Source organism: Akebia trifoliata, chromosome 1 (genome assembly GCF_017979445.1).
Source record: "Akebia trifoliata isolate Shusen 1 chromosome 1, ASM1797944v1, whole genome shotgun sequence".
Lineage (NCBI taxonomy): Eukaryota > Viridiplantae > Streptophyta > Magnoliopsida > Ranunculales > Lardizabalaceae > Akebia > Akebia trifoliata.
The window spans coordinates 33,535,744-33,664,252 of record NC_141375.1 but is presented as its reverse complement, the minus strand read 5'-3'; the positions used below and the strand labels follow the sequence as shown (position 1 = coordinate 33,664,252).

Below are 128,509 nucleotides of genomic sequence, written 5' to 3'. Positions count from 1 at the left end.
GTGAAAGACGATCCATTACTGGTAAAGAAATGAAGGATTTTCCACCAACAGTTGAAGATAATGGACTGAAGAGGAGATTGAATGAATTAAAAATAGGTTCAAGAGCTTAAAAATGATGGACTTTGAGGGTAAAAATAAAGGGTTTTTTGTTAGAAGAGGTTGAAGATGGGAGCTTTTATGTAGTTTTTATTAGTCTTCCGAAGTTGACCAAGGTCAATGGATATGTCAACAATTTGTATGTTTGCATTAACCATTTTATCTTTTTAGAGCCTTTCTCCATATTAGTTTTCATTGTGCACATTAACCGTTTAAACAGATCTTTCTTACTTTTGCATACATTTAGCTTCATATTTGTACTCAATTCTGATTTTGTTTCTCTAGAGGTTTGGAAATTTGATTTTCCAATGTCACAGTAACCTCTCAGGTTTCAAGATGGTGTTTAGCCAAAAATCTAGCTTTGTTGTGGTTTACGTCGTAATACAATACGGAGGTTTACGTCGTAATACAATACGGAGCAGCAGCATCCAAATAGCATATAAACAGATGGAAAGAATGGTTATTTTACTTTCACCTTGATTTAAGTTTAATTGAGAACAGTCTTTCCTTTTAGAGGAATAAGGTTCAAAAGCCTACTTCTAAACAGTAGTTATAACTATCGCATTAGTTGTCTTATTGAATCAAATTGGATACAATCATATGGGAGGAATTACATGAACTTCAACAAACATTGTTAGTTTAACAGATACCCAAGATTTCAATGTTGACAAAATCACGAAAATCATTTAATTAATACGAGGATAATCTGAAATAATAATCAAACCTTACTAACAACTTTTTTTTAATTTGTAAAATGATCGGTTCATCACTTGTTCAGCTTGAATGAAAGATTGGGTAATTTGATCGATGAAATACATTTTTATCTTCTTTGGAAGTTGAATGCTTTTATCGAAAAGGCAAAGATGAATGCAAAGAGAACAACAAACCCAACTTCCACTGCTGCAACTACTACCAAGAAATCATTTCTGAACCCGAAATAATTCTACAAGAAATCTTCCACTGTCTCACCCGTTTCAAGCTTGTCTTGTATATCTCCAAACTGGGAAACAACCAATCCATACAAGGTCCAAGAGACGGGGCAAGCCCAATAGTACCATCTCCACCACATGGGTATCCTCTGTAATCAACCAAGTAGTTTTAGCGCCTCTACTCCCTAAAGAAAACTGACACATAAAGAATGGATAAAATTGAAGGGAACATACCGTCCATGGAACTACAAAGCCTGAGAAGAGAATCCATATCCCATAAAAAGCAGATGAAACAATGGAAGCAATGTTGTGGTTGGGAGTGACGGCCACCGTCATCATTCCATAGAACGTGAAGTATAACAATGTGAAGTACATGAAGAACAGATACCAAAAGAACTTGGCGACTGTCCACTCAAATCCGATCATTCCGTAAACTATAACCCCATATATCATCGCTTGAGCAAATATATGAGGAATCTCAATCACCACCTATGACGAGAAGAAGAGAATTTAGTAAGAAATTTTGAGAAGAATATGATAGTTCTTTGAGAAAAATATGTTTTATTAAATGTATTACTTGTCCAAAAGCATACGGAAAGGTTGAATACATTCCAGGTAAAAGACCGTTCGTTCAACGTCCACAACGGGTTGCACAGATGAGACATTTTGTACCCCGATGAACAAAACAGCAGCATACATAGAACCCATTGCATTGAACAGATCTTGTTTCTTTCTCCTACAATTTCCAACGATAAATTTGGTGAGGATAATGGTTGGAATCATGTTTTTTTAACTTAATTTGTGCTCCCTAATCTTACCTTTTGGAGCCAAGATCCCAGAAAATTGTACCGAACATCAAGGCTATCGTAGTTGTGAAGAAAAATCTCACTGCAGTGTATTGTGGGTTGCGCCAGTATGACCAGTACTGTTTCCATAGGCAAGCTATCCATTGAGTGAAGAAAGACCGTGAGTACCGAGTAGGGAGGTAAAGTTCTTTTGAACCAATAGGAGTACTCAGTTCCATGATCAGGTCTTTGTTCCTCCTGAAAACATTCACCATAGATCACTTAAGTGTTATAGAAACAAAAATTTGTTTCATCCCTGGCATTCTCGTTGAGATTATTTGTATGGAACCCAGAATTCGCTTATATAGTTCAGAGTTCTTGTACACGTCACTGAAGTTAACTTGTAGAATTTCTTCTTGTGTTGCAGTAGTCACCTCCAACATCCATGTTGCCGGATTATAACCATCTTTTATTTTACTGACTCCTTCGATTCCCTTAACGAAACATTACTAACTTGTATCAGTAACTCTGGAGAAATAAACATTACTAACTTGTGTTGCAGTAGTCACCTCCAACATCCATGTTGCCGGATTATAACCATCTTTTATTTTACTGACTCCTTCGATTCCCTTAACGAAACATTACTAACTTGTATCAGTAACTCTGGAGAAATAAACCTTATTTTATCTTTTTTTTTTAAATTTTATTAGTCCTCACCTCAAAGTACTTAATCAGATGGCAACAATGGCGACCCAGAGGACCAACGTATATTTCTTGACCTCCTTGCGTCAATAGTAATAGCTGAAATTCCAAATGAAGGAGTTGAGTATATATCTCATACAAATTTCTAGTTGTTGACCCTTCTATCATATCTTACCTCATCGAAGGCTTCAAATATGTCAATGCTAGGTTGGTGGATGGTGCACACCACAGTTCGTCCCGTGTCCACAGTGTCCCTCACTGTTCTCATCACAATCGCTGCTGCCCTTGCATCGAGACCAGAGGTTGGTTCGTCCATAAAAATTATAGATGGGTTTGCTACAAGCTCAACCACAATGGTAAGCCTCTTGCGTTGCTTGGTTGATAGACCACTCACATTGGGCAACCCAACCATTGCTCCCCTCAGTGAAGTCAGCTCTACAAGCTCCATGACCTCCTCAATAAACATCTGCAACCATTAATTAGCTTTACAAGTTGGACCTAAAGAGATCACCAAAAGATATTAAGATCTCACACCCACCAACCTTTCTTGTTTCATGATCAACTTCAGGAGGTAACCGAAGCCATGCAGAATAGAGAAGGGACTCATAAACTGTGACATGAGGTGAGTGGATGTCAGTTTGCTCACAATATCCTAAAAGACGAGCAAATGTTTCTTGCTTCTTGGGGTGCCCTGATATGGTGATGCTTCCCTCAATATATCCACCAGTTTTCCTTCCGGCCAACACATCCATCAGTGTGATCTTACCAGCACCACTTATACCCATTAAAGCTGTAAGAACACCTGGCCTAAATGCTCCGCTCACACCCTTCAGAAGCTTCAAGCGATCTTCAGTGACTCCTTGAGCTTTTATTTCCTGCATATTCAATTTAAGATTAATAGGACTATTAAGAAAGAATCTGTCTGGCTCTCAAAACATATCTATCACTAATATTTGAAAACTAAAGCTACCTGAGGCATGTCAACAGAGTATGTAATATTATCGAAGGTGATAGAAAGAGGTTGAAATGGAAGAACCATTCCCCGCTTTCTGTTCTGATTTGCTTCTTTCATGGCTTCTATCCTTAAAGATGAAGACCTCGATGAGGGATTTCTACTAATCTCTTCTTCTCTTTCTACATTTATGTAAATTTAGTTTGGTTTATAACTAAATCGGACACGCAAACAAAAACACTAAAAGAAAGGTTTAAGCTTGATAACCTAGAGATGAAGTACGGCCAACAGAACTCTTTCCTTGGGACGAAAACTCTCTGACTTCTCCTATTCTGTTTACAGAGTTCTCATACATTGTCTCTTCATATAAAACTGCCTGGGGCTTGCCCAACGCTGCAGTAATTTCATTAGAGTGTTAGATTATGAGGTATCATTTACAAAATTTAAGGAAAGAAATTCAAGAGGATACACACGATTTAAATAAGAGAGAGCCAACGTGAAAAGGCCATTGAATAGGAAGATATATCCAATCAATGCTCCTATTCCAATCCAAGACCAATGTGCTTCAGGGAAGAACCCGTGAGACTTCACAACTGTCACCCCTAATGGCTCCGTAGAATTTGGAAGAAGCTATAACATAAAAGTGAATTCAAAACTTAGCTGATTTTGATGGAAGAATTTGCTTTTTCATAACTTCTCTTTTTTCAAAATTCCAAGAACTTACATGTTTCCAACTCTTTCCAAGGAACTCATTTACTAATATTGCATTCTGTGCGTACATCAAAGGTGATACCCAATATCCCCATGTCCACCATTTCTTCACATCATCTGTACCAAAGAAGTAAGAATTTCCCAAATTCAAAATACTAAAGGAAATTGTCCAAGAGAGGAAAACAATGTTTTCGGTTTATTTTCAAAACAAACCTCTTGACAATATAAATCCACCCAAAACCAAAAGCACGACCAATGCAAATGACCCGAATGTGTTTGCAATAACCATGTTCCTCCCCAATGCAGCAATGAATCAGAACAATCCTAAAGCCATCTGAGTAATAAGTACGAGAAGAAGGTACTGTCCAAAGACCCTACAGTAACAAATTTTCATTGGTCATTAAAATGAAAAACGCAAACTGAAAAAAGTCTTAGGCAGAGCCATTAAAGTGTGTTGGTCCTTACCCTTCGATACTTGGGTTGAAGCCAATGACATAATAAGTGATGAAAACCCAAATGGCGACTTCTAGAAATGTGATGGGAATTTTCAGGATCCATGTAGGGAGGGAATATGCCCATGAATGAAAGAATAGGAGGTCTCTTTGCTTGTAAAAGACAGGAAGCTTTGTGATGGTCATAACAAGTTCAGAGAATCCATTAAACAAATTCATGATGAGAGTGAAAAACAAAGCTCCCATGAAAGTCTCACGATCGGTTACTGAATCTCGATGCATCTCAGTACGTAGAAAGAGTGTCATGGTGATGGTAGCCATAACTGAAAGCTGAAGCCAGAAAGAGAATTACAAATTAATATCAAAGTATGGAATTTAAAAGAAACAAGTTAAGTTAGTATGTTACTTGTGTCATCTTGAAAATGTAGACAAATGAGTTCCTCTTCATCAGCAAGTATTCTCTTGAAATGCAAGCTTTCAAAAGTTCCTTCTTGCCAACACCGTACTTCTTAGTTGTCAGAGCAGCCAGGTGGCTCTTGCTTTTGTCAAATTGGGTGGCAAGTTCGTCTCCTAGTCTTTTGCCAACATGGAATGATTGGAAAGCCTCGGAAAATTCCTTGACGGTGACATAATTGTAGGGTTCATTTTTATGTGCCCAGTACTGTTTCAGATCTTTCCTTGGGGTTGGACTTACTTCTTGCAAGAAGTTGGCAACTCCTTTCCTCTCCGGACATTTGAAGCCCATGGATTCAAAGAACTCAAGCGGGTATTCACGAGGACCTTGGTACACCATCTGCCCATCTGAGAGGAGAATAATGTCGTCGAAAAGGTCATAAGTCTCTGGTGCTGGCTGGAGAAGAGAGATAAGAGCGGTCCCTTGGAGAATATGGATTGATTGCTTGAGTGAATTCACTATTTGAAAAGTTGTCGAACTGTCCAAACCAGTAGATATCTCGTCCATGAACAATGCTTTTGCTGGTCCAACCAACATCTCCCCTATAATAAATTGACGGAAAATGTTTAGAATAATTTATTCGAATAATAAATATAAGAAAAATGATCAATTTCTATGTTAGATCATGAATTACTGCAGTACCTGTTGTAACTTGTTTCTTTTCACCACCGGAGATACCCCTAAACTTTTCATCCCCCACCATGGTATCCGCACGGGCATCAAGTCCCAAAATCTAGCTTTTTAATCGTGTTAGGATAAAAGAACATAAGAAATATCTCAATATCTTCTCTGTAACCATTCTTTGAAGTGATGATACCTTTAAAATATAATTTGTAACTATACTGGCTTCTTGTCCTTCCAATGCTGCAGCCTACATTATTTGAAACATAAAATGTAAATGACTTTGAAATTGGGTTTGAGAAAAGAATATAGGTTCCTCATCATATAACACTTCCACAAAAACCAAATCCAAACTGATGGAATCAAGCTAATTATACCTTGGATGGAACAGAGCCTACTTAATCCATAAACACATTTTTGCACCAATGCATCAGAATTTTCTTCCCATCTTACTAGATGGACTCCATATTCATCTTGAAAATTGGGGGTCTAATTCTGTATAGCTCTTATTAACAAAGTATCAACTGTGAAGGATTTCTTTCTGACCTTCATATAGATATCAATATCAGGATCGGGCTTGATATTTGCTTCCTTTTCCCTTCTTGACAGCTCTGCCAACATCGCTGCAAATTGTCGAAAAATTCATTCAAACTTACTATGAACCTTGGACTATGTTACATTTATAGTAACCAAACATGTTTAACTTACCATAACCTGTGCCAGTCCCTTGACATCTCGCCGAGAAAGCCAAGGTTTCTCTTACCGTCATCTCTCCTATATGGAGATCATGTTGACTGATATATGCCGAAGTCCTCTGTGGGACAAACTCATCCATTCCATGACCATTGCAAGTTACTCTCCCTGAAACCTATATTTCAAAAGAACCCATTTCAGTATTAGAATTGGATGAATAAAACAACGATAAATTAAATTTGAAATGTATGGAATTAAAATTACCTTAAGATCTGAATCAAGCTTTCCCGCCAAAGCCAACAACAATGTTGTCTTCCCAGAGCTTGGGGGACCTAAGAGTAGTGTCATTCTGTGAAACTTGGATCAACAAAACATGAGAAATGGATTGTGTGGAAAGTCTATGCTAGAGAAAAGCATCCAAAATTAACTAAAATTTAATTTATATTTCAAATTGGGAGGGTGTTCGCACTTGCAAGGCCTGATGATTCCACTGACATCGTGAAGGATCGATAATGGTCTCTTTCTACTAGGAAGAATGTAGAGATAATTAAGGAATCCCTTGAAAACAAGAAGAGAAATTACAAGATAAATATAGTTTTTAATGCAAAAAAAAGAGCATTATAGACACCCAAGACTATATAAATGATTTGCATATACAGATGAATTACCTCTATCATATTAACAGAAAAGTTGAACACTGTGGGTAAAGCTCTACTCCACATAAGCTTCTGTATCAACACTTAGATGCTCAAATCGAACTTCAATCTTCGGAACATCAAGTCCAACTCTAGTAAAATGAAGAAACAGTGAAAATCCAACGTGTGTACATTATAAAATAGTCTAGAAAACATGTAAGAAGTTCCAACTTCAAACACCCATACCACTTTATGAAATGGAGACATTTTGTGGAAATATTTCAATCAGTGAGGAAACTGATTGAATTTTTCGTGGAAATGAAGGAAATATTGAGGAAATTTTTTTATTGAAACAGCACACTCATTAAGTCATCAAAATAAGATGAAATTTTTATTGAAACAAAACTCATTAAGTAATCAAAATTGGATAAACAAGTAAATGGAGTGTAGAAATGAAGATCAACAACATTCTTCTACATCATGCGCAAGAATTTGAGAATCCGACAATGTAAAACAATAACATTCTATGTAGAAATAAGAATAATAAGGTCACATTAGCTGTATATATTAGATTCACATATTATTATAATATATCTTTTTAGATTTATACAAATAGATTATTTGATATATCCAACTAATAAAAGTATGAATAATTGTGTGCTTGCTTATATGAACATACTAATATGCTTAGAATACATCAAAATAAGATGGTATTCTGTAGAAGTTTCGGAATGGTCTGAAATTTCTAACCCTACTTTAAAATTATTTGAAGAATCATGGACCATCAATTTTTACCGTTAGTTTGTAAACCACTTTTCTTGGGGTTAGAAGTTTAGGAATGGGCTGATTTTTTGTGAGGACGATCTTCTCACCATAAAGAACATCCCCACAAAAGATCAGCCCATTTTGAAACCATTTTAGTCATATAAGACAAAATTTTGTCTACCAAAGTGGTGCACGTGCCCTGGGATTAGTCCTTGGACAAACAAAATTTGTCTATCGATCATTGTCTATGATAAAGAAAAAAATATTATTAGTACCATTTCACCATCCTTTCTCCAAAGTTTAAACAAGTTATAACTTTTTTTTTTATATCTATAAAGTTTATATGTATGTTTCGAATAATTAAAAAAAAAAAACAAAAAAGAATATTTCGATTGAAGCTTACTATTGATCAAAATGTTTCCACCACAATCTTGCTTTTATATACCTAAAATTTGAGTATTGTGGTCGTAATTAGTCATTCACCCAAAATATTTGGCGAAATGAATAGTGATTTCTTCGGAAACATATAACAAAAGATGCCGTCCATTAAATTTTGTATCAGACCTTATGAACATAGAAATAATTTGATATATTTCATAGAAATATGTCGAACTTTAATACTATGATTCTTACCAATCAATGCGGTTCTTGAGATTTAATAAGAACTTCTCGTTATCCTCCTCTGCAACTCTAACCAACCTATCTAATAATTTCTTCTTCTCTTGGAATCCAAGACTCTGAATTTCAATTTCCCTGACCTCACCCTCTTCTCCAGTAAGTATTCCTTTCTTTATGCAATTAAAAGTGGGCAGTTTCTTGAGAGCAGCCCATTTCAGAGCTTCTTCATCGTCGTCTTCTCGATAAGAATGCGAAAATGGTTTAGCAGTGTTGGTCCTCCAAATGGAAGAACTCTGTCTACGTGAACTTCCCACTCTAAAAGGATCAGCATTCTCCATTAAACTAACCAAAACTGCAAAAAACACTAAAACCCAACAAAACCCAGGATAGATTTTTTCAAATTTATGGGTAAAAACTTGAAAGAGTGACTACTAGAGAAATTGAACAATTCCAAACAAGAACTAAACTACCAAAAACTGCAAAACCAATAAAGATACACTAAAACTCAACAAAACCCATGAAATATTTCTTCAAGATTCAAGATAAGAACTCGAAATAGTTACTTGTAAAGAGCTTTAACAATTCCAAACTAAAACTAAACTATCAAAAACTGCAAAACCTACAAAGACCCATTAATACCCAACAAAACCCATGAAAGATTTCTTCATGTTTATGAATAAGAACTCGAAACAGTGACTTGTAGAGAGCTTTAACAATTCGAATTTTCCAAGAAAAACTAAACTATCAAAAACTGCAAAACCAATGAGACATTTCAGGGTAAAAACTTGAAACAGTGAATTATACAGAGCTTGAACAAGAAAAACTCATCAAAACAAGGTATGGGTTTATTCTGTTTTTTTCCTCGACAGCTCTATTTCTATCTATTATTTAATTAACTACTGTTACCAGTAGGTTTGTCAGGAAGAAAGATTTATATAGTATAAATGAAGCATTTATATTTCAACATTCAGGAAATCCAAAATGATATTTATGCATTATAGAAGCTTGTCCTTCTTTTGCTTTCGTGTCAACTTCTTGTCCTCGAAACTATGGGACAGGAGAGGAAGTTTCTTGTTCGTTAATAGTTTTTATTTGTTATGGCAAATCTAAATATCTAAGGAAAATGCTGGAATGACACAGGGAATTTACTGCGATTCTCACAAGTCTGACGTGGATGTGTACATAATCATAGATGTTTTTCCTCGTGATACGTGTAAAAACCATCTATGAATCGTGCTGGAGTGACGCAGGATTCACTGTGATTCTCACAATTCTGACGTGGAAATGCATACATAACCGTAGATGATTTTTACTCGTATCACGAGAAAACAATCTATGATTAGGTACATATCCCACGTCAGACTTGTGAGAATCGCAGTAAATACCCTGTGTCATTCCAGCATTTTTCAAATATCTACTGGTTAAAAATCAAATCTGAATTTTTTTATTGGTGGTGACATGTGAAGTTGACATTTTTGTGTCGGTTCAGCAGGTGATGGGCAGAAACTTCAAGTAGTTAATGAACCCATTCAGTGGATCATATGTCACGTGCTGACATGTCCTGATCTGATTATAATTTTTTTTTTTTTTGACTTCTAGGGTCTTTGTTTATGGGATAAGAGAAAAATGATTTTCCAGACATTATAATTTTCTAAAAAAATGTTCTTCTTGAAAATCTATAGCATCTCAACCGTCTATTTAATTAATGAAGAGCCACAACTCGTGTAAGGCTAGTGTTATCTTTGGTTTTTTTTTTTTTTTTTCTTCTTCTTTTCAACTGGGAAATCTGAGGCGCACTATCGACACCCACTTTTTTTTTAGCTTTGTCGCACCCATTTAAACTTAAAATGTCAATAATGTGTAAGTACGTAAATATCTTTTTTGATTTTATTATATTTTATTGCATACGCCCATCAAACAAGCACAACTTTAACTTCGTACCGATACCAAGCATATTAAACTCTATCGAAATATCCCTACAGAAAAATCCTATCAAGGTTCAATTGAATCTACATAACCGAATGATATTTCTTCAGAGATTCATCAAAAGATCGCGCTTAGATCTATTTGCGAGGGACATTATTACTAAAATCTGAATTTTACTATTATTTGGTACAATTAAGCATTTTGATAGATGAATGTGAGTTTTATCATTTATTTTCATCATCTTTTGTTGTTGAAATTGTTTTAGAAATGAACCATGTTAAAAATCGATTTTATCTTTATTGTTTGCATCGGATTTTTAATTTTTTTTTCAAAATGTCCAATACGTTCGGTAAGTCATGACCAAACTCTTCAACACTATTTTAGTAGGAACATACTAAACACATTTTTCACATGGAATCCCCATATAAAGAACTATTTGATATGTACCTAGTTACCGTATGATAGCGTAATTTTTCAATATTTTTCTACCAAATTTATCATTCTTAGATCAGTAGGTACATGCCGAACAGTTCTTTTGCACATAATCCCATGTGAAAAAAGTTTGATATGTTATTACTGAACCTTTTTTAAAATATTGGATATGTATCTACTAAAAATTATTGAAAGATTCAATAGGTTACTATAAAGTTTTAAAAAATATTCAATGGGTAAAACTAGTACATAATTATTTGTTGCATTCACTCGTAAGGACGATGGGTAAAACGAGTAAGTGAGTGTGATGAGCAAAATAGTGGGTGTCAATTGCCCTCCCCAAAAGATATAGAACATCAACCTCTAATGGATGCTACAACAAATCTCATTTTTTACCAACTAATTTACATTTAAAGATATATACAATTCAATTAGAGAGCTTCATTTCCTCACCAACTTTTGCTAACACCAGCCCAAGAGGTTTGCTATTTCTTGATGATTTACATATGAATTGGAGTGGTATAAGCAAAAGATGGTGTATAGAATCTCTCTTCTATTAGCATCCTCTTAGTGTTTTTTTTTCCCCTAAATAATTTTATTTTAATTGAAAAAACACACCTTCCTTACTAAATTAGTAACGAGATCCATGCCCTCATCAATTGGCCTCCAAAAGCATGAGGTGTCCATGGATGTAGATCACAAAATGATAAGAACTTTAAAAAAAAAAAACCGATAAAGAAAAATTATCTATTGCAATTTACTTAAAAATTGGGAATTCAGTGGATGTCCATTTTCAGAATCTCAGATCAAGCTCAAAAGGAGGGTTTTTTTTTTTTTCTTCTAAATTTTGGTTCTAGACCTCTTCCAACAAGCTTATTCGAAAAAAGAAAAAAAATTATGTGTGGGATCCATAATATATATAATGTAGAACAGCTGCATGCATATATTGATCGATAGACGGAGAAAAATATTAATTTTACATCAACTTTGATATCAGTTTCACTAAGAACAGACTCTCTAGATAATGAAATAGAGACATAATAATTAGATTCATACTAAAATAGGCATCTTAACATCCCACCCTCTCTTAAAGAGACAACATTGACCTCAAGGTGTGTACTACTTTGCAATTTCTTTCATTTATTTTTATCTTCTCTGGAAGTTAAATGACCTTATTGCAAAGGCAAAGACAAATGCAAAGAGCACAGTAAAGCCAGCAACCACGGTTGCAACTACTCCTAAGAAATCATATTTGAACCCAAAATAACTCCTCAAGAAATCTTCAACTGTCTCACCCGTGTCAAGCTTGTCCTGTATATCTCCAAACTGCGAAGCAAACAATCCGTATAAGGTCCAAGCAATGGGGCAAGCCCAATAGTACCATCTCCACCACAAGGGAATCCTCTGTAACCAACCAAGAAAATTTTAGTGTCTCCAATACATCCTAAAGAGAACTGACACATGTAAAGAATGGATCAAATCAAGGGAGCATACCGTTCGTGGAACTATAAAACCTGAGAAGAGATTCCATATCCCATAGAAAGTAGTTGAAATAATGGATGCAACAGTTAGGTTGGGTGTGATAGCTACCATCATCATCCCATAGAATGTGAAGTACATGAATGAGAAGTACATGAAGAATAGATACCAAAAAAACTTGGCAATTGTCCACTCAAATCCGATCATCCCATAAACTATAACCCCATATATCATTGCTTGAGCAAAAATATATGGAATCTCGATCACAACCTGTGTTAAAACAAGGAAATCCAGTTTAAAAAAATGAAATAAAAATTGCTATATATATTAAACCTTCATGAAAAAGAAGCTAACTGATTACTTGTCCAAAGGCATATGGCAAGGCTGAATACATTCCAGCAGCTCTCTCTCTGTAAAAGACTGTTCGTTCAACAGCTACGATGGGTTGCACAGATGATACATTTTGTACCCCGATGAACAACACGGCAGCATACATAGAACCCATTGCATTGAACAGATCCTGTCTCTTTCTCCTGTAATTTCCAACGTTAAGATTTGTTCAGGATAATTGTTGCAAGCACATTTTACTAAGGACCTGTGCAAAGAGAATTATAAACATAGTGCCCCCAGTCTTACCTTTTGGAGCCAAGATCCCAGAATATTGTACCAAACATCAAGGCTATTATAGTTGTGAATAAAAATCTCACTGCAGTGTATAGTGGGTTGCGCCAGTATGACCAGTACTGTTTCCATAGGCAAGCCATGCATTGAGTGAAGAATGACTGCGAGTAGCGGGTAGGGAAGTAGAGGTCTTTTGAACCACTAGGAGTAGTACTCAATTCCTTGATCAGAGCTTTGTTCCTCCTGAAACATTCACCATAGAACTTTTAACAAAAATATATGTTACATCTCTGACATTTTACATCAAGACTCTTTAGGTGAAAGTCACCTATATGCTTCCGAGTTCTTGTACATATCACTGAAGCTAACACCGAGAACTTCTTCTTGTATTTCTGTAGTCACCTCCAACATCCATGTTGCTGGATTATAACCATCTTTTATTTTACTAATTCCTTCGATTCCCTTAACAGAACACATATATAATATTTGTATCAGTAACTATTTAGTAGGAATTGAAAGCCAAGAAGAGAAAGAAGCCTTACTGTTATCTAATAATATTTTATTAGTCCTCACCTCAAAGTACTTAATCAGATGGCAAGAATGACGACCAAGTGGACCCACATATATTTCGCGGCCTCCTCGTGTCAATAGTAAAAGCTGTAAGTCCAAATTAAGGAGTTGAGTATCTCAAACAGAGATCTAGTTAGTTGTCCAACCTTTAAGATCTCTTACCTCATCGAAGGCTTCGAATATGTCTATACTAGGTTGGTGGATGGTGCACACCACAGTTCGTCCCGTGTCCACAGTATTCCTCACTGTTCTCATCACAATTGCTGCTGCTCTTGCATCGAGACCAGACGTTGGTTCGTCCATGAAAATTATAGATGGGTTTGCTACGAGCTCAACCGCAATGGTAAGCCTCTTGCGCTGCTCGGTTGAGAGACCACTCACTCCGGGCAACCCGACCATTGCTCCCCTCAGTGAAGTCAGCTCTACAAGCTCCATAACCTCCTCAATAAACATCTGCAAAGATTAATTAGTTTTACAAGTCAGTGGATACTCAACCAGACAAAAAGAAATCATACACATAAAAAACATAAATGTTACCCACCAACCTTTCTAGTTGCAGAATCCACTTCAGGAGGTAACCGAAGCCATGCAGAATACAGGAGGGACTCATAAACTGTGACATGAGGAGAGTGGATGTCCGTCTGCTCGCAATATCCTAAAACACGAGCAAATGTTTCTTGCTTCTTGGGGTGCCCAGATATATTAATACTTCCCTCTATGTATCCCCCAGTTTTCCTTCCAGCCAACACATCCATTAGTGTCGTCTTACCAGCACCACTTATACCCATTAGAGCTGTAAGAACTCCTGGCCTAAAAGCTCCGCTCACACCATTCAGAAGCTTCAAGCGATCTTCAATAACTCCTTGGGCTTTTATTTCCTGCATATACAAATTAAACACATCAATCACTCATTTGTTGCTCTAGCTATCAAACACATCAATCACTCATTTGAAGATTGAAGCTACCTGTGGCATGTCAATTGAGTATGCAATATCATCAAATGTGATAGAAAGAGGTTGGAACGGAAGAACCATTCCCCGCTTCCTGTTCTGATTAGCTTTGTCCGAGGCTTCTATCCTTAAAGACGAAGACCTTGATGAGATACTCCTAATTTCATTTCCTCTTTCTGCATTTATGGAAGTTGAGTTTAGTTAAAAAATACAAAGGCATGAACTATCAGAAGGTAAATGTAAATGCATTAAGCCTGATCACCTCCAGAAGAAGTCTGACCAACCAAACTCCTTCGGGGCGACAACCCTATGACTTCTTCAATTCCGTTCTCAGAATTCTCATTCATCATTTCTTCAGAGAGAACTGCCTGAGGCTTCCCAAATGCTGCAGTAATTTCATTTAAAAAAATAAAAAATTAGAGCACAAGATCTTATATACAAAATTTAAAGAAAAAGTTCAAGAAGATACACACGGTTGAGATAAGAGAGAGCCAACGTGAAAAGACCGTTGAATAGGAAGATATATCCAATCAATGCTCCTACTCCAATCCAATACCAATGTGCTTCAGGGAAGAACCCACGAGACTTCACGACTGCCACACCCAATGGCTCCGTAAAATTGGGAAGAATCTATCACATAAAGGAGAACTCAAAACTTAGTTGATTTTATGGTGGTATTTTCTTTTTCATCACTTCTCCAAAAGAAAATTTACAAGAACTTACGTGTCCCCAACTCTTCCCAAGGAACTCATTTACTGCTATTGCGTTCTGCCCATACATCAAAGGTGATACCCAATATCCCCACATCCACATTTTCTTTACATCATCTGTGACAAAGAAAGAAGCTTAGGGAAAGTGTTGACGAATGGAAAAGCATGTTTTTGGTTTAGTCTCAAAACAAACCTCGTGACAAGACAAAGCCACCCAATGCCAAGAGTACAAGCAATACAAATGACCCAATCGTGTTTGCAACTACCATGTTCCTTCCCAATACTGCTATGAATCGGAACAATCCTAAAGCCATCTGATTGCTAAGTAGAAGAATGAGGTACTGTCTAAAGAGCCTGCACTAAGAAAATTTTCATTGGTTATTGCTTGAACTGCAAAATACAGAACACTATGTGTGTTGGTCTTCACCTTTCAACATTTGGATCGAAGCCAATGACATAGTAAGTAATGAATACCCAACAAGCAACTTCAAGAAACGAGAAAGGAATCTTCAGGATCCATGTAGGGAGTGAATATGCCCACGAAGGAAAGAATAGGAGGTCTCTTTGCTTGAAAAAGACGGGAAGCTTTTGGATGCTCATCGCAAGCTCTGAGAACCCGTTAAACATATTTATGAGGAGAGCAAAATATAGAGCTCCCATAAAAACCCCACCATCAGTTACTGAATCTCGATGCATTTCGGTACGTAAGTAGAGTGTCATTGTGATGAACGCCATAATTGAAAGCTGAAATCATCCGGAAGGTGAACTATGAATTAGTATCATAAGTATGGAATTTAAGCAAGATACTTCAAAAGCTATTACGTACATTTGTCATTTTGAAGATGTAGACAAACGAGTTCCTCTTCATCAGCAAGTATTCCCTTGAGATGCAAGCTTTCAAAAGTTCCTTCTTGCTAACGCCATATTTCTTAGTTGTCAAAGCAGCTAGGTGGTTCTTGCTCTTGTCGAATGGGGTGGCAAGTTCGTCACCTAGTTTCTGGCCAACATGAAATGACTTGAAAGCCTCTGCGAATTCCTTAACGGGGATGTAATTGTAGGGTTCATCTTTATGTGCCCAGTATTGTTTCTGATCTTTCTTTGATGTCACCTATCATAAAGGTGAAGGACTGAGCGTCAGTATTCCATGAAAACCAAAAGGGAAAATGATGCAGCGTGAATCAAAGAAAGGATATGATCAAGGTCAATATCCAAAAACTGGAATCCATCACAAAATGAGAACTCTTGAAAGATTTTTTTGTGAATTAAAGATGTCTCTTGTAGAAAAGAGTTCTATTCTTAGAAAAACACGAAAATAGCCAAAATACGAAAATTTACAAAAAATAAGTATACTCGACTGAAGAAAGGAAATGGATATATTAAGCCTGAGAAGCAAGGTAGAATTGACGGTGCGTGATTCTAACTTCTATAGCTAAAGTTATTACTAACACACAAAAAAACTCTCCTAAAACGGCAAATTTGTTGAAAAAAAGGTCTAAATGAGGACTTTGGCCTAAAAGTGAAAAGTCCCCGATTTTTCTTTGGACCCTAAAGATCTTGATGATTCCATCCAGGAACGGGTCTTGCCCCAGGTCCATGTTTTTTACTAGTGTGTTTAGGCCTTCTATTGCTTGGACTTTGGTGGTTCAAGCACTCCATAAACTCTTCTGCCACTTGTCCTACATCGGAAAAGAAAGAAATGGGTGAATTGTGATGGGTTTTGGTGCCAAACTTACTTCTTGCAAGAAGTCAGCAACTCCTTTCCTCTCAGGACATTTGAAGCCCATGGATTCAAAGAACTCGAGCACATATTCACGAGGACCCTGGTACACAATCTGCCCATCTGAGAGTAGAATAATGTCGTCGAACAGGTCATAAGTCTCCGGAGCTGGCTGGAGAAGACATACGAGAGCAGTTCCTTGAAAAATATGGATGGATTGCCGGAGAGAATTCACTATTTGAAAAGTTGTCGAACTGTCAAGTCCAGTAGATATCTCATCCATGAACAATACCTTCGCGGGTCCAACCAGCATCTCCCCTGTAACCAGCAATGTTCAAAATAATTGATTCAAATAAAAATCATAATAAAATTGATACTTCTGTTTTAGATAATGAGTTGCAGTCTACCTGTTGTAAGTCTCTTCCTTTGACCGCCGGAGATACCCCTCAACATTTCATCCCCAACCATGGTATCGGCACAGATATCGAGTCCCAAAATCTAAATTTTTTTATGCAACATTAGAAAATAGAAAATAAGAATTTCACGTGAGTACATCTCAAGAATTCTGTAGCTACTAATGATACCTTTAAAATATAGTTTGTAACTACACTCGCTTTCTGTCCTTCCAATGCTGCTGCCTGCATCATTAGAAACAAAAAACAAAACAAAAACAACCTCTTTTGGAATCCAGTTTGAAAACCAAATTAACTCTGCGGAACCAAGCTAAATAAACCTTGGATTGAACAGAACCTACTGAATTCATAACCAGGTTTTCCAAATTCCACCAAAACATCAACAAATTCATCGACCTAACTTGATAGACCACATAGTCATCTCAAAAGAGGAGTGTGATCTAATTCTGTTTCTCTTATAATAATGTATAAACTACGAAGGAGTTCTTTCTCACCTTCATATAGAGATCAATATCAGGATCGGGCTTGATATTTGCCGCCTTCTCCCTTCTTGATAGCTCTGCCAACATCTCTGCAAATTGTTGATAAATTGGACAAATGGATTCAAAAAATTTGGAAACCTTGGACCGTGTTACGTATGTTGAAACCAAATATGTTTTATTTACCGTATCCTGTTCCAGTCCCTTGACATCTCGCCGAGAAAGCCAAGGTTTCTCTTACTGTCATCTCTCCTATATGGAGGTCGTGTTGACTGATGTAGGCAGACGTCCTCTGTGGGACAAACTCGTCCATTCCATGACCATTATAAGTTACTCTACCCGAAAACTGATGTTCCAGAAAGAATGTGTTTCAATTTTGAATCAGAAGACAAAACACACAAGATGAACAATTTAAATTAATGAAATTAACAGTACCTTAAGATCTGAATCAAGCCTTCCCGCCAAAGCCAACAGCAATGTAGTCTTCCCAGAGCTTGGGGGGGCTAAGAGCAGTGTCATTCTGTGAAACTTGGATTAATAAAACAAGAGAAATGGAGAGTTTTTACAAGAGAAATGAAACCAAAATTAACTAAAATCACATCTGTGATTTGAATTGAGTAGGCCTTGTCACCTGCAAGGTTTGATGATTCCGCTAACATCTTGAAGGATCGATAATGGCCTTTTTCTACTAGGAAGTATGTGAAGATAATTCAAGAGTCCCTTTTGAAATGGAGAATATATCAGAACATTATAGACTACCAAATACCATATAATAAATGATCTCCATATGCAGATGAATTACCTCTATCATATTAACTGAAAAGTTGAGTATTGTGGGTAAAGCTCTGCTTCCCACATAAGCTTCTGTATTGATATTTAGATGCTCGAATCGTACTTCAACCTTTGCAAGATCGATTCCAACTCTGAATAAAATGAAGATACAGAGAAAACCCAACAAAGGTTTATTTTCAAAACAAACAAAAAGTCTAGAAAACATACAAAATTTTCAAATTTCAAAAACACAATCAGTGTTTATGAAAGAAAAACATGTCTTAAGAATTGTTACCGATCAATGCGGTTCTTGAGCTTTAATAAGAACTTCTCATGATCCTCCTCAGCAACTCTAACCAACCTCTCCAACAATTTCTTCTTATCTTGGAATCCAAGGTTGTGAATTTCAATTTCCCTGGCCTCACCACCCTCTTTTTCATTTAGTATACCTATCTTTATGCGATTGAAAGTGGGCAGTTTCTCAAGAGCAGCCCACTTCAGAGCTTCTTCGTCGTCTTCATCTCGCGAAGAATGTGAGAAAACTTCAGCAGTGTTGTTCCTCCAAATGGAAGAACTGTGTCTACGAGAACTACTCACTCTAGAAAGATCAGCACTCTCCATTGAACTACCAAAAACTGCAAAACCCACAAAGACTCACTAAAACCCAGCTAAACCCATAAAGATCTCTTCAAGTTTCAGAGTAAAACTTGACACAATGACTTGTAGACCCACTAAAACCAAACAAAACCCATAGAAGATCTCCTCAAGTTCAGAGTAAAAACTTGATACACTGACTTGTAGAGCTTGAACAATCTAAACAAAGATATTAAAACCCATAGAAGATTTCTTAATCAAATTTCAGACCAAAAAACACCTGAGAATTAAACTACCAAGAGGAATTGGAAAATTAAATAAATAAAAAAACGTAAAGACCCACTAAAATTCAATAAAACCCATGAACCATTTCTTCAAATTTTAGCCTAAAAACTTGAAACAGTGACTTATAGAATTTGAACAACTCAAAACAAGATATGGATTTGTCCAAGTTTATTTACTAAACTAAGACAGATCCATCTCTGTCTTTTGCAACCATGTTTGCTAGGACTTTATTGAAGGACCAAAATCTTTGGTGTATGTAATGGGATTTATATGATGTGTTTTTCAAATAAAAAAAAGAGTCAAATGTTAAGTTTTCAAATCCAAAATATTTTTTTCTTAATTTGTTTTGAATTGTTTGCTTTCGTGTTCTGATTCCTAAAGAATAAATAAACCGTTTGATCCGAGTCAAGTTTCATGGGAAGGCTTCGCATAACAACAGCCTATGTCTGCCACGTCAGTCCGTTCTTCAATGTCAATGGCCCTCACACCTTAATTGAGGTTAAGGATTAGAAAGATATTTAATTTTTTAATCGTTCTTGGGTGACACAGGATTTACTATGATTCTCACAATTCTGACATGTACATGCATACACAACCATAGATGATTTTTACTCATATTGCGAGGAAACACATTTATGGTTATGTGCACATCCCACGTTAGACTTTTTAGAATCGTAATAAAATTCCTTGTGTCATTTCAGTATTTTCCTTAATATTTTATTAACTAATTTGGATTAATATTTAATTGTCTATCAATTAATTTTTTCAAATAAAAAAAGAGAGCTATTATTGGTTTCCCAACTTTTACTTATTACACCCCAATTTTTGAAATTATTTACCAAACTCCAATTAAAGATTAAAACACACTATCCACACATTACAAAAGTTTTTCTCAAATTATTTATCTCAACATTATAACAATCATTCGAGTTATTTCAAAAGTTGTTCAGAATTATTATTAGGCTCATATAAAATCCAAAACCCAAAACAAAGAAATCTATCATGAAAAACAAGAAAATTCTATTGGCACCTCAATTTCTACTTATCCTTAATCATTCACTTATTTTCTTTATTTTTAATTAAAGTGTAATAAGTAAAAAATTAGAGTGCCAATAATAATTCTTTAAAAAAAATGAAGTACTCTCAAATCTCAATACCCACAATATTGAATTCTGTGAAATCTCGAATTAACTTTTTTGTATATAAAAAAAATTCTTTTAACTTTTATAAAATATTTCTATTTCTATGAATCTAACAATTTGATTGCATATAAATAACAAAGGAATGATTTTCTTTGAAAAATGTGATTTCAATTATTTTTTTTCTTAATTTTTTCTAAAATAAGGATTCACTCTTAATTTAAAGATAAATAGGATTTTAACCACGATGTAGGAAAATTATTTTTCCATCTCTTAATATTATTCTCTCATGATTAAAAAAAAATAAAAAAATCATTGCTTTAAAACTCCAACCTCCATCCAATTTAAGTGTTCATCTAGTCAACAAATCATAAGTAAATTCAAACAAATCAAATAAAAATATTTTAAATTATAAAGACTTTTGATATTTTAGAATAGATAAAATCTTTAATCATTTTTCTTCACAAATATATAACCAAATAATTTGGTCGAGTTCCTGACTTGACTAAGTATTATTTTCAAACTAACTCGGCCGAATTGACTTGACGATTTGTTAAGTTGACCCAGTGAGCTAGTTTGAAATCCAATTGGTTTGGTCTATTTAGTCAAATTTGATGTTGACCTGCCAGTAACCATGCTAAAAAGCCAATTCTCTTCTAAATATTTTTCGAGGTGCAATCAAATGGTGAACTAATTTCCATGGTTTACATTTTTCGATGATTATTTTTTTTCAAGTAATTTGAATTTTCTTTAAAAGGGAAAATCCCTACAATCAAAAGAAAAAAAAAGTTCGAACCATGTTGTAATCATGTCTATGAAAATAAATAATTTTTAAGAGATCCAATAATTATGTGATCCCTTAAAAAACTTAAGAGCTGATTAGTTAGTCTACTACTATATTAACATTCACCCTCTTTTCTAAATAATTTATCAGTGGATCTATTTTTTTCTTTTTCTTCTGAAGTCAAAAAAAAAAAAATATATATATATATATATAATATATATATATGGGAAATGTTCAGCACCCTAAGTTTTACCACACACTTTAACAAACGTTTTTGTCCTACATGGGTTAGAAGTTTTGGAATGAGTTGATTTTTGGTGAGGATGATCTCTATGATTAGAAGATCATCCTCCCCAAAAATCAGCCCATTCCGAAATGTTTAGCCCCATGTTTACACGTTGAAAAATGGTGGACCGTCCATTTTTTGTAAATAAATTTTGATGGGGTTAGAAGTTTTGGAATGAGCTGATTTTTGGTGAGGATGATCTCCTCACCATAGAGATCATCCTCACCAAAAATCAGCTCATTCCGAAACTTCTAACCCATGTAAGACAAAACGCGTTTGTTAAAGTGTGTGGTAAAACTAAGGGTGGCGAACGGGACCCTATATATATATATATATATATATATATATATATATATATAGATATATATATATATATATATATATATATATATATAGATATATTTTCTATAAAAAAAAGAGGGACTTAAATATACGAAAGCAACTCCTCTGTAATAGAAGTTTCCGATAGAACCTTGTAGCACTCTCTACTAATGAGAGCGATACACATCTACACAAAAAAAAGAAAAAAAAAAAAAAACATCTTAGCGCTCTTGTGATCATGACTTATATCCAATTAAAAAATAATAATAATTCAAAAAAAATTTTGTTTTTTTATTATTTATTTATTGATCCAAGGTCTTTGAAAATGAATGGCTGCTAAACTCCAAATTTTTTAAGTGTCGGATTTTATTAATACATTGACGTGATGCACTTACAACTGTTCAAATGATTCTAAAGGAATCTTCTGTCATCCACTTCCTACATATATATACTTGCATTGTTTATGAGTTCTTTTATGGATCAATATTATAGACTGCTACTTTTCAAGACTGTGAATTCAAAATCGTGTTAAAATTGATATATTTTACAATAATTAATTAAAGATAAATTAAACTTAATCCAAGTTGAAGTAATAGAATAATAGTTCAAACTTCTTTGAATTTAAGACTAACATGGTAGTTTCAATGTGCTGGCGTGGTGGGTTTCTCTTCAAACTAGGATAGATACATTGTTCTCACAATGACAGAAGTACCCTCAGTCCTTATCTGGATCTCCAAATTACCAAATATACAAATCTCGACCCTATAAAAGTTATAATACACGCATTTTTTTGCAGGAACTCTTAAGGGTAAAAAAAAAAGAAAAGATTATAGTGATATATGAACGGGCAGCTAAACATCAAACTTCACAATTTTTTGCAATCGAATTCGATTATGTATGGTGCAAACACAAGGAATCTTTGCAAGAACATAGTGCATCATCTTTAATTGTAAAAGAGATTCACTTTGTCAAATTGATTTGATTGTCGAAATCAAATTGACTTGTTAACTTGGTTAAAGTTCGTGAATGTTGATACCACAAGTTGGATTCAAAACCCATCTTTACCTACCAATTACTAACCACTAATCTCGGTTGCCTAGAGAAAAAAAGAAAAAAACGATCTTCTATATTCAGTCAAAGTCGGTCCATGCAGGGCTGGGCTGGGCTGGGCTGGGCTGGGCTGGGTCAAAACCCGACCCATTGATGACTGTCATCTTCCAATCAAGGGGGGCCGTATAATGATTGAAGGGTAATTTTGGTATTTCAAAATATTAAGTAGTGAACCTCTTTGTAACATAAAGTTTTAAATACATACTTTGGCAACAAGAAAACGAACCAGTCGTTTGGAGCCTTTGAATGGCATTGTTTAGGTGGTAAACGTTTCTTGCTTACAACATCACTTAATTTTCTTGGGAAAGAGGTAAGATCCGTAGTTAGACAGCTGAAACGTGATGATCAAGCATGTTTACATGTGGGACCCACTTGTTTAATTGGTCCACTGATAACTTATATTATATTGAAGTCTTTTATCGGGCGAAAAAAAATAAAATAATACTTAAATGCCTTGAAAGTGGATAGTAATCATAGAGGTTTTTCATCGAGATACAAGTAAAAAAGCATTTATGGTACTTGTCCACTTTCACACGTTATGAAGTGCGATATTAGATTCCAACTTGAGATCACTCTAACATGACTCAAAAAAAAAATGTATGAAATGCATGATTTTGAGTCGTCTCAACTTTGACAATTCAAATAATTAAAATTATTTATTATTATTTTATATTTTAATGATTATAAAATAGATTAGTAGATGTTCATTCACAAAATCTTATCTTTCATGAAAATTATTTAAAATATTTAAAAAAATAATTTTATAAAAGACCTGGTTGACTCAGTCAAATTGACAAAAACAAGGGTAATAGGTTCAAAATGTAAGTTGAGTAGAGTGCCATTCAATTTGACCAACTTGCACTCTCCAACACCGGGATGACTCACTCAAGTCATCTCCATCTTAGACTACTTTTAAAACCATTGAACTTGTCATATCCTAGGGTATCATTAGTTTATTTATTTATTTTTAATTGATATGGGCCACTTGCACACCACCTAAAATCCATCACTTAAATAACCTCCCTTGCACTTTGTTTGACTTTATCTTAGGAGGACAACATGAGAGATAAAATTTATCCTATATGACTTAAAATTTTTGGATTGGACTGATTTTTTTGTGAGGATGATCTCTATGGTGAGGAGATCATCTTCACAAAAAATTAGCCTAATCTGAAACTTCTAATCCCATCAAAAGTGTTTTACAAACTTGAAGAATTACGGACCATCGATTTTTTATGTCATATAGGACAAATTTTATCTCCCAATGTTATCCCTCTAATATATAATATATGTATAGGGAGCAGTTCAGCAACCCTAAAATTTGTCAAACATTTTTCAAAACATGGGTTAGAAGTTTTGGAATGAGCTGATTTTTTGTGAGGATGATCTCTATGATGAGGAGATCATCCTCACAAAAAATCAGCCTATTCCAAAACTTCTAACCCCATCAAAAGTGATTTACAAAAATTGGACGGTTCACGATTTTTTAATTTGTAAACTAGGGTTAGAAATTTCAAAATGAGCTGATTTTTGGAGAGGATGATCTCCTCATCATAGAGATCATCCTCACAAAAAATCAGCTCATTTCAAAACTTTTAACCCATGTTTTGAAAAATATTTGACACAATGTTTGGCAAACTTTAGGGCTGCTGAACCGCTCCCATATATATATATTAAGTTGGAGTGCAAGGGACTACTTAAGATCTGTAAGTAGTTGCTCCCTTTTAAGTATATCCCACTATCATCATTTTCACTAGTAATATTTTTTTTTTTTTTTTTTTTTTTTTGCATGATTTGTTACTTTAGTAGTATTTTCATGTCTTTCTTAGTATCTCAAGTCACTAAATCTTTTAACCTTGTATTATTTTTTTTAGAACCATAGCCCATCAATTGTTTACATCATAGATCCAATAATCATTTCAATTGATTTTCCTTCATTTTCTCAATTTTATTCCATTCGTTCCAATAAAATGATCTTGAAGACCCAAGGGCGAATCAATGAACATACATACGAAGACATGGAGAAAAAAATATTAGTTTTGCTTCCACTTTGATCTAGTTTCACTAAGAACAGTTTCTCTTACTCTTTTCCCTTATTCCCTTTAACAGAAGCAAAGGCCAACTTCAAAACAGTAATTAGTTGTACATGTATTATTGTATCAAATTGCATACATACTTATGGGAGGAATTACATGAACATTTTTAAATATACGATAATCCATTCGCCTAATATTTGAAACATATCCAAGTAATAATAAAAAAGCTACCAACAAAAAATTACAAAACAAGTTTCTCCATTAAACCCGAGAGTCTCTGCGATATATAGGGATGGCGCTCACAATTCTGTATTCTGTTTGAGACCAATTTAAACTTAGTGAGTACTGCTTTTCAATTTCTTCCATTTATTTTATTTTTTATCTTCTCTGGAAGTTAAATGCCCTTAATGAGAAGGCAAACACAAATGCAAAGAGCAAAGAAAACCCAACGACCACTGTTGCAACTACTCCTAAGAAATCATATTTGAACCCGAAATAACTAGTCACGAAATCTTCCACTGTTTCACCTGTGTCAAGCTTGTCCTGTATATCTCCAAACTGCGAAGCAACCAATCCATATAAGGTCCAAGAAATAGGGCACGACCAATAGTACCATTTCCACCACACGGGTATCCTCTGTAACCAACAAAGAAATTTTAGTCCCACTATTCCTCAATGAAAACCGACATGTGGAAAGAATGAATAAGATGAAGGGAACATACCGTCAGTGGAACTAGAAAACCTGAAAAGAGATTCCATAGCTTGTAGAAAGAAAATGAAATAATAGATGCAATGTTTAGATCCGGTGTGAGAGCCACCGTCATCATCCCATAGTACGTGAAGGACAATAATGTGAAGAACATGAAGAAGAGATACCAAAAAAACTTGGCAATTGTCCACTCAAATCCGATCATCCCATAAACTATAACTCCATATAACATCGTTTGAATGAAGACATATAGAATCTCGATCGCAACCTGTGTTAAAAGAAGGAAATCCAGTAAGAAACTTGGAAGAATTGGCTAGTTTCTTTGAGAAAAACATGTGTTAGAAAAAATCTATGATCCGAAGTATAAATCAAACAAGAACACAAGAATCTCACACGACACTCGGTCAAAGCATTGGCCTATGTCTACTGGCAAAAACGACGATTTCACTATATTAATCAAAGAAGAACTAGGTTACAATTTCTCTCTATCTCTCACACCCCTTAGGGTTTCAACTCTTACCCTTTATATACTTAGGGTTACAAAGAGGTTAAACGGGTTGGATCCAAAACCAAACCAAATGAGCCCAACACATTACCAATTAAACGGGTCGTTAATGGATCATCAAAAAGTTCCGGGTTCAATTCACGACAACTCTCCATATACAAGAATAGAAGACATAACCCAACAACATGTTTACTAAACTTCATATATAAGAGCAAATAACTGATTACTTGTCCAAAGGCATATGGCAAAGCAGAATACATTCCAGCTGCTCTCTCTCTGTAAAAGACTGTTCGTTCAATGGCTACAACAGGTTGCACAGATGACACATGCTGTACCCCGATGAGCAAAATGGCAGCATTCATGGAACCCATTGCATTGAACAGATCTTGTTTCCTTCTCCTGAAAATTTTTCGATGTAAAAGATTTGTTGAGGATAATTGTTGGAATCACATTTACTAATGACATGAACAAAGACAAAGAGTGTAAACTATGTGTCACCCAATCTGACCTTTTGGAGCCAAGTTCCCAGAATATTGTACCGAACATCAAGGCTACTACAGTTGTGAAGAAAAATCTCACTGCGGTGTATTGTGGGTTACGCCAGTATGACCAGTACTGTTTCCATAGGCAAGCCATGCATTGAGTGAAGAAAGACTGCGAGTACGGGGTAGGGAAGTTAAGGTCTTTTGAACCAATAGGAGGAGTACTCAATTCCTTGATCAAAGCTTTGTTCCTCCTGAAACATTAGATCACTAAGAGCTAGAAAGACAAAAATATTTGTTACTTCTTTTGCAATTTGCATCGAGACTATGAGAAAGTTACCTATATAATTCCGAGTTCTTGTACATATCACTGAAGCTAACACCCAGAATTTCTTCTTGTACTGCTGTAGTCACCTCCAACATCCATGTTGCTGGATTATAGCCATCTTTTATTTTACTGATTCCTTCGATTCCCTTAGTAGAATATAAATAATTTGCATCAGTAATTATTTAGTAGGAATTGGAAGTCTTGAAGAGAAAGAACCCTATTTTTATCTTTCGATATTTTATTAGTCCTCACCTCGAAGTACTTAATCAGATGGCAAGAATGGCGACCCAGGGGACCCACGTATATTTCTTGACCTCCTCGCGTCATAAGTAATAGCTGTAAAATTCCAAATGAAGGAGTTGAGCTTATAAAAATTTCTAGTTGTTGAACCTTTTACCATCTCTTACCTCATCAAAAGCTTTGAATATGTCTACGCTAGGTTGGTGAATGGTGCACACCACAGTTCGTCCTGTGTCCACAGTGTTCCTCACTGTTCTCATCACAATTGCAGCTGCCCTTGCATCGATACCAGACGTTGGTTCGTCCATGAAAATTATGGATGGGTTCGCTACGAGCTCAACCGCAACGGTAAGCCTCTTGCGTTGCTCTGTTGAGAGACCACTCACTCCGGGCAACCCAACAATTGCTCCCCTTAGTGAAGCCAGCTCTACAAGCTCCATAACCTCCTCAATAAACATCTGCAACCATTAATTAGTTTTACAAGTCAGTGGACACTCAAAAAGAGTCACACACACACACACAACACACACACAACACACACACACACACACACAATATATATATATATTACCCACCAACCTTTCTTGTTGCAGAATCTACTTCGGGAGGTAACCGTAGCCATGCAGAATAGAGAAGGGACTCATAAACTGTGATTTGAGGAGAGTGGATGTCTGTCTGCTCACAATATCCTAAAACTCGAGCAAATGTTTCCTGCTTCTTGGGGTGCCCAGATATAGTAATGCTTCCTTCTATATATCCCCTAGTTTTCCTTCCAGCCAACACATCCATCAGTGTGGACTTACCAGCACCACTTATACCCATTAGAGCTGTAAGGACGCCTGGCCTAAAAGCTCCGCTCACACCATTCAGAAGCTTCAAGCGATCTTCAATAACTCCTTGGACTTTTATTTCCTGCACAAACAATTTAAGTAAGAAGTTTCTCAAACTTATCTATCACTTATTTGAAAAAGGAAGCTACCTGTGGCATGTCAACAGAGTATACAATGTCATTGAAGGCGATAGAAAGAGGTTGAAACGGAAGAACCATTCCTTGCTTCTTTCTCTGATTAGCTTCATCCAAGGATTCTATCCTTAAAGATGAAGAGCTTGATGAGATACTCGTCCTAATTTCATCTACTCGTTCTGCATTTATATAAGTTTAGTTTAGTTGTAACTTCAAGGCATTAACTTGTAAGATAAACAGAGAGATGTTAAGCTCGATCACCTAACGATGAAGTACGATCAGCCGAACTCCTTCTCTGGGACGACAACTCTATGACTTCTCCTGTTCTGTTTACATAATTCTCATTCAGGGTTTCTTCAGATAGGACTGTTTGAGCCTTCCCAAATGCTGCAGTAATTTCATTAAATAAAAAATAAAAAATTAGAGCACAAGATCTTAGACACAAAATTTAAAGAAAAAGTTGAAGAAGATACACACGGTTGAGATAAGAGAGAGCTAATGTATAAAGACCGTTGAATAGGAAAATATATCCAATCAATGCCCCTACTCCAATCCAATACCAATGTGGATCAGGGAACAACCCGCGAGATTTGATAATTGTCACTCCTAGTGGTTCTGTAGAATTGGGAAGAACCTATAACATAAAAGAGAACTCAAAACTTAGTTGGTTTTTTTATGGTGCTAATTTCTTTTTCATCACTTCTTCAAAAGATTTCCATGAACTTACATGTCCCCAACTCTTCCCAAGGAACTCATTTACTGCTATTGCGTTCTGCCCATACATCACGGGCGATATCCAGCATCCCCATATCCACCATTTTTTAATGTCATCTGTAGCAAAGAAACAAGCTTTTCTAAAACAAGGAAAGTGTCAAAGAATGGAAAAGCATACTTTCGGTTTAGTCTCAAAATAAACCTCGTGACAAGATAAAGCCACCCAATGCTATGAGTATGAGCAATGAAAGAGACCCAAATGTGTTTGCAACTACAACGTTCCTCCCTAATGCTGCCATGAATCGGAACAGTCCCGAAGCCATCTGATTGATAAGTAGTAGAACGAGGTATTGTCTAAAGAACCTGCACTAAGAAAATTGTACTGGTGGTTGCTTGAACTGCAAAATACTGAGTAAAATGTGTGTTGTTCTTTACCTTTGAACATCTGGGTCAAAGCCGATGACATAGTAAGTTATGAATACCCAAAAAGCAACTTCAATAAATGTAATAGGAATCTTCAAAATCCATGTAGGGAGGGAATATGCCCATGAAGGAAAGAATAGGAGGTCTCTTTGCTTGTAAAAGACAGGAAGCTTTTGGATGCTCATCACAAGCTCCGAGAATCCATTAAACATAATCATGACAAGAGTGAAGTATAAAGCTCCCATAAAAACACCACCATCGGCTTCTGTATTTCGATGCATTTCGGTACGGATGAAGAGTGTCATGGTGATGATTGCCATAATTGAAAGCTGAAATTATTCGGAAAGTGAACGTTGAATTAGTATCTTAAGTTGGGAATTTAAGTGAGACACTTCTAAAGATGTTACTAACACTTGTCATCTTGAAGATGTAGACAAACGAGTTCCTCTTCATCAACAAGTATTCTCTTGATATGCAAGCTTTCAAAAGTTCCTTCTTGCTAACGCCGTATTTCTTAGTTGTCAAAGCAGCTGGGTGGCTCTTGCTCTTGTCAAATGGTGTGGCAAGTTCGTCACCTAGTTTTTGGCCAACATGAAATGACTGGAAAGCCTCTGCGAATTCCTTAACGGGGATGTAATTGTAGGGTTCATCTTTATCTGCCCAGTACTGTTTCTGATCCTTCTTTGATGTTACCTATCAGACAGTCGAAGGAATCATGGTCAAGCTTTCATGAAGATTATGTGATGGGTTTTAATGCCAAACTTACTTCTTGCAAGAAGTCAGCAACACCTTTCCTCTCAGGACATTTGAAGCCCATGGATTCGAAGAACTCGAGCACGTGTTCACGAGGACCCTGGTACACAATCTGCCCATCTGAGAGTAGAATAATGTCATCGAAGAGGTCATAAGTCTCCGGAGCCGGCTGGAGAAGACAGATGAGAGCAGTCCCTTGAAGAATATGGATGGATTGCCTTAGACAATTCACTATTTGAAAGGTTGTCGAACTGTCAAGACCAGTAGATATCTCATCCATGAAGAATACCTTCCCTGGACCAACCAGCATCTCCCCTATAATAATAAAAATGTTTAAACAAATTAATTTGAATAAAAATTATATAAAAAATGTTCTACTTTTTTTTTAAATAAGGAGTTGCAGCTCTACCTGTTGTAACTCGTTTCCTTTGCCCGCCCGAGATACCCCTCAATATTTCATCCCCGACCATGGTATCGGCACAGGCCTCAAGCCCCAAAATCTTAAAAAAATAATTATGCAACATTAAAAAGAAAATAAGAATTTCATGTTGGTACATCTCAAGATCTCCTCTTTAGCTACTAATGATACCTTCAAAATATAATTTGTAACTACACTTGCTTCTTGTCCTTCCAATGCTGCTGCCTGCATTATTAGAAACAAATAAAATCTCAACCTCTTTTGATATCAAAGTTTGAAACCCAAATTCATACTGAAATAATAAAACTAAACAAACTTTGGATTGAACAGAACTTGATAGACCCCATAGTCATCTTGAAAGACAAACGTGATCTAATCTTTATATCTTTTATGATAATGTATCAACTATGGAGGAGTTCTTTCTCACCTTCATATAAATATCAATATCAGCATCGGGCTTTATATTTGCTTCCTTCTCCCTTCTTGAAAGTTCTGCCAACAACTCTGCAAATTGTTGATAAATTGGACAAATGGATTAAACAAATTTGGAAACGCCTTGGACTGTGTTACCTATGTTGAAACCAAATATGCTTTATTTACCATATCCTGTTCCAGTCCCTTGACATCTCGCCGAGAAAGCCAAGGTTTCTCTTACTGTCATCTCTCCTATATGGAGGTCGTGTTGACTGATGTATGCAGACGTTCTCTGAGGGACAAACTCGTCCATTCCATGACCGTTGTAAGTTACTTTACCTGAAAACTGATTGTTTCAGAAAGAATCCATTTCAGTTTTGGAATCAGAAGACGAAACACACATGATGAACAATTTATATTAATGAAATTAACATTACCTTAAGATCCGAATCAAGCCTTCCAGCCAAAGCCAACAGCAGTGTAGTCTTCCCAGAGCTTGGGGGGCCTAAGAGCAGCATCATTCTGAGAAACTTGGATCAACAAAACATGAGAAATGGATTGTGTGGGAAACAAAAAATTGACCAAAATCACATCTATGATTCGAATTGAATGGTTCTTATCACCTGCAAGGTTTGATGATTCCATTGATATCTCGAAGGATTGCTACTGGTCTTTTTCTACTATGAAGAATGTGGAGATAATTCAAGAACCCCTTTTGAAACCGACAAGAAACTATCAGAAACATTATAGACCACCAAAGACCATATAAATTATCTCCTTATGCAGATAAGTTACCTCTATCATATTAACAGAAAAGTTGAATATTGTGGGTAAAGCTATGCTTCCCACGTAAGCTTCTGTATCGATATTTAGTTTCTCGAATCGAACTTCAACCTTCGGCACATCGATTCCAACTCTTGAGTAAAATTAAGATAGAAAAAAACCCAACAAACTTGCATTACAAAAAAGGTCCAGAAAACATACAAAAATCTGAAATTTAAAACACCAAACTAGTTTATGATAGATGATAAAGAGTTCTAACCGATCAATGCGGTTCTTGAGCTTTAATAAGAACTTCTCATTATCATCCTCTGCAACTCTAACCAACCTATCTAACAATTTCTTCTTCTCTTGGAATCCAAGTTTCTGAATTTCAATTTCCCTGGCCTCACCCTCTTTTTCAGTTAGTATGCCTTTCTTTATACGATTGAAAGTGGGCAGTTTCTCAAGAGCAGCCCATTTCAGAGCTTCTTCATCATCTTCTTCTCGCGAAGAACGCGAGAAAACATCAACAGCATTGTTCCTCCAAATAGAAGAACCGTGTCTACGCGAATTACTCAATCTATTAAGATCAGCACTCTCCATTGAACTACCAAAAAGCCTCAAAACCCACAGAGGCTCACTAAAATCCAGCAAAAACCATAAAAGATCTCTTCAACTTTCAGAGAAAAAAACATGACATACAGACTTGTAGTCCCACTAAAAGCCAGCAAAACCCATAGAAGATTTCTTCAAGTTTGAGATTAAAAACCTTAGAGTGGCTGGTTGACCCACTAAAACCCATAAAAGATTTCTTCAAGTTTCAGAGTAAACTTGACAGACTGACTTGTAGAGCTTGAACAACTCAAAACAAGACTTAATCTACCAAAAAAAAAAAAAATGCAAAACCCACAAAGACAAACTAAGAGCCATAGAAGATTTCTTCCATTTTCAGACCTAAAAAATAAAAAAAAACTTGAGAATTAAACTACCAAAAAATCCCCTAAAGACCCACTAAAACTCAACAAAACCCATGAACGATTTCTTCAAATTTCATGTAAAAACTTAATAGAGTGACTTGAAGAGCTTGAACAACTCAAAACGAAGAAATGGGTTTCTCCAGTTTATTTTACAAATTTGACAGCTCTCTCTCTTCTCCACCAGTTAACCAATAGGTTTTTTAGGACTATGTTGAGGATGAGAATCTTCAGTAGATAGAAGGATTTATATAATTTGTTCTGTACATGAAACAGAGTCAGCTTTTAAATTTTCAAATCCAAAATCTTTTTCTTAATTGCTTTTTTTTTTTTTTTTAAACTTTACGAAATCCTTTCACTGATTTACTTTCATGTTCCACAGTACACCTTCATGTCAGAATCCGAATTTCATACACAGAAACCCACGTATGTCCACCATGTCAGCCTGTTCAAGTTACCATCCTATGCCATCCTCAAAAGTAGGGAAAGAAAAGAAGTTCATTTAAGGTTCTTTAAAAACGGTTTTCTTAACTAACTTGTGCCCTTAGGGCCCACTCCAAGATTTATTAAAAACATGGCCAAACTTACCGTTGATAAATAAAAAAAGCAAAAAATGGAGAGCTGCTTTTGTTATACTTCTTAAATTATTTCTCCCCTTCCTACGATGCGAAGATATCGTTCAAATTATAATCTCAATATCACAAAAATATTATAACACTCGTTTAAACAATTCTAATAATTGTTTATAATTATGATTAGGCTCATATAAAATCCAAAAAAATAGAATGGTATCCTGTTCCTATAGCAACCAACGATGTCTATGTGGCACATTTTGATTGAAGATTAAACACGTTGGATTGAGTGCCTTGTAAAAAGCTGATTGATTAGAGTAGCCATGTGTTTTAAATTCCTTTCGAAAGTTGTCATGTAAAAATCCATTTATTCTCTTCTAAAGAAGTAAGTAATCTTATTCTATATTCATGAAGTACTTGTCCCACTATGGCAAAACTTAACTCTATACCTGACTTTTATCTTCAGATTTTTTATTTTTTATTTTTAATATATTGAAGTTCGAATTATGTTGTAATTATATTTATGTAGAATAAAAAGATTTTATTAACTAACATGTGATCTGTGGGCAAGATAGGAAAAGACTTTCAAGGCATTTTTGGTTGGATCTTGTTATCGCGTGCTCTTAAGGCACATGTTAACAATACCCTTAAATAAATATTTTTAAGTGACCAAAGATTGTGTTCTCTTATAAATGGGTTATGTTGTACACTTTAGAAATTGAAATTTGAGGGTGTTTTTAAAGGGTCTTTTTTATGTGTACCCTAGAAGTATAATAAATGGGAAATATTTAGCATCAAACATTTTGGCAAAACACTTTTTAAAACATGGGTTAGAAATTTTGGAATGGATTGATTTTTAGTGAGGATGATCTCTACGATGAAGAGATCATCATCACCAAAAATCAGCCCATTCCAAAACATCTAACCCCATCAAAAATGATTTACAAAAAATGGACAGTCCACGATTTTTCAACTTATAAACATGGGGCTAGAAGTTTTGGAATAAGCTGATTTTTGGTGAGGATGATTTCCTCACCGTAGAGATCATCCTCACCAAAAATCAGCCCATTCCAAAACTTCTAACTCATGTAAGACAAAAATGATTGGCTAAAATGTTGGCCAAAATGTTTGGTGCTGAACGGGACCCATAATAAATACACTTTGAAAAATGAATTTTGTATAGAAAATATCTTTTAAAAAGTCACTTTTTCATAAAATACCCACAGATTCCAATTTTCAAATTATTTATTGCACGTTATATGTGCCAAGGGCACACGTTAACAAAAATCTTTTTTTAAGGATATTTTCGATACAAAATCTAATTTCCAAAGTGTATTTATTGCACACGTTAACATTAAACATCAAATCCCAGTTTTTTTTTTTACATTTTGATTGATTAAAGGCAGGCACACCAAGAATGAGGATTGTAGAAAGTGGAACACGTGATACGATAGAATCTTATTTTGATAGGTGATATGGTGCCCAATACGTGATAATTTGATAATCAATAATGCTTGGAATCTCTGATCAATGGGCCCAAATTTGACCCATTGATAACATGGTCTTGTTTCAAAAGGGATGGCAATTTTGCCCGTCCCGTTGGTGGCCTGCCTCAACTCATCCCCATAGGGTCAATTTTTTTACTATCTTAAACGGTTTTAAAGTGGTTTTGGTATTTAAAAAAAAAATTAATTCGATTTAGAAGCAGGGACGATTTTGATATACCCCACCTCGTTAACTCAACCCTCCCCCGATAATATTTATATTGTTATATATCTATAAGAACACAGTTACCTCTTTAGCTTAGTGGTAAGACACAGGAGTTTGATCTCAGATTCAAAATTTCTTGAGTCCTTTTTAAAAATTTTATATATAGACATTTGAAATGGGTTAAGTGGTCGGGGTCGGGGTCGGGGTCGGGGCGAGTTCAAGGTGAGTAAATGTAATCGGAGTCGGGGGTGGGTTAAGCCAAACCCAACCCCTTACCCACGCCCATTGCTATCCCTATGTTTCAATCATGAGGCTCATAAGAAAAAAAAAAAAAAGAGGGTAATTTTAGTATTTCAAATTGTCAAATGGTTGATATGTTAAAAATTAAAAGTTTCAATACAATTTGTTTTTACTGACTAATCCTTAAGACACGTGCAATTCCCTTTCCCACTCACTTCGTACCAAATAATTTATGAGATAAATCTAAAAAAGTGTCCTTGACCAACTCACCAATCTTTTGCTAGGCAAACAAAGTGATTAGTAATTAATATGAAAGTGGGTTCAACAATATTTGAATCTAGAAGAGAGATCAACACTCCACACACACCTTTACCAACTTAGAGCAATTCCACCGCACTAATCATCCTATTCTCCATCTCCCATCTACTGTTCTTTTGGAGAGTAAGATTGTGAATCTACATGTTTTTACTTTAAAATAATTTCATAATAATTGGGATAAATCCATGATTGTTGGTCATTTATTTGGATTTTATTTTTTATTAAATTAAAATTTAATATAATATTAATGAAAAGAAAACTCATATGTTCACTAACAATCTTGATAGTGTATATGTGAAATCCAAGAGTTCGGATATATTTAAAAAAATGCCTAGAATATAATACAAATCTCAAAGATAAATCTCGACAATTAAATTTAATATTTTCATGATTGGGATTGTACATCAATGTATGAGTCCGCTTTCATGAGTTTATGGATCCTAACCGTTTAAATGTTTCCTTCAAGTTGCTGTTAGGTAAGTTGCACCATCAAAAACAGGAGTTAGGTGATTTTGCCGTTTACGTGGGGACAAAAAGCAAATTTAAAAGTGGGACCCACTTCTATAATTAGTACACTCGTTTGAGTAACGCCTCTCGTGCTCGAAAGTGCTTTTGGCAATCAAATTATTCTTTGATAAAAAACAGATATTTCCAAAATGTTGAAAACGATTAGAAATGAGAAAGAGTTCGTGGTGATTATGGATTGGGATTGATCTTACACCTAACTAATAAATTGATCCAATGATAATCAGATTGGATCTTTTGTCGAATTGACGCAATATTAAGTTCTAAATGTGATTGGATCAGAAATGATAAAAATTTTCTCAGATGGGGAGTTCTACTAGATCAAAATATAATTGACCCAAAATTAATCCAACATATTATCAAATTGGATCCTGATCGAAATCTAATTTCTTGATTAAAATTCAAAGTTACTATATCAGAATAGATAGGATTTTGGGTCTGACCTGATCTGATCCATTGAAAGTCTTACGTGTGCTTATTTTCCGTGATGTTTGCTAATGAAAATTAAAATGTTATCTCATGATATTTATTATAATTAAAAAAAAGCTTATGAGATATTAAGGGTTTGTGTGAATTGACTTTTTTAAGTGCTTTTGACTCTTACAGGGAGTTAGAAGCACATTAAGGGTGTTTGGATAAATAGCTTCGGAGAGAACTACTTTACTTTGGAATTATTTTGGTGTTTTTTTACAAAGTACCGATGGTACTACTTCTTTAAACTACTCTTGCCCAGAACTACAAAACACCTTCAAAATGACGGGATTGAGACACGTATGCCCCTCATAAATTTTAAAAATTACAAACATACCCTTAAAAAGACAATTGAAATAATATACTATCCATAGATGTGGTGACAACTTTTTGGTGTAGTATTTGAGACAAGTATACCCCTCATCAATTTTAAAAATTACAAGTTTACTGTCAAAAATGCAATTACAATAATATTATATTATTATCCATTGATGTGGTGGTAGCTTTTTTGGTATAGTACTTAGGACAAGTATGCCCCTCATAAATTTTAAAAATTACAAATATACCTTCAAAAATGCAATTGAGTAATATTATATTACTATCCATTGATGTGGTGGTAGCCTTTTAGTGGAACATTTGGATTTGGATTTCTAACTCTACCAAGTGTTCACTAAATGATTTATCCATGAGGGTTCCAACTATGGTTGAAAATTTCTTCTTACAAAATTAATGTGAACAATTACATATAACTTTACTATTCATTGATGTGGTAAAAGTTTCTTCATATTTTTAATAGTTGTATATATTTACTCACAATATCTTTTATTTGTTTATAATTGTTGGATGTTTATATAAGTTTTTATGGATAAAAATAGTAACTACTTTTTATTTTTTTTGAGCATAATTTGTTGAGTTATAATGTTAAAAATATTAACTGATACTTAGAAGGGTATTTCAGTCATTTTAATAGAATTCAGAATAGTTCTCAAACACAAAATTCTAACAAAAGTACTTCTGATAATACTTCTCAGAACTTACATTCAAACATATAACAGTTATCCACTTACTCCAGGCAATACTTCAAAAGTACTTATAAAAATACTTATGTTATAAGTACTTCTGACTCCTGCATTCACATGAGCCTAAATTAATGAGTCTGAAAAGACTAGAATGACAGCCATGGATTCTACTCCATGGTTTTTAAACTCGTCCAAGACCGAGACATATTATCCAAGTTAACTCGATATCGGAGCTGAACGAGACCAACTCACAAAATCATTTTTTTGATCGAGTTTTAGGTCTCATGTTATATTTTTTGAGTTATCTCACGAAACGTCTCAAACGTATCAAAAAACTCGTCCGAGATGACTTGGTATCGGAACTGAACGAGATGAGATGCGATATCAAGTTTAAAAACCATGTTCTACTCAGATGTTTTTGGTTGCATTGACAGTGAAAAGGATTTTCTTGGATTATCTATTCCTGGTTAAATATATCCCGTCCTCTCTAGCAGCCAAACAGGGCCATGTGATTCCAAAGAAGTACACTAATTTTATTTTCTTTTTCTTATTTGCAAATATTTTTATTTTGTGTACATGCACCTAAGGTTGCCAACCACAACAACGACTCCCATAAAATACCTCTTTTGAAACTCATAAATTTTTATAATTATTTTATTTTCCTTTCATTGACTAACTAATATTATTAAAATTAAAATTAAAATAGATTTTTTTAATTTTTGGTTTGTGAAGCTCATTAACTAAAAATGTAGCAGGTCAATATTCCATTTTGGTTGCCACGAGAATTGTTATATGAATATGATTAATAATAATTTTATGATTATTATAAGGTTGAAGGAAAATGGCAAAATCAGGAATAAGAATATTGCTTATTAAAGAGACCATATAAGAGATAGTAATTCAATTGGATTTCGACGTGACTCAATACCTATTCAAATGAATAATGAATTTTGGACACCCCCCCCCCCCCGACATATGCCCTCTCACATAATCATAAATTATTTGCCTTGGGATACACAAAATCATTAAAAAAAACTTGTGTATCCCGAGACAAATGATATATGGTTCTGTGATAGGAGTGTAGGGGGAGATCAGATTATCTCGCCTCTATTTAAATAGAATACAAACCATATTGGTCATCATCCATAACAATACTCTAAAACTCGGTAAAAGTTTCGAGAACTTAGGATTTGGGTCAAAACTCTATATCAAAGGTTTGAAGTCAATTAAACAAATTATATTCATCCATTCCACTCCTTGCAAAATCAAGGCTTTTGTTACAACGATTAAGTTATATATATATATATTCCTCTGGTCTTCTTTTATTATTTTTTTTGGATTTTTAATTTGAATGTGTTTTCTAATTGGAGTTATAACGGACCTTTGTTGAATATGTGGGTGGTGTTCAAGGATCAAATTTGAAAACGCATGTAAAGACAAACGTTTTTTAATATATGGCTTAGAAGTTTCAGAATGGACTGATTTTTTGTGAGGATGATCTCTATCAACTCATTCTGAAATTTTTAACTCATATATTGAAATATGTTTGCCCTTATTTGCATTTTCAAATGTGACCTTTGAACGCACCCCTCTAGGTCCAAACCATCTCATTGACTTTCTCTAAGGTTATTGCTTTAAATTTCCTTAAAGTTCTCAAATTTTCTTATATGCATGCATTTTTAATTTCATCTTTCTTAATCTTTCCAATCGCTCATCTCAACATCCTGATCTCTACGAGTAACAAATTCTACTGAATCGAATCATCAATCGATGAACGAATAGAATTATGTAGAAGAATTACATCAATCAGAACATAGAAAGAAACAAAATTAGTAATATCTTAGAAATTCTAATTGACCTAACTAATTGATAATTTTTCTAATAAAAAAAATCTATGAAATATTAATCATAAATAAAAATTCTAAAAGTCGTATATCACTATTTTCATCCATAACGATACAAAGCATCTCAGTGCTCCAATAAAAAGGTGATGTCTTTCGTATATCATTCTGGAGAATTATGGACACACCCCTCCATGTTTTGGTCAATCTTAGAGATATTTATATTTTCAAATGGATGACACGCCCCCTTTGACCTAAGCCTTTTATGAGAAAATAATTTAAATACCCTCATCTTCAACCTTCAACCTATAACCGAAAGCCCCGAGATTTTGTCCTAAAAACCAATCATCTTTGACATTAAAGTACGGTCCTTCACCCTCATCTTCACCCTTTAAGATTCTATCTTCTTCAACCTTCAAATCTCAAGAACAAGATGGGGATTTTGGAGAAGTACTAGGATGGAATGTTTGGTAGAAACTCATGAGTTTGTACTAGGTAATGAAGATGATGGATTGACTAGGTTAAAAATAATTTTATCCTTGAAGATGGAATTATTTTACCCTCATCTCCTACCCTAAGATTCTCTCTCTCAACTTTCCGTTTGAAGGAGAACGATGGTTGAAGACAAGGATATTATGTTAGTCTCTCAAACATAACCTAGGCCAAAGGGGTGTTATGGGTATTCACACAATAGAACGTTAACTAAACAAATATTATTAACGGCTCAACTGGGTCAACAAAAGTACAAGAAGGGATACCTCATCTTGCATTTCGTGCGGGGCGGGGGATGGGGGAGATCAGACTTCAAAATGGTCTCTCCAAGTCTACATTCAAAATTTTCAAAACCCTAAACCAAGCCTTGGGCAAAGATTTGCTGAGGAAAAGCCCATCACTTCAGAGATTGTAGAAGTACTATAGCATCATTAGTTGAAAATACCATTGATCCTGATACCTCTAATCTTTTGTATCTCAAACTTTAATTGGATTGTACAGAAGGTAGAGTAATCCACTTCTCTATCTCAAATGTTTGTAGCTTGACTTCACTCTGTTATGTTCCACTTAAATTGGTAAATACTTAATACAGAAATCAATCAACCCGACAAGCTCACTCCAATTTTTTTTTTTTAAATTGTTCGATACCAGTTGAAACGACTAGTTCCAATAAATTTAAATTTTAGCATTCAAGTATCTGTCCAAACTGTTTGGTTCAAGGTTTCTTTTTTGTGGATATTAGGGTGTTTACATATTTTATTATAGTATTACAAACTGATTGACAAGACCAGTCCATTGTTACAAATGCAAAACATGTGAAGTATACTATCAATCAGCAAATGCAAGAGAAGACCATCTGTATTCGTAGTAATTAACAAATTATTTTTTAAAACAAAGTTGAAGAGGCACGAAGAAACAACCAAAACTCATACCTAAGCGTTAGAACCCATGAGTGATCGATCATTAATCATTTTTCACTCTCCCGTTCGCTCCCATTTTCAACAGTTTCATTTACACCGGAGGCAAGCTCAGCTTCAAATGACTTTGAAGGCAATCTCTCGTAAACTCTGGATCCCAAAGGGAGAAATTTGAATTGCCCCGTGTTCAGTGTTTGACTAAGCTTCTCGTAACTCCATCTCTGCTGAATGTAGACGACAATGGCAAGCACAACAGCTGTCAATGGTATTGCAACATCCCCGAACCTGGTGTAGAAATCCAAACTCGGGTTCACAAACTCGTAATCCTCAGAGAAGTATGGATTAAAAACAGGAGCTCTCACATAGTCATAAACATGAGGTAGAAGCCTGACTACTGTGATTCCAATGTAGTAGACTTTCCTGAGAGGTTTACATTGGATCCTCCACAATAAGTTGCCAATAATTTGAGGAAGCAAGAAGAAATCTTGAATAAGACCAACGTACTCTTCTAGCTCAGTTTCCCACTCAAGCATCGTATAAGTATTTCCTGTTGGATCTACAAATTGTCGTGGCTGAGGCGGCCTTTTGCTGGCATTCAAAGTGTGAACAATAAGAACGATTATAAACCCAACTGTGTGTACAGCCAAGATAACGAAGAGAACCTGTCGATCACTCGGAACACGCCTTGGTTCTAGAGGAGTACGTGTGAGTAGTCTGATTCGAGATTTCCACACCTTTTGGCAAAGCCTTAGAGTGAGTAGAAATGCGACAAGTATAAGAAACTTAACCGAGTAATCAATCACATGGAACCATTGACTCTTCTCGAGATCGTAAGATGGGGAATTGTAAGATTCAGAAGCCATACGTTTGAATAGAGCCTCGGCACCGGTGATAAGTGGAAGGCTATACCCAAGAGCTTGGACACTTAGCATGACAAGTGATATAAAAGGAACATCATCAACCTTATCTCTGATGTAAAACAGTTGACTTAATATGCAAGCGATTGCCAGTGAGAGTGTCAAAATCCGAAGGATCCCCTCAACACCTCTTCGAGAGAGTATGTCTTCCCGCTGCTTTCGATACAGGATTGGAAGAGTTTGGAGGTTGATTGGTTTAAAATGAAGAGGGTCATCATCGTTTCTTAGGCTTGATATGGAGATCTTTGCAGTTGGATTTACTAACCACAGAGCAGTCGTGGGTGGGTACTCTAGTTTGACTTCAATCAAGCAATCCAATCCGCCTTCAAGGTCCATGCTGTCAAATAATATCTTCCATGAGGCACGAACATCCCTACAACCAACTAGATACATCTTGCCAACAAGCGAGTCATATAAACCCTCCAAAAATAGCACGGAGACATTGCTATAAGGTTTCCCCGTAAGAGTGAGCTGAGCAGAAACATTCAAAAGGAGCTGTTTTTCAGTGGTTTCATCTTTACCACGGAATGGAATCTCACCTCCTACAGTAGAAAAATTTTGAGCTGACCAGTAACGGCCAAATAACGGACCAAGAGATAGCAACTCCATTTGGAGAGAAGTCCTCATAGGTCGGGATTTGGGTGACACATCGGGAATTGAATCGACATGGAGAGTGAGATCTTCAGAGAGAAGAGACAGACTTTCTAGGAATTCTGCGGCGTCCTCCAGTTTTGGGTAACTCAGAAATGATTTCTTGATAACAGCTCGGAAATCAAAAGGCTCGTTTTTCTCTAGAATAGCACCAGCCGACTTGATTTTTGAGTACTTGTAAGATAGTTGTGAAGTGCTGAACCGGTCCCAAAGCTCTGAAGGCTGCACCACCCTTTCAAATGATAAAGGGAAGAACGGGAATGTTTTGTTATTGATGGTCGATATGCTCCCAATGATGATGCTTCGTTGCTTGATTGTAAATGACAGAGGAACATACAGGCATATTCGTGAATAACAACTATCAGTTTTTGTACCCATAAGCCCTAGGCAACCAATCATGCAAAGCCGCCCACTTGAAGAATTCCATACCCCTTCAGCAGGAAGAGTCATGTTACTAAGACCTGTTCTCTCCATCACCGCAAACTGATTCTCAACAGGAGGAAGCGCTCTAAATACAGCAGACACCCTCACAGAGCTGGAATTTCTTCCCCAAGTTATAGGATCACACCTCACATCCTGCATAATGAGCCTAACATTGTTAAACCCTCCATCCGTGGCCTTAATCTCGCTTCCGGACATGAACGGACCTAATTTACTGCAATATTCATCTGTGACGTTGCATTTCCAGTTCGGCACGACATTTAAAGCTACTCCAGATGTAAACCTCTCAAGAATTCCACAAAATCCAGAGTCTTTATAAGTATTGATCTCATTACCCAGAAAGCCATCTTGATATGGGTGTGATGGATCACAGGCTTTAGATACTAGATCTTCTGAGCCAAATTCGTAATTTGCAAAAGGGCCCAATCGAGAAGAGAAGCGGACATTATCGAAATATTTAAGGTTTGATTTCTGGTTTAGACTCTTCATTTCTCCACGGACTGCCTGGCTAGTCAAGGTGAAGGTCTTTGGATAACAAAGAACAAGCAAAATTTGATCATCTTGCAAAAGAGGTGGCTGGTAATAGTTAGCATCGCTCTTCTTCATCCATTCCCATGGATCCGAAGAATCAGGCTGACGAGAAGGTAAAATTGCACTCCCCAACAAGCACAAAACACGTTCCCCTCCATTTTTCTCGGATTCAAAATAAACCCCTTGGAAGAGCATCATAAGCTGAGAATGCCCAGGCCATATTTGAAACAGAGGGGATCGCTCATATGGTTTGTATGAAAATGAGCCATTTCGGGTTATGCCAAAAAACAACAACCCACTGACACTAAATGTCTTCTTAGACCGATGCTTGAAATCAACATTTGTCACCCAAAAAGAACCTAACTTTAGGGGAGGTTGGTGATCTGAATCATTCTTCGGCATGTCTCGACCATCAAATGGAATCAAAGGGGCTCCATCCAATTCTTGCTCCCAATCCCCATTTACGAAAGATAGCTCATTTCTTACTCTATACACTCTATTATCATCGGGTTTTAACTCGGAAGCCGAAGATAAAACAGACCCACATTCCTTATTGACTTCATCCAACCGTTCATAAGTGTATGTTATTGAAGGATCATCTATGGGTTCTGAAGTTGTGAATGTTTCTGAGTATGAGCTTGTGAAGCTAAGGAAGAGTAGAAAAAACCCCACCAGAGTCCAAATATGAAAAACAAAAGGTGAGATCTTCATATTTGGAAAATCTAAATTCTCTCTTTCCTTCAATTATCAACTACCCAGTATCTATAACAAGAAATCCTGAAGACCTAAATTCTAGGACACAAATCTACACATTAACATGCAGCTTTTACAAGTTACCCACAATATATGAACTTAGAACAGTTCACCCATGAAACAAACATTAAAAATAAACTGGGAAAAAACAGAAATGGGTCTCAAAGAGACAATTTCAAGCTTACAGTTTGATGAGTATGGTGTGAAATCTATAGAGGATTTGATGTGAAAAGACTAACCTGAAAGATGGGTTGTTCTTCTTTTCATCTGTATTTGCACCCACTGCAACTGAAACCCTATTGTGTCTCACTTCTGTGATTCAGATCTTGAGATGGAAAGAGAGGAAGTGATAGGAGGAGAAGTCAAATTGAAGACTTGAGATTATTTTTTTGGTTATTTTCTTGTAAAGAAAGGAAAGTTGGGTGGCACTGGTGAAGTCAAGTGAGGTTTGACCTTAATTTGGGTTTGGCTTTAATTTTCAAAGACCCATTATGTTTTTAAACTGATGATATGTCCCTTGACCTCAGTCTTCTTCAATAGAATAATAAATAATTATCTACATGCCCTCATCTTCAACCTTTGCCCTCAAAACCAAACCCTTGATTTGTCTTTCCCAAAACCTGCCATCTTCATCCTCTTGAGTAATATTCAAACAAATGATTTTGTCTTGCTCAACCTTCAAGCCTTAAGAAAAAAGTAGGATTTTTGGAGAATTTGAAGAAATTGGAATTTTGGATAGAAAAAAAATCACAGATTTTTCACAAGGGGTTGTTAAACTGATTTTAAAAATAATGGATAGAAGATAACATAAAATAGATTAAAAATAATTTGCATAGAAGTTAAAGGACTTGAAGATGATTGGTTTTGAAAAGAAAAAAGGTTTTGTCGAGAGGTTCAAGATTAGTATATTTAAGTCATTTTCCATTCAGTTATGATAGAAGACCAAGGTCAAGAGGCATGGAAATCTTCATCAGAAGGTGGAGGGGAATATGCTTAAATCACCCAATTTTTAAATTACAATTTAACGAGAGTTGTTTCGTGGATTTGAGGATACTCAATACACGTGGCTTAATGTGATTGGTCCATCCCAGATTTTTGAGTTGTGAGCAAATTTTTTTTTTCTTGAACCAAAACTTTAACGATAATAAACAGATCCCCTGGTGTTTTGGACATTTGCACTTTCTTTAAATATTATTATAATAGGGGAATATGGGGGAGGAAAATGCTGGAATGACACCAATAGAGACACCAAGGTGACAAAACTGATGTGTTGGCACGCACATAATCATAGATGCTTTTTACTAGTATCTCAAGGAAAAGCATTTACGGTAACACCACATCATTTTGTCATCTTTGTGTCTCCGTGTGTGTGACCCCTATTGGTAATTAATAGAACCGAACGGTAGATGAAAGTAACTGACATATGCACTAATAGAATTAATTATTCCAATTTTAAGTCTATTAATTTAAAGTAAGGGAATTAGAATTAATTTTGCCTTTCACACAAAAAAATGACTATTTAATGCTTTACAAGTGCTGGGTGGGATGGCACGTGCGACCCACTAAAGAGAAGAGAAAAAAAAATAGAGAGAGAAGTTGTGATCATCATCATGGGCTTAGTTACAGCTAACTAGTCAGGTCGTATAACTTGCAACAATATCAATTGGTGTGGCGCTCCAGATATTGGGTTAGACATGGATGATAAGTGAATATGAGATCGTGAAGTTAAAGAAGGAAAAGCACCAACAATTTCAATGTCCAGAGATGAACAATTGCAATAACAAATGCCAGACATGAAATTGTAAGTAGTATCTCATGCAACAACAAATACCCAATTATGTAGTGATTTGGCCCAATATAACATGTAGAGCTTTTTAAATTTACTATTGGGAGGCATTTGATGTTCCATGAGATACTACTACTTCCAATAATTTGGTTTTTCAAATTAGTCATGGACAAAGGCTGACCCAATTTCTGTTAATGGCAGGGCTTGGGCTTTAGAGTTTGGCCTTTCAAGTGGTCCAATTCCAATCCAATAAATTTATATAATAACTGTATTTAATAGATCAGAAAGTTGGTGGGCTGGCTAGGTCTGCTATATAAATAGGACCTAACAATTGCATCCCAGCCCAAGCTCTGTAAATAGGCCATTTGACAACCTTAAGTCTCAAAAGGTCTTCTTAGACATGTAGCATGAAAAGAAGAAGGAAAATTATGCATTTTAAAATAGGTTAAATGGGCTGAGACATACAGAATCGCTTTCTAGAAAGTTGAAAGTGGTATGAGGCACTTGTTGCTTTTGTCCATTAATTATCGACTTCTCTCACTTTTGAAGGAAACAGGAATCAAGTAGTCTACCAAACACTGAATAGAGGTTCAAAAACTCGTTCCCGAAAGCTACCCATTATCTTTCAAAAAAAGTAGAACAGAAAAAGAATCATGGGCTTGCTGTATGTCAATAAATTATTAAGTTCTGATTCTTAATAATGGGGAATCTATGCTCAAATAATCAATAATTTTGAAGAACAATCAACTTCTAATTACTGATTCTTATATGTGAATGAGAGAATCCTTACAACCCATAAATGTATCCCATCATTTGCTTTCCGTAAAGACTAAAGAATCATTCAAACATGCAAATAAAAAGCAGTACTATTAGTTTCTCTATTTTAATACAAACCACAAAAGTTCGAATTAGAATTTTGAATTGGATATTATAGTATCGACCTTTTAATGCCATAGCTTTAAATCTCAAAAACTCAACTCCACGATTTCACTCGGCCAAGTCAAATTAAATAATAATAATAAGTTTATATAAATATTTTTTTCCTTCACAAAAACATTATTTATAATCGAATGACTCGGTGCATTTTTGGGTCACCAGCCTCAAAATCCAATTCAACTTTGGAAAATATTTTAGTGGAGACGAGTTTTTAAAATTATGCTTTAATGATCATCTTTATCTTTGGGCTTTTAGATGATCTTTGGGATTATTATGGTGCAAATCACGAAGCATCATCAGCTACTTTGATCTATGGGTGACAAATAGGGATGATGGTAAAGAAGTGATGCTAACACTCCTCTTTTGAATTGTGATCAACTTGAGGATTAGATTGGATAATGAAGAATAGAATCCACATCACTTATCCAAGTTTGAACCTTTTACAATTCTCAATTTGGTATCTAAACCTTTCCCATCTATGGATTGTCTTAAAATATTCCATTACATGTTTCGTAGCTGTATTGATTTTCGGGGCATCAGACTTTTGAGTTATATCATGAAATTATGTGAATTAGTGAAAGAACAAACACTAAGATCATAAAAAAAATATTAGATAATTAATTTGATTTTATTGTAAGAAGATCAATCATGGAGATAATTTTTCTAAGGAGACAAACAATAAGGAAAATAATGATAGTTGTCTTATACTATAGGGTGAATTACCATTTCATCAGTTGAATTTGACGAATTTACGATTCCAACTCACTGTTCGAAACTTGCGATAGATCACTTTAAACCTATGAAATAGTCACTTTAAAACCTCTGAATTCATTATTGTTTGCATTTTGATAATTAAAATGAACAGTGAGCCAAAAATGTAAATTCATCGAAAGTTGATCACTTTTTTGTAAATATCCCTATAGTATAAATTTGATCGGTAGATTTATAATCACAAAACCTCATTCTTATACTTAATAACTATCATTTAAATTACTTCAAGTGTACACAAAATTAATAAAATTATCCAATATAATCAACTCGACCAAGTTTTGCAAGAAACCAACCAAATTGAATTAGGACTTGGACAAGTCAAACATGATTTTAAAACTCGTCTGAGATCAAGACGTATCACTTGAGTTAACTCAATATCTAAGTTGAACGAGACTTACTCACAAGTTACTTTTTTGACCGAGATTTAATACCTCACATTTAATTTTTTTTTATTTTTTGAATGAGATATCTCAAACGTATCAGAAAACTCGTCCGAGACGACTTGGTATCGGGCCTGGACGAGACGAGACGTGAAACCGAGAATTAAAACCATGAAGTCAAAGCATAGGTTTGGTTTTATGGGTTAGATAAAACTCTAATGTTATTAGTCTTAAATATAAGGCGTAGTATAAAAATTGTGTCACCAAGGCGCAAGTTAGTATTTCCTCTTTATTAAATGAGGCACCAAGGCGTAAATTAAGAAAGTTAGGTATGGTGGACACTGTTGAAGGTTCCCTTTTTTTTTACTTTTTTTTTTTTCTCGTTTTAAAGGAGAAGAATATTTCCTCGTTTTTGATTTTTCACAATTTTATTCTTCCAAGAGAATATTCCCTCGTTACACAGACAAAAGGGATATTCAGGAGGACGATATTGGGAATATTTCGACACGTGTCATGAGGAAAATCCTTTCCTTAAGATTGAGAGAATCTGCCCAAAAGTAATGGGTTGGAGTCTTGTACTTGACGACTTATATGAGAAAGTAACTGATGACCCTAATTATTGCAGAGCGAATTTCATGCATTGTTTCTCCACTTTCGGAGAAAATTACTTCTTCCACACCCATAATATTTAAGGCTCTACTTGAATTTTTTCGCAAATCATTTGTAAATGTAAGAAGAACAACAACAAAAAAAATAAAAATTAAAACACACCTTTAACTATCTTAAGTGGGATTTGGGAAATAATTTTTGCAAATAATATACAATACAAAAACATCACAAATTATTTACAAATGTTATTTAGTTCCGATAAAAGAAGATGGTATCTGCACGTGGACATGTATTACAAAAATTAGAATTTAGTAAGATTATAATTAATTTAAATAAAAACATTGTGAGATGTAGTATTCTTATTGGGCTTGAACTTCAAGAGGCCCAATATCAAAAGAGGCATTTCCTGATGCGGAGTAAGTTCGGGGGCAGTGCCCCCTAGAAAAAATTTTTGGGTTATATAATGTATTTTCAAGTAGGAGTTTATCATATATATATATTTACTTTGTGAGGTTTCTTGCGGTTGTGGATAGAGAGTTTGTAATCTTTATCGTTGATAGTGACTTTTTTCTCCTTCTCCTCCGTGAACATAGACAATTTGTTGAATCATATAAGTTTTGTGTGTTCGTTTGTTCTTTTATCTTTACTCTTGTTACACTTTCGCACTACAAGAATAAATTTTAAAATTTTAAATTGATAATATAATTTATAATTTAATATATTGAAAATATGATTTTTTAATTTAAAGTATTAGTTAGGGGGATTTTGAATTTGCATCACACCATTAGTTCATCATGATATTGAATATTAAAAGGGTATTTTTGTAGTTTCAATAAATTAAGTCTCACTTATTATATTGAAGGTTAAAAATATATATATATATATATATATATATATATAACAAAGACCCCTAATGATTATTAAATTAGAATATTATGTGGGTTTTTTTTTTTTTTTTTTGAAATTTTTTTTGGCTATCCTTAATCTACTATCTCTCATTATAATAGTAAAAACATCATGGGTTTTCTCATCTCTTTTAATAGTTTTGAACAATTAATTTTAGTTAAACGATTACAATCATTCGATGATGACAACAAACCGATAATAGTTTTAATATAATAATAATTATAAAATCATTATAATTCTTTGGTTGATTTAAACATGAGAAATGCTAATATTCAAGATCTCATGGGGATGTTAGCATTTTTCACCATATTTTTCCCAATAAAATTCTTACTTATTTTTTCTTTTGGTGAAAAAGAAAATGGTTGGTCTGTAGTATAATAAATGCTTGTCTTGTATATAATAAATGTTAACAGTTTTTAAATTTTAGATTTAAATATTTTATTTGTAATAAATGTTTTAACAAATAATCATTTATTATATAAAATACCGACATATTCATGTCTTTTTTTTTTTTTTTTTTTTACAAAAAGATAAAATAGATAGGGGTTTATTGAAAAAAAAATGTGGTGGAAAATACTAACATTCCCGTGAGGTTTTGGATGTTAGCATTCCCCTTTAGACATATCCATTCATAACGGAAAATAACTTCATCTTTAATCTCTTACTAAAAATCCTTTATTGTTTCTCTCAAGAACCCATCATCTTCAATCTTTAGGATAACTACTTTCATTGTCATCTTTAATTTCAAATTTCTAGCTCCTTCAACTTTTAATCCTTATGAATAAGATGCGATAAGTTGAAGACAATGGGTTTCTAAAAGAACAATTAATCAAGAATTTTTTTACATGAGTTGAAGATGACAGCGAATAAATTAAAGTTCATTAGTCAATCCAAAAATATCATTTTCTCTCCAGAGCATGCATTTTGAATCCATCAACCAAAGCTTGACTCAATGCTTATAAGTTCTAATAATTAATTGGATCGGATAACGACCAACTCAGACCCTAATCATATCCACACCTGAACTCCTAAAAGCCCTTTAAACTTAAGAGGGAATAATCTTACCTTCACAAACACTTCAATAAAGTTAGTAGCAGGAGTAGATTCTGATTCCAGTTCTTAGGACCCATTCACATTCTTTTGGGTTGGCTTCCCTCTTTAAGCTTTGTAGTGTATTCTCTTCGTTGAGAGTCGTAGAATTTGATTATCGATATTCCTTTCTTAAAGATAAATATAATAATCTTTCATTAATCAGAATAATTGGATATTCTCCAAATGTAACATAACTATGAAACTTTTAAAATCTTAAAGAAAGGGGAAATGACTAATAATAGATAGTAAACATATTTGAATACCATTTCATGGTTATTCTTTTCTAATTAGAATATTGGATGCCTTGGTTTGGGCACTCACAAGTACAACCTACACCGTACACGTGTTAGATTCCATGCATTAGAAAATGTTATTCAACTCTAACCTGGCTCATCTCTCTAAATAATAATAATAATAATAATTACAAAATCATCATATTTTTTTGAACATCTAGACATACTCCCTCACAGTCATTATCTCTTGAAAATTAACAAAAAATTAATTAACCTAAATGCCCTCATCTTTAACCTCTTAAAAAAAAATCCTTCATTTTTTTTTTTTTCGATAAGAGGTTGAAGATGAGGTCAAATAAATTAAAATTCGCTGAATTAATTGGTAAATATGATTTTCAATCTACAATATGCATTTTGAATCCATCTAACTGAACTCAACCTAATGCTTCTAAGTTCTAAAACTCAAAACAGACCAAAATAATATCTACCCTATCTAAGACTCCTAAAACCCCTCTAAATTGTGTGAGAATAATTTTACCTTCATAACCACTTCACTAAAGTTAGAAGCAGAAGAAGATTCTGATTCTATTTCTTAAGCTCTTTTAGTATTCTTTTTTGGTTGGCTTCTCTTTAAGCCTTGTGGTGGTGTATAATCTTAACTAAGAGTCGTAGAATTCGAACATAGATATTCTTTTCTTAAAGATAAATATAATAATCTTTAGTTACTCAGAAGTCAGAATAATTAGATATTCCCCAAATATAAAATAATTATGAAACTTTTGAAACGAGAAGCAAAGGAGAAATGACTGATAGATACTAAACATATATATTTGAATATGTTTTCACAGCTCTTCTTTTCTAGGAGGAATGCTTTTGGTTAGGGCATGGCAAGTACAAGCTATGCCGTACACGTGTTAGATACCATTTGTTCCATTGGAATTCAAAGTTCAAACCCAAATGAATTTGATGATTTTTTTCTTTTTCTTTTTGTTTTGTGATTTAGACATACCTCTCGACTTTTTTCAGGATATTTGGGATAACACCCTTATCTTTTCAAACGAATGAGAGGTGAGGTGTATATAAAAAAAAAAAAGGACCATGGTACAAAAGTTGGGGTGTTATAAACGAGTTGGTGTGGAAATATAAGTTCTCAACTCCATGCTACATAATATTTCACTATTATAAGATTTTAAATCTTTAATTTTTGAGATTGGTGTCCATGTTATTAACTAAATAATAACAAACAAAGCAGAAAAGTAAGACAAAAAGAAGAAGAAGAATCTGTTGTAATGGTGATTTGAACTGCAACAAAGATTACTGACTCCAAAGGTTCTAAAGCCAGGGGAGGGCCCTAAGCACATGACCATCTCTTATATCCACCATTGATTCCTTCACTCAGAACCCCACTTTGTTCTTTGCAAGAAGTTACCATCCCTTTGCTTTATCTCCTACTTTTTCTTTTCCTCTCCCAAAACCCACTTTATTTATTCCACCTCGAATTCACCCCTTAAAAAGAAGATGATCCTCCATTGATTCTACTTGTGTTCACAAACAACATCTCTCCTCTCCACTTGAACCCACCCCTTACAAAAGAACACTTCACCCTCTTTTCAGAAGAGTTTGTAAAACGAAATAGTATCCGACGTAAACAATGGGTTCACATTTGGAACTGAGCCAAGATTGCAAATCACATAGTTTTTCAATGGTTGTTAAGTCGTTTGGAGATCAGCCTGATCAGACCCAAAAGCTTGAAGACTTCCTCGCTCGTCTTGAAGAAGAATGGCTTAAGATTGAAGCATTCAAGCGTGAGCTACCCCTTTGCATGCAACTTCTTACTAATGGTAATTTGCCTCTTGATTGATCTAAAATTCAATACTGTATTACTTAGGTTTGCATGGTTCTCCTTTATGATGTGAAGAGGATTATATTATAGCTCATGAAATCAGGATCATAAAACTCAAATTCAATGGATTTCAAGGATTGCAGAGAAATTTTCTTCGAAGATTTAATTTGTTTCAAATGGGGTATGATTGTAAAGCTTGGAGACGTAGTTGTTACGCATACTTTTCTCTTTTTGTTAAGGTCTTCTTGTCCTCTAAGGCCTCTTGCAGTCTTTCTGATCCTTAATGGAAAATGTCAGGGGAACAAAAAAGGATATATTTAAACATTCGATATATAGGGTGTGTAAGACTGGGAAATTATTTTCCCACCCATTTTCCATGCACAATGATAGAGACCCTAAAAGTTAAGATTATATTGACTACTAGTGAATTCTCACTAAAACACTAAACCAAAATTAGTATAAGAGTGGTAACCACTTCTGTTTCTTTTCTTCTTTTTTTGTGGCCCTTTCTATACAATTAAAAATTATATATTTTCTTATCTACTATTTATTATTTTCTTTCTTTTTCAGCCATGGAAGCTTCAAGACAGCAACTTCAATCCTATAGGGCAAACCAAGGGCCAAGACCCATGCTCGAAGAATTCATACCTCTCAAACAGTCGAACTTCGAAGGATCAGAGAAATCATTGAACGTCTCCGAAAAGGCAAGTTGGATGGTATCAGCTCAGCTATGGAGCCAAGCCGATGATGGAAACAACAAACAATCGCCAATAGTGTCTTCAAAAGAAACCGATCAGAGTTTCTTAGTTAGTCCTAAGATAGCTTTGGATGATAAAAAAAGAAATGGAGGAGCTTTCCATCCATTCTCCAAAGAAAGGAATACTTGTTCTAGTCCTGCAATTCGGGTTCTTCCTGATTTAGCTCTTGCTTCGGCCGAGGATAAGATAATCCCTGAATTGGATAATAGTGTGTCTTGTTCAAGGATAGAGAATTCTAATAAGGGTGGTGGTGGAGGAACAATGGTGGAGCAAGGAAAGGAAGAAACACAGGTGGCAGCGTTGGGGGTGGCAACCACACAGACGACTCACAGGAAAGCGAGGAGGTGTTGGTCCCCGGATTTGCATAGGAGATTTGTGAATGCTCTTCACATGTTGGGTGGCTCTCAAGGTATAATAGAACTGTCAATTAAAATTGCATAAGTTAAGAACTAAGTATTAAAAAAAAAGATTGATTATTTTAAATTATTTTTTAATTAAATTATTGATTTAGTGTTGGTGTTAAAGAAAATTGAGTTATGTTTTAACATTTTTGGAAACAGTTGCCACCCCTAAACAGATACGGGAGTTGATGAAGGTTGATGGTTTGACAAATGATGAAGTCAAGAGCCATTTACAGGTCTCTCTCTCTCTCTCTCTCACACACACACACACACACACACAAACATGAAGAATTTGCGTGAACGGTCCTTTGATTCCTTTCTATCCCTACAAGTTGACAAAGTGGTTATGCATCCATGTGCACATTAGAGGAAAGACAACACACCCATGCTTTAAAACTCATTGTGTCAACTCACTTAGCTGAGTTGAGTAAACTAGATTGAATATTTAGCTGACTTGATACTCAAAACTCAACAGATGATTATAGTCCTTCAGAATTGGTTTGGCCAAGACAACCCATATATACACTACTGACTCAGTGGCGAGTCATTGTTTTGATTTGACTTGATAAACATGCAAGTCGAGTTTTTAAAACAATATAGTATTGGACTACTAAATGTATCAATTTTTTTTTTTTTAATGTGTTTTTCAGAAATATAGACTCCACACTCGACGACCGAGTTCTAGCTCCCACGTGGCAGGAACCCAGGCACCCCAACTCCTAGTGTTGGGTAGTATATGGGTCCCACCAGAATACGCAACAGCAGCGCATAATGCCGCCCCTGGCATCTACAGCGCACATCCTGCCTCCCTAGCTTCAACACACTATTGTGCGCCGCCCGTGGCACAGGAGTTTTATCCAGCGCCACCACACCAGTTGCACCCCAACAACTTCCACCACCATCACCAACATGAACAACACATGTACAAGACCTCCTCTGATCAGACACATAGTTCGCCGGAATCTGACGTGAGGGATGCCGGAGAACGTTCGGAGAGCATAGAAGATGGAAAGTCAGAGAGCGGTAGCTGGAAAGGAGATAGTGGTGAGAACGTAAGAGAAAGAAGAGGGTTAGCTGCACTCAGAGACGACGGAGACAAGAGAAATGGAAGTGAGATCTCACTCAAATTCTAATATTTTAGGGTTAGGGTTTTTTTTTTAACTTTTTCTCTTTTGTTCGTTGTTTCGTAATTGATGGTTTAAGAGGGAAAGAAAAAAAAAAAAAAGCAAAGGAAACAAACTGAAGTAAAAGCGACTACTTGTCTTAATTTCCTTGGACATTCAAGTTCGTATTATATGACATTTTATGGAAAGGACGTATTTGCCCTTATCTAAATTGGATTATTACGGGATCATCGTTCGTACTTGGTTCCAAATCATCTGGGACTTCAGAGCGGACAAGTATGAATTTTGTCATTTTAGTAAAAAGACAAACCAATACTTCTTTGATATATCGACCGTTACAACATTCACTATGAAAACTCCAAAATATGGAATCTTAAGTTAATAGGTGACTTTTATGGCGCTTTTGCTTCTGATTGTAGAATCTGATTCTTGTCCATGATCCCATTTCAAAATCAAAAGTTTTCTGAATTTGATTCTGACTTCTTTTATTTTATTTATTTATTTATTATGAAGTGATTTTCCTATAAACAGACTTAAAAATAAATCGATTTTTGAAAAAAAGAAATGAGACAATACTCATTTCTAATGATTTTGAAATTCATTATTCCAAGTTTTTGGACTAATGTGACATTAAGCTTATATATACATAATATCTTATACCCAATACTTAACAAAAGGAGTATATGATTCTAAATTCTGAAATCAATTTTCAAAAATCATCGACAACATCGATGCCATAAATAAATTTTTTGAAAATCAGTACACATAATCTGATTCTAATCATCTAAAGGCAGAATCTACCTCACAAACTCATTGCCTTTGGGTTTAATGTAATTTTTTTTTTTTTAAATAGTTTATTTCAAATTTTAATTTATTAAAAAAAAAAAAAAGCCATCCTCTAATACTTATTACAAAAACTTGGGGGTCATTTGAACAGGTATGTTTGTCCACTCAATTTTGTTTAGGGAAATTGAGATGGAATTACAGCTGTGCCATTTGAATCGATGTGTTATAAGAACATGTTGGTGTGGAATAGAAATTCTCTTTTTTCTATTATTATTTAGATTTAGACATAAAAAAAGTAGAGATTGAGTTGACTAGGCTCAATTAAAGCAAGTCTTACAGCTTTTCAACTGAAACTAATTAAACTACTGTTTTAAATAGATCTTTTATTTAATTATCACTGAACAACTCAATTTAGCCTTCACACCCTTGATGCTTCTTCACGCCCATCAGAATTGTTGGAGAGAAGCGCATGATAAGAGTCTCTTCACACAGTTTGATAACTTGCTCCTCAGGTAATGTGACCATGGCAACCCTACTTAAAGAACCCTCGCCCTTTGGTGCAGGAAGTATCAACACCTGACCTTCTCCGAATACCTGTTCGAAGTAATAAGAAACCCGAATGGGTTCAACTCCTGACTCAAATTCAGCCGAGTACAGATTATGAGTCTCTAAGTCCATACATACAAGGTCAGGACCATTGATCATAGGAGATTGATGATGTGACTTTTCATCCCCACTTTCCTTAGATTCCAACCATTCAATCAAATCCATGATCCCTTCATTGCCCATGTTTCCCATAACATCTCCTACGGCCTTAGCAGCATTCACTAGTCCAGCTTCCTTCAACTCCTCCCCAAACACCTTGTTAAAAACCATACAATTTCCAAAGAATCCTTTATCAAGTCCTAACACATTTCGCATATCTAGACACACAGACATATTGATGAGCCCTTCTCTCTTCCCTTTCACCTTACTGACACTAACCCAGAAGAGAGCGGCAAGAGCTGCAAAAGGTGTGCAGCTAGAATTGCCAACATCCACTCGAGTCTCAACCATGCACCTCCTCACCATCTCATCAGTGAAGGCAAAGGTGACTGTCGCATATCTCTCTGTGTTCGAGATTTCAATTGGAATGGTTCTCTCCAAGGATGATTTGTAGTAGTTGATCAATTCGGTGTACAGGTTGTGCTTGATGTCATTGTCGCCAATCCTTCTTGATGGCAAGGGATGGAAGTGTGGAGGGCTCAGCATCCTCCCAAGCAGAGTTGAGTCAGCCCATGCCTTGATCAGCATGGTAGCGCAGGTGGCATCTGCGAGTAGATGGGTGCAGCTCAGACCAATTGCAATCCCACCTCTTTCAAACTCGGTTAGCTGCAATAATCAGCAAGAATAATGCCTCAAAAATAAAGTCATTCATTCTGAGAATTGGTAGTTGAACCAGACTCGGGCTGATCTATTCTTACTTTAGTTTGTTGGGGTCGGGACAGCGATATCAGAGTCAAACTCTTAAGTCAAGTTGGGTTCAGGTATGGCCTGCTCGGCCATCACCCGTTTCAACCAGAGCTACCTCAATGTATGTTACAAATGATTTATGTATTATGTAAGAGTGAACTTTTTCAGTCATCAAAAAGATTTGATCCAAAACCAATCTTACTCAGCCTGGTCCTGCTTGGACATAATAATGATCAGCTCGACTTGGTACATTGTACCAAACTCGATTTGGGTTGGGCTCAATTTAGTTACTTGAAGATTGGGTTGGGCTCAAGTTCATCCCCAACCCAAGCTTATAGGTTAGCTAAATTGAGATCCTAGACCAAAATATTGCCCAGACCAAATTTTGCAATAATTTTACCTAGATTTTATAGGTGGGACCATTCAAATAGCAGGTCCCAACTCCCCACTGTTCACTCGGGTACTGCCTCACATCCCACTGCATGCATGGCTCCAGTTTCGCAATAGACCTCAGGTGCAGTTTGAACATCTTAAAACAGAGGTATTCTAACGTACACCACTGACAATAACTTAGCTAAATATTCTTACCTGAATATAGAAGGTAGACCAGAAATATGGTTTGTGAAACATATCTTCCCAATAAATAAGTTTGAGCTCTTGTTCCCTATCTGCAGTCTGTAACCACTCCTCAACACTCCCTCTTGCTCTCGCTTCAATCATTCTCACTCCAGCATCGTTACACTTGATCATCCAATGTCCTTCTGGAGACTTCTGTAACCTTCCAGTCATTATTGGGAAACGCGTAAGCATTTCAGATAAAGACTCTCTTAGTTTCTTTGTAGCCCTGCCGATTTCAATTTCAAATGGAAATTGATAGTAGTAGACAATCCGGAGATTATAGGGTTCCATGATACGGTCGAGAACTGATAGGGGGAAGAATTTTCCTGGCTGGACAGGCTCAGTGCTTACCACAGTTCGCTTGCACAGAAGAGATATCTCAGCCATTGCTCGAATCTCCACGATTTCAACTTTCCACTGCCTCTTATAGGCCTGTCCTCCATATATATATATATATGAGAGAGAGAGAGAGAGAGAGAGAGAGAGAGAGAGATGATTAATTAAATTTTAACAGACCACACATATGGGAGGCAATTTTGTCATGACCTATGGAGTAAAAGTTATGTCTAACTGCTCCTTTTTCCAGTGACTAGAAATACCCCTGGAATTTTGAAGATTGGCTGCCAAAAGTCCATGTTGGTGATGGTCCAAATGAGGGCATCTTTGACTGCAGGGGTAGGTCTGTCCTTGTCCAGGGTAAAATCAATTACAGCTTGCTAAACTCGGAAGGACGTAAGGTATGAGACACAAAAACGACATAAATGGCTCCTGCAGGTGTATCTTGTGATCAAGAAGGTTTCAAGAAAGAATAAAATGATTCCAACTTACCTAGAAGGAAATGCACTCATCCACGGAAACCCTTCATCATCTCTGCAGCCAAACATGCTCACCAGTGTTTAACAAGTCAAGACCCCACCTAAAATTCCCAAATTTTCATCTTTGGTGGGTGACTAGAGAACCCTTAAGTTTTGTGCTCGAGGGACAAAGTGGGAATTTTTTTGTTCTTCTTGAAATATAGGGCAGGTTGTAAACAATTCCTTAAATGGTGGAAAAAAATAACCCTGACATGCTTTTATCATTGAAGCTTCACTATAATGATCAAGGATCTCCCTCTAAGTTCCGTAATTCTTAAGGGGGTGTGCTGCTCATGGGACAAATCCATCAATTAAGACGTACAATGGAGCATCTGACCTCCTAGGGATAGAGCTTTGATGATGATAAATGGAGCATCTGACCAAAAGAAATTTCACTGAGTTGCCAGTGTAGTTCAGATCCAGCCTAAAAATCAACAAATCTTCGGCCCAACTATTTTGGATCGGCTATATGAATCCTGTTCCACCATTCTTCTCTAATCTAGGGTTACCTTATGTTCGTATGTCCTCCGATCTCTTAATTTCATCTTCTCATCCTTTCAAAGCCTTCTTCTTGTACCAAGTATTCATTTTCACTAATGCCATCAGTGGTCTTCTTGAACATGTCCAAAACATCTCCATCGACTTTACTTCTAATATTAGGACTAACGGATTCCCTTTGATGTGGGCAATTCTCATTTAGTTGTTCTTGGTCTTTCCATCCATTCATCTCAAAATTCTCATAAATTTCATAATTCTGATCCAAAAGAGATTATATATGGATGTATACAATTAACAGCTTATTAGTGTAAGAATCAGAGAGAGAGAGAGAGAGAGAGAGATAGAGAGAGAGAGAGGAATAAGCTTAGAGCACGTCAGAGATCAAAAACTTGAAAAGTAGCAAGTTGATAATAAACATGTTGAAACTAATTACTAAGAAAGGCTGTCAATATATTTACAATAAGATATGATCTATGTAATTCATACTCAGGAGGCAATGCAGCAATCAATGACCATCAGAAGCATTGCAAACTTGGACCAGATCTCATGCCATGCCATTTGCATATAGAGTGCCATCCCTTATGGTAGCATGCTCACCATTATCAGCTTCAACCATTGCCGCATCTACAAGAAACTGAATAAGCAAAATAGTGTATTAGCTTGTATCAATGTGTATCACATCATACATATTTGATCTAATTGCACAAATGATCATTCCAAGTGCACAAGTATGTATGGTGCTTAGTCATGAATTTCAAAAATTACGAGGCAATATCCAACGAAGCAGCACAGCATGAAACATCATGCTCAAATCCCTGGAACCCCCAACTTCACCATTACCTTCGAAAAAAACCTCCATGTAGTCAATATATTTGGGATTAAGGGACTCCCATGCTGCACTGTAGAACTCACTAACGTGGAAATGCATTAATCTTGTCAATTGCAATGTTTCCATGACTGCATCACAGTGTTTCATGCATCAGGATGGCATGCATAACGAGTGCATGCATGAATTCACATGGTGCACTCAATAATACCAATGAATCCCAAATTATTATTTAGTCTTTAGCCCAGATGCATCCTAGGCAACCATGAATATATGTGACAAATCTATCATAGATGAATGCATGAAAAGCATGTGTGTACATCTTTTGGTCCCAGCCACTCAGTACACATGCAACAATATTTGCTAAATTTGAAGCTATGTAGGAAAAAAATGGAAAGAGATTAACCTGGAGTTCTTGTTCACAACTTTTGAGCCTCTCTGTGTAGCCTTTAAATTCCAGATAACATCTCTGAATCTGCGGAATATACACAAGGATGCAAGTGTCATCTACGCTCATATACCAGCCATGTCTTTGTAAAACATAGTAAAATCGGACATGCGACAATTACCTTGGTCAACTGCATTTGTCGCTGAGAAGAGCGCTTCTTCGCAGTGACCAACGCATCCTCCAATGTCTGCACTCAGCATCAAACCAATCCGGTCAGGAAATAAATTCAACTACGTTCAAGCTTGCTTTGTCTACCAACGAAAACAGGCATTAAACAGTATGTGAAGAAAATAGAACAGGAAAAAAAAAAGCCTCAGAATTGTGACAGGGAATCAGTACAAATTTTACCTGGGATTGCTTCTGAAAATCTGAAACAAGCTGTTGTTTCTCTTCTAATTTCCCTTCAATTTGAGAAATCTGAAAATGCAATAATCATTTGTTTTTCGTTATTCATCATGAGAGAAAACATATGATTCACTACTAAATACGAACATAGCCCTGAATAAAGAACAAAAACCCTTTGTCCAAAAGGGCCTTTTGAGCAAGCCACATCATCAACTGACAGAATCATCTCCTATTTCAGATGTTACTATCAGTTCTTTACATGAAGTCTTTACTACCTTAAGCAATGTGGTATTGTTTGCGTCTTTGTTGACAGAATATAAACAAATGAAGAACGTATGAACCATATAATTTCAAGTTTCAGTTTCGGTGGATCATATGGCCTACTTGGTTGGGCACCCTAACGTGTTCATTGCACTTCAAATATCTTATGTAAATTTAAGGTGTATAATGGCATCACTAAACACACAATCAGCTAAAAGAATTTGTAACAGAACCAGAAATTTCATAATCTGCAATAATTGTTTGATCCCGGCAGTTCAGTTAAAGATAAGAAGTTTAGAAGTGAGCAAACCTCCTTTTGAAGCTCCTCACGCTTTTGAATTGATATGTCCAATTGTTCCTTTACCTGATAATATGAAACAGAGCAAACACAAAACACCAATCATACAAACTTTAAAATTGTATGCATGAATTTTACTAACTAAACAATCAAACATTTAGAAGCTTATTTGTACCTGGTCTAGATAATCATCACTGGAGTTTGATGACAACTCTCTACTCCGCCGATCAATGAAACGAGAACTGCTTAGAGGAAACCCAAAATATAACTAAATCAAAGATCTGCGCTACTCATCAAACTGATACGACTTCCTAATAATGTTTTAATAACAAAATCCTATTCAACTACCATTGTAGATAATACAATTACAATATAATTATGAATTTTGCAACAGAGATGACCATTATTAGTTCTGAGAGTGAAGAAATGGCAAGCAACAAAAGCTTACCCAGTCCGACTCTGATCTATATCTTTATCTTTTCTATCATGATCATTAGTTCTATCCACCACCACATCTCGTTCCCGAACTATATCATGATCCCTCCCCAAATCTCGATCATGGTTCCTCTTCCATTCTTTCTCATTGTGCTCGCGATCCCGATCTCTACCTTGATCCAGGAACCGATCTCTGGTCTGATCGCGATCATGTGGACGCTCATATTCTGTTTCCTGCTCCCGATCACGGTCTCGAGACCGATAATTGATCCGATCCCGATAACGGTCTCTATCATGATCTTGATCCCTTTCTCTATCTCTGCCCCCATCCCAACCCATGTCCCTTTCAGAATCACGACGGATATTTTCACGGTTAAAATTTGGTCTCCTGCCTCTTGATTGTACTTCATTTACTCTTACCACTCGCCCACCAATTGTCTAATTTAGAGTGTCACAATGTCACAGATCCAAACCAGAAATAAAATCCAAACAAGCTTTTGCATCTATTACTACAAAGCGAGAAAGTAAATGAGTGGCCAACTGTTGAATAATAAGAAACACATACCCTGCCATTCATATCATTGATGGCATCGATTGCAGATCTCGGATTTGTAAAAGTGACGAAGCCATAACATTTCCCCCCAATTCCGTGATCATTAATTATCTGCAGGTAACAGATGCAGTCTTCTAATTCAAAACAAATCCAGCAAACACAGCTTTATCCATCAAAAATAAAAAATAAACTCAACACAACATTTAAGTAATGATCAGGGAATACAATACAAAGACAAGTAATAGGTTAAAGAGAATGCTTTCACGCCTTCCCATCTTTAGACAAATACTGGGATTTCCACAACGCTATTTCTACTAAAACACTCAAGTGGTAGGGACCCACAAAGCCTTGGATCGGTAGCTAACTCCTAGTACAAGGCCTAAAAATATGCCACTAGAAAACTACCAATCCCGCAACCCAAGATGACAGCAAAACCCCCAATGTTCTCAACTCCCATCACCCCCAAACACCCTATTTCTCATATTGTTATGAGAAAATTACACTCTTAAACTCTAATATTTTGTTACGAGCGGCAGAATGGGTAAGATTGGAGTTCAAGTGGCACAGGACCTTCTATCAACCTTGGGGGGGCGTATTCTTCTTTTTTATTTATTTATTAGTGAAAGATCTTTATTAAGAAGCATGATCAAAGCCGTGGGGCGTATTCTACCCTTATTGAATTCATTCTATTGAAGTGGAGAACTAAAAGATTCTTGCAGATCCTTCACATCCTAAACTCGTTTGCTTAAACAGCTCCTTCTCATGTTGCATTTATTTTGAAGTTCCAGAATGTTGTCTGTGGATTTCTAACAAAGGAACCCTATACTATGTATGCCATTTGATTGATTCAAGTTCCGTGCTGCTCGCACCCCCCCCCCCCCCCTTTTTTTTCCCTAGCCATGTAACCATTTTTTTTTTTTTTGGCAACCAGCTTAAACACAATGAGAAACTCCATCTTAGCATTTACTCTTTCAAAAAAATTTCTCTACAGATACCCATCCAATGCCTACTTTTCTATCTATAACCCTTTGATTATTTTAAAAATTCTTTCTTTTTCACAGAACCACTCTTCCAAACTCCTTATTCCGCACTTTTATATTTTCCTTTAGTCCTTCAAGCTTTCTTCTAAAGCTCTACCCGAATCTGGAATATTGCCCAGCCAAACTCCAACTTTCTCAACAAATTTTGGATCCTTTAACCACATATTTTTAGAAACAATTAGGCTTTGGTGCATTTTCGGTGACGATCACTTTGCACCTATTAATTCGACTAACTCGGGAAAATGAGCCAAAAATCTCTTCATTTCCATTTAGTGCAGGAATTGTTCCAATGGGTACTTGTTATCTAAGTTTTATAGTTCAGTTCAGAAGAAATCATTTAAGACCCAAAACCAATTTTTCATCAAATCAAATGATGAAAGAAAGAAAAGTAATAAACCCTAATTTATTTATTTATCAATCAGAAAGAACAGAAACCCTAGGTAGGTAGAAATGGAAGAATTGAGACAGAAAGAAAAAAACACAGACCTTAACAGCAACAACTGCACCATACAAATCGAAGACAGTGCGAATGCTGTCTTCGGTAGAATCGTAGGGAATTCCTCCCACATAGATCGAATTATCGTCGTCTATCGTCATCCTCTCTCTTTCTCTCTCTCTCTCTCTGTGTTTCGTTTCTCTTTTACTCTTCTTCGCTTTTGTGAGGGTTGTGAAACGTGCAGAATTCAGATTCAACCCTGGACGAGTCCGATTCGACTCAGACAAGTCTTCTTGGAATCAGTAGCTTCTGACGACCATAGACCATAGTGGATGAAAAAACCTCTAGTTTAAAACTACCACTACCGATCATGATTTTTAAAGTCGGTATTTGGTCTCGTCTCGTCCAAGCTCGATATTGAGTCGTCTCAGATGAGTTTTTTGATACGTTTAAGACATCTTGTGAGTCAAATAAAAAAATGAACATGAGTCATAAATCTCGATAAAAGAATAACTCAAAAAAAATAACTTTGTGAGTTGGTCTCATTCAACTCTGATATCGAGTTAACTCGGACAATACATCTCAATCTCAGACGAGTTTAAAAACCATGCTAACGATTAAGACAATTTATAAAAAAAATCAAAAATTTTAAAATAGAAAATAAACAGTTCTAATATTTTGAACAAAACTTTTACGTTTTAAACGCATTTATTTTTTTACCCTGGACTCTTTAGGGTTTTATTGTGTTAAAATACATTATTTTACCCAAATTACCTTCCAAATGCTTAAATCGTTGGATTGTCTATTATTTTAATAACTTGCTCACCCTAGTAATTTAGCCTTCTTTCAAAACAACGTGCAATCCAGTGAGTTACTAAAATGAAGTATTGTCCAACAACTTAATTCGTTTATGGTAATTTTAAAAAAAAAAAAATTCTTTTTTTTGTAAATATTAAAATATTTAATCTTTTTTTAATAATTTCCCTAAAAAAAAAAACATATGAAGAAGTTTATAACAAATTAATCCACTTTTTCGGGTCTATAGCTATTTTCTATAGCGTTATGGTTGTTTGTGCTTTGGTTCATTGCTTAAAGTAGGATTTGTTGATAATTTTTTTTTTCTAAATAATGTGTTATTTTGCTCAAAAGATACATTGATGGTTAGACTTTTTTATCATCAAAAAATAAATAATTATGTGTGGTAACAAGTTATCATACAAAGATATTAAATAATAATATAAAAAAATTTGCTAAAAATATATTATAAACCAAGGGTAAATGTCTAACTTGTACATTATATTATCAATACATTTTTTTCATAATTTTTAATATATATCATTTTTTTTTTCATTTTTTTCTTGATTTTTTCCATAGTTTTCCCTTGTTGTTTTAAACCTCGACACCGACTTGATAACTATATTGACGACCAACAAAATATTTTCCCATTGAAGATGTACATAGAAGAGCTAAATGGATTGAATCTAGCCCGAAATTCGATCTAATCAAAACCTCCCATTATTCTCTATAAATAGAGACATTCTACACATAAAAAAGGCACATTCCTCCCTCACCACACTTAAAACCCTTTTATTTTGTTATCTACACTGAATTGAGCGTCGAAGAGGTTGTAGTGTAAGACATCAAAGGAGAAGAGAATCATCAACTACAAATCACGAGAAAGATACTAGATTTTGCATCCACACTTATATATGATTTTATATTTTATTAAAAAAATGTAAGTTTTAAAAAGCAACCAACTCATTAGATTTTTATGACTCTTAATGTTAGAGATTTTCTATCTTCTTCTATGCTTCAACAAAACATGTTTGAAAAAGCTTCGCGGAGAATTGACTTGAAACGATATGTTCATGATTTGTATTGAGAGATTACACACACAAAAATGATTTAATTTAAATGGTGTTTTAATTTAGGGTTGGGATTTGGCGACTTGTAAAAAAAGTCCCATATCCATTTCCTAAACCCCTGATTGTTAAAACATAAAATCCAACTATCAACATAAAATATGTACTTGAGATTTGAGAATACAACACATATCCTTAGGATAAGTTTTGACCAATGCATTTTTGTTTTTTAATAGCCAAGATTTCATGTTTTTTCATGAGCAGGAATCAATGACTTATAAAAATTGTCCCATAAAGAAATATAAATTCTATTAGATAAAACACAAAATTTAATGATCGCAATTTATCATATGACTAATAAAAATTGACAAATCGACATTTTTTTTTAAGTGCATCAATAGAATATGTAATGCTGAGAAAAAAAAAGATAATAATATGTAGACATGTCTTTAAAACTCATACTAGACTGAGATGACTTATTATACATCGTCCATCACATTGACTCATCCAAAGACTGATATGATTTTTGTTGTGGATTGTAAAGGTTGATAGTATTGGTCAATAAGGAGGTATTGTTAATCAAGCCACGCATCCTCGTCGGTCAAATTCGATGCTGAGTTCACTGGGAGTGCGAGCGCTCCCTGAAAGAAAATTTTCAAAGGTAATTTTATAATTTCACTAGTATTATGTAAAAAATCTAACTAGATTTCCTTAAGAAAAATGTGTTAATATGTACTTATAAATTTTCTATTCAAAGTGGAATCAATGTGATTCATAGACTTACCCAATCTTGAGGGAATCACATAAAATCTCAGTATTTTGTATGTGGTGCATCTTGATTTACTTTACTTTGTTTATTGTGCTTAGATCGATTTCTTTGCAATTCCTTAACGAGTGCTCTTAGGGCACACATAAACAAAACCCCAAAAATATTGACCCCTTTCTTGCTAGGGAGCACATCCTTTGTAGTGTGTATTTCCATCGAAAGAACATTAAATCAAATAAAAATAACAATACATATGTGTTGGATTTATGATTTATATTAGATTTGGAAAAAAATTTTTTTGGGGACTCCAATCTAATGTTTTAAAATAGATGGCTGGCCAATGAACTTCCTAGACATAAACAATTGGATGAAACCACCTTGATGACATGGCACACCCTCAACCGTTGGAACGAGCTACGGAGAGAGTTAAAGAGGAAACCGCACTTCATAGGATCCGCTCCCTTCTCGCTAACATGCCAATCATATGGGGAGCGGATCCTATATGGTACTACTTTCTTGTAGAGATTTGTCCACCAGTCTTGATTGATCAATGTTGAAATTCAATAACTATCCAAATCCACTTATTTTGTGAATATAGATCAGATTTGAAAGAAAAAAAAAAAAAAATCCTTTTCAAACCCTTCATCAAAGGTTTTGAAAGTCAAGGGTCGCTGAACTCTTAAATCTACACCGCATTAATTTATTATTATGCTACGTGTCTCATATCTGAACCATCTAAAACTACTGCACGGAACTTCGGGAAAAAAATAGTACTACAGACTACAGTGGATCCGCTCCAATCAATCTCTACCTCTTCGTGAATCCGAAAAGTTTGCCTTTTAAGTGAATGAAATTCTAGGGTGCAACGTCGTTGTTCACCAACTATCCAACGAACTACCCAGATGAGATAAGTAAGAAATATCATCCCATCAATCTCTCTGACCTCTTCGTGAATCCGAAAAGTCGCCCTTTCAAGTGAATGAAATTCCATTGTATACAACGTCGTTGTTCATCGGCCATCCAACGAACTACACCTACCCAGATGAGATGAGAAATATCATTCTCTCCTCAATCATCAACATAAGAAACCAACTCGTCAAACAAACAAAGTCGTCTTCTCTCTCTCACACACACACAGCCACTCACAGAAAGACTGAAATGGAGTCCCCAGCAGCCCAAACAACATCTCCTCTCCTTCAGCAAAGGTGGCGCCGCCTACCCATCACCAATATCTTCCGCCTCAAGACTCCAATCTGGTCAGAACTTAGTGGCTCAGTAGGTGACCTTGGAACCTACATCCCAATCGTTCTTGCTCTCTCCATAGTCAACCATCTCGATCTCGGCACCACTCTCATCTTCACTGCTCTCTACAACATCCTCACTGGTCTCCTCTTTGGTATCCCAATGCCCGTCCAACCCATGAAGTCCATCGCTGCTGTCGCCATCTCTGAATCACAAACTCATCTCACAATCCCTCAAATCATGGCTGCTGGCATCTCCACTGCTTCTGTCCTCCTCATACTCGGCGTCACTGGTCTCATGTCTGTCCTCTATCGCTTCATACCCTTACCTGTTGTTCGTGGGGTTCAACTCTCTCAAGGTCTCTCCTTTGCCTTCTCTGCCATCAAATACATCCGTTACAATCAGGATTTCTCAACTGGTAAATCTGGGTCTGATCGCCCATGGATTGGTCTCGATGGGTTGATTCTTGCTTTGTCAGCTTTTGTCTTTATAGTTCTAATGACTGGTTCTGGTGATGATGGAGATGGAAATGGGGATGAATCTTTGCAAGAATTAGAACAACCCAGCTCCTCAAATCCCTCTGTTCTTCGACATCGCAATAACAGAATTTTACGTATTTTATCTTCAATTCCAGCTGCCCTTTTGATTTTCTTACTTGGGTTATTGCTCTGTTTCATTCGGGATCCTTCAATAATTAAAAATCTCAAATTGGGTCCATCGAAAATTCAAGTAGTGAAGATCACATGGGAAGATTGGAAAATCGGATTCGTTCGAGCTGCAATCCCACAAATTCCTCTCTCAGTTCTGAATTCTGTGATTGCTGTCTGTAAATTATCCACCGATCTCTTCCCAGAAAGATCGGCCTCGGCGACAACGGTTTCAATTAGTGTTGGAGCCATGAATTTGGTTGGGTGTTGGTTTGGAGCCATGCCTTGTTGCCATGGCGCAGGAGGGTTGGCAGGGCAGTACAGATTTGGGGGAAGAAGTGGTGCTTCTGTGTTCTTCTTAGGTGTTGCGAAATTGATATTGGGTCTTGTTTTTGGAAACTCGTTTGTGAGGATTCTGAGTGAGTTTCCAATTGGTATATTGGGAGTTCTTTTACTTTTCTCGGGGATTGAATTGGCTATGGCTTCAAAAGATATGAATAGTAAGGAAGAATCATTTGTGATGTTGGTTTGTGCTGCAGTTTCTTTAACTGGGTCAAGTGCTGCTTTGGGTTTTGGGTGTGGGATTGTGTTATTTTTGCTTGTGAAACTGAGGAAAATGGATTGTTCTTCATGGTCTAGGGTATCCAAATCTAAATCTTCTTCTTCTTCAGATGCTGAAACTGGTGGTCTCAATGGTTAGAAGATTCGGTGTTTGGGCCATTGGAAATTTGGTTAAATGGGTGGCACTAAAATGAGTTGGGAGACATTCCTTCTTCATTTGGTCTCAAAATTGGGCACCACGTTAGTGGATTCACTCAGGGTAGGTTGCACATATTAGAGAATCATAAGATGTATTATATTACGGTGTTTATAGATGCACCGAATCATTAGATTAAATGATGTTAATTGATGTTAACGATGTTCGTTATGTAAATGCTACTTGAATCATCTCTCTATTTAATGGAATTTATCCGGAGATCAAGGGCCTTTGTGGATACACCTCTCCGTGCAAGAGCAAAAGTTCAATCACTTCCTGCAAGAGTAAAAAATCTCTCCACAGAAGAGCAGGTCCTTAGAACTTCTCCACAAAAAGAAAAAATCTCTCCCCGTAAGAGCAAAAACTATTACGCGTTAAAGCAAAAAATCTATCCAAACATTTGTTAATTCCCCGCAGGAGTAGAAGTCGTCAAGAAGCTCTATTCAAACGCAATGCGAGATATTTGGATTATTTAGTTTCATAAACGTTTTCAGTACATATATAACTTGAGTATCTAAGCAAGTTACAATGTTAAAAATAATATTTATGAAAACATGATCAACTTTTGATGAATTTAATATTTCGGCTCACTATTCATTTTAATTACCAAAACGTGAGAACGAAAACAAATTTGGAGGTTTCAAAAGTGACTATTTTGCATGTTTAAGGTGACAATTTCGCACGTTAAAACCTCTAAATTCGTTATTGTTCATGTTCATGTTTTGGTAATTATATTGAGCAGTGAGACGTAATTGTAAATTCGTCAAATTCAACTCATGAAATAGTAATTCACCCAAAATTCTAAGTTGTACTAAAGGATTTTATTTACTGATCTACATTCTTTGCAGGGCATGTTAAAAGTAGAAAATTTAATCATGTTCATGACATCAAATTTAGATATCAGATTAATCTAACTCTAACTATTAAGTATTCATATTTCAACAGGCATATAAAATGTGTACTTATTTGTTGACCATTAGAGGATGATGAAAAGAATCGAGTACACTCTTTGTTAACAATGATTCTCATGGCAAACAAAGTTAAATTCTATAGGGAGATTGAAACAAATCTGATTTTGTAGATTTGGTGGCACATAGAACCAAAAATAAGTTGTACAACAAATCGATTCACTTTGCACCTATGGCCGTCTTGAAACAATTTTGAAAAATATTACTCAAAAGATCTTGGCGGAAGGATTTATTTCTAAGTAGTCCCTAAATTTTGGGCGGTAGTTTGATAGTACATTTAGTAAACTTTTTATTTCTTATGGTCCCTCATTATTAAGGTTAGGCCAAGATTTTCTTGTAGTGGGGGCAAACTATGGTTAGTTGTATAGTTGAAGAACTTGAAGATGAATAATTTAGGGAGACATTCAAAGGTTTTTGTTTAGAAATTGAAGAAAATGATATTTAGGTCATTTCCAATTAGTATATGAGAAGGCCCGGTCAAAAGGCAATGTCATCAACAAAAAATTGATTGGGGGGGGGGGGGGGGGAGGAGGAATGGGAGGGAGCTGAGTGAGGGTGGGGGGGGAGGGAGCTGAGACAAATGGGGTATATAATTAGTTAAGATTATAGGGGTGTCTCAAAGTTCTGTGGGGGTAATTGCCCTCACCAACTCTTTACTAGTTCCGCTCTTACTTATTATTGATGAACTCACTATTCTTTTATTTATTGTCAAGTTCACCACTTTTTATTTATTGTCGAACTCAGCGCTTTTTCATTTAGTGTCGAGTTCACAATTTTTATTGTCGAACTTACCACTATTACTGTCGAACTCGATACTTGTAATTTATTGTCAAATAAAAAGTGGTAAACTTGACACTAGTAAAATCCATCAATTTTTAATTTACAATTTTTGAATTTTTCGACTAAAATACATGGAAAAGTCAACTAAAAATTTGAGATAACAACTTGTTTAGATCATTTCAACCAAAAAGAATCATTCTTGATCAATTTTCTTCCAAAACTAAGAAAAAAGTTATAAAAAAAATCCTAATTTTTCATTTACATCTTCAAAATGTTTGAAAAACTTCTATGTAAAAACCCTTGAAAATGACTTATTCTTACTTTTCAACATCCAAAACTTGATTAAGATGTCAAAAATCCAATTTTTTTAGATGACAACGATGAATTTGAATGGTTAGGACATTCAATCATGAGAAATGTGGGAGATGAGGTTCGGGACCGTTAAGAAATTTTTTTTTTACTAAAAGGACTATTAATAGACCACCCAAAGCATAGGGACTATTTAGAAAAAAGTCCCTACGTCAAAGTCCTTTAAGTAATTTTTTTCTCCAATTTTAAATAAGGCTTTTTTGACATTTAATATAACTTAGCCGTTCTATTATCTTTAGGTAAGATTAGTGCTGTGTGTAATGTGGGATATAAAGTATAAAATATGAACTTCTTGTTTTTGGTAAGAGAGAACTTCAAATAAATTATAGTGAAGGGTATTTTGGTCATTTAAATAATTAAAATTTTAAAATCTTATTCTTATGCATCTCGAGGCAAATGATTTATGATTTTGTGATGGGGGAGTATGGGGCACATGTTAGAGGGGGGGCGTCAGATTATCAAGACTTTTATAAAATACTCCAGTGCACTCATCCACTTTATCCACCCAACACTAATTCTATGTAGCACATGATTTCAAAACTCGTTTGAGATCGAGATACATCGTCTAAGTCATCTCAGTATCAGGCATGGACGAGACGGATGGACAAGTCAATTTTTCGGATGAGATTTATAATCCTACATTCATTTATTACTATTATTTTTGAATGAGACGTCTCAAACGTATCGGAAAACTCATTTGAGACGACTCAGTATCTACATGGACGAGACAGGACACGAAACCTAGTTTTAAAACCATGATGTAGCATATCCTCTTCAATTTCTCCATATTTATATATAACTGAATCTATTGATCAATGGAAGCAATCTATTTAAGATATTCTCAATACGTCCACCTAAACTATTATGTCTCATCTTAGAAATGTTAATTAATTAGTACTAAATTTACAGTGTATATGGTTCTATATCATGGGTTTTTACACAAGATTCCATAGGCTGGACTGGAATGATGTGGTCTACTGAAGCCAATAACAAAGCCAACCAATGCAGGTAAAAGCACTTATACCACCCTTAAAATTATTGGTTTCTCATGTATCCTTTTGTAGTTTTAGTTATGAATTTAATTCATATCTGGGTCATGCAGTTGAAGTTGTTGATCTAATAATCTAAGATTTTCTAAAAAATACTAGGTGGAGATGTGCTCTCTCTCTGTCTCTCTCTCCCTAAGATTCTTTGTAAGAAGATGATAAGTTGGCCAGCAAAGCTATTCCATCCTCTATTGTAGATGGTGTTTTTATCTTGACAAGCTTCTTGGTGAAGAAATGAGGTTGAATGGGGTGTGATCATTAAAAATAAAGAATGGTTATCTACATTTGAGATAGATCATTTAATGGACAGGAGTGGAGCTAGTAAGGAGCTGGTGGCGGCAATTACCCCCTCAGGACTTTGAGACAACCCTAGATTTTAAACTAATTATATGCCCCATTTAGCCCCACTCCCTCACCTCCCTTAAATCCCCACCCTACCTCACCCTCACCCTCACCCTCACCCTCAATTTTTTGTTGATGACATTGCCTCTTGACTAGGCCTTCTTCAACTTCTAATAAAAAATCTCTAACCTAAAATCATTCATTTTCAAATTCTTTAACTATACAATTAACCATAGTTTGCCCCCACTACAAGTAAATCCTGGCTCCGCCCTTGATAATGGGTGAATCTCCATTCGTGCATTGAATATGACGAAATTATGAGTTCAGAACATTGTTCATTTTAATTCTCAAAATATGCGTTTGTCATTTTTGGAACCTACGAACATTTTGGTTTATTACTTTTAATATCCATGAATTTTGTAGATATACCAGTAAATTCATTGATTATAAAAATGACGGAACTCGAAATACATGTTTTAGAAATTAAAGTGAGCAATGTATCAAAATCAGAATTTCTACCTAAGTTATGCACATACATTTTGGGGAAAATCCTTTAAAATATTGGCATGGCATAAGTAAAAGTTGGTGTGATAATAAAACTTCTAAAAAAAAATAAACTAATAGAAAAGAGTCATGTTGGAGTAACATTACAAGTGACAGCGATTCTCGCATTGCTGATGTGGAGGTGCACACATAGTAATAGAGGCTATTTGACATTGATCTCAATGAAAAAGCTTCTGTGGTTTGATTCCATGCATAAATCCACGTCAGCAAAGTGAGAATCGAGGTCAATTTTAATTTTAATATTACTTCAGCATTTTTCAATAAATAATCATTAGTTACAACTATCAATGAATTATATCTTGAAAGTTGATCAATTGGTGGGAAAAATTGAATTGTGGGTCTCAAATTCTGCATGTTGCCACGTGTATAAGCGGGGACGTTTTTGAAAAGCCCATTACTAGCCACAATGATGATCTCCTTAGGTGGTGGAGTTGGGGTCCAGCTGGTGGTGGAGTGTACTTAGTGGGAAAAGTGACTTTTTGCTAGATATCTTATTCTTAGGTTCAAACCAAAAAGGTAGAACCGGATCCGATCCCATCAATGTCTCTTTGCCTTTGGTTTTGAATTTGATGAAAACAGCCTAACGTGATCAGAAATTCGCAAAATGAATTTAAAAAAATAAAATAAGTTTACTAAAAATACCCTTTCACTTGTATTAGTGTATAAATGTAACATAACGCATAGTTTTAAAACTCGCCTCTAAATGACCAATTAGTCGAATCAAGTTGATTACTCACAAATCGACTTGGATGAGAAGGACAAACACTCCTAGTTGTTCAAGTTCTGGCAAATCACCCTCCACACATGGTTTTGAAAGTTCGAAAGGGGTTGACTTGTTATGCTCATTCGATGGAAAATTCGTTTTCATCCATATTGCATATGTAATAATTGAAAAATAAAACCCTAAGAGATTGGCTCAATGATAATTTTAAACCGATAAATAGTTAATGTTCGTAGGTCATGAATTTGATATCCAGTATGAGCATTAATTCTTCAAAGGCCACCTGCAAGGGTGCACCCTCACTTTGTAATTTTTAAAAATTCATTATTTTTATAAATATAATAATTTATATTATTTTTTAATATTTTCTATTTAAAAAAAAAATGCAATCCTTAGTTTTGAATGCAATCGGACAAAGATTATGTAATGAAGTGCAAAGATTAAGTGATGGAGTGCAATTAGTAATGGGTGATACGCAATTAGTCGCTCCTTGCTCAAAAGTGTAAATTCATTTTTAATTCCTTTAATTAATAAATATAAAGAAAGATTCACCAGGCAGACCTATCTATTATAATTTTATTACAAAAACTCCCGTATCAAGTTTGTTACTAAACAAACCATACTTTATGAATCAAATTAGCATGACTAGGATAGTAAGATTTAGAATCTTACTAAGGGACGTTGGATCTATATGAATTATCAAATTGGAAACTCTACGCCACAAACTTCTAGATTTCATGGAAAAACTCAAATTCAATAGAAAAAATAATAATAATAAAAAATATTTTTTGAATTTGATTGAAGGTATTGAAATTAGGTGGCCACCAAACAACCAAATTTAAAAATAAAATTCAACTGTGAAAATTAACTCTTTTTTTTTTTTTTTTGGTAAGTTCTTGTAATTTTTTTTCCTTTATTATCTTGTAGCCAATTAACCACTAACAAACTTGAAAGTAAGGATTGGTGAGTAACAAACTTTATACAATATGGTTTCCTAGGAGTTTTGACAACTCCAAAGGAGTTTTTATACTAAAAAAGCAACAGTTAGGTCTCTTGAATTAATCTCTCAAATATAAATCTTTTCCAAACCAGGATTTTAAATCTCTCAAATATAAAAACGAGATGGATATACACGGTGTCTCAATCTTCGCACCATCTCGCGAGATAAATGAGATGCCTCTGATGATAATTGTAAAATCTCAGTCGAGTCAATAGGGATTTTGTAACTTCTTATTACAATAATTATTTTTTAAAATTATATATTTTTTATATAAATAAAAAATGAATTTATAATTAAACATCTCTAATATCCTTTATTTTATTATTAAAAGAATTATAATTATTTTTATTTAAATATATATATATAAATAAGTCAGTGTATACCGACTTAAAAGATTTATCTCGTCCGAGACAACTCGATTTCATCCTTGAACAAGACGAGACGGCAAACCGAGTTTTGAAACCATGATCCCAACAAATTATGTGATTCTTCTGTATTTGGAGGGCCATCTTGTCTTTTTAAAAGTTATTACCAGTAATTGAGTTTATTCCATTTGGGGTTGACTTTTATTTGTTAGAGACAGCGATATATCTAACCAACTAGCCGTTAGACCCACAACCAGTACTGACGTGGCACAAATTTGAAAACATAATCTTTAGCCTTTTCAAATGAATCGACCGTTATATGCAATTCTCAAACTCTTATTTTGCTCATCTATAACCTTTCTCTCTCTTTCCATCTCAGTTCTCATTGGTTGCGTTCTCTTGTAAAAGAAGAACATCAAACATCAACACATGGCGGCCAGATTAACATTAACAGAAGAAGAGATGGTGATCGATCAAGGCCTCGGATACCCCAAAGTATACGCCAAGCTCTGTCGAGATCCCCATCTCAATCCCTACAGAAATGGCCCTCCTTTCACTCCTATTCCGTACGTTTTACCTTCTCAGGAGGTAAGAAAAAAAAGTTCAGTCTCTTTTCCGTCTCTGGGTTTCTTTTCTTCTTTGGTTTTTGCTCGAATTTCGTCAAATTGTGGTTCTGGGTATCCATGATTTTGCATGAATTTCGATTTTCAGAAGGTGAATTTGTTAGATAATCTTCCATTTTACACGATAATTTGGTTTTTTTAGATGTGAATTTCTGTGTTAATCTCTCTCCCCCCTCTCTGTGTTTGTTTGGCTATATCTCAAGTGGATCAATCAGATTATAGGATTTTCTTAAACCCATCTCCCTCTCTCTGATTTTTTTTGTTCTGTTTTGTAGGCTTCAAGAGCTAAGGACTTAGATCAAATGTTCCCAATTATCGATTCGGAAGCAAAACCTCCAACAAAACCCAAAATTTTTGCCAGTCTTCTATGGAAGCAACTCAACCACCTAGGGTGAGCACTTAAATTTGGTTCTCTAGGTCCCAAAAGGAACCATTTTTTAATATAAAATTGATGAATTTCTGAATTTCTGAATTTTTTGGGAGAATTTTCAGGAATGCTGGCTTCGACCCTGCAAAATTTCGAGTAGATCCATATGGAAATGTTTTGTATTACTATGCAGATTCGGCTTCTCCTCTTGCTTGGGAGATGGATCACTGGTTTCCTTGCTCAAGTAAAGATTTAAAAGAACCACCTTTTATGAAATTCACCTCAAATTATACTGTGAGACTAACGATTTTAGGGTCATTTTGTTGGGATTGCAGGGGGAGGGCTAACTGTTCCTAGTAATCTGAGGGTGTTGCAATGGCAAGTATGTAAGAAGAAACACAACAACTTAGAATATCTTGTTCCATGGTGGGATCTTCAACTGGGTATCTCTGTAAACCAATTTCTTTCAATATTCGCTTCTTCAAACTCGGACTTCAGGTGGGTTCTTTTAATTTTATAATTCGTATTTCATCTCTACATAGAAAACCGGAATTGTGAAATCAGTGATGTGGATTTTTTACAATTTGAACAGGAATAGAGCGTTCTCACTATTGTTCTATGAAGGTGAGAATGAAGAATTGAACGATTCCCAAACGGTGGACTCACATGCTTTTCCACAACATTTTAATGAAACAAAATTGAAAGTAGGCCTCGCTCCTGCTGCCATTGTTTTGTCTCGAAGAGATTCTTGGGATACATCATCAGTTCTGAGGTCTGTCGATCTCAATAGAAGATTGAGGCCTCATTCCCCCGCAAACGGTTGGTAGAAGAATTTTATACACCTCAGTTTCTATAGTTTTTATAGGCTTTATAACAAATATCTTCTTTTCTTTTGTCTGTTACAGCTTCAGGAAAATTCTTGGTTGATGACGATGAATCTCTCTGCAAATCAATCCAGATGTTCAGACCGAGTATCTCGAAAGAAAACGAAAATCCTGAAATGGGTACCAACCCGTATCTGGCCATTGCCATGGCCAGAGATTCTCTGAGGCAGAGAGAAGAGATGCAAGCTGAGATAAGAAAATTGGACGAAGAATTGGATGAGATGAAGCAGAAGAATGACGTGGAAAGAATCGCGCTTCAAGACTTGGAATCAGCACTAATAAAGCGTCGTAGAAGGGCAGAGAAGTCCAGGCGGCTAGCAGAGGCACAATCTTCCTACAGAACTCTTCTAGAAAAGATGATTCGAGATGCTATGCATCAGTAAGGCCGATTAAGAACCCGTTAATGGAAAACCCCCCGGAATATGATTTTTTATGATTTTAGATTATTTATGTCTCTTGTTCTCTCTTGTAGGAGTGTCGTTTATAAGGAGCAGATTAGATTGAACCAAGCAGCAACAAGTGCGCTCACGGCAAGGCTCGAAGCACAGAAAGCGGTTTGTGATTCCGCGGAGAAAGAACTACGTAGAAGATTTAAACAAAGAGATGAGCTTGAGAAACAGATCCGACCTCATTGGGAGCACGCCAGGAAGAGATCGAGGGTAGAGGAGGATACTCTATCAGAAGAAAGAGACAATAAGCCCAAGCTGTATTTGCCAGGAATCAGGCCAAAGAAAGCTTTACAGAAAGAACTGAGAGCATTTCTAGAGGAAGAGCATAAAGCATCAGAAGCCAGTTTATCTCATAAAGACCAAGAAGAAAAAGAAGAGGAAGAGAAGGAATTGGTAGCAAACAATTTATTCGTGGAGAAGAACGATGAATATAATAGATCTTTGATTGTAGTGGAGAATGAAACACCAATTGAGGATGAGCTTAAGAGATTAGAGATTGTCGAAGAAGGTATTATAAAGAAGACGAGCGTGGTGCGTTCGGTTGTCCAAAGCCCAGAAAGAGAGGAGGACGAAGAGTACAGAAAGCAACGTGGGAAGGGAAATGTAGAGAAGTGGCTCCAAATGCTATTAGAAGATGCGAAGGAAGGCTTTTCGGTGGACTCACCTCATGGGAACACCAATGAAGATGAGAAGAACAAGACTGATGAAATAATCCAAAAACTGAACCTCATGAACCCACAGAAAGATATCAAGATTTTAAAGTTCCCAGCATCAGAAGAAAAAGTGGATCGAAAACAGGTCGATGAGGAGATCAAGCCACAACAAGTAGTCCAAGCAAACAAGGGAAAAGAACACGTGGTTGAGATGGAAAGTGGAGGTAAAATGGTGTTTGGTAAAGGTGTTGGAAGTAGTAAGAGCTTTGAAGGGAAGGAGAGAAAGGTGACGAGTGGAAAGGAGAGGGGACTTGAGAGGTGTGAGAGTGCTAGGGCCTTTAGGCCAGTTCCATACTCTCCTTCTGTGATCTTGGGGATGAAAAAGAGTGTCGATTGCATAGGTAAGAAGCCCGTCGTAATTGGGTCTGACGAAGACGGTGATGAAGATCGTGTGGTTGGGAGCAACTTCTTTAAGTCATCCATCAGGACAATCAAGAAAGCAGTGAAGATATGAAGCTATTCTTTCCAGTCTAGTGTTCTTCGTACTGTGTAGTATGTTATTTTCTTAAATGGGTGTTAGCTGCTTAAGCTGGTCGTTTCTTTAGTGAATAAGTGTTTGTGGAACTTAGCTGTTCTATTATCTTGAATTTGTATGTAAGATTGGTGTTGTGTGAAATGTGGAATATAAACTAATTGTTTTTCTCTACAGTCAAATTTATTATAGTGAAGGGTATTTTGGTCATTTAAACAATCTAAAAAAATTTAAAAATCAGTTACTTCAGTAGGAGCTCAAGTTCAAGTTTCAGTTTAAAAGTTTTCTAGGGAGAGACTGAAGACCCTTATAGAAACGTTCACTTTTCATTGCTTCCATGGCTCTTCCTTGAACCATTGGTTATACATGCCCTACCTCTACTTTCAACCCAAAACCAATATAAGATGGCTACAACACCACCATCAAAACATCAAATCCCTCGTAGAAAACTGTTTGAAAATGGACGAATTAAACCAAATTCATGCTCATATGATCAGGACTTCTCTAATCCAAGATACATTTCTTGTCAGCCGGATCATTGCTTTCTTTACTGTTTCATCTACACATTTCGACATGGATTATGCTCATCGTATATTTGATCAAATCCACCACCCAAACCTCTTCATATGGAACTCCATGATCAGGGGTTATACCCAAAAATTTTCCCCAAAAGATGCTTTCTTGCTCCTTAAACAAATGCTCCTTAGAGGGTTTTCTCCTGATAGTTACACATACCCAATTCTAACCAAAGCATGCTCTCACATTCGAGCACTTGAACTTGGTACAAGCCTTCATGGGCAGATTGTGAAATATGGGTTTGAATCAGATATGTTTATTATGTCTGGATTCGTTAATTTCTATGCAAGTTGTGAGAGAATTAAAGTTGCTAGAAAAGTATTTGACAAGATGTCCGAAAGAGATGTCGTTGCATGGACAACTATGATTTCTAGCTATGCTCAATTGAATCTTCCTGAGGAATCATTCCTTCTATTTGATGAGATGAGAAGAGAAGGTGTCGAGCCAAACAAGGTCACTATTGTTAGCCTACTTTCAGCTTGCGGGCATCTCCAAGATCTTGACAGAGGGCAGTGGTTTCACTCTCACATAGTGAACAATAAGATGGATTCTGACACAATTATAGGTAATGCACTCTTGAACATGTATGCTAAGTGTGGAAGCATGTCGACTGCATTAGAAGTTTTTTATAAGATTCCTACAAGGAATACGATTTCGTGGAATGCTTTGATCAGTGGGTTCAGTCAGAATGGCTTCCCTATGGAAGCCTTAAGGCTGTTTCAAGAAATGGACAGCTCAGATGCGAGACCGAACGAAATCACAATGGTAAGCACATTGTCAGCGTGTGCACAATTGGGTGATCTTGACCAGGGGAAGCTCCTACACAACCATATAAACGAACACAAGATCAATTATGATGTCTTTGTCGGAAATGCTCTTATTAACATGTATTCAAAGTGTGGGGATCTTGAGGGAGCTGTATCTGTTTTCCGTCAAATGCCAGATAGAGACATTTTCTCATGGACGGCTCTCATTACTGGGTATGTGCAAGGAAGCAAATTCAAAGAGGCCTTGGACCTCTTTCAAGAGATGCAACTCTCAGGGGTTGAACCGAATGAAGTTACTCTTGTTAGCTTGTTATCTGCTTGTGCCCAGATGGGTGTATTGGATCAAGGCAAATTGGTTCACGCTTATATAGAAGAACACAATGTGAGGCAAGATATGTGTCTAGGAAATGCATTGGTTGATATGTATGCCAAGTGCGGGTGCGCAGAAAATGCTTTACGGTTATTCCATAGTATGCCTCGGAAAGATACTTTTTCGTGGAATGCTATAATAGGGGGACTTGCCATGCATGGACATGGAAGGAAAGCCATCGAGCTCTTCAACCAAATGGAGAGAGTAGGGGATGTTGTACCTGATAGTGTAAGTTTTACGGCTGTTCTTTGTGCGTGTACTCATTCAGGCATGGTTCACAAAGGGTACCAGTACTTCAATTCTATGTCTAGCTTGTATGGCATCACTCCGAGTATTGAGCAGTATGGATGTATGGTGGATCTTCTTGGTAGAGCAGGACTTTTAGAAGAAGCTTATGATTTTATTGAAAAAATGCCTGTAGAACCAAACCCCATAATCTTGGGTTCTCTTCTTTCTGCTTGTCGTGTTCGTCGTAATGTGGAACTTGCAGAGAAAGTAGCCCAACATATTATGAGGTTAGATACTGATGAAGAAGGCTTATACGTACTAATCTCTAACATATATGCTGAAGCAGGAAGGTGGGATGATGTTAGAAGAGTGAGAGCCCTTATGAGTGGTAGAAGAATGGAGAAATCCCCAGGATATAGTTCGATTGAAATTGATGGGGTTGTTCAAGAGTTCCATGTCCGAGACAAGACACATCATCATTCTGATTTGATATATTTGATTCTAGACGGTCTCATGCTTCAACTAAATCAGGCTGTTTATGAATCAAGTGATCGTGATGCTTCTTTCCATGAAACAATTATTTAGTATTCACAAATTTGAATTGAAATGATAATTTGTGAAAAAAAAATATACATTTCGCTCTAACAGGCCTTACAACCTACTCCAATGATCCAAAATTTTCTCTTACCTCTGTATTTGAAGGTGCCCAGGTCTGTATCAATCTCCATTATGATTCTATCTTTTTACTGCAATAATGTGGGAACACAGCACAAATAAACAAAAAGAGAAAGAAAGAATAATGATAAATTGACTCCCCCCTCTGACAAACTCCCCCCTTCCCCCAGACTCTCCCCACATGGCTGTGTGTACAACCATAGATTTTTCCTTGGGAAACACAACTTCCACGTGGAGAGAGTTTGGGGGAAGGGGGGTGTTTGTCAGAGGGGGAGTTAGAGCAGATTCTGATTGTTACAACCAATTCATCCTACCAGATTTGATAAGAATTCATTGAGACAATATCTATAGAAGGCATCTCATGTAAGAGATCAGACCCAATACAAAACTACTTGGCTCTCAAAGTCATATTAAGTGCATTGCAGATGTAGAGTTTTCACTCATACCTCTTGATATATTAGACAACCACCCCAATCTTTCTTTCAATCTCCCTTTCTCCAAAAATCCAGAAATCAAACATTTCAAAAGACTAGCCCCCTCTGGCATGTTGTGAAACAATAGTGGTGAATTTCCTTCTTTGGCACAAAAGAACAGTACACCAACTGATATTTGTCTTCCTTCAGGCATATGCAATGCATCTTTCGGAAAATTATTGTTAATAAATCTAGCAATCTTGTACTGAAGAAAAGTTAACGAAGGCATGACTCTATTGTGAAAGTATGAAACCTGAACTCAGATATTTTATCCCGTAGTTCTTTCCAAGTAAAAGAGATTTGTTGAAGGACTTGAGTGTGTGGTTCAAGCATTTGAATCTGCATTGCAATTTCAAAATTACAGTTTGACTAGGATAGAGAACAGACTTATAAACACAAACATTCACAACACTGGATCTTTTAACAACAACAAAAATGGATCATGGATTAAATATATGAAGATGACACAAGCTCAGATAGAAATTGTAGTAACATGATATTTTTTGACAGCATCACCAGCTGTTTGGTAACTTCATACATTAATTTCTAATATTAGGTGGACCCATTTTTGCAATTGTACACAAATAAAAATAAATACAAAAGCATTGAACAAGTACCCATACTCCTATGTCATTTATGTTTGTTGGAGAATAAAGACTCCAAAAGGGAGTGAACTCCGGAAGGAATCATACAAAAGTAAAATCTCATCTGTTTCATTCAAGTGGTACAGTGTGATGATAGAGGAAACAAGGGGCTTCATTACTTGTTTAGTTTCTTTCTCTTTGCATATTATGCAATCCACTTTAGGTTTTCAAGGGTCAAGCCAGTATCCCAACCATCTTTGCATGTTACGCAACCGCTTTAGGTTTTCAAGGGTCAAGCCCGTAGCTCAATCTAAAGGTGCTTTATATCACAAGCTCTGTGAAAAGTTTTGGTGTTCTCGAACTAGAACAAATGCATCAACCTTGAAACTGTTGAATCCGGGGAAGGCGTGAAAGGTAGGAACTACGAAGTTCTTTCACTTCTTTTACTTATCATGTCTTCCCCAATATCTCTCATCTCCACAGGAGCAGATCCCATCCTTGAAATGGTGGAAGTGTTCAGTATCCCTTACAGTAATCTCCCGTCGAATTATCTTGGTGATAAATTTCACTGTATGATGGCAGCTTCTACACATATAGAGGTTTTTCGTAACCCAAATAGGTGTTCCTGGCAAAGTATTGATTATCCCAAAGGCAATGGCCAATCTCTCACTGTGCCCACAAAAGATCTCTGCCTTTGATGCTTCAATTTTATCTACAACACCATCACTGGTTATATCAAAACCCGCTGTCTTCATCCTCTCATATAAACCATCTAGATATGCTTTGATCTCCTTTATCTGTGGATGGGATTCATCTCCACTGAGGAAAGCTTGGACGCTTCCCTTAACTTCCACCCAACTACATCCAGGATCAACAGTTAGGCCCTTCTCTCTCATCATCTTTCTCACTCTTGCAACTTCATCCCACTTACAGCTGTCGGCATATAGATTACACAGTAGAACATAATATCCAACACTTTTTGAATCCATTTCGAAGATGAATTGCGCCGCAATTTCTCCGAGCTCAACTTGCTGGTGTATCCTGCATGCATTTAACAATGCTCCCCAAACAGCAGGATCCGGCTCTAAATGCATCTTTTCTATAAACTCGTGAGCCTTCTCCAAATGTCCCGCACGACCAAGAAGATCCACCACACAAGCATAGTGTTTCAGATTTGGGGTGACAGAGTAATGCTGTTCCATGCTGTTGAAGTACTCCAAACCTTCACTTACCATCCCCGATCTACTACAAGCACATAGGACAGCAATGAATGTAATTTCATCGGGTTTTATTCCGGCATCTATCATTCTGCCGAACAGGTCTATAGCAAGTGCTCCATGTCCTTGTTGGGCATAGCCAGTTAGCATAATATTCCATGAAGCGACATCCTTGTCAATATGAGCATTAAATTGAGACCACGCGTATTCCATCCTTCCACACCTTACATACATATCTAGAAGTGCATTAGATAGGAATCCCTCATATCCTAGCCCGCTCCTAAGTGCATGGGCATGGATTTCTTTTCCGCACATCAAAGCCCCTACCCTAGCACAAGCAGAGAGGGCAACAACCAAAGTAACTGAATTGGGTTTTAGAAGCAACCTCATTTGCCGAAAGAAAGCCAAAGCTTCAAAGCTCCGATTGCCAATCCGTAAACCCCAGATTATCGAAGTCCATGATATCACGTTCTTTTCGGGTATCCGTTTAAAGACTTCCAAAGCCTTATCAATGCACCCACACTTAGAATACATTTCGATAAGGGTGTTTCTAACTATAGTGTATGCAATATGCCCTGTTTGATTAGCGAATTCGTGAAGCTTAATACCCATATCAAGAAGTCTTAAGCAAGCACAAGCAGACAGAACAGTTGCGATAGTGATCTCATCAGGCATCACACCCTCCAACCTCATTTGTTTGTAAGCTTCCACAGCTTTATTAGGCAACCCATTTTTCTCATAACCCGATATCATTGTTGTCCACGACACCACGTCTTTGGACCATATTTTGCAAAACAACTTCTCTGCTCCCTCCAAATTCCCAACACTGGAGTACATTTGAATCAATGAATTATTCACCGAAACATCAACCACAAACTCCATTTTGATCACGTGACCATGTATTTGCCTCCCTAATTTCTCATCCCCAAGAAGCTCAGAACCAGAAATCACACTAGTCATGGTCATCAAATCTGGATCAACAGAAATACTTCTCATCATAGAAAACAAACCCAATCCTTCCAAAGACTCCCCATTTTCAAAATACCCCGAAATCATCGCATTCCACGAGATTCGATCTCTCCTGGGCATTCCATCAAATAGTAACCGTGCACTACGAACATCCCCACACTTCACATACATAGTGATCAAAGAATTTATTACATCAACCTCTGACTCAAACCCAAACCTAATTACATGAACATGAACCTCCCTCCCTCGTTCCAAATCCGGGATGCCTCCGCAGGTCCTCAAAACACAAGGAAACGTATACACATCGGGTTTAATTCCTACCCACAACATTCGATGATACAAATTCAATGCTTCATCAAAGAAACCCAATTTAGCATACCCACCAACCATCACATTCCACGAAAAAACATCTCTTTCTTCCATTTTCCCGAACACGAACCAGGCGTCGTGCAAGTTCCCAAACCGAACAAACATGCTCAACAGAGCATTTCCCAAGCGAATGCTCAATTGGGTCATCGAATTTGAGATTTTGGCATGAACTCGAGCTCCTTGTGGAGCTGCTCGTTTTAACTCGCAGAGCTTCAGCAAAGAAATGAAGGTTTCTTCGTCGACGGGCACCCGGTGTTCCGCCATGGAATCTAAGCGTTGCAGAGCTTGTTCTAGATTCCCTTGAAGGCATAGTTCTCTTATATGTGAGTTTAAATTGGTGGTGTCGATGGAGTTTGTATTGAGAGCAGAGATTTCTTGGGTTCTTTTAAGGGAGATTTGGAGGTTTGAAGGAATTGGAGAGAAGTTTAGGGTTTTGGGTCTGTGGAATTTTGAGTGAAGAGGATGGAGATGGTCTGATTGGAGAGGAATTGGAGGGGTTTTAGCAGAAACCGCCATTTTTGGAGAAACAGAGCATTGTTTTGGGTAAGGGTTTTGGGTGGGGTTTAACGGTTACAACTTAGAAGATAACTTCTCTTGCTGTTATTTTGAGCAAAAAGCCTTACTTTGATTCAAAACCGTTGATGGTATTAAGTCTAGATCTCGACAAACATCGAACGGTACATGATAAGGGAAAACGTACACCTAACGATAACAGCAAGACCGCTCAAATTAAAATAGAGAAACATTTTCTGTCCTAACTTATTAAAGATTTTAAGCCGTCCTAATAGGGTGCACATGGTTCGGATTGATTCGAATTTTGACAAAATTGAAATCGAACTAAATATGATCGATTCTACAAATTTAGAATCGAATCAATCCAATTACCTTATAAAACTGAATCAATCCAAACCAACCTTGGTTCGAATCGAATCTCGATTCTCATACTCATTATTTTCAATAGTAAAATTAAAATTACTAAAATTTAAAATTAAGTAAAATAAATATTAAAGAAAGCATTATGCATAAACAAAGTATCAACATACTTATTATTTCAACATAAACAAAGTATCACGTATAACACAAAAATAACAAACCCTTAGTCCGATCTTACATCGATCTACCTATGCATAAAAACTTATTGAAATTTATTTTAAAAAATTAAAATTTCATGGATATTTTAAGTGGGGGAGTGATCGATAGAAAAATTCTTATAATTCAAATATCCATAATTAATAAAAAAGAGAAAAAAAAAATATTAAAATCATATTCAAATATGTGTGACACAAAACACACATAAAATAAAATAGAAAAGAAGTTGAAATTCATTAAGAGAAAATCATTATTTTTTTAAATCTATTGTTAAAGCATATAAAAATTAGTACAATATATATATATATGGGAGCAGTTCAACATCCCTAAAGTTTGCCAAACATTGTGCCAAAAATGGGTTATAAGCTTTAGAATGAGTTGATTTTTTGTGAGGATGATCTCTATGATGTAGAGATCATCCTCACCAAAAATCAGCCTATTCCAAAACTTCTAACCCCATCAAAAGTGATTTACAAAAATTGGACGGTCCACAATTCTTCAATTTGTAAACTAGGGTTAGAAATTTCAAAATGAACTGATTTTTGGAGAGGATGATCTCTTCACCGTAAAGATCATCCTCACAAAAAATCAGCTCATTCCAAAGTTTCTAACCCATGTTTTGAAAAATGTTTGGTAAACTTTAGGGTTACTGAACCGCTCCCTATATATATATACCCTTAATTGGATTGGTTCGGTTCTATTATACCCTTAATCCGGAACTGAATCAAATTAATCGAATTTTTTTTTTATAATCCGCACCCGAACCAAGCCATGCTCAATTTGAACCAATCCAATCCAAAAGGCTTCGGATTGGTTCGATTCTCGAATGTACCCAATCTAGTGTGCACTCCTACTTCCTAATGGTCATTTTGCTAAATCCAACACTAGCCCTCTAAATTTCATCCTAAAAACTCACATCCTAAAAAAATAATAATAATAATTCAAAAAATAATTTCTTTTGATCTTAATTTAAAGTTTTGAAAATGGACGACTATCAAACTTCCATGTAACGCCTAAATTTAAATTTGAAATTCAATGGTGATAAATAACATTTTTTAGTAAAAGAATTTCAAATAGAATTTTTTCCTCTACAATCCTAATGCATCGGATCATGTTTTTTGATGCCACAAGGTAAACCCAAGGACCCCAATTAAAGGTGAAATCCATACTAACTTAATAAGACCTGACGGTTATGAATGTGGGTTCAATAATTTAGTTAGGACTCAATAAAGAGTCCTTACTATTGCACTTTTTAACGTGAAAGTGGATGGGTCATGGATTCATTCCAGTCTGGGGTTACTTCAGCATTATTCCAATAAAATATTGAAAAGTTGACATTTTCTCTTTTTAGATGTAGGCCTGGATTTGGTTTTGGATATAGGCCAGGTCTAAAGTTCCCATTACCCCATATCCTCACGATAATGGCTCAAATGGAAAATCTAAAAATACAATTCGAACATAAAAAAATAAAAATAAAAGTGAAAGTATTGTAGGTGATGATGATCTCTAGAGTCTAATCCACCTATCATGCTTGTGCATTTTCATGATCCAAAATAGGCAAGGTACATGAGCTAAGGTAAGCACTCCTCTAAATCGTGAGCTGTTAATGTCAAACGTTTGGTTATTTACCAAGAGAGGATTTTAGATTATATTTATTTTGATCCCTAAAAATTTTTAAATATAAAAAAGTTATTTTGTCTTATATTATTATAGATCAATTGTCTTAACTATATTAGTGGAATTTATCCAAAAATATATTCCCAAATATGATTCTAAAATATATCATCTCATCTTGTCTCATACCCCCACCCATGCCAAGTTGAATCCGACGGACATCTTGTCGCAAATGAATCAAAGTATTCAAATTAATTTAACATTATTTATTAAGATATAGTTGCATTTAAATAATAGTCGTGATAAACTGTCTTGAAAAAAAGCTACTCAAAATTGAGTTGGACTTTGAAATGGGCAGCCTGCTTTAAAATTTTGATAGAATCCTTTCGCAATATGACACATGATTTTTTTGAATTTATTTTACACTCTTACTTTTTAATAATATTTGGGATACCACCTTGAAGATGTCACATGTAATCCAAAGAAGAGGGTTCTACTCAAACTTTGAAGCAAGCTGCCCACTTCAAACTTTTTTCCCTCAAAATTGACTGGTTGATGTGGTTTGTGGGCATCATAGATTTTTAACTAATGATAATCTGACGTTATTTTTTTCAGACACTCCCTGACCTAGCAATTACAGAATCATATATCTTTTTCTTGTGTATCTTGAAGCAAGGATCTATGGTGGGCGTAGGGAGTGTCTAGAAAAAAGAGTCAAATTATCATGACCGTAGATATTTTTACCTCTTGATACACAAGAAAAATATCTATGTTTCTGTGCACATGCCATGTCAGTGAGTGAATTAATTTATCATTATTCTTTAAATAACTATTATTCATAGATTAAATTGATGCTCAATGACAATTCACAAACCATGAGCCTCAATTCCTAAATGATTTCATTTAAACTTGAAACAGAGCTTCCCTAACAGAAATAACTACCAAGTAGAAGCAGCTATGGCAGCTCCTCTATCCCTCCACCACCTTACACCATCCTTAGTTCCTGAAAAACCCCTCTTCAAGACCACCACCTCCACACACCACCCATGTCTTGTTTTGCTCGAAAAATGCTCCAACATGAAGGAGCTCAAGCAAATCCATGCCCAAATGATAAGAACAGGACTCATCTTCAATGTCTTCTGCGCTAGCAGAATCATCGCTTTTGCCGCTCTAGAAGATTCGGGTAACCTCGATTACGCCCGTCTTGTCTTCACCCAAATCCCCAATCCCACCACTTTTATCTGTAACTCCATAATTCGAGGTTACACCAACAAAAACTTGCATAAAGAATCCATCATTTTCTATCGAGAAATCATCGAAGACGGTTTATTTCCTGATAATTTCACATTCCCTTCTTTGTTCAAATCTTGTCGTGATTTGAATGAGGGGAAACAGTTGCATTGCCACTCCACAAAATTCGGTTTCGCATCGGACTCTTACATTCAGAATACATTGATGAACATGTATTCGAATTGTGGTAGTTTGGTTTCTGCTCGATGGGTTTTCGATAAAATGATTGAAAAAAGTGTGGTATCTTGGGCAACAATGATCGGTGCTTACGCACAGTGGGATCAACCTATTGAAGCCCTCGAGCTTTTCCGTAGGATGGAATCTGAAAATGTGAAGCCCAATGAGGTTACTTTGGTGAATGTTTTAACGGCTTGTGCCAAGGCTAGAGATTTGGAAACCGGAAAAGTTGTTCACAAGTACATGGATGAGAATGAAATTGGGTTCGATGTTGTCCTCACCACATCTCTCATGGATCTCTATTGCAAATGTGGTTGCCTCTCAGTTGCCCGAGAATTGTTCGAAAATATGCCTGTAAAGAACTTGTTTTGTTGGAATATCATGATCAATGGGTATGTTGAAGATAGTAATTATGATGAAGCTTTGTTACTCTTTCGCGAGATGCAGCTTAAGAGCATTAAAGCAGATAAAGTGACTATGGTGAGCTTACTTCTTGCCTCTACCCATCTGGGCAATCTCGAGCTTGGCATATGGTTGCACGCATATATTGAGAAGGAAAGTATTGAGGTCGACGTAGTCCTAGGAACAGCACTTGTCGACATGTACACAAAATGTGGGAGCATAGAGAGGGCATCACAAGTTTTCCATAAGATGCCCCAAAGAGACGTCATGACTTGGACGGCCATGATTACTGGTCTTGCAATGGGTGGGCAAGGAGAGAAGGCTTTGGAGATTTTCTATGAGATGCAAAGGAGTGGGGTGAAACCAGATGCTGTTACCTTCATAGGTGTCTTGGCCGCTTGTAGTCACGCGGGTCTTGTGGATGAAGGGTACTCACATTTTGATTCTATGTCAAGTGTGTATGGCATTCAACCTAGTGTCGAACACTATGGTTGTCTGATTGACATGTTAGGACGTGCGGGATATATAGCCGAAGCAGAAGAGTTGATACTAGACATGCCAGTGGAGCCAGATTCTTTCGTATTAGGTGGCCTTCTTGGTGCATGTAGGATTCATGGTAATCTTGAAGTTGCAGAGAGAGTAGCACAACAACTTTTAGAACTCGACCCAGACAATGGTGGGATGTATGTGCTCTTGTTGAAAATATATAGTTCATTAGGGAAGTGGAATGAAGCTAAAAGAATGAGGGAACTCATGGTAGAGAGGAACATAAAGAAACCCCTTGGATGTAGTTCAATAGAGGTGGATGGAGTCGTTCATGAATTTTTCAAAGGCGATACATCTCTCCCTCAATCCTCCGAAATCTATGAAATGTTGGAGGAGATGATATGTCGCTTGAAGGTAGCCGGTTACATGCCCAACAAATCTGAAGTTTTATATGAAATGGAAGAAGAGGAAAAAGAGAACACCCTTAGTCACCACAGTGAAAAACTAGCAATCTCTTTTGGACTCATAAGTACAAGCCCTGGGACACCAATTCGAGTTGTGAAGAACCTTCGTGTGTGTAGTGATTGCCACTCTGCAACAAAGCTTATCTCCAAAATTTACAATAGGGAGATAATCGTGCGGGATAGGAATCGGTTTCATCATTTCAAGGATGGATCATGCTCATGTAAGGACTTCTGGTGATGTTCATGTTGTATTTATATTGTACCATTCGCTCATGATTGCTAATGGGAAATAGTTTTGTGTAGTAGAGCCTTAACTCCTTATAAGTGATGCTAGCATTCCTCTTAACACATTTTATAGCATTATGAATCAAGATTATAGTAACATACTGATCCATCTTAATGAACAAACTTAAAAGGCATAATAAGAAATTATCGTAAGAAATACAAGAAAGAATTTTAATCTTAGATAAACATGATTGCGAAGTAACATAAAATAATCTATTATCGACCCTTCTTCAAGACATTGATTTCCTCCACTTCGGAGGGGTTCTACCATGCACCAACTTTGTCTTCATATCCACTGGTGTTCGCCGCTCGGACCCCATCCCACCTACCCCATCACCCTCAATCCTGTCAACCATGATGACAGGTCGGAACAAAGGAACCCCTAACTTCCGCCACTTGAAAAAGCCTTTCTTCTTTTCCGTGAGCTTATCTATCTGCCCTTGCATGGAGTTGCACAGGTTCTGAAGCCTATGAACATCTTCACGCAATTTCCTTAGCTCCATCTGCTGGGCCATCACTTCACGCTTTGAAAGGCACCGTATTGGAGGCTCAAGTGCTGGACTTCGGGATCCACTAAAGGACCCACTCCAATCAAACTGACGGTTTTGCTTTCCATGCTCAGAGAAGAGAACTTGGATTACTGCACGGACAGGTAGGCGCTCATTCTGAGCAGCGTGGAGAGACGCTTCAGTTGACAGTTTTCGAATATCAATCAATCTGCAGAGACTCTTCCGTTCTTGCTTTGACACATTTGGGTGCACCTGTCAATAGAAATGAGGGTAACAAAAGTTGTGAGGGATAAATTAAACTATTTGAAGATGGGGTTTCACTCTCATCCTCTACTATCTGCTACCCAGTCTTCCCTGTCATGTAGGAAGATTCAAGTCATGATAGAAACATAATTGGGTTATTATGGCCATTGCCAAGAAAGATAAGGGGGATTTACGCCTTTTAAAATCATCATGAACCTGAAGATAAAGAATGTGGTGAAGGTGACAAATCAATAATAGCTAGTTCTCCTGAGGACCGAAGAAGTGTAACAGAAAGCCTTTGAAACTTGAACTACTACAGTCAATCCCTTGGGACCATCTCTCCCCGAGGTTAACTCGGTCCCTCAGAATGATTGAGCCTTTCAATTCCCTTTTTTTTAGCTAGGCAAGCATGAATTATTATTATTATTATTATTATTATTTTATTTTATTGTTTGATAAGTATGACTTTATTAAGAAAAGAAATAATGTACAACAGGCAGCTGAGATGATTGACCTAAGAAGCAAAGAAAAAAAAGAAGACATGAAGCTACCTTGAGCAAACAGACTCCCACCTAAAAACAAACTCCTCAAAAACCTTTGAACCCATTTCATGGTATCAACACCCACAGATTAGTGGTTAGTAATTAGTAGGTGAAGGTGGATTTTGAACCCATGTCGTGGTATCAACACCTTCAGACTTTAACCAACTTAGGAAGCTAGCACCTTCAACCTTCCAATTTTAATGTGCAGAAAAAGTTAAAACGTAAGGTGTACTTACTTTCAGATAGGTATCGATGGCTCGATACAACCCATCTTCCGTGGTACGGGCATGGCTAGGGAGAGCTCCGGCAAGTGTGACGAACTCAGAAAGTCCTAAATTGGCATCTATAGCAGCTTCAGCAAGGTAGGAATCAACCAGTTTTGCAACTTTGACCAGAGCAGCTCCACTCCTACTAGCTTCGTCTAAGTTGATGAAACTCTTAACCAACCTGAGAACAAGGTCGACATCCAGTAGAGTACCACAAGTGTGACTAAAAGAGGGTATCATGAGCTCCTTTAGTGAGGCCTGGTCAAGCTGCCATGATATCCGTTTCTCGAGCTCAACACGATAACTTGGCTCAACACCAACCATATTAGCTGTGCGGAGGAGTCGCAATAGAAAATTACAGAGGACGGAGTCTTTCTCAGGAGGGAGAATTCCTACTAGTGTCTCAACAAAAAACCTCTTTTTCATCCACAATGCTGTTACACTCTCAGGTGAATCTCCGAAATTGGTTGAACCCGTATTGGGCTCATCATCAGAGAGGTCAGGGAGCCACTTAGAAGCATAATTTGTGATAATTGAACCGATAAGGTCCGGTCTGACACCTTTGGCCTTAATGCTTGAAAGGGTCTTAACGAAATAATCCATGTCGAGGATGCATGAATCATCAAACCAACAATCAACAGCAAGTTGAGCCGTGGACGACTTACTGGAGATGGACATGGATTCCAGCAATGTAATCTTCTGCATTCTAGTGTTGTAGAGGTACTCTTGGTGTGCTAGAAGAGCCTTGAAATGGAGTTGTTATTTATATGGGGAAAGTTCATGTAACGTTCTATTACTAGATGGGTACAAAAAGTCAAAAAGGGAATAAAACAGACAACAGAAGTATGGTACAATATAGTCCCTTGTGGTTTATGTGGCCAAATGACTATAATACCCTGGAAATAGAGATGGGTTTGAATTGAAATAGGGTAATTCATGGAGAGAAATAAAATGGGTGGTTCAGGAAGAAAAGTTTTCTTACTGTTGGGATTTTTTGAGGTTGAATGAAGACCAATCATACTTTACACACTCACTCACACACACACACACACACACACACACAGTAGACAAAGGGCTCATTAAATGCAATATTCTATGGTAGGATGATATATCATATTCATCCACTCATTCTCTGTGACGAAGAAACAAACTAAGGAACCAACCAAATGAGAGGAGACAAAGAAGCTATTAAATACAATATCACATGCCATACCTGCATTATTCTCTAGGGAAGGAGAGCGAAGTTTCACTAAAACACCAACCAACAATGAAAGTTTCTTATCTTCTTAGACTACCAAAGCAAGACCAAAGAACTCTCTCTCTCTCTCTGGCGTTTTCCCTCCCATACAAAACTGTCAGGAATCCTATATTTAGCATGCGATGAGTGGGCCTCTCAAGGGGAGGGCTCATAATATTGGGCCATCTGTCATGCAATGGAAACCATGATTGGGCCCTAGGAGCATTTCTTGATCATGGGCTTGGAACTCGTCAAGGGCTCTATCTATTCAAGATCAGAGTCAAAAAATCATGAATCCAATTGTTAAATTGACATTGGCACTACTTCTGGGGTGTATTTTAGCTTTTCCCCTCCTAAAAACACTTTTAAAAGTCAAATTATGGTTGTAAAAATTAGGATTCAGAAGTGGGCTAGAAGCCGAAGCGACCTGGACCCTCGTTTGGATTTCAGCTTCAATAAGATTCTGGACAAAAAAAATTTGAGAAACTTGAGCATCTTTTTTATGAAAATGTTTATAACATTTTATTTGATGACTAAATGCCCCCTGCAATATTTCTAAGATTTTAAATTAATTATCAGTATGTCCTACAAAACTTAGTTTTTCATCAAATGCCTTCCAAATTCTGAAAGCACTTCTAAGAACATCGTCACCAAACGATCAAATCGATTCAAGAGTAGAAATCTTTTAAGACTGATTTTTCAACATTCCCTGGATGGGATTTGATCATCAAGGACGATGTTTGCCTCTCAAATCATTGATCAAAAACAAGGCAGAAAACCAACAATTCATTTTAAGCCGAAGCTTAAGAAACAGTCTGTTTGGCGAACATATAGGAAACACAAGATCTGGGCAGGACTGCACCACTTTGATCCCAATCTGGGCAGTAGAACAAACGGGGAATCAAAAGTAAGTTACGGAGTGTTCTTGAAAAGGGTAGCATACCAAATAGAGAAAATTTAGTATCGATAAATGAAACGAACCTCAATGATTTCATAACTTCAATTGAGGCTAAAACTATATAAAAATATTTTGTTCATCTACCAAAAAAACAGTATTTAAATAATCATGTGCAACATACCTCCCTTGGTCTTATTATTTCTATCCATCACGTAAACAAGATCCACCAACATGTCATCTAAAATTATTTCTCATCGTTCCTAGTTATTTTTCTTGTTTGCCAAATAATTAAAGAAATTTATTGGGTTGGAGAGGTCTCAGAAGAACTGCCTGACACGCCGCCAGCTGAAGATGAGCCCCTTCCGCTTGCAAGAGAGCCATTCGCCATCCCGACCGACAGATTAGTTCCATCTTGAGACACCACTTGTATCTTAACAGCTTCTCTCTCCTCCATCTCCTTTTCAAGTTCTTCCTCGGTGCGTAAGGCAGTGAACTGTGAATCCAAAGACCTCGCTGCAGCTAACCATGCAAGAACGATCACCAAGAGTACTCCACCAAGGTAGGGAGTCGAATTCGCGAGCGACCCAAACGTCAAGATCATAAACTGCTGGATCAAAGCCCCTCCAGATTTCCCCAATGGGTTGCAAACAACATCAATCGCTGCCTTCCCTTTAACCTAAAATCAGAGCCCAAGTATTCCGTTAATGAAAAAAAATAGGGCATAAATGGGTCGGATTTTATCCGAAATTCCAATTTAGCGGATTTGAGTCCTTGGAGTAGAACCAAATAAAAATGGGTCGGACATGGTTTGGAGTCCCATGATCCGAGTCAGATATGGATCCATCCATATATCCACCCGAATTATATATTGCTTTCAAAATTTTATTTTTAGGTTTTTCAAAATATCATTTTCTACTACAAATATAGAAGAAAAAATGTAAACTGTCCAAAATTATCCGACCCGAATCAAGTGAAATCAAAATGGTTCGGATATGATTTCTCTAGTAGGATCCAAGTTGGATCCGGATATGGATATACTCAGATCTGAGCCGAATCCAACCCATTTTAAGCCCTAAAAGAAAAGAATTGCATAATCAAGTAGGAAACATGAGTTGAGTTTGTTAGTACTACATACCTTCGTCTCTTCATCCAAAGGAATGTAAGCCATCTCTTTACAAGGATCAAATAAGCTATATTTTGCACTCTTACTGAAAATATTTTGCAATGCACCGATGTACACGGCTGCAAGCAGAGGAGTCAACCCAAGACTCCCAATGAGGGGTGCCAGAGGGCCCCCAAACAAAAGCAGCGAGAAGAAGGCAACGCCAGTGAGAAGTAGCACCGTGGGCGTAATCTTGGCTGCGACTCCCCATCCATACCTATCGAATATCCATTGACTTAGCAACATCATTGTGAAAGTTGCAATCCCGGTGGCAGTTGAGAAATCACCCATGAAAGATGAGTACTCGTTTGGGCTCGGAAACTGCACAATTAAAGGAAGGGATCAGTGGTGGTTAAGGAGTAAGTATCATTTGAAGTAAAGTTCGCTTTACCTGAGCCTTCAGCTTTGATTTCCATGTAACCTCGACAAGGTTGATGCTGATACCATAGGCAACCACCAACGTTGCAAGGTCCCTTACATATCTTGAGGATACTAAAAATTTCAAGCTCTCCATTGTTCCCATTTTCGGCTTTTTTTCCTGCAAAGGAGTAACATCCCATGAAGAAAAAAAAATTGTGGGCTAAGTCTCAATAAACTTCTCCAATTGCTACGTAAGACACCTAAATCTGCAAACCTGCAAGGTTTAAAATCATGGACGTATAGATATATTCTCGTGCCTTAAATGATCAGGTTCATTCAGTAGAAGAATCCTTGGCATGAATTTTTAAATTTCACGGAAAAACTATAATAAGTTGGCATGGTTGAAAAGTTTGGAATAATTGTTGAAAATTGCAAATTCTTGGCCAGATAATTAACCTATTATTTGTGAATTATGCCAGATTATTGAAATCACAATATTTGGAGAAAAAATTACAGAACTCAACTTTTTTTAAAAAAATTCCCTATTTTTGTCGGGTGTTCTAGCACTTTTTTTATAATGAAAATCTCAAATTACACTCAAACTTTTTCCCCTCCTGATTTTATTTTGTATCAGAGATTAATAACTAGGCCCCAAGCATTGCTAGAGTTGAAGTGGCATTTGTTCATATCATCAAGAATAAAGATTCATATTATGCTCGGCACTTAAATTCTTCATGAAAAAAGGGTAAAGCATTCTAGGAGTTTCTCTTGCTTGTATCTTCTACATAACATTGCATAATAGTATTATAGGTGTATTTAAATAACATTACATGAAACAATACTTGTAAATTATAAAATTTATTTTTTTCATCTGAAGGTGCCACCATGGTGAGGTCATAAAGTTTGTGCATGGTACTATAATGAACTGGGATGAAAACCATATCAAAATAAATATATATATTTTTCATCATATTAGAAAATATATATTTCAATATTATTAGTTAGTTTATGGACATGTGCCCATTCGGAGGCTTACCTTCTTCTTGCGGTTTGGAAGAGGCACAAAAGCATTCACCCACCAATAGATACAACAGATTGCAAGCCCCATCAGAACCACAATGCTCATCATTCCTTTCAGGGAGATGGCCCAACCATCAACTCCGGGACCCAAATTTTTTCTCAGATTAGAGAAGTACTTTACAGTACGACCGGAGAAAATAAGGGCAATATTTGCTCCAAGGCCAAACAGCGGGTAGAACTTTTTGGCTTCTTCGACTGTAGTTATCTGCATGAAGAGAGAGAAAGCAGTGACATTATTTACAGCTTTAACGGCCAATATATTAATATCAAGAGTTTAAATGAGGGAAGTAAGGCTACATCAAAAAGAGTTCAAATACTTGTCAAATTCCAGCTAGTTGCAACCAAAAAAATAAAAATAAAAAAAACTATATAAGATATAAAAATAGACCTAAAACTAAAACAGTTAATTACAACAGTACACATTTGCAGGAAAAAATAAATAAAACACAATCATGTTACATTCTTACAGACCATATATTACTAACTTTATTAAAATTTAAAAACAAACATTTTAAGTCGCCAAAAAACAGGGTGTTCAAAAGTAAGTCGAGAAGCTCTCATGGCGTTTTCTTGGAGATTTTGAGCTTTTTGTACCTTTGGTCAAATCTGAACGTAGAGTTTCCGGGAACTACTTTCGCTGAGTTTGTTTTAGATGGAATTCCTTGTGTAATCGTTGATGTCTTGGTATTTTTTCATTCGTTTTTGCTTTTCTTTGAGGGGTTACCTCGGCTTTCTCTTCTTGTATTTTGTTCGTCTCTTTTTTTCAATATATTTTATACTTATCAAAAAAAAAAATAGGGTTTCAAATTTAACAATTTGATAAAAAATAGAAATCTAATTCTCTAATGGTCATTCATCATGCAGCCCTTTTCAAGTTTTAAATGACAAACTGTACTATACATTAGACACGGCAAACAGCATCTCCCCATTGTCCTATAAATTTCATAAGAAAACTTTGTCCATTACTTCAAATCTTCAAAGCCAAAATCCCTTTCGGGACTAAACCCATGGAACGAGCTTACTTCGTCACATAAGCGAAGATAGCCATCATAGAAGAATGTGTGCACTGGAAGCCTGACACCAATTTGGCATGCATCATAGCATGCGAGAATCCATCCTGAGGTCTGACGTCATGATCCACCTAAAGGCACCAAAAGACTTCTGTGGCTAATCACAGAGACTGGAAGACAGCCACGTCGCCCATTCCAAGTAGGCACATTTGAAAATCACTCAGCTTTACAATTGCCAAACAGATGAAAACCAATGTGTGGCAAGGCATGCACTGAAGTGGCGAAGGCATGAATTCAATACCGACAAAACCAGGGCCCACTAGGAATCCAAAAATAGGAACCTCATGTATAAAAACAGGCACAAAAATCTTTGACGATCAAGCCAAAACTTTGTCAAATTTCCTATAGACTTAATCATTGAAGTGCTATCAAGGGAGACCACCAGAGAATTTGAAGGAGTGAAAGCCACTTGAATGTTGACCTCCGGGGTTCCAGATTTTTACCCACACAATAAACATTAATATTTGATATTTTAACAAAACAAGCATTACCGTTATATAGCAGTAGCTCCCACTTGTCGTTATGAAAGTATAACAGACCCTTTTACTCCTTGGATTCAACATATATCAGCAAGTAGAACAATAGAAGTGCAATGAATCAGTGGAGGTCTTGAGTTTGAATCGCTCCTTAGGGGCCACACTCAGGGGTTCATCCCAAAAATTATGCGGTGCATGTGGGGAAAGGGGACTGCACGTGCCCGAGGATTAGTCGGGTACACTAAGAGGCCTAGACAATCTTATTTCCTAGAGGAAACTAACGTCATATGAGAATTCGGCAAAAAAAATCAAACACTCAAATCCAATTAACAAGTCATGAAAAGGTTGATATTGTTTCAGTACCATAATAACATAAAGAACCCTAACATATTTCTTTACCTTTTCTTCAGTCAAAAAACCTGAATTGAGAAAGAAAACATCAATGAAGATTTAAAACACACACACACACACAAAATGAAATCCAATTAAGAAACCAAGGTACTCATCTAAACAAGAATCATGGAAAGCCATCAGAGGTTCTTAAAAGAGAAAAGTTTGAAGCCAAACCAATCCTAGTACATCAAATCTGATCATATAATCAAGGAACACCTTTAAACACCTATACATGAGCAAGAATTAGGAATATCTAACAAAAAACATAAAATCCAAATCAAAGCATGAATAAGAATTCTTGGGAAAATCCAACATAATCATCTATTCAAAAATAAAATCCAAATAGATCCAATTGGGTAAATAATCTCACCTGATTGGCAAACCCCCAAAACAGAACTGAAACCACCACACTCCCCCACAATTCAGCCATGACATAGAACAAACAGAAGCTCCATATCCTTAGAATCGCGACTGGGCCAAGAAATCTCGGCCCCAGCGCCGCTAGAAGCTTATCAGCGAGCGCTGTAGGGTGAAACACATTGCTAAGAGGATACAGAACAAACCCGAATGCCCCAAAAAAGGCGATAAAGGGAAGGATGACTGTGTAAAACAAAGCCTGCTTTGAAAGCACATTAGAAAGCTTAGTATATAAGAGCATAAACCCAATAGCCATTGGCAAGTTTACCCAAGTTTTCAAAAATGGTATAATCTCTGCACTGCTCCCTTTAGCGGTCACAACCAAGACATCTTTGGTGTCTCTAAGGATTGTGTAGTTAAAGAGGATACAAAAGAACATCAACCCAAGTGGGATAATCTTCTTAAGAGTCAAAATCTCAAGACCTAAGAACTTGGGCTTCTCCACGTCACCTAGAAATGCTTGCCCATCAGCTGATGCTGCAGCTTCTGCTCTGCAAATCTGAAAGTTTCTACTTTTCTTGTAAAACCCATGAGTTTTTGAGACAACCCCATTAAATTTTTGGAACCCATTAACAGATAGAGAAAACCCACCAACAGATATGCTTGTTTTGCTGCTCAAACGGTGTCTCAACCCTTGTTCTGGGTTTTGAGCCCTGGTTTTGGGATTTGAAGGAAGAGAAAGAAGACCTTTTGTCTGTAAAACAGCTTCCATATTTCTCAAATCCCTACAAGAACCCAAAAAAATCAAGCTTTTCAGGAACAAAACATGAGAGGGAGAGAGAAAGATTAGGTTGATTTGGAGAGATAGGGTCACAGACTCTCACAGAGAACACGAACAAAGAAAACAATGTCTTTTTTATATGAACGAAGTTGAGAAGCTCGAGGTGGAAAAATCTATCTTTTTTCATTAAGAAGGTTGATTAACAGTTTTAAGTTTCGATTAGATTAGTAGAACCCATTCTTAATAAGTTGAAATATTAAAAAGGAAGGATTTCTTTTCTAATAAATATATAATCCGGTGAAAATATGGAAATATAGTAATAATTTTAAAAAGTGTGAAACAGTCAAAGCAGAGAAGAAGGATCTAAAACAATATTCGGTCAGTCTGTTGTGAACACTTCACATCAAACTACTGTAACAAAGCAACGCGTTGCATCGTCAAAGCAGTTGGTGAAGGTTAGAAACTTAGAATCACCGACCTTGTTTTGAGCCCACTGATTTGTGAATATTTTGGTCAACAATAGAGATTCTATTAGTGCACCAACTTTTACTTATAACACATCAATCAACACATAAATTAGAGAAATTTCTCAAAAAATGTGTAACTTATGTCAAAATTCCAATTCCAATACACTAATCCTTTTAATTCCCAAAACATGTTTTTTTTTATGAATTTGTCACTTTACAATCAATGAGATTGCTAATATAACAAAATCATTGGTATTTCATCAGTGAATTTATTGATCACAAAATTGATGAATTCATTGAAAAAGCATATTTTCCGAATTAAAACGAATAATGTACTAGACTAGAAATTACTTCATATTTAGAGCACAAATGGGAGATTCACCCAATTTCAAAATGTTGGTGTGTTATAAATAAAAGTTGATGTGTCAATAGAATCTCTCAAGAAAAATCATATACATATTTATGATTTATGGTCAAAAGCTTTGGAATATGTTTGGATTATAATATCTGAAATGATTACATCTAATGAATAGAAATCATTTATGTAAAATGTTTAAATCTAATTGTAAATGCAAAGCATAATGTGGAATATACACATCTTCACTATACATTGGTATGCACGATGAATCTTGGGCAAATAGTTCGATCTCAATCTAATGTATTATGTTTATGATTTAGCGTTAGTCACAGATTGGAATCGTTTATTAGGCAGAACATATCTCCCACACAAGATCAAAAAATAGGTGAATACTATTAAATATCTTGCTAAAGTGATACAGAAAAGAGTTACTCATTGTCACATAATCTTACGTCATGTCAAATGATTTATAAATTAAAAAATTGACCTTGATATCAAAGTTTAATCATATAGAAGTATCAAAATAAAATGGGTAATACGAAAATAAAGATAAATTAAAGAATCTCATAATTCATCTCATGCATCTCAAAGTGGTAGCCGTACTCACTCTCTCCCCGTGACTAAACATATGTATTAAAATGGTTTATTTGTAGTTTAGATTAAAGGATTTTTAAGATTACATAGTAAAAAAGATATTTTTATAATTTTGAAAATTAATCAATTAGATTATAAGATCGTGTGGTACGATTTTCTTAATTTTTTATTAAAATGATTTTGATTATATTAATTTTAAATGCAAAAGTAAGGGTATTTGTGGAATCCAAATTTTCAGACGACTTCTACTCAGCCTTCTCACACTCTAACAGAGATGGGTGCCAGCTCAAAAATGCATTTTACAAGATATTTTTCTCGTTTATGTAAGGAGGAGATATTAAATAGCAAAACATTATGCCCAAAATACCCAAACTTGATGGCAAAATTACCTTGAAGATATTCTTTTTGGCTTTTCTCTTCGTTTCATGTGAGTTGGTGGACTAAAGTACCATGAGAGTTGTAAATTTGCTTTTTGTTGCACGAGAATGGAAGACAAGTGGCCTCTCTTTGTCGTATCATGACTGATGGCAGTATGATTGACACGTGTCACGAAATTTCTAACAACACAAGAAAGGTTGCCTTTAAAGCTGGACTAATAGAACACTTTTCCTAACTTTTCAGTTTATGACCTTTTTGCCCTTTACTATTCGTTTTTAAGTATAGTTTTTAGGCATATTTGCGGGTGGGGTTATTGGAGTATGAATATGCTATTAAGAAACTGTGTAATAATTTTGTACCTCAACCTGACTGAGTAACTCAAAAACTCAATTGATGTGTGCTTGGCAAGAACATAGATTTTTTTCCTCAAGATACACAACGGTACATTCCAATAAAATATGTGTAAATGTGTATCTTGAGAAAAAAATCTACAATTCTTATACCTGCCACGTCAATGAGCTTTTGAGTTATCTTGACAGGTTGAGTGACAAAATCAGCACTCTAAGATATTTATGTGCAAGTTGATGAATCAATAGCATACCACCATCTATATTTAAAAAACAAGTGTGATAGAAATTTGTGCTCAAGTAGAGAGAAAATTTCTAAATGATTAGAAGTTTAGATTTTTAGTGTTTTTTTTAATACACGTGACATCATGTCATTGGTTCGTCAACTTAACACAAAATTTTCCTAACAACAAAATTGTACTCTGATTATTGGAGTTGGAATTTATAAAGTTAAGATTTGGAGGTAGTGTCATCATTGAATATCCACTTGGGATGTTGCATTGGTGCCTACGATTGCAAATGATCGACTTGGACATGATTTGAATCAGATGGTTTGGTCTCATGGGCACATATTATCAATGAGTACCCAGTTTCTGAATTACTTAGGGCCTGATTGATTCAGCTGTCAACTTCTGCTGTCAGAATCTGCTGTCAGAATCTGCTGCTAGAATCTGCTGTCAGAATCTGAAACACTGAAAAGCTTGCTTGATAGAGCTTTCTAAAAGTGCTGTGCTGTCAGAATTTGCTGTCAGAATCTAGTAATTACTGCTTGATACAACTTCAAGAATTTGCTGTATTAGGGTAAAATGACCAAAATACCCTTAAGGTTGATAATGCACCCAGAATACATTAAAATTTACCAGAATACTCCTATAATTATATAATTATACTAAATATATATAAATATAAAAAAATTATATAAAAATTAAAATAATTATTTTAGGTATGGATCCGTTCAAATCCAATAACTTCAAGTATGGATCGATGTTTTGGATTTTGATAAGGATTCGATCCGATATCTTATTGGATAAGATCTAGATCAACCATGTATTAATCTAGTAAGGACCCGATACAATAACATGTTAGAAAGTATATAAATTATATTATATATTTATTGAGATGTGTGATGTTGATTTAGATTTAGTATATAAAATCGGATTTAGCTCGATCTGATCTTAATTGTATTGGTACCAAATCAACCCTGATCCGATCCAGACTCGATCCATTGATGACAACCTTAGTAGACCTGGTTTGAACTAAGGTTTTATTTATTAAAAATGGGAGTTGAGCACCTTTTTGGAGTTACAATTCTATGAAATTGGTGAACCGTTTAAATCAATTAGAAGTCTAGGGTGGGAGTTGCTCCCATTTCTAAATGCGCCCTTAGTTCCAAGGTGGTATGGAGTGTATCTGGAATCTTTCCTCTCTACAATGACATCGAATCTTTCCACTCTAGAAAGAGCCATTAATGGCTGAGCTCACATTCAGCAACTCATCATTCTTGACGTCTCCACAACTTGTCCTGAACTCCTTCTCTCTCCGTACTTCAACACTAAAGATTCGCACCAAACCTTCTTCTTCACTAAAACTGCTTTGTTTCAGCAAAACCAGAGCTCCAATAACAACAATGGCAACTGAGTAATCTTTCTAATTATACCCCTTTTGATCTTCAATTTTTTCCTTAATTATAATTCTGGGTTTCTCTAGTTTTGGGGCTAATGGGAATTTCTTCTAAATCTATCTTGATTTGCAAAAGCGTTCAGGAGATTCGTCGTCGTCAATGGCGTCGATCGGACTCGGAGTTGTCAATGGCATCGATCGTCGTCGCTGTCTTCACCGATTTAAGGTTTAATGATAAATGGGTTTCGAATGATTTGCTGTTAATCGATGGGTTTCGGTTTAACCAAACAATGTCGTCTTTGTCGATGGGTTACGATCGAAAATTTGATCGCCGTCGTCAAGGTAGGTCGTCGATGCCGTCGAAATCGAAGAGAGAGAGAGAGAGATTGAATGGACGAAGGGTTTCTGTCGAAGATGTTCGTTTTATCGCGAACTAATGCTGAAAATTTGATAAATGACGAAGGTTATTTTCGTCTTTTCACTTCGACGCTTTTTAACTCAGCTGTGCGAAGCTTTCATTATCCGCTTTTCAAATAGCGGTCAAATGTAATAATCTGCGTTTCAAATTTTGAAACGCAAAATGGAGAAGCGCTATCAAGCACGGAAACGCGGAGAAAATGTGGTTTTTTGACACAAACGCACCAACTGCTGCGTTTAGAAGCGCTATCAAGCACGCCCTTAATGTTTCTGAAACTGATGGTCGATTTTAGATCTACCATCATGAAACCTATTATTTGTAGAAAACTGAAATAATTGAGAATTTATTGGGAAGTCTTGGATTATTATTACTTAAACCCTACTACGGTATTTATAGAGATTTTATCAATCAAGATATAGAAAGTAACTTATTATAAAGATACTAATCATCTATAATTGTTAATCCAAAATATATTTTTTGGAATTTACTAAATATTTTATTCTCAATCACAACCTTTTTTTTGTGATGAGATACATTGACAATGATAGAATGTGTCTCAGGCTTCCTATTCTCTTACACCCTCCGCAATTGCATGATCTTCTAAAAAAAGAGTATGCAATTGATTTAATTGAATAATTGTTCTTGATCTTATGAAAATATTGATCATAATTGTTACTAACAACCAATCAAGTTTGATAGTGGTCACAACCTGTCTATAAAGTCCATCATTGTCGCATCTCGTTCATTTTGAGTTTGTCAGGTGATACACTACATCAGGTCCGTTTTGATCTCTCCAAGAAGCATGCAAATTAGAATTGCGTGGCTTAAATAGTAAAAGTCTTATTAAAGAAATTTTAAATAAAATGATATTTGAGATCATAAGACATGTGTTTTTTGAATAGGAATGTTTGTAGAAGCATGAAGAAAGGTAGAATTTTTATTTTAAAAAAAGTAAAATATTAGTGAAAGGGAAGAAAAAAAATAAGGATCGATGATGGCGATAGCACCATCATTGAAGAATGTTGCACCAAGATCAAGCTCTCAGTAAAATTTACTCTCTGATGCCATGTAGAAAACTAAAATTATTGGGAATCGTTGGATTATCATTACATGAACCCTACTAAGGTATTTATAGAGATTACATCAACCAAGATTCAGAAAGTAACGTATTATAGAGATACTAATCATTTATAATTGCTAATATAGAATATCTTAATAGATATTGCTAAATATTTTATCCTCTATCACAAACTTCCTTTTGTAATGAAATACATTGACAATTATACAATGTATCTCATTCATCTTATTTTCTTACATTATTTTTTTGGTACAGTTATGGGTGACCAGCTTAGAGATCCAATAACAATTGGTTTTTTCAAGTTTGATTCTAATTTTAAGGGTCTCATAGCCAAAATCGAATTCTAAGTATACACGAAACCAAGCAAAAAATGACCTGTTGATGCTCCTATATATATATATATGTATATATTTATGCAAATTGTACTTCCACTCAATTTGAGAGTTGGGGATTCTTTAAATTACAATCCTCAAAGTGGAAGGGAACTCCAAAATTTAGTCTAGTTTTGGCATGAAGCTTTCACATATGAATTTGATGATAGAAGTAGTTGCTCGAGATAATAAAGACTCATTTACATCATAGCCATTGGATACACGGGATCACCATAAGGTTTGTGAGACATTCAAAATACATTATCATGCTCTTGCATATGTCCATGAGTTATGAGGAGTTGGTAACGTGGATATCATGGATGTTATGATTTTCTACATATTCAAGAGTTTCACTTATCGAAGAGTCGTGCTTTAAATAGTGTTGTAAATAGCTCAAACTGCTCTCTCGTAGATCTGCATAAATGTTATGGTATGCCCATCTCTGAAAACACATAAATAGACTCCAAATCCCAAGTTTGTCTTTAAAATAGACTCTCTTGTAGGGTATTGAAGGCAATGTAGTAGGAAGTCAATTTAACATTTTTCATGTATTAAATACTGGAAAACATGTATTAATAGCTCATGTCAATGGTTTCTTTAATTTTTTTTTTTTTTCTATTACAAAACAAACAAAGAAAATCTCCATTTTCACCCCCCATCCCCACATGGATTTTGAAGGAATCCTCGTCATTATAAAACATGTGGCATTTTGTGTTTATTTCACACCCTTACATTTTTACTAAAATTTGGAATGCCTCCTTAGAAATGCCACTTTGATGGAGAGGGTTTTTTTTGCAGCGGCCTGCCTGCTTCGAAGTTCTTCCCATCCCACACGTGAATGGTAAAGAGAGATTACAAAGCTCTATAAGACAATCTCTAACGACAAAAACAAAATTGGTTTAAACAACTCTGTAACACGTATGCACTTGCACCGCACACGTGTAAAAAAAATAAAATAAAATAAAAAATTAAAGATGTCAAGTACGAATGTCAAATCAAGCTTGGTGAAACTTGGAAGTTTGTATACTTTGAAATGGCACTTTCCCCCTTTGAAAGGATACCTTCTTATGATTATGGGATCTTAAGATTCTTCAAGTCGACTCAAAACCCGAATGAGCCTTCTCAATTCGATTCCTTTTCGAGATGTCTTGATGTAATCAACTCATTGTGTACACGCAAATTTTGCCTAATCACTCCAAAAATGCATCAAATCATGTTTATTTTATTTTTGAGTCGTGCTGTAGTAACATTGAAATTGACATCATATTGATTGTCACATTGCTGATGTGAAGGTGCACATATAACCATAGATACTTTTCATTTGTATCTCGATGAAAAAGTATTTATGATTCCATACATACATCTACGTCAACAATGTGAGAATCGATGTCAATTTTAATATTATTTCAACATTTTCCTCCAATTATATATGACGGGATTAAGAAGATGCCAACTTGTTAAGTCTGCTAATCTCATTTGCCTACTACATAGTATGAATCATAACTGTTGGATTTTGTGTGGAGATGATGGGTACCTTGATATATTTTTTTTCCTAAGTGAACTGATGCCATCCACACATAAGGCTTCATTGACTCATAAAAAATTACTTGATCAATAAAATATAATTTTAAATTCAAGTTGACTCATAAGTATTTGACTTGACTTGACTCGGTGGACATTTGAGATGAGTTCTAAAATCAAACACTTCTTTATTATAAAAAACAGCATTATATACACATAGAACCATCAATTTTCCACGAATGTACAGCACTCATATCTCAAGAAAAAACACATATAGTGCAAAAGATAAGATTAATTTAAAATTCTATTTATCTTATAAGAAGAAAAATGTTGAAGTGACTAGAGAAGACACTATATTTCACATTGCATTGCTTGGATGTGCATACAGAACCATAGATGTTTTTTATTTGAGATACAAATGAAAAGCATCTATGAGACACATCTCCACATCAGCACAGTGTGTAGTGTAGTGTCTTGAACGATCACTCAAATATTACTCAATTAAAAAAAAAATATGCGCACAGCACAGAAGGAAACTTGATTCACTTATGAGTGAAACGTTGGATGTATGAACCAATAGAAGATTGCATGAATAAAGAAACATTGATGGGTGTGTGTCGATGTCTTGGCTTACGTGTTTCTTTGTTTAAGTGAGATCCAATGGGTTTCCACTTTTACACTAATTAGTTAACAAATTGCTAATTAATCATTTTGTTTGCCTCTTATACGCATGCGGAGAATACTTTAATGGTGATGATTACTTCCATTAATGATTAGTTTACATAACCGTCTTTCTATGTGACAAGTGTCCTTACAATATCAATCCATCAATTTATTATTATTGAAATATAATTATGATTCAGAGTGATTTGGATTTATATTCAACTTCAGCTAATCTGTTTAAGGCATCTCTTGGGATATTTTACCGACTAAATTAGAAAATATACATGAGTAAATAACATAATGTCATCTCAACTCCGAGCCGTCCACTTAATGGTAATTTTGGACCCATAAACAATTAATGCATGTAAGTCATGAGTTTGATATCTAGTATGACCATTTAAGTCCTCAGAGTCCAATCACGAAGGACCACCCACATGTACATGGTGTGTGTAATGTACAAGCGTTGCATGTGTCCTGAAAATATCTTTGGACAAGACCATGGTCTATAAATTAAGCAAAACCCAGATACAAGCATGATTCGTTGTCTACAAGATGCCTCATTAATTTTATAAAAAAAAAACATAATGCGATATCCTCCCTCACCGTCTTTAGGGTTGCGTAAGAGTCGAAGAAATCCTTGTTCAATAGCTAATGGTGGCAGTGACGTAGTTTCTAAGAAAATCAAGGTTAAGGAGATATAGACTCAAACTCAGATGCGCAACTTGCGCAAAAGGATCCAAATTATTTTGGAGAATGGGTTGTGATCGACTGGTCTTATTCTCTCGCTATCAACGGATTCGGGTTATTGGGTCCCTCATAGACGGTGTTGGTCGATCCACGTATCTTTTGAAGATACGAAAACGTCATCAACCTTGAGAACCGCAAGACAAAAGCCCACAACGCCCTCCGAGGACTGAGGATGAAACGAATGTTTGTTACGACACGTCATCCTCTGAAGATTACTTACGGGTCAGATATTCTTTGCGTACTAAAGTCCTAACTAGGCGACGAAACGATTACGTACGCCTCTTTTTTAAAAAAATTTTAATACCACGTGGCATGTGATAATTGGCTCATATTTGACATATAACCATAATCGCGATGCCTACCACACCAGGACCCCCCAAAAGTTGGTCATAAAAGAACCAATAAAATTCCAAATTATACAGTTTTCTTTTAAAAAAAAGTACAAGTTATTACTTTTGTAGAATTGAAAATTAGGTATGTTTGATTGATTGCACATAGGAAATAGGGTGGAAGGAAAATCATTTTCCATATTTTTCTTGTATTTGACTGCATTTTTATATGGAAAATGACTTTTCACCTTCCACCAAAAATCCCATAAAACATGGGTTTCATATTTTCACAATTTCACTTGTACATATGAAAAAATAAAATCAATCCTTATTTTTCATCTTCAAATTAAAATTCTAACTTCATCTCTTTTTCTTCCCCACCACCATCATAGCCACTCCCTCTCTCCGTCGCCGTTACCTCCATTATCGACCACCACCTCTTGTCATCGCCAGTCACCATCAATTGGGTTGGCCTGGCACAAAAATAAATAAAGGTTAAGACCTTGACATTGAGTCCATTAAGGTAGGACTAAGTTCATAAAATGTCCACCTATCAAATACGGATCAGGGTTATACAATCTGAGCCGAGCCCGAGCCCCTGTGGATAAGGTTTGGGCTCAGCCAACTTATGTCCTATAAGGGTTTAGGGCTGATCTAAAATGCAGTCTGCCTCTTTTTGGGCTGGCTAAGGGCTCAACCAAGCCCTGACGAAACCCACACATTGACAGCCCTGTCCTCTATCCCAAAATTTTCACTAGTCATGCTGGAGTGACCTCAAGATTGGACTTCATATCGCACATCTTGATGTGAAAGTAAATAGGAACCACATATGCTTTTCACTAGTATCTCGAGGAAATCATCTATGATTCCCATAACTTTCACGTCAGGGTGTGCGATGTGAGGTCCAATCTTGAGGGCACTTCAGGCAGTATTCTTTTCACTAGAATCATTCGTGAATCTCAATGAGCAAGAATTGGCCAATGATGCAAGAAGAAACTATAGAATACCTAGAATCTTCCCGTCAAAGTAATTGAAATCTGAATTTGAATTCATAAAACTATTCTCGTCTCTAAATCACACAAGCTTTGGATATGGAAAAACACAAATTTGAAAACCACAAAATATATATAAGTAAAAAAGGCGAACACCTATTAGAATTTTGCGGAGAGATAAAAAAGACACTACTGCAAAGACAAGTCCCAAAGTCCGCCCCACGCCAAGGTCTCTAAGGGAGTGGGGGGCAGTAAAATTTTTTTTGTAGGTTTCCTATGACACAAAAGAACTAGGATGAAGACGGTGAAAGAAGATTTGAACTCATTCACAATAACAAAAGATTTTGGCTTAGCAGGCAAGAGTGGAATGGAGGAGAACAGCAAACCGACGCCTAAACTTTGGGAAAAAGGCTTGGGTGCAGTTCAAAGATGTGCAATCTACACTTGAATTCAAGCAAATATATTTTCGTCCAGTATTTTCCAAGCATTGATTTTTGCCTTTTTAATGGAGGTACTCAATTTTAACAGACCATAAATTGTTTGATCAAAGAGAAAACTTACCACTTCTACCTTGAATCTTAAACCTGAGGCATAAAACATTTTCCTTTTAAACTATACAGTACAATAGCACATTAAAGAGACTTCGATAAACAATCCAAGATCTTTAAGTTTCTTGTAAATATATGCATCAAAATTAATATAAAAAAAATATCATTAAAAAGTAATAAAATCTGCTGATGATAAAAAATACTTGGTTTATCACATCACAAATATTTACTGATACTGTAGCTCAGTTGGTTTGATGCATTGCAAAACAACTTTGAGGTCATGGGTTCAACTCCAGCTTGCCCGTCAGAAAAAAAAAAGTAGATATTTACTGATGCTATCTTGATTTCAAACATTTTGTTAGACTAACTGGGTAATTATATATGCGTATTTTGGGATTTTCTCTAAAACCATGCAAAAGGGAAACATGTTTCCATCTCGGCAATTACGGCCTCTCCAGAAAGCAGAACCTTGGACAAACAAATATACAAAAGGGCACTACAGAACGCATGCCCCCCCAAAAATGTGATACCCAGGGTTATAGAAGATACCAATTGAGTAGTAGTTTCATTATGAAAAAACAATCATCTAACACGAAAGCTATAATAATGATCAATAAAGGTATGAACTCTATTCGCATCACCCATACTAAATGTTATGACTCTGAAGGTTAGCCATCCTTTAAGGCGTGAACAGATCAACACCAACAAATTCCATCAAAACTAGTTATTTGTGAATTGAGATGATGAATTGAAGCATAGAGAAGTAAAGATATGCCCTTCCAGCCAAAGACTATGACTCAAGTGCATCCAGAAAGAAGGAAAATAAAAACATTCGGCGATTTTCTCCAAGATGATTAATTGACATTGTGATAATCTGCTATCCACAGAAACAAGTAAAACTGCTCAATTTCATCACTCAGGGCGTGTTTGATTGTAGGGAAAAAAGATTCCCATGCAAAACATTTGCCATGGTAAATAGTGTTTCACCTGCATTGGAATTGTTTCCTCCCGGGTAAATAATCGGTAGTGTGAATGTGATTTGGCCCTAAATCAGGCGAAACATTTACCACCCCCCATCCACACCGCTGCAAACCGTCCACCCTTGAGGAAAATTGGGATTCACTCTTGCTCTTCACATCAGTTTAACAGGTGTGTTTCTGCAAAGAACAGGGCCACCTTGAAAACGGCGACATTTTCTCTTACTCCAATAAATTTCTTTATCTTCTATGGTAACCAATTTTGTCCCTAACTAAGATTGTGACACGTACCCCCCCAAAAAAATTATTATCCCATAAAAAGGTAAAGCCCGAGCTCCTGAACTTATTTAAATATGTTAAAGCAATTAACATCTAAAAGATATCACATAAGGACATGAGATCCCTACCTCGTATCTGATCTAAACCCGAGCCCGTATCTAATCCCTAGCTTGTTTCTGATATGATCCCTAGCTCATATCTGACCTAGTTCTAGCTTGTATATAATCATATTTTGGAGATGTAATTCGACTTTCTATGAACGTTGGCTATACGATGAAAGAATTTAGTATTCCCATCCCCTTCCTTAAGCCATCTAACCCTTGATTTTTGTCTCCAACACACCTCCATTTTTACTCTCTGCTTACTGCTCTTGAATGTGAGCCCCTTTTTTCCTTTCCTCCTAGAGAAAGAAAACCCCATTTCTCCCTCCGATCCAACTCTTCTAACTCTAGCAAAAGCTCTTTCTTCTTCAATTTCACCCTCCCAAACACTTCCCTATCCATTCCTATAGATTTTCCATGATGCATTTCAGCTTTATTTGAACACCACACCTGGCTGACCTTCCACATACAAATTTTTCCATCAGTAGTCAATAAGATTTTTAAAATTTCCATGAAGGAGCCATATATTCTCGAATCTGAAAGGAGTGGGACGTCTAATACTCAGAAGCTAGGTTTGGGACCAACTCCTGTCTTACCCCTGAATAATGCTCCTCCAAACTTGAAGATGCCAGGAATCTATCTAACTTGTTCAAAACTAAAGATGACTGATGATTTGACTAAGTAAATTGCCTCCCATACAACGGTAAATCTACTAGCTCATTGGACCACACAAACTCCCCAAACCTCCTCATCTTAACATCCACTCTCGATCCCCCAGACTTCTCATAAGAAAAACGTATAATATTGAAAACTCCTCAAAATTTTCTTCTTCCTCCTCGAATTTCTGTGATTCTCTTATAATTTTATAGGATTTCTAGAAACCCCACTCTCTCTCATTTTCTAGAAACAAAGGATATTAAGATCCTTGTTCTTCCATCTATTTTTTTGGGTAAAAGGTCATGTTGGATTATCAAAAGATGCCAAGAAATAACGATGGGTTTGGTGGTAGTGGTAAAAGCTAAGGGGATAGACCATTAATTGGATCCATCCTAACAAGAGATTAAGTAGACTGCAAATCAATTTGTTAAATTGACTATGCACTCTTCCATGGTCTTTCCCTGAGTTTCTCTTCAAATTGTTGTCTAAATCTTTCTCAACCTTCTAAAATGATGGATTTGTATCATATGACAACAGGGTCCTATATCCCGTAGGGTAGCAACTAGATTCCCAATCTCCTTTTTATGCCCCTTAGATCACACTATTGACCTATTGTCTCAAAAATGTTTTAATGCGGAACGCAAATCAAGTCAACAGTTCCGATGGAAAATTTGTAATTATTTAAGTTTTCATTTATTTGAGTCTAGATTTATCGGTTTATCGCCCGGGATTATTTTAGATTAATTATTTATTTAAATTTCTGTTTTAGGCCTTTAATTTTATGTTTTTTGGGTTTATTTTCATGTTTTATTTGCCCATGGTCTTAGTATAATATTTAGGGGCAATTTAGTAACTTTACTTTGTCTTTTATTTAAGTTTATTAGGATTTGAAAATTAAGAGAGAAAATTACGAAAATTAGGTTTATTTATTTGGTAATTTAGTTTGACTAGAATTCTTGATTTATTTTCTTTATATAAATTGTATTAGGTTTTTTTTATTATTATTAATGATAACGAAGATTTTGATGAATAAAGAATGAGTTTCTTTCATGGAGTGAAGTGAGTTCTCCACCATTTTTGGTGTGATTCCTAGGTTCTTTCTACCCCTTCTCTTTTTTCCTCTAATCTTTATTTTATTTTCTATTCTTTTGTATTTTCTCGATTCTTGAAAATCCACTCTTCATTCTTGATTCTTGATCCTTGATCTTTGAAACCCCTTTCTTGATTTTTGATTCTTAAAAATCTCAACCCTTAATCATTTCCCCATTTTCTTTAATCTTTATTTCATTTATCCTACTGAAATTGTCGTAATTGCGAGAAAAAATATATATTTTACTTTTGGGTTTACCTATCATAACCCAAATCGTAAACCCAATCTTAAATCCTTAATCCTTACCCAAAATCTCCAACTAGATTTCCCTAAAAACCCATCGTTTTCTTATCTCCCCTCATCGTCCTACATCATGTTTGGTCAACCATCAACCTCTAGATTAACATACAAACCAAAAAAGCAACATTGTGATTCATTTCTGTTAGATTTTCCATGTGCCTCAAACACAAGTAAAAGATTTTCCTGGCAAAACATGGCACGTAAACGATTTGCGAAGCATACATTTTCTCTGCAATCAAATATGCCAAAATATGCCTTTAAAAGAAGTCATTGTGGTATATGCATATTGCAGTAGGAAACGTCATTCCTTATTTTTATTTATTTATGTATTTTTCTAGAAATATAAGCTAGCTAATAGACTTAAAAACTATTCTAGTTTAGATAACTCTGAAGAAGAAGATAAGAATTTAAGCATCATTATAGCAACCATAAGGGCGGGAAAATATGGATATAACTCAATCACACAATTTCACCTCAAGGTTTGCATTAGGAGAACAATTAGGAGGGAAGTCAAGTCATAAATACCCAAGATCTTGAGGTGGGTGTCAAATGAATTAACTTGTCACCCAAAGAGGGATCCCATCTTCTTATCAAACACCAAGGTCTCCACTAGAGCATAAAACCGTCCTGACAATTAAAACGAGATCTCTATTGGGCAGCTAGTCAGAAGTGCACCACCAACACATATCCGAAATTTGGATTCACAAAAGAGGTAAGCAATATCCTCACATATCATGGGAAGCATTGTTGGCACAGTTATAACGAATAGATCTCTATAAGGGAAGTTCCTATAAAGGACTTCATTCAATCTACAAAGAAAAGTAGGATTTGCATGTTCAATTCATACGACTCTAGATAATAATATATCATGAATCTAACTTAAGTATTGGAGAGCTTTTGGTAAGTACCACATCAGTGCTAGATACCAGAGAAGAGTACCAACTCAAGCAACTCATGGTACAAATCTCGACGTGTACAGATTTCTATAAAATCCCCAAGCCCCCAACAATCAACACATTGCAAATTTGATTTGCCCTTAAAATTTCTATACAAGCATTACATAGTTGCTTTTAAACTTTTTCAAGATAATTTAATAGGAGTAACACCAAGAGAAAGTATGAGTAGTCTTGTTCCTCAAAGTTACATTCTACATTAAAGAACTTTAAGAAAATTACTTAACCATATCTATCAACCACGAAAAATCCCTACTAAAAAATGCATAACATAGAAATCTCAAAAGGTCAACCACATCAAGGATGTTCTCATACAACAAAGATATCTAAGGCAATCTAATGCTTGCCTCTTGAACAATTAAGTAAAAGACATCAACTTGTTCTAGTAGTTCATACACCTAAAAATTTACCAGATACGCCTTTTTGTTGATTATCATCTCCAGAATCATTCCCATCATCTCCAACATCCATCTGCTTCGACACAGCAGAGTCATGCTGTGAAGGAGGGTTGCCACCTCCAGTAACCGATTGCTGATAAAGAACTCCACCCACAATTGTGAAAAGTAAACAAACCAAACCAAACAGATTAGCATGCTTATCCCAAATCAACACATTTATGGCAACCGTAAGAAACTTATTGACCACACCCGTCACCGTAAATGCGGTGGCAGAGATTGCCTTCCTCGCAGCAAACCCAAAGAAACTGATAAGCAAGCCAAACAAGCAAGATAAAGATACCGCAAAGAACGCCCCTGGTTCTACCCAATTACCAGAATGTGATCCCAATGCCGAGAACACATCAGAATACTCGCCTGTTATAATCCAAAATATGGGCGCCATCATCAGAGACAACAGATTGTTATAAAATACAAATCCCCATGTATTCAACCCGAGATTAGTCACCATGTGTTTGATGTAAACCATCTCAGTAGTGATGGTCACCAAATAAGCGACAGCCCACGAGTAAGCCGTGAGGGTGAATCCTGAATCTGTCGCTACATACCCAATTGCACCACCCAAGATGATCACCAGAGAAGCAAAAGTGATCTTCGAAGGGCAAGGTTGTTTCCTAAACGTAGTATCGGCTATAGCGACTAAAAGGGGTGTCAAGGATCTGAAAACTATGAAGGTATCGACATTAGCGTGACGAAGGAGGTTGGTGTTGGTGAAAATTGCGAGGTAGAAAACCGTCGCTGCGGGTAAGAATTTCTTGGCGGTTTCGAATGTGAAGGGATCGTGGTATAAAAACCCTAATTTTCCAAGAATCCAAACACCTAGAGCAGATGTTAAGTACTGTAATGCGGTTAGAAGGCCAGGGAAATTGAATTTGGTAATGGCGTACTTGTTGATTACTGCAAGTAAGCTAGAACAGAGAGCGTATCCAATAACAAGACTGCTAGTGGCGTAATATTGCTTCGAACCATCGAATCTAACTGAAGCCATTGTTCTAGCTAAATTTAACAGATCTTTCAGCAAGCATAAACCTTTATCGACTGAATCGACATCAAACCTTGTGGAGACAAAGATGTCTCGATTTGGGGGAAATGTACGAAGCAAAATCTGTTAATTTAGAACTAATTTGAAAGAACTTAGGGTTTTGTGAGAACAAAAGGATCTCCTGATCTCATTATCACCGACATTTTTCTTACACTGTATCAACTCTGAAAGCAGATTCACAAATAAAGAAAAAAAGAAAACCTAGAAATCTGATGCGGTTGAACTTGAACTTCAGATAGAAAATAGAAATAGAGGTGGAATTAACTCGACAGACTCGGCTCCACAACTCGCCGCACCGAGTTTAAGACACGAATAAATGAAAAGTTCAAAATCACTGTAACGTGGTTGAAAATTTACTGCGGAGTCGTAAATATTCAACTACCATTTAACTGACAGCTTTTATCATGGAATCGGTCGTCTCATTGACTTGTCTGCCAACCGTGTTTGTTTGTAAGTTTTCTTGGAAAACTTGGCTGGTTTTTCTCGTAAATCCACCAAGTTGATTGGTTTGAATCCATTTTGATTTTGCTTTTGTATATAATAATTATTACTAATATTTTTAAATATTTATAGTTAATATAAAATATATATATACATCATTCTAGCATCTATTAATCTATAAATTAAAACAAAAAGATTTTTAATATACACATTCAAATGACCAAAAAATTGCAAAATATTACTTGACGGATGCTCTGATTCATTCAAGAAAATTGGGATTTTTTTATAAACATAATTTTTTTGAAAATGTCGCATTCCTTCATATTTAAAGACAAATCAGTTTTCCTTAAACTCTTATTTGTGGAAGAATGTAAAATACCTTTTTCTTACAAGTGTCTTTGCCCACCCAGAACATATCTCCCAACTTTTAGTAATATCTTTACATATTCTCACTTTGAAGGATACCCCACTCCCACAAATGTATTTTTCCTTTACTAATAATATCTTCTACCAAAACCTTTGAGAAATGAAACTGATTGTCCCATTAACAATATTTTTTTTCCTTGCTTAGGCAAAGCAAGATTGGTGATCAAAATAATTAATAGGAGAAAGCACATTTTAAACCAGGTCGTGGTAAGCAAACTTTAACCAACACCCATAAACTCATTTGGATTTATATGAGAGCGAAACACCGATACAAATTTCATACCTAACATGTCAGGATTCAGGATTCCGACTCAATAAATAAATGCATTTTTAAATAGGGATATATTGGGCTTAGATCAAAGCCTATATTTTATTGTATAAGATAGGGTTTGGGTCAAGCCTTTTCAATATTAATATGCCCAGGCTCTTTCAAATCCACATAATTGAATTCCAAATTTTGACCTCTTGAACTAATAAATATAGAGAGTTACTATTGCCACACCAACTTCTGCTAATGCCTCATCAACTGTATACGATTCCTTGGTGATTTACATAAGAATCAGCTCTCTAAATATAAAATCACTATATATGTTTTAGCAACAAAAACATTTTATATTTAAATAATTTATCGTTTCTGCAGCTTCCGCAACATGTAACTATCGAGTTTTTTTTCAATAACTTCCATTGTATAATATTAAATCCTGCAAAAAATTAATTATGAAGCAAATTAATTGACCGATCTTTAAATATATAACCAATTTATAGTTGACTATATTTCTAAATCCTACAATCATCTTACATGGCGGCAACAACAGAGAAAAGAAAGAAATACAATTAATATATATTTAAAAAAAATATGAAGTGTCTGTCTCAGTCAAAAGGCTTAATCATGCTTCACATCGAGGCATACACGTTCAAAGCACCTCTTGATCTATTTTTATGTTTCTTCCTTGTTTTTCAGAACATTTTTTTAATGAGCCTCACCGCAAGTCTAGAGGAGCTTTTCAAAACACAAGGCCAGATAACAGTCCTTCAAAATATTATATTTGAGGTTAAAATGTGACTCATCCATAGCAAGCCAATGTAATTCGAATCCAAAATTCAAATTCAATCCAATTCTACATATGTAGCATGTTTGAGAGAAACTAATACGCCCTTCTTGTAAATCTTTTCTTCCAATTAATATATTGGGTGGGGATCGTGATTAAACCTACCCAAAAAATGCAGATGAAGAAGATATTTTCAAATGGATCATCCTTACCAGAAACCAATATTCAAAATAGCTGAAATGAGAATACAAAAGAACAAGAAAACCTTCCATATCTTACATAAAGCTTATTACTGCACTGGTGATAGAGCGAGAGCACTTAGTAGTCCAGAGTTCATTAGAGATCCACAAAAATATAGCATTCCTTTTCAAAAATACATCACCCTACTTTTGATGGCCATGACGCTTGGGCTGACATGATTATTCCCACTATTACTCCAAACAGTCCGAGTGCGCTACCAAAGATCTCGATCACTAAAATCTTCACAAAAAGTGTGGAGTTCTGAGCATCAGACAAGGCACAGCTGCTTCCAATTATTCCCACACACACCCTGTTTCCACGAAGAATAAATAATAAATAAAGTGTATCACTCATATTAGAGATCCCTATAGAGGTAAGACCAGCAACATACCCGCAGACAAGGTTTGCAAAGCCCACAATGATTCCTGACGCAAAAATTGCATATCCAGCTCTAAGAGACTCAGCTGCATATATATTGGATGCTGGCACACTCTCTAGCTTTGTTTGTAGGATGATAGCAACAATAACACCATATATAGCAACAGCCTCGCAGAAAATTACACTGAAGACAATAAGAAGAAAACTTTAATTAGTCAAACAATGATTTTGAAAGGGCCTTGTGAATGACTTCTACAAGCTATATGCATAGCCAATTGTCCCTTTTTCTCAGGTTGGGGGGGGGGGGGGGGTTAGGCAGTCGGTATGTATAAAAGCATATTTCTATTGCATACTTGCAGATAAATGTCTGCATGGTCGTTTTTGCATGCAGATAAATGTCTGCATGGTCGTTTTTGCATGCAGACATGTTCATGCCTATTTAAGTAACAGTGCATTTCATAGGTAGCTTGTAGGTGCCTCAACTTTTAAGGATAGACAAGACCATATAGGATGCATGGTGTACATGTGCAAGAATAAATATTGATACGTGCTCTAGTCTGAAACACTAATGCCTCGCCAGTTGCCGCCTAATCAAATAAGAAGACACTCACCCAGCCAATACTTCATGCATAGAGACGCAACTGTTAGTTACATTTCATCTGTATCCAAGTGTTTATTACAAGGATTCCGCTTTTCTGAAGAAAGTTATAGGCAAGGTTCAAATTTTCATTTTGGAGGAATGAATGTTTCATAGGAAGGGTGCTCCTCACGTTTTTTTTTTTTGTGGGGATGGGGGTTCTGTTTGAGAGAATGGATTTCTCGTCAAGTCAGTTTCGGGGTGTGGACACACTTCACGAATTTGGGTAAAGGCTATAAGGGAGGAATCGAAAGGAAATTGTACCCAACCAAGGATGGACGTAAATTCGTAAGCTACTGAGGATAGGGATAATTGTCCAGATCCACTTGTGAAACAGAAAAACCAGCCCTCCAAAGCAGGTGGGTTGGTTCCTCTGTCGTTGCCGGGGAGCTCTTGGTGAAGAGACCAAAAGATAAGTTGTTAAAAGAAATGGGAGGGGAGGTCGTTACATATAATTCCGAAGAATGACTGTAGGCAGAAGGTGGAGACATTTCTTTGGCTCCCTTCAAAAGAAAATGTGGGCAGGGTAGAGCTCAACAGGGGAATCAAATGATTGGCTGGGCCCTGTCCTACCAATCATCATAATTTTTCTGAAATATTCCCGAAACATTCATAAAAGTCAATATATTCGTGCAAATATTGTGTAAGAATAACGTGTTCTAGGTTCAAATATTGCATTTTTTCACACTGATGCACACATAAATCTATCATTTTTCTCCTAATGCCCTTTTTTTTCTTAAGGTTTGAGCATTGAAGAAATAGAATCAACTCAATCAAGGTTATAGATGAGGGTAAAAAAAAATTACCCTAGAGGTTGCATATGAAGGGTTTTAGAGAGAAAATTTGAGGTCAAGGGGTATATCATCAGTTTGAAAACACGGGATTTCTAAGTACTCATCAAAATAGGATGGAAAAAACTATATGATTCCCTTACAAATAGTCACTTTTTTTCTAACTTTTCCTCTTTTTCTAATTTCTAATACGATTTCATTTTGTTTCAGTTCGCATCCATATGTTTGGTTCATAACATTCCGAGATAATCTGGAACATACTGAAATATTTTGAAACAAACCGGCACAAGACAGAAACATTCACAAAAAATTGATTCCAAGCATATTTTGTACAACAATGTTCACAATTCACATAACAGTACCGATACATTTCGAAATGGTACAATATTTAAACCATGTTTACATGCAATGGTAAGCTAAAAAAGTCATGAGCAAGGCTTTGAAAGGTGAAAGCTGGAATCCAGACAATAAAGGTCTGAGTGTGAATGCCTTGAAGAATTCTGTTATTATCAGAAAAACAGTTTCAATAAACACATCAAACACAAGAAAATGAGGGAGAAAAAACTCAAGAAGTAAACACTCCTTAAGACTCAAGAGTCCAGGACCATAAAGGAGTAAAGGGCAACATACGTATGAAATCATAATGCTCATTATCCAATGCCAAAACCTAGTCCTAGATGATTGCAATCAATGTCACAAAAAAATAAAAATTAGAACAATTTCACCACTGATTGCTGATAAATGTGGTAGGCTGGCAGGTAAATCAGTTAGCTGAAAAACAATCAAGACTTTAACCGAGGTTTAAATTTCATTTCAAGGCAATGATTCAGTAAAGAGAAAAATTGAAACAACTCAACCGAAATATTTCAACACAATCTAAAACATTCCCGACGTTTCGGGTCAATGTTTCATTCTGGTCTCAACCAAAACTGGAATGTTCCTCCAAGATACACCGAAACAGAGTAAAACTTTGAACATTTTAGTCTATCTTGTTCTAAAATATCTCATCAATTTTAGTAAATAGTTTAAGTTTGTTAGTACACAACTTGTTTATGAAAAAGAAATGTTGATATACGAGTAGGTTGGTGCAGACTGAGGATGCCTATATATAGGAAATAATGATACATTATTCTTCTTCATTCCAAATGCCCGCCCAAAATATGAAATATGTTTCTCTCTGCTCATCTCCTCGGCTGAAGTTCAACTTGAAATTCCAACTTCCATTTTCAGCTCTCACCTCCTTGTTAATGCGATCGATGCAAGGATGGCCATCAGCAAGCTTTACAAATTGAGATAGATCTTAATTTCTCCTCTTGTGGATGGAAGACTAAATAAATGAAGATGGTCTTTTTCTTTTGTAGGCACTGTGAAGTGTAAACAATGGTTGATTGTCTTTTTTGGGTTATCTTGGTTGGTGCTTTGATTACTTCAGTATGAAGCAGGTGATTGTTGGTTTGATGAATTTTAAATTTTAAAGTTTTTTTTATCAACAATGTTAAAATTTTAGTCAGGCAGATGTTTTAATGATCACTGAGAAAGTATCAATATTATGTCTCTTTTTATAGATTGATACGATTCCAATCAAATCCAGACGTCCAGTCTTGGGGTGATCTCATTTATCTTCTTTTTTTAGGGTTGTGTGGCTCAGTCCAGCTACTCTTTCTTGTTTCAAACAGGGTATTAAATTCTAGTTTCAGTGTTTAATTTGGTCAGCTTGGAATTAAAATATTTGATCAGTCCAGAACTTATGGATAGAGGTGTTGTAGTCCAAGGACTTCGGAATAAGTAGAACCAAAATGGAATATGTGGAGTGAAAATTTAGTACCGAAACTCAGGTAGAGGAATATCCAGAAAAAAATTGAAGGTCTATAAATACCCAAAGTGAAAACATTCGTTATCTTAGGTCCAAGGGCGGAGCCAAGATTTTGCCCACGTGGGGGCAACTAAGAGTGAATTTATGTGTGGGGATGGCTAAGAGTTAAAAAAAAAAATATTGTGGGGGCAATAATGGCGGATCTTTTTATCCATCGCCATTATTTTTCGCAATAGCTCAGTTAGCTTTAGATTTTGAAAGTTCTTGTGGGGGCAAGTGCCTCCAATGTAGACCCGCCCCTGCTTGGGTCTACAATATATAAGGATGGAAAGATTGAGGAATATGTTGTCCGTAGGATCAGAGTTGGATGGTTAAAGTAGATGTACTTTTGGAGTACTATGTGATCAAAGTGTACTAATCAAATTAAAAAGCAAATTTCATAAGATGACAGAAAGACCAGCTATACTTTATGGATGGAGCTGAATAATGAACAATTAAGAAGCATCGTGTTAATAAATTGAGCACAGTAGATATGAGGATACTGAGAGAGATGAGAGGAAAGAATAGGAAAGATAAAATTAGAAAAAAAAAATGCATCCAGAAAACGAGTAATCCTTAATGGAAATCTAAACCAAGGTCAAACAATCAAACTACCTCGTTGGAACCAAAACTACAAAACTTGAGAAAGTACAATTCCGTTCTTCTCATAAGCCCAAAACAAGATACCATAGAAAAAATAGCTGACTCTGTGGAACACAATTTTGTTCACTTACCAGTTAGCAAAAGAAAATTGGTGAAAATAATCACTTTGCATGTATTTCTCCGCTCCTAAACTAAAACCCATTATTATTAGACTCCCAAATGTATTGTTGACTGATAAATCACTGGTCCAAAACCTGTTGAACCTTTCAGTTACAGATCTTATCTAACACATACATATCCAGAGGCACCACCAACATTTTAGGTTCAAACTTGAACCTCAATCGGCTGATGTACTGCACGAAAACCATAACCTCCCAATTTTGGTCCATCATACGAACCAAGAATAAATAATAATAATAATAACTCATGGTTTCCAAATTATAATCCAATTTTCAATAGGGTTGGCCCAGACTCGGGATCACTAAATCTCCTTTGTTTATGGAGGAATCTGTAAACTTTTTAAGTGGATAGATTGAGACAAATTACGTGTATTTCATTTTCATAAATTCTTGCTTCGGATCCTCCACAAAAATTAATTGAGAAGAAATAAATCAACCAAAACAATTTAATTCAGATAATCGAAAACATATAAAAATAACAAAATTTAGTAACAAAATTCCTCTTTTTTAACTCTATAGATTAAATCAAACAGATTACCTAATGAGATTCTTAGAAGTAATGCGAGGAGCTTTGATTGCGGCACCAATCAAACTACTTCCAGTTATGTAGATTCCCCTAAAATTTTCAAAACCAAATCTCAGAAAATAACAAAAGCAATCAAATATTCAAATCTATAAGAAAAATTACAGCATAAAAAAGGAAAATTGGATCATACCAAGCAGCTCCCAACACTGAAACACCGATGGAGATTGCGATTCCCACCGCTGAAAAGGTGTAAGGTGAGATCTGCACCAATGCGTGAGACCACGAACTAGAATCCCCCGACATAATCGATCCAGATATATTTCGAGAAGAAATTTAGGGTTTTTCGATCCAACAATTGGGATATTAGAGAGAGATAGAGAGAGATTCCCAAATCGGTGATCCAACTCGTTTTACATCTGAGGCAGACAATATTCGATAACGAAGATCCTTTATTTGACTAACCTCCCTCACCCTTCTTAATAAGACGCCACGTGGTTTTTCACATAAAAAAGAAATTGTAAAATTACGAAGAGAACTTCTGTTCCCACACCAAAATTTTCTTATAGCATTCCGATAGAAAAGTTCAGATTTAGAATTGAACCAAAATTTCGATACATGAAAAATATATATATATGTGTGTGTGTGTGTGTGTGTGTATTTTACAACCCTCCTCAAAAATATGAAAACCAAAAATTCGATAATATGATATTGATAATGATGATGGTGAAGGTGATTGTATAGTGGTGGTGATAATGATTGTATTGAGATTGTTTTTTATTTGTTTATTAAAAAAAAAGATCAAAATCAAAGCGTATATCATTAATTTAAAATATTAAGATGGTATATCAAATAAATATAGAGGGGTATGTTGTTATTTTTTTAAAGATTAAATGATTTACTCTTAAATTTTAAAATGAGACTCTTCAAAGCTAGACCTGTGTTACATGTTACAACTTACAAGTTTGCACTTTAGTATACACAACATGCTACAATAGCATTTTTTTTTCTATTGAAATTTATAAATTTTTGTAAAAATGTGTTTTATTCTTCTTTTTTTATTATTTAAATAATGCAGATAATTCAATAATTCGGACGAATCATACTTTCTTTGAAAAAATAGTTTTTTCCATGAATTAAACAAATTCTTTCTTTGATTATTAATTAATCTTTATGTTGTAGAAAAATTAAAGTGGCTTCCTCAAGATCTTTTTTATTTGTGCGATGGGTTGGACAAAATCTTATAAGTTCTTCCAAACTCGCTATCAAAAACCTTGGGATCTTCCAAATAAAATATTATTTGGATCACTAATTTAGTCTGGTTTTTAAATCACTATTTTTTACCATAGTTATATAACTCCGCAATTCAAATCAAAACTTGGTTAAATTGAAATCGAACTACTTAATATTAGAATTTGTTTGAACCAACTCATCAAGTTGATCAACAAACTAAACTTAAATCAACTTGGAAACTAGTAGAGTTGAATTACAAAGTCAACTATTATGTGATATAATTATTATTTTTCAAGAAAAATTAGTTACTTTTGAATTGTAAAATATTCAAAATGATCTCTATATGATAAGGTAGGACGATTGTTTCCCATCTTTACCCCCCTATAAAAAATGATTGAGATTTAATCGTATAAGGCATCTCAATGATAACTTTCAACTTTATTATTTTTTCTCCTCACTCTCCTCAAATAATAACCTCCAACTTTATTGCATTTCTTCTTCTATATCTCTAATTTATTAATGTCCAAGACCTGGTAAGGATGTCAACCTCCTTCAGGAATTTGGATTTTCAAATAGTACTCTCAATATTTTCGCCTTTTAGTAATAACAATATATGGCATTTTGGTATTTGTGCAATGAGACTTTTATAAATATAAAAATTCACAATGGTATTTAGGAAGGGTATCAATTGGCCGGTACTAAAAATTGAATAACCGCACAATCATCCTCTATGGGGTTCGAGGTTGGAAACGGAAAAATAATAAAGTTACGAGTATTCTTAAGAAAGAGAAGAAGAGAGATGACAAAAGAGGAGAGACAACTGACTTCAAAATATATTGTATATAAATCTTTAGACAACTAAGTCGGATGTCATTACATTTTATTATATAGATTTAAATAAAACATAATTGTACATCATTTATGTATTTCAAGCACATTATTGGGTAGATGCTCTTAGAATATGAAGAAGATTGGTAATCACTAACCAATAAGTCCATCAAATTGGATTTGTATAAAGCAAATCCTTGATTTACCCTACAATTATCATATCCAAATGGAACAGATTTCAATTAGAATAATGCCGAAGTGACCTCAAGATTAGACCTCACATCGCACACCCTAATTGCATGGGAACCATAGATGTTTCCTCGAGAGACGAGTGAAAAAGCATACATGATTCCTATCCACTTTCACATCAAGATATGTGATACGAAGTCCAAACTCAAGGTCACTCCAAAACGACTCTTTCAACTATGATCCAAATCATTACATCTCTATAAACAAGTAACGGGCAAAGAATGGCTTAACAAGTTAAAAGTGCCGTTCATTTTCCATCAAGTATGGACTGCAAGATTCAAAACCTATGGAATGTGATATTTAACAAGTATACTCCAAGAGTCGTGTTGGAGTGACACAAGGGGAGACGCAAAGGTGACACAATGATGTGGTAGTGCATACATAACCAAAGATGCTTATTCACGAGATACGAGTAAAAAGCATCTATGATTATGTGCATGCCATCCCATCATTTGTGTCACTTTTATGTCATTTCAGCATTTTCCATACTCCATTGCTCAAGTGAACCCCACTCAAACGCTTTCGTAGAAAGAAAGCAAATCAAAAAATACTAAACTTCCAAAACAAATACCACAAGTTTGCCAAACTTGTGTTTGTATTCTCCATCATTGGGAGAGTCCGACTTTGAAGTGGCTAGGCTGCTTCAAAATTTTGGAGGAGCCCTCCTAGTTACAAAATTGGTGACTTTTTCATTTATTTCACGCCCCTACATACATTTTTGTTTAGAATATCTTCTTGGAAACGCCATTTGTAATCCAAAGGAGAGGGCTCTACAAAACTATTGAAGCGGGATGAATACTTCAAAGTTTTGTCCATCATTAGGCAACCATCTATTTACCATATTTTCTCATTAATGCACAATTGAATTTGACAATTAGATCCTTCATTTAGGTTGGAGATTAGGTTTTTTTTTTCTTAAAAAATCCACCTTTTGATCCGATGTATTGCTATTTGCAAGAGATTGGAGTGGACTTCTTCTCGTTTCATGCTGCACAAGACTTATTGAAGAAAATCAACTTGGGTTGTAAATTATCTGGCTGAAGCATGTTAGGATTTCATATTATGCGCATCTTGAGATGCACTTGTAGTCATGATTAAAAATAATTCTCTACCTTATGGTGATGCTGATTAAATTAAATTTAAAAAGAAAAGAAAAAAAAAAAAGTAAAATAGCTAGTTAAGATGAAAGTGATTCCTTGGGATTCTCAAAAGCGACTTAATTTTTCTTTTCTTCTTTTTCTTTAAATTGGTCAAAAAGCAATCTAATCTTAGTCTAGTGAAGTACGCAATCTCTACCCAATATAAAATGCTTCAAATTAAAGAAGATATGGTTCTCTATTTGACTAAAGTTATTAAAGAGTTTCTCAAAATTTATAATCTCCCATATTAAATACAAATTATTATCATGCATTGATAAAAATTAAAATACTTAAGATTGTCAAACCAATCTAAATCTTGGACGGTCTAGATTATCACATAGATGCAACAAAAAGAGATGTATTAAGCTCACCTCCATCAAAACCTAAATCATCTTCAAAAAGGCCTTAATTAATAATTTGAATTACAAAAGGACCCTTACTTAGAAATAAAGCAAATTGAAAAACACTAATTACTATTGATAGGGACATCCCTTTACTTTTTAACAAACATAAACCCTACATTTTTTTGGTAAAAGTCTAAGGCATATTTCATCTCTGTTTCTTTCTTGAATTCGACAATTTAGGTTGACTATTAGGTTGGTTTATAATATATATATATATATATATATATAATCGCAGAAAATCAGCTTGGGTCATTAAATTATCTAATAGAACCATCACAGATTCCATATAATGTGCATCTCGAGATGCTATTATTGTCTTGTTTAAATATAACTCTCTACTCGATTAGTGATGGCGTAACTGATTAAATTTTAAAAAATAAAATAGCCAACTAAGATGAAAGTGATTCCTTGGGATTCTAAAAGCAACTAATTTTTATTAATTAGTCAAACCTCAAAAGTGATCTAATCTTATTCTAGTGAGGTATGGATCTCTACCTAATTTAAGATGCTTCAAATAATAAAAAATAAGTTGGAGAAAAAAAAATGGTAGAGTTGTAATTTTAAATATTATTTTTCTCTTCGATTTGGAGGGGAAAAAAGAGAAGAAAAATTGATCCTTTTTCTCTCTCCTCACTTAACAATCCAAACAAGAGAAATGGAGTGAAACTTCACTATTTTTTTTTTTTGCCTTTTCTTTTCTCTTCATATCTCATAATCCAAACACAATATTCGCAATTTTTTTTTTTTAAATTTTTGATAAACAGATCAATTGTAGATGTACTCCATCGAGACCCATTTTCTCAAAATAAAAATAAGAAACATACAACTTTTCTTAAAGAATTACCAATGGAAGTTCTTTAATATATCAATTTTCTTAACTAGTAAGCCCAATTGGGGACGGGTTTAACTCTTCAACAAGCCGAACATGAAATATGCAAACAGAAACCCGACCCGACCCATATATCATGGGTTAAGACATGGATCCATACCTCTTTACCCGTTCATCGATCCATTCTCTCATATCCGACAAAACCAGTTGACAACTCTCATCCGGTTCTCCTTGAATCAATGAATGATACATCCCATCGTACAGCTTC

The 128,509-nt window shown here is 35.7% G+C and overlaps 14 protein-coding genes and 3 pseudogenes across 20 annotated transcripts in view; 5 read left to right on the top strand and 12 right to left on the bottom strand.

The window, feature by feature from the left end:
• Positions 1–692: 692 nt before the first annotated feature.
• LOC147411964 (pleiotropic drug resistance protein 1-like) lies at positions 693–9,267 on the bottom strand (annotated as a pseudogene). Its single transcript, XR_015181691.1, has 23 exons — positions 8,429–9,267; positions 7,064–7,182; positions 6,865–6,953; positions 6,660–6,744; positions 6,411–6,570; positions 6,249–6,325; positions 5,899–5,952; positions 5,724–5,814; positions 5,034–5,623; positions 4,641–4,957; positions 4,389–4,549; positions 4,189–4,292; positions 3,938–4,094; positions 3,732–3,857; positions 3,483–3,646; positions 3,055–3,387; positions 2,688–2,978; positions 2,528–2,611; positions 2,171–2,304; positions 1,844–2,068; positions 1,603–1,761; positions 1,260–1,514; positions 693–1,174 (listed from the first exon to the last, which is right to left on the bottom strand). The product of XR_015181691.1 is annotated as a pleiotropic drug resistance protein 1-like (transcript).
• A 2,434-nt stretch (positions 9,268–11,701) lies between these two features.
• LOC147411963 (pleiotropic drug resistance protein 1-like) lies at positions 11,702–19,629 on the bottom strand. Its single transcript, XM_086454573.1, has 24 exons — positions 18,777–19,629; positions 18,513–18,633; positions 18,342–18,430; positions 18,146–18,230; positions 17,897–18,056; positions 17,726–17,802; positions 17,403–17,456; positions 17,226–17,316; positions 16,835–17,136; positions 15,928–16,209; positions 15,529–15,845; positions 15,295–15,455; positions 15,115–15,218; positions 14,865–15,021; positions 14,654–14,776; positions 14,407–14,567; positions 13,987–14,319; positions 13,604–13,894; positions 13,445–13,528; positions 13,200–13,333; positions 12,887–13,114; positions 12,612–12,783; positions 12,266–12,520; positions 11,702–12,175 (listed from the first exon to the last, which is right to left on the bottom strand). Exons 1-24 carry the CDS (start codon positions 19,100–19,102, stop codon positions 11,918–11,920), a joined length of 4,365 nt encoding a protein of 1,454 aa, XP_086310699.1. The 5' UTR covers positions 19,103–19,629; the 3' UTR covers positions 11,702–11,917.
• Positions 19,630–25,123: 5,494 nt separating this feature from the next.
• LOC147411962 (pleiotropic drug resistance protein 1-like) lies at positions 25,124–32,954 on the bottom strand. Of its 3 annotated transcripts, none has more exons than XM_086454561.1 (24): positions 32,029–32,954; positions 31,782–31,902; positions 31,610–31,698; positions 31,424–31,508; positions 31,173–31,332; positions 31,000–31,076; positions 30,744–30,797; positions 30,564–30,654; positions 30,168–30,469; positions 29,813–30,094; positions 29,414–29,730; positions 29,181–29,341; positions 28,992–29,095; positions 28,742–28,898; positions 28,526–28,651; positions 28,280–28,443; positions 27,880–28,212; positions 27,468–27,758; positions 27,313–27,396; positions 27,073–27,206; positions 26,759–26,986; positions 26,478–26,649; positions 25,759–26,013; positions 25,124–25,672 (listed from the first exon to the last, which is right to left on the bottom strand). In XM_086454561.1, exons 1-24 carry the CDS (start codon positions 32,349–32,351, stop codon positions 25,415–25,417), a joined length of 4,368 nt encoding a protein of 1,455 aa, XP_086310687.1. In that variant the 5' UTR covers positions 32,352–32,954; the 3' UTR covers positions 25,124–25,414. The 3 variants fall into 3 exon arrangements, with proteins under 3 accessions (XP_086310687.1, XP_086310691.1, XP_086310695.1); XM_086454565.1 differs by having other exon boundaries at positions 28,775–28,898; XM_086454569.1 differs by lacking the exons at positions 31,610–31,698; positions 31,782–31,902; positions 32,029–32,954 and having other exon boundaries at positions 31,173–31,325; positions 31,424–31,514.
• Positions 32,955–40,750: 7,796 nt separating this feature from the next.
• On the bottom strand, positions 40,751–44,561 carry LOC147411961 (PII, uridylyltransferase (DUF2921)). Of its 2 annotated transcripts, XM_086454557.1 has the most exons (2): positions 44,360–44,560; positions 40,751–44,013 (listed from the first exon to the last, which is right to left on the bottom strand). In XM_086454557.1, exon 2 carries the CDS (start codon positions 43,767–43,769, stop codon positions 40,878–40,880), a length of 2,892 nt encoding a protein of 963 aa, XP_086310683.1. In that variant the 5' UTR covers positions 43,770–44,013; positions 44,360–44,560; the 3' UTR covers positions 40,751–40,877. The 2 variants fall into 2 exon arrangements, with proteins under 2 accessions (XP_086310683.1, XP_086310677.1); XM_086454551.1 differs by having other exon boundaries at positions 40,751–44,561.
• Positions 44,562–52,353: 7,792 nt separating this feature from the next.
• Positions 52,354–55,148, top strand: LOC147411960 (myb family transcription factor EFM-like). The gene is made up of 4 exons (XM_086454533.1): positions 52,354–52,674; positions 53,247–53,843; positions 53,995–54,071; positions 54,486–55,148. The coding sequence occupies exons 1-4, from the start codon at positions 52,485–52,487 to the stop codon at positions 54,966–54,968; spliced, it is 1,347 nt and encodes a 448-aa protein (XP_086310659.1). The 5' UTR covers positions 52,354–52,484; the 3' UTR covers positions 54,969–55,148.
• A 712-nt stretch (positions 55,149–55,860) lies between these two features.
• LOC147411959 (HXXXD-type acyl-transferase family protein) lies at positions 55,861–59,431 on the bottom strand. Its single transcript, XM_086454527.1, has 2 exons — positions 57,786–59,431; positions 55,861–57,116 (listed from the first exon to the last, which is right to left on the bottom strand). The coding sequence occupies exons 1-2, from the start codon at positions 58,200–58,202 to the stop codon at positions 56,157–56,159; spliced, it is 1,377 nt and encodes a 458-aa protein (XP_086310653.1). The 5' UTR covers positions 58,203–59,431; the 3' UTR covers positions 55,861–56,156.
• Positions 59,432–59,571: 140 nt separating this feature from the next.
• LOC147411958 (RNA-binding (RRM/RBD/RNP motifs) family protein) lies at positions 59,572–64,130 on the bottom strand. The gene is made up of 9 exons (XM_086454541.1): positions 63,860–64,130; positions 62,346–62,444; positions 61,794–62,218; positions 61,521–61,587; positions 61,358–61,411; positions 60,790–60,858; positions 60,563–60,628; positions 60,400–60,468; positions 59,572–59,801 (listed from the first exon to the last, which is right to left on the bottom strand). The coding sequence occupies exons 1-9, from the start codon at positions 63,968–63,970 to the stop codon at positions 59,712–59,714; spliced, it is 1,050 nt and encodes a 349-aa protein (XP_086310667.1). The 5' UTR covers positions 63,971–64,130; the 3' UTR covers positions 59,572–59,711.
• A 3,359-nt stretch (positions 64,131–67,489) lies between these two features.
• On the top strand, positions 67,490–69,430 carry MOT2 (sulfate transmembrane transporter). Its single transcript, XM_086454519.1, has one exon. The coding sequence runs from the start codon at positions 67,596–67,598 to the stop codon at positions 69,024–69,026; it is 1,431 nt and encodes a 476-aa protein (XP_086310645.1). The 5' UTR covers positions 67,490–67,595; the 3' UTR covers positions 69,027–69,430.
• A 6,137-nt stretch (positions 69,431–75,567) lies between these two features.
• Positions 75,568–78,905, top strand: LOC147411956 (trichohyalin). Its single transcript, XM_086454504.1, has 7 exons — positions 75,568–75,826; positions 76,137–76,252; positions 76,354–76,472; positions 76,564–76,726; positions 76,821–77,047; positions 77,134–77,491; positions 77,585–78,905. Exons 1-7 carry the CDS (start codon positions 75,668–75,670, stop codon positions 78,726–78,728), a joined length of 2,286 nt encoding a protein of 761 aa, XP_086310630.1. The 5' UTR covers positions 75,568–75,667; the 3' UTR covers positions 78,729–78,905.
• Positions 78,906–79,025: 120 nt separating this feature from the next.
• LOC147411955 (putative pentatricopeptide repeat-containing protein At3g05240 pseudogene) lies at positions 79,026–81,451 on the top strand (annotated as a pseudogene).
• A 989-nt stretch (positions 81,452–82,440) lies between these two features.
• Positions 82,441–85,567, bottom strand: ECB2 (Tetratricopeptide repeat (TPR)-like superfamily protein). The gene has a single exon (XM_086454498.1). The coding sequence runs from the start codon at positions 85,488–85,490 to the stop codon at positions 82,863–82,865; it is 2,628 nt and encodes an 875-aa protein (XP_086310624.1). The 5' UTR covers positions 85,491–85,567; the 3' UTR covers positions 82,441–82,862.
• A 2,787-nt stretch (positions 85,568–88,354) lies between these two features.
• On the top strand, positions 88,355–90,837 carry LOC147411953 (pentatricopeptide repeat-containing protein At2g29760, chloroplastic pseudogene; annotated as a pseudogene).
• A 59-nt stretch (positions 90,838–90,896) lies between these two features.
• Positions 90,897–94,389, bottom strand: LOC147411952 (root phototropism protein 3-like). Its single transcript, XM_086454492.1, has 2 exons — positions 92,312–94,389; positions 90,897–91,542 (listed from the first exon to the last, which is right to left on the bottom strand). Exons 1-2 carry the CDS (start codon positions 93,044–93,046, stop codon positions 91,012–91,014), a joined length of 1,266 nt encoding a protein of 421 aa, XP_086310618.1. The 5' UTR covers positions 93,047–94,389; the 3' UTR covers positions 90,897–91,011.
• Positions 94,390–94,525: 136 nt separating this feature from the next.
• LOC147411951 (plastidic ATP/ADP-transporter-like) lies at positions 94,526–100,339 on the bottom strand. The gene is made up of 5 exons (XM_086454479.1): positions 99,388–100,339; positions 97,035–97,283; positions 96,030–96,176; positions 95,612–95,959; positions 94,526–95,152 (listed from the first exon to the last, which is right to left on the bottom strand). Exons 1-5 carry the CDS (start codon positions 100,144–100,146, stop codon positions 94,775–94,777), a joined length of 1,881 nt encoding a protein of 626 aa, XP_086310605.1. The 5' UTR covers positions 100,147–100,339; the 3' UTR covers positions 94,526–94,774.
• Positions 100,340–109,369: 9,030 nt separating this feature from the next.
• Positions 109,370–116,675, bottom strand: GONST4 (golgi nucleotide sugar transporter 4). 3 transcript variants are annotated; one of them, XM_086454464.1, is made up of 2 exons: positions 115,354–116,674; positions 109,370–109,519 (listed from the first exon to the last, which is right to left on the bottom strand). In XM_086454464.1, exons 1-2 carry the CDS (start codon positions 116,384–116,386, stop codon positions 109,506–109,508), a joined length of 1,047 nt encoding a protein of 348 aa, XP_086310590.1. In that variant the 5' UTR covers positions 116,387–116,674; the 3' UTR covers positions 109,370–109,505. The 3 variants fall into 3 exon arrangements, with proteins under 3 accessions (XP_086310590.1, XP_086310576.1, XP_086310582.1); XM_086454450.1 differs by lacking the exon at positions 109,370–109,519 and adding an exon at positions 114,297–114,617 and having other exon boundaries at positions 115,354–116,675; XM_086454456.1 differs by lacking the exon at positions 109,370–109,519 and having other exon boundaries at positions 115,143–116,674.
• A 1,871-nt stretch (positions 116,676–118,546) lies between these two features.
• LOC147411949 (V-type proton ATPase subunit c''1) lies at positions 118,547–123,999 on the bottom strand. Its single transcript, XM_086454441.1, has 4 exons — positions 123,753–123,999; positions 123,575–123,652; positions 118,988–119,158; positions 118,547–118,906 (listed from the first exon to the last, which is right to left on the bottom strand). The coding sequence occupies exons 1-4, from the start codon at positions 123,863–123,865 to the stop codon at positions 118,735–118,737; spliced, it is 534 nt and encodes a 177-aa protein (XP_086310567.1). The 5' UTR covers positions 123,866–123,999; the 3' UTR covers positions 118,547–118,734.
• A 3,960-nt stretch (positions 124,000–127,959) lies between these two features.
• LYSOPL2 (lysophospholipase 2) overlaps positions 127,960–128,509 on the bottom strand; it is a 1,568-nt gene continuing 1,018 nt past the window's right edge. The window contains exon 1 of the mRNA XM_086454428.1: positions 127,960–128,509. This exon is cut by the window's right edge and continues 1,018 nt beyond it. Coding sequence (XP_086310554.1) covers positions 128,383–128,509 — 127 coding nt within the window. The 3' untranslated portion in view covers positions 127,960–128,382.

Bases quoted from the DNA above. Each gene is read 5' to 3' on its own strand.
- LOC147411963 (XM_086454573.1), bottom strand. From the start codon at position 19,102: ATGGAGAGTGCTGATCTTTCTAGAGTGAGTAGTTCTCGTAGACACAGT. The intron at 15,456-15,528 runs GTGAAGACCAAC...TTCTTAGTGCAG, and splicing joins TTCGATCCAAATGTTGAAAG to GCTCTTTAGACAGTACCTCA. The intron at 12,784-12,886 runs GTAAGACTGGGG...TGGAAATTACAG, and splicing joins TGGGATCTTGGCTCCAAAAG to GAGAAAGAGACAGGATCTGT.
- LOC147411962 (XM_086454561.1), bottom strand. From the start codon at position 32,351: ATGGAGAGTGCTGATCTTAATAGATTGAGTAATTCGCGTAGACACGGT. The intron at 31,699-31,781 runs GTAACTTATCTG...CGGTTTCAAAAG, and splicing joins TTTCTGTTAATATGATAGAG to GGGTTCTTGAATTATCTCCA. The intron at 26,650-26,758 runs GTCAGATTGGGT...AAAAATTTTCAG, and splicing joins TGGGAACTTGGCTCCAAAAG to GAGAAGGAAACAAGATCTGT.
- LOC147411961 (XM_086454551.1), bottom strand. From the start codon at position 44,078: ATGAAGATCTCACCTTTTGTTTTTCATATTTGGACTCTGGTGGGGTTT.
- LOC147411960 (XM_086454533.1), top strand. From the start codon at position 52,485: ATGGGTTCACATTTGGAACTGAGCCAAGATTGCAAATCACATAGTTTT. The intron at 52,675-53,246 runs GTAATTTGCCTC...TTTCTTTTTCAG, and splicing joins CATGCAACTTCTTACTAATG to CCATGGAAGCTTCAAGACAG. The intron at 53,844-53,994 runs GTATAATAGAAC...TTTTGGAAACAG, and splicing joins CATGTTGGGTGGCTCTCAAG to TTGCCACCCCTAAACAGATA.
- LOC147411959 (XM_086454527.1), bottom strand. From the start codon at position 58,202: ATGGCTGAGATATCTCTTCTGTGCAAGCGAACTGTGGTAAGCACTGAG. The intron at 57,117-57,785 runs GTAAGAATATTT...TGATTATTGCAG, and splicing joins GGTCTACCTTCTATATTCAG to CTAACCGAGTTTGAAAGAGG.
- LOC147411958 (XM_086454541.1), bottom strand. From the start codon at position 63,970: ATGACGATAGACGACGATAATTCGATCTATGTGGGAGGAATTCCCTAC. The intron at 61,412-61,520 runs GTACAAATAAGC...TCATATTATCAG, and splicing joins GTGATGATTATCTAGACCAG to GTAAAGGAACAATTGGACAT. The intron at 59,802-60,399 runs GTTAATCTCTTT...TTGCTTATTCAG, and splicing joins GTTGTGAACAAGAACTCCAG to TTTCTTGTAGATGCGGCAAT.
- MOT2 (XM_086454519.1), top strand. From the start codon at position 67,596: ATGGAGTCCCCAGCAGCCCAAACAACATCTCCTCTCCTTCAGCAAAGG.
- LOC147411956 (XM_086454504.1), top strand. From the start codon at position 75,668: ATGGCGGCCAGATTAACATTAACAGAAGAAGAGATGGTGATCGATCAA. The intron at 76,473-76,563 runs GTAAAGATTTAA...TTGGGATTGCAG, and splicing joins TCACTGGTTTCCTTGCTCAA to GGGGAGGGCTAACTGTTCCT. The intron at 76,727-76,820 runs GTGGGTTCTTTT...CAATTTGAACAG, and splicing joins TCTTCAAACTCGGACTTCAG to GAATAGAGCGTTCTCACTAT.
- ECB2 (XM_086454498.1), bottom strand. From the start codon at position 85,490: ATGGCGGTTTCTGCTAAAACCCCTCCAATTCCTCTCCAATCAGACCAT.
- LOC147411952 (XM_086454492.1), bottom strand. From the start codon at position 93,046: ATGCAGAAGATTACATTGCTGGAATCCATGTCCATCTCCAGTAAGTCG. The intron at 91,543-92,311 runs GTAAGTACACCT...TTCTATTGACAG, and splicing joins CCATCGATACCTATCTGAAA to GTGCACCCAAATGTGTCAAA.
- LOC147411951 (XM_086454479.1), bottom strand. From the start codon at position 100,146: ATGGAAGCTGTTTTACAGACAAAAGGTCTTCTTTCTCTTCCTTCAAAT. The intron at 96,177-97,034 runs GTAAGCCTCCGA...ACTCCTTTGCAG, and splicing joins TTCCAAACCGCAAGAAGAAG to GAAAAAAAGCCGAAAATGGG. The intron at 95,960-96,029 runs GTAAAGCGAACT...TTAATTGTGCAG, and splicing joins AATCAAAGCTGAAGGCTCAG to TTTCCGAGCCCAAACGAGTA.
- GONST4 (XM_086454450.1), bottom strand. From the start codon at position 116,386: ATGGCTTCAGTTAGATTCGATGGTTCGAAGCAATATTACGCCACTAGC. The intron at 114,618-115,353 runs GTAAATTTTTAG...TTTAATTGTCAG, and splicing joins TCAACAAAAAGGCGTATCTG to GACGGTTTTATGCTCTAGTG.
- LOC147411949 (XM_086454441.1), bottom strand. From the start codon at position 123,865: ATGTCGGGGGATTCTAGTTCGTGGTCTCACGCATTGGTGCAGATCTCA. The intron at 123,653-123,752 runs GTATGATCCAAT...TGAAAATTTTAG, and splicing joins TCAGTGTTGGGAGCTGCTTG to GGGAATCTACATAACTGGAA. The intron at 118,907-118,987 runs GTATGTTGCTGG...TCGTGGAAACAG, and splicing joins TTTGCAAACCTTGTCTGCGG to GGTGTGTGTGGGAATAATTG.